Raw genomic sequence first — 103,856 nt, forward strand, 5'->3', positions numbered from 1 at the left:
CTCCTCAGTCCTCCTCCTTCTCAGTCATCGTCAGTCCTCCTCCTCAGTCGTCCTCAGTCGTCCTCCTCCTCCTGGGTCTTCCTGATCCTCCCCAGTCCTCTTCCTCCTCCCCTCCTCAGTCCTCCTCCTACTCCTCCTCCTCGTCCTCAGTCCTCCTCATCAGTCCTCAACAGTTCTCCTCCTCCCCAGTCCTCCTCCTCCTCCTGGGGCCTTTTCCTGGGTCCTCCTCCTGGGTCCTCCTCCTCCTGGGTCCTCCTCCTCCTGGGTCCTCCTCCTCCTGGGTCCTCCTTCTCCTCCTCAGTCCTTCTCCTCCTCCTCCTCAGTCCTCTTCCTCCTCTTCCTCCTCCTCCTCCCTCTCAGTCATCCTCCTCAGCCATCCTCCTCAGCCATCCTCCTCAGCCATCCTCCTCAGTCCTCCTCCTTCTCAGTCCTCCTCAGTCCTCCTTCTGAGTCCTCCTCCTCCTCAGTCATCCTCCTCAGTTCTCCTCCTCCTCCTCCTAGGTCCTCCTTCTGGGTCCTCCTCCTCCTGGGTCTTCCTGATCCTTCTCCTCCCTCTCAGTCATCCTTCTCAGTCATCCTCCTCAGTCATCCTCCTCAGCCATCCTTCTCAGCCATCCTCCTCAGTACTCTTCAGTACTCTTCAGTACTCTTCAGTCCTCAAAATGTTTGTCCGCTAATGTCCACCAATGTCCGCTAATGTCCACCAATGTCCATCCGGGTCCGCCAATGTCCGTCCGAGTCCGCCAATGTCCGTCCGAGTCCGCCAATGTCCGTCCGAGTCCGCCAATGTCCGTCCGTGTCCGCCAATGTCCCAAAAAACACGTCCGTTGTCTCATAGAATCCAAAAAGGACAGGACATAGGCGGACATGACACCCTCCCCCCCCCCCCCCCCCCCCCTTTGGAACTCAACCGATGATGAGTGTTATACAGTGGTCGAACGGGGGCAGGATTCTGACCGGGGCCGGGGAGCCCCAATATAGCCGGGGCCGGGGCTGACCACTGAGAATTGGCCGGGGCCGGGAAATCTTCCATTTTGCCGGGGCCGGGGGTAGTTTACCAAACTGAAGTCAGAAATTGAAACATGAATTTGATAATAATTAATAGGCTGGTGTGATGCAATTACAATCGGGGGGAAGGATTAAACTCAAGGTGCGGCTTATCCTCACCGACTTGAGGATTAAACCGCAACTTCGTGCTGTGAACCAACTCAGGATAATCCTCATTAACCTAAATCCTGAGATCCATACTTAATTTCTAATAGTCTAATCCTCAACTCGGAACTGAGGATAACCCTCAGCTGCTACTTTTTCTGGACCTCGGGATTTTAAAAGTAATCCCACATCCAAATATGGCTCGGTTCACAAAAAATTTACCATAAAATATGTTAGGCTCTGTAGTTTACGTTGAGCCGTAGTTTTAGCTGCAGTGCAGTATTTTTACTTTCTAGTGCCGGGGGTTGTGATTTTGGACGGGGCCGGGGACCCGGTCGACCACTGGTGTTATACCGGCATGTTTCCTCAAAGGGTGGAGTTTAAGACTATTTGATGAGTATTGTGTAACGTGCACGCATAGGATTGGTTCCTACGAGAATACCGGAGGTAATGTTTACTGTTGTAAAGCACTCAATTAGTTAAAACAATCATTTTACAATGAGGTAAAGTACAAGTTAATGGGGTAACCTTTGTTGCGAATGTGTTATAGTTCAGCTTATTGTTGGTATTTCGGGACTTTATTCGACCCGTTTGAAGGGACTGTTCAAATATCTTGTCAGCAACTGTTAAACTATTTGTCCATTTGAACCGCCTGCATCCTCTTGTAAACAAAACCCCGTTGCCGGAAGAATTTTCCAGAAGAACTCTGGGACTTCTTCTCGTTCTACTCACACTTCTTGTGTCGAATTCGATTGTTTAATGTTATGGTGGTTTAATCGATCATTTTGTGACCCAAGTGTTTCACTTACTCTCCCTCTCCGGCTCCCCTTATAACAGATTTGCTATTTAAATTGGCAGGGGACCTCAAGATTGCCTATCAAGTATTATTATTAAATATATGAGGAGCACTCGGAATTAAATTGTGATCTGTTTGGACTGATGCATGTTTTCGAATATATTAGAGGGGTTTATACTTTTGCATGTCAACTGCGATAGGGAAGTCCCGGCCGTAGGCACGGGCCGGGTTACTCTAGAATGAATAATGAATATAACACAAATGGGCATGGCCAAAATGGCGATTTTCCCAGTCTTCTCCTTTGGACTCTGGTTTTCTTTGTTCTAAAGAACTAATGGTAAGGTCCCAAAAAGGTCAGCCCTCTACTATGAAATGCAGGTCATGAGGTCAATGTGCATAAATAACCAGACCATGGAGCTTTGTTAGGTATCTAAGGCTTAAGCTATCAAGCTTCAGTATTGCTCTAACCAGAGCCCTCTGATCTCCGGCTTGCAGTAGCGCGCGACCGCCATACTTAAGCACTCGGGTAGATGAACTTCAGTACAAGATACATACGAGTCAGTCTTCTTCAAGAATTTCCTCGTCACTGAAATAGGCATCCTGCTGATACCGTTTCTTACTGACAGTGTTCGAAACCCTCGAAATGAGTTTCTGAGGTAAAGTCTGATAAGAAACGAATTGTTCTGAGTTCGTGGTTTGATAACGGTTCCCATCCTGATCTTCATAAATTGCAACAGCCGGACCTGGCGGTTCCTCCGGTTCCTTCTTCGATTCAGTTGAGTTTTCATCCTCTAGTCTTTCTGTTTCTTCCGCCATTTCTGCGTCTTCTGCGATGGCCTCAGCTAAACTGATATCAGGATTGAAATAATTGTCTACTTCTCCCTTTTTCTCACCCCTCTTCCTCTTCTTCTTTCGTGGTCTCTTCCTTTCTCCTAGAACGTTTTTAACGCACTTAAAGCTGAGATGACCGTACTCGCCACACTCGAAACATCTTGACTTGTCGGGATAGTCTTTCCTTCTGATGAATTCTCTCGTTCTTCCGTTGTCTTTCGCCATGCAGCACTTCAGGGTCCGGCCGAACAACTGGAATAGTAACAAAAGATTAAATGATATCCTATAAATATAATCGTACTTCCTTAGTTATACTGTAATTCTTAATGATAATCAGAGGCAACATATAGGTAAATATAGCCCCTTACCTGTTTCCCGTGAAAAGTATTGATGACCCGAATACAGGGTTCTCGTTCTAGAAACAGAGCGAAAGCGATTCCTTTACTTCTGTGTTCCTTATCTCTTGGTATGGAAACTCTGAGGTGTAGGCTATAGTTAATTATCAAGAGTGGCTTTATTTTTTGGTAGTTTTTGTCAAGACTTTTGATCTAATATCGTGACCTAACTGTCGAATTCGGGTTGTTAATTTTTAAGTAGAAATATTATGATAACCATCAATAGTGAGTTGAAGTGACATGATCCATGCAAAAGTTATAAAATAACAATATTTACTTGATACATCTTCCGAACTTCTCCAGTATCTGAAATAAGAGTTGCGTAATTATTTTGGGTAAATATTAAAACCATAAAGTTTTTTGGATTTATATCAGTGTTACAAAATTACGTAGAATTGAGAAGCTGTATAGATCGAAATTGGACTAAGAAAAAAAAATCAAAACAAATTACTTGGATTATTGGATAGATAACCAGTTTTAAAAATACATATGATCGCTGACCAATAACAATACAGTATACTTAAAACTAAACTTATTTATAACGTACAACTTAAAATACAATATGCTTTGTTACATTTACATTATAATATGTTCTCAACTCAAAAGTCTCATGTACAATGAAATCAAATATTACAATTCTCGTACATTTACAAATTTTGTTCTAAAATCCTGAAATATAAATGCTGCGCAGTTAAAACTTAAAGAACGTAACTATGATATAAACTAAAAATAAAAACTCGCACAAAACAAGAAAAATAAATCTAAATTCTAATTCATCGAGAGGCCGTTAAAATGATTAAAAGAAATTTTGTAAAAAGTTCTACGGTGATCACTCGAATGATTCCAGCCTCTCTGTTACCCATTTGACCTCCTTCTGCATTTTAGACTCTGTGTAAATTTCACCAAGTTTCTTATATCGGTCAATAATATCGCAGTTTGTGAGCAGCTTCATTTTTCGTAGACATATAGGACAAAGAGACATCGGCTGTCGAAAATCTTCCTCCAAATGTCCAGACCCGTTCATGACACACTCGAAGTAAATACAGTGGTCTAGCCCAAGAAGATGCATCGTTTCATGCACTAGTAATTTAACACTCCGTTCAAAAATCAAACAACCAGTTTTTGATTTCGACATCGGTTTGGATACCTTTCGTACGTCGTGCCAAAATTCAGATGAGAACGAAAGATTGGGATCATATCTTAAAATACTGAACACAGCTATCCTCTGATTCCCACTGGCCATACCTGCGACAAACAAATCGGACCTAGATTCGAATAACTCGTACCTAGTGAGTGCGATAACACATAAGCTATTTGAGCTGTTCAGCTCCAAATGATACCGAACTTCTTGCAATGCAGCCGTTATGTTTATCTGGAATCTTCCATTCTCCGCAATTCGGGCCTGGACGTACCGTTTTTGTTCGCCACGTTTTACCCATACTTTCTTACCGTCAACCCCAGTCTCCAACGCAGGCAGAACTACAAAAGGAATTCCTAGGTAGCTCTCAGCAAAGTTAGCAAGTTTCGATACATCTAAATCAAGATCTCCGATCGGTAGGATGAAAATTTTCCCGCTGGGATACTTTTCAAGTATTGTCGTACCACTCGATACAAAAGGCTGTTTCATGTACTTCAATTTCCTTTTTGAAAACCAGGGGTTTTCCTGTCTGAATTGCGCAACAGTCTGGCCCTCTTCATCGTACTGTGCAAGCCAATCATTTTCAGATGTACACTTTGGGATCGATTGGTGACCAGTAAAGGAATACACGGTACTCTCTTCAACAGGCCCTAACGCAGACCGTTTCTGGGATAGAATTGGGGGTTTAAAACCTCGAACATACGGTATGAAATGCTGCTGGTTTCGTTTCTTCCGCTTGGACATGCTATGGGCGTATGTTGGAATCAGTTATATCGAAACTTGTTAAAAAGTCAAGGTGTTACTATTAATAGAATTAGCCTTGCACTGGAGACAAGAAGTGTCCAAAATAAGGACACGCTTATTTCTACAAAATAACAATAGTCTAGTACGTGTACGTGCGCGCGTTGAAGGTTACCCTCACACGCGTAAAACTAGCAATAGAAATCTCTTCAAACACAGTCAAAATGTTGTACTGTAGAATAATTATAATTCATGTATTAAATCATGTTCATGAAAGTTCGATTAAAAATTAAACTGTTGAGGTGTCGGCTCGTTCGCTACAAATATTACACACAGTAACTAAAGTTTTAAGGGAATTATGGAAATTGGAATCAAAAGAGATATTTTCACGTGATAGCGACAAAGTGAAGCTGTACCTTGTGGAGATCGTTGTTTGTCAATGAGAAAGGCAGATTGGCAATGTACACTGTACTCTTGCTTGGCGCCAACCCACCACTACCTGCAATGAATTGTCGTTAGTTTACTAACGTCGGAATCATATTGTTTTCATTGTTTGATCAAGTTGTGGTTTATCAACGCCCATTGAGTAAGCTTAATCTTCCGAATTTTCAAAATGCTGTTAAAAATTATGGAAACATTCCTATTTATAACCTGCGAAAAATAAGATCTAAAAACAAATGACGAATTATACAATTTTTAACAGTGAGCAGAATGAAAAAGCGAACGATTTCAATGGCTAAAATAAGTATAATTTTTGACTTATCGATGGCTAACGTGGAGCTGACCTTTTTTAGCAGCCCATTTCTTGTCAAAATGAATATGCTCAACTGGTCTTTCTGCTCTTATTCTCTGAAGCGGAATTTGGGGAATCCTGAAAACGTTGTCAGCGGCTACAATCTTCTGCACAGTTTGTGGATCAGGGCTTGAAGTCGTTAGTTTTTCAGTACTGCTTTCTCCAGCGCTGATTTCTGTTTGTCCATTGCTAGCTTCTTTTTTATCGATAATATTCCCTTTTTGTTGAGCATTTGTTTCTAGTTTTTCTGTATTTGTTTCGTCTGACATTTCGACATATGCTGAATTAAACACAATATATTATGAGGCTTTACGTGCTTGATCTAAAATTGGAATGTGACCCATAAAATAATGCACTTTATATTTCGGATGTAGCTTAAATTACGTTTTCTGCAACTTTCAATCGTTAAAAAAAACGGTTCGATATAGAAAGTCAATAAAACACAGCTATTCTACAAATGAACTCGCAAAGAATTTCAGTTAAGTTACATACCATACACAAACCATTAACCATTAACCATGCAACCATTGCAATACTGGGGTGTTGGATCCCAAAATATCATCTGATCAAATATGGGGGACATGGGAAATAATATCGGGATATGAAATGACAATCCGAAATAAATATAATCTTATAACATATTATGCGATAGTTATATATATATTCTACCCTGTTCTACGGTTTACCTTAAAAATTTTATAGTATTAGATAAAATGAGAAATAAATCGGTAGTGATATACATCCTGTTTTAATGAAAAAACCCATTTAAAAGACTTTCTTCAAAAAGTACAGTCTGACAATGAAAATCACAAATCGATCACCTCATAAATATTATTATAACTTCGATCTTCTACAGTCGGAACATAACAGTGAATCAACACTTCCAACATTACTAGAGCTAAACTCTCATTTCAACTCTAAAGCTCTAAAGCTACTTCAAGAAGCTGGCCCAGGTGGGACTTGGTGGGGGCACCATACGGGGGCACCAACTCGTCAAAATCCTCACAACACCAACACGGAACAAAATCCGAAATTTGTTTCTGTGTAGTGAGTGTAGAACGGAGCAGGAGATCACCGCCATTTCCGGGAATTTCCGGGATATATCGTGACTGGTGATGACCTCTTTCATACTCCAATGTAAGATATTCCTTAGGTCTGACTTGTGGGCCCTGCCAGCACAATCTCGTATTCTTATCTTTCTTCACCCCTATCTTCATTAACCGAGTGTAGCTACTCCTAGACTGCTACATCGAGACTTCATGATTGCTACTTCAGTCCAGCCGTCCTCTTTTGGATCGTACTTCTCCACCGACATCTGGTTCGTTTTACCGTCACATCTGAAAAAAAACACGTGATCAGTTCTCGTAGGTATTCTTGTTGTCATTCATATTGACAGTTTTTAAAATGTGACATTGAAATAGAGCAACCTGATAAAAGTTCGGTACTTTGATAACAGTATGAGGAATGAGGATGATGTTGTTATGTGAAGAGGCATGAACTGTTTTGAACTGAACCATGGTCTAATTATGCATTAGATTAGTTTTGATCATTTCAACGTCACAGTATTCAGACGCGACAGCACTGTTATAAAAAATTTGGTGAAAATCCTAAAAATCGCCATATTTGGGTTTCCTAAAAGAACCACGTTAGAATTGAGTTTGATAACTCAAATTTTGCACCATCTCATCTTCGCGCATTCCTTTCATATTTTATTAAGGCAATGAATAAATGCAAAAAACAAGCGATCAATTGCATAGCCGGTTTCATTTGTGAACGGTTACTAACTACTGTTGAGTTAATCCTTTTTTTTGGAAGGGAAAACAAACTTCATTCCATTCCGGAGGGAACATGTAGGTGCGGTAATATTTTGCAAATAGTACCTGCCTAAATACTAAAACTTTTTTATGTGCGGCAAATTTGGAGGGGAAAAACTTAATGTGGCTGAAGTGACTCAATTTTAATCTGTTGAGGGATCAAGATCCAGCTTGACAAGTTATCCATTTTCCAAGATTCACCCTCTTTTGTTTTTTTATAAAATATCGATACTATTAAAAGGCAAGTCTGTCAATGCATTATCAACTTGCCATCTGATGAATGATGATAATAATAATGAACTTTCTGCATAATATGTTTGTCCTGATTAGAAGTAATTCTACTTTCTGAGGTCACGTGACTATAACGACACCAGAGCTTGTTCTCTGTTTCCTACTCATTGGACCAGGTGAGCTCGCATGCTTTTTATATGAATCTGAGAATTTGGAATGTGAGTGTAAGTGTACATGTAACTACCTACCCATAGAAACCAAGATTTATTTTCTGAAAGGAAGCTAGAAATTTACCAAAATATAATCGACCTTATTATAAACTCATTTTGATGACCGTTCCTGACCTAAAAATAAAATAGATATTTAAGAATATTCTAGATAAGAAGGTTATGGATTATTCTATAAGTACGGAGTAGCCAAGCCTGCAGCCTAAAAATTATAATGAATAATTCGTTGCAACTTTATTTTTAGATATAAATCCCAAGATTTGTTGAATTTGCATTTTTATTGTTGCATACATGTTCATTTTTCACACTATTGCAAGTTAATTATTATCATTATTTTTACCCTTGCACAAAGTAATCATTGAGGTTAAGATCGAGTTTGTCTGTCTATTTCTTGCTTCTCCAATCGAATTAGATGATAGCGGTGCTTTATTGAAATAATGATCCCTGGAGGCCCAGTGGCATAAATTTAAAAAGTGGCTAGGAATCCAGCCTGGAAAGAAAAAACGGCTATAATAAATTTTTAAAACGGCTATAAATTTTTCGGCCGGATAACGATTTCATTTCACTTTGCTAGTTATATTACAGAGGTTTAGTTATTCATTAGTTATTCATGATTGCCAAAAAAAGTGGGCGAAAAATTATACTTTCCAGGTCTCGAACTCGCATTCTGCTAATGTAAAGCCAACGCATTAACCAACTTTATACTTCACAGCTATATAGCATTATGAACGATAAAGAAGAGATGATGGCTGGAGAGAGGGGGGAGAAGAAGGAAGAGGAATTCAAGACGATGGTGGGAGGAAAGGCGCTGACTTCAGCTGAGATGGAGTCAGACAGGATAGACAAGGAACTCAACAGACTCAAAAACAGAGAAAGGAACAACAGAAGAAGAAATCAGTCAAATACCGATAACTCTGGTAAGCCTCGTATTAAGAATGCAGTTAATAGATTCGACCCTTACAACTCTGCAACACGCAGACTCATACAGACCAGTTCCAGGCCCTCTGGTGAGTCGGCATCCACTAGTGGAGTCGCCGACTTAGTAGAGGAGCCCGGGACATCCAAGGCTGTCCCTAACGGGGCGCCCAGCTCAGGTGTTTACACCGCAGACCCCGACTTGACTCTCCTAGTTACTAGGACAGACTGTAGAATACTGACTAGAGAAGACGTATTCCATATCCATGCAGAGATCGCTATAGCGGAGGTAGATCTCCTAGAATCTTTAGACACAAACCCGCATGATATTAAAAGTGCTAAACGAGACAGACACGGGAGGGGTTACGCCCTTTCTTGTAATAACCTAACAGCCCTCAGCTTCTACCAGAAAGCCATCGAAACACAGAAAAAGAACCTTCCTGACGACCACTCGGGATTCAAATGCTTCAAACCAGGAGAACGACCTCCTGGACACAAAATTATGGGCAAGATATACCTGGCCCACAGAAACCTCATAGACAAGATACATCTAGCCTTCGCAGCAGGATCATGTGGAGAAGTTAACCGCAAACAAGTATCGATTTTCAGACCTGGTAAGCTTTCTTCAGATAACTCCATGCTCCAAGTTTACTTGGAATTAGACGAGAACGCCTTCAGTTGGCTTAGAACCCACAACTGGACCTCAAGGATCGGAGGGTCCACTGTTACGTGGAGAGCTCCAGGCATCCCTGGATTGACAGGTATATACAGACCCGACGAAGACCTCTATGCTATCAAGGCTCAGATGATAGCCTCACTCAACAGTATCACGCCACAGACCAGAGACAAAAACGACCCGTGGGACTTAAAGAAGATCTCCCCAGCGGTGATTGCCTCCTCTGAGTCTCCAGCGGAGTTGATGGCCGGTCTGGACATCAGATCCGTTACAGATACAGAGGAAAGACTGCTCAGTGGTGAAGACGCTGAGAACACCACCCTCACTGAGACTGAGATTAACCTGATCGAGTTAATTACTCCACTTAACACCCCAACAAAGGACAAAGGGGAAAAAACTCCCACACCCCGGAGCAGCCCTAACGATCACTCGCCTACAAGAAAGATTCAAAGGAGCCGTAACAACAGTTACGCTAAAGACTCGCCCTCCTCATCACCCGAGGACATAACTTCAGCTTAACGCTAACCTCAGTTTTACGTTTTCTCTTGAAATCTTCTTTACAAGACCTTGTTTCTCTCTTTCGATTTAAATATGACTGTCAACACTAATGTTTCAAATTCTAAACTCCCAGCCACACCTATCATTCAAGCTAACCTTCGCAAAATGACCACAGCTACAGCCAGCATACTCAAAGACCTCAAACCATCCACTATTCTCTTATTAACAGAACCATATGTCAGCAAAAAACAGCGCATACCTAACATCCCTAGCTCACACAAACCGTTCATCTCGTCCACCGGACGAGCTAGATCAGCGATCATTGTCCCTCAAGGACTTCATACACTTAGCATGAGACTGGGACACTTCAGCTCACCTGATATTACCACAATCAGAATTACTCTTGACACAGAATCATTCATCCTCTGCTCAGCATACCTAGACAATAGACATCACTCTCCCTATTAACAACCCGTTGTTATTAGACCTCATTACTCATTGTAACCTCAACAAAATCCCTCTAGTCATGGGTAGCGACACGAACGCCAGGAACACACTTTGGGGAGGGACACTATTGCTGCCAACTCTCTTCATATCATCAACAAGGGATCAAATCCTACTTACCTTTCTAAATTAGGAAGCTCTATCATTGATCTCACGATTACTAATGACTACGGACTCCACCTCCTAGATGACTGGTCCAGCTCCTTTTGCTCGACAGTTTCTGACCACGCCAGATTATCCTACACCATTAATCTTGCCCCTCCGACTAAACTTCCCTACAGATCCCCCAAGGATTGCGACTGGAAGCTTTTCAACGATCTAGTTACGCAATCTATCTCTGACTCTCCTTTCAGATATTCTCCCACGTGCGACTTACCCCATCTCAATAAGCTTAACTCTTATATCTCTAACACACTCATCCAAGCCTTCAACATAGCCTGCCCGATCAAGTTCTCCTCCATCAGATCATCAGTTCCATGGTGGAACCTTGAACTCACATCAAAGCGCAGGCTAGTCAGAATCATGCACCAGAAAGCCAGAAAACACAAAACAGATCACTTCTGGAACCTCTACAGAACCGGACTTAAAGACTACAAAAACATCATCAGGACAGCTAAAAGATCTAGCTGGAAAAACTTCGTGAACAAAATCTCTAGCATACCCTCAGCAGCTAGACTCCATAAAGTCATGAAATCATTGAACACTAATCCCGGACAACTAGGATCCCTTAAAAAACCGAACGGCAGCTTCACATCATCTCCAAGAGAAACCCTAGATACGCTAGCTGAAGCTCTCCTCCCCATTGACAACCCGATAGCACACACTCCTATTGACCCAGGCCCAGATCATGACAACATCATCAACTCTCTGATCACGCCTAACAGACTGAAGAAAGTCTGCATGGACATGGCTCCGAACAAATCTCCGGGACCAGACAACATTCGACTCAATATGATTAACGCATGCTGGGATTCTATCTCACCTTGTATTCTTCACCTTTATAAACACTCCCTCCGTTTGGGTATCACACCTGACGACTGGAATGAGGCTAATGGTGTGGTCATCGCCAAACCTCTTAAAGACGACTATACAAATGTGCGAGCATTTCGTATCATCAGCCTTACTTCGACTCTACAGAAGATTATGGAGAAACTGATCATCTGGTACATTGAAGCCGACATTGGACTCTCCAACCTCACTACAGACAACCAACATGGTTTCAAGAGAAACTTCTCTACCGACTCCGCCCTTCACAAGATTACCAACAAAATTGAATTTTCCCTCTCAGCTGGAAATCAAGCCCTAGGACTCTTTTTGGACATTGAAGGAGCCTTCGACAACATCTCTTATGACGCCATCTACCATAACCTCAACAACTCGGGAATTCCCACCACCTTATGCAACTGGATTTACTATATGGTTTCCCATAGAGTTATCACTCTCACCCTTAACGGTATCTCTATTTCTAGAACTATCAGCAGAGGCTGCCCTCAAGGAGGAGTACTCTCGCCTTTTCTCTGGAACCTTACTCTTAACGACCTCCTCTCTAACCACAACCTAGACACATCATTCATTCAAGCCTTCGCAGACGACCTCTCCATCATAGTAGGAGGAATAGACATTCCCACCATCAGAGCCATTTGTCAAAGATACCTCATTATCATTGATAAGTGGTGCACGACCATCGGCGTAAAACTTAGCTCTCTCAAGACCCAAGCTATCATGTTTACCAGGAAACGATTATGGACGCTTGATAAACCCCTATCTCTAAGAGGCATCAACATTCACCTTGTAAATGAGGTCAAGTACCTTGGTATTACCCTTGACTCCAAACTCCTATGGAGACCCCACATTGATGCCACTTGTAATAAAGCTATCAGGAACCTATGCACACCATCAGATCTGCCTGTAGCAAAAAATGGGGACTTAAACCTTCCTACACACTCTGGATCTACGAACAAATCATCATCCCAGCTCTTTCTCATGGATCAGTGGTCTGGAGCCATATACTGGACTCCAGAAAATGGGCTACTAACATGCTCAACCACGTACAAAGAACAGCTCTACTCCTGATCACAGGAGCCATCTCCTCCTCTCCGACCTGTTACTTAGAGGTCCTCACCCAAATCCCCCCTCTCGACCTCAGGATTCACTCCATTTCTCTTAAAACTTTCCTCAGGCTTAACATCACTTCGTCCGCCTCATACGGACTTAGAGACGGAAAGCTGACATCTCACTCGATACTCCTCAATGATCAGCTCAAGAAGATTCTCCCACCTCTTTCCCTTTTAGACATAGCACCAGCATCACTCAACCTGTCACAATCCTTCACAACGGATATTCTCGACCGCTCGGTTGCCCTAGTTCAGATCCCTCTCCTACATAAACCAGACACTCTAGTGGGATACACCGACGGCTCGGTAAAGAACAACCTCGCAGGAGCGGGGTTCGTCCTCTTTCTTAACTCATCGTCTATTACAGAACATTTCCACCAACTCGGAAACACCACAACCATCTTCCAAGCAGAGTTACTGGCTTTACTCCACCTCTGTATCCACCTCTCCAAGAACTCTTACGAAGCTACTGAGCTCCACATCTGTATCGACAGCAAAGCAGTTCTTCTTGCCTTATCGGGCACTATCACCCGATCCCACCTCATCCTAGACACTCTAGGAGCCCTCAACGCACTTAGCAGGACGATATCCGTCACCCTCCACTGGGTACCGGCGCATAGTGGAATTATAGGCAATGATCTCGCAGATTCTCTGGCAAACAAAGGATCCGACTCTCCTCCCATTGGACCGCCTCCTTTTGCCCCTTACACTCACTCCTCTCTCTCTGATATTATAGACAGTTACTTTTCTCGACTTCACTATAAACGTTTATTACTCTTCAGATCCTCCACTGATTTTCACCAATCCAACATTATTAGTTTCTTTGACAGACACCTTGACGTTAAACGACATAATAGAGACAATACCAGAATTCTTACACATCTATTCACAGGATGCAGTTATCTCAGATATTTCCAAAACAAGATTGGCAACGAACCCAACAGCATATGCAAAAAGTGTGATGAAGACAAGGAAACTACAGCACACTACCTCACAAGCTGTCCAGCATTCTCCATACACAGGAAATACTACCTTGGGAGGACACCTTCCATCAAACCTTCTCTATCAGTAACATAGTGGGGTTCGCTAGAGCTACCAAGTATCTAGATTTCTATGACCCCCCCTAGTCTCTTTCTCTTAGCCCTAGCTGACGTAATTGTCCCTCTACCACAATCACCCTCCCCTCCCCAGATCGTGTTCAGACTTGCAGAAGGTCCTGCTACCCAGCCAGTTCTAAGGGCTCAATAGTCCACTGGACGGCTCTCGTAGCTTGACTTAATGCCTGTCTCTCTCTCTCCCCCCTCACCCCTCTTTTTCATCATTGCTGATTGTGGAAGGGACAACCACGTTACCTACTCAGTTTCCTCTTATTGCTCATGGACATGATTCAGGGACTTCCCCAGCCCTCTATATCTTTAACATGATACCTCCCAGGACCTTAGTATTCCATACCAGACATTTCTTAACTCCTCGTTACAGCAAGACTAATACAACACGGAGAAGAAAAGAAATAGAGACAAGAATACGACAGCCATGGACTCCTACAAAAGACTAACAGAAGGAACATCCCGGTTTGATCCTTCTGAACTATGCATCTTATATCGGTATAGTATTGGTATCTATTTATTACCTATTGTTATTTTTTATCCTTGCTAGTTAATCAGGTTTTTGGGTACCGGGCCATCCTGGTTACCCTGCTATGGGCCGTTCCCCTGGCTTATGCAGGTCTAGTTTACCCATATATATATTAACCAATTAGGCCACGATTTCATGTAGTGTATCGTAATATTTACATATAGATCTTCGCGCGTTCCTGCAACTTAAAGGTAGTAGCAGACTACCAGAAGTACTACTACCGGTAGTATTAGATTCTTACATATTCCTGGGAATTTCAAGAATAACCAAGAATATTTTCTGGCGCGTTTTACTGCGCGTTTTTTGTCCCTGGAATCGACAAGAATTTAGCTATATCTCATATATGTAATGCGCTCGATTCAAACGTCTTAAGAAATAAGAACCCCTGAGAGCGACTGATTTTAATTGAATTTAAATATTAACTAATTAACAAAAATCAGTCGGTGGCTGTGGAAATATTACGACACCTCGTTAACCCAATCAATGTCTGGAAGGCAGATCACCGTGAGACCCCGGATCTCATAGGACCAAGTGGTTAGCCACCGTGGTTTGTGTGGGATTAAGACCTACGAGTGCGTGAAGTGTTCAGTGAAGTTACACCAACTGTTACGCTGACTTTATTGATGGTGGAACTTTGAAAGTGTACACTCTTGTGCTGTTAAGTGTTCCTTTAAAAAATAAAGTATTTGGTTATACATTGTGACTGTGAACAGGTTGATTTTGCATTGTACCAATGTACCGTTACTGTAATGATGTTGTTGTAAGACTATGAGTTGTTGACTAGCTACAACCTCGCCGGAAACCCATTTATACTGAGGCTACTGAAGTTTGTATATTTCCTTTTGTTTTTGTCAGCAAATTTTGTGATCCCCTATTAATAAATAATTAGCCCGTATAGTCTGGGACTCTGGAGTGCTGAGTGGTTACACTGTACACGTGATTAATCAAACGTTACTGATTGGGTCACGTGATCAGTGATTTGATCTATGCGAGATCCATGATATTAGGGGGCCTAGTCTTCCGTTCATGATTGGTTGTCAAGTCAAGCAATTTTCAATCACATTTATATTTCTTAAATTTTAATGGTAAATTTTGCCGGATGTCAAGTCAAAAGTAATGTTAGGATTAGGAGGAAGTGTTACATTTCAAATTACGCGTATATTATGTCGTGTTCTTGCAACCGTCCGACCACACCAGAGTGGGTGTTTATTATTACCGTACGAAATCTTTTATTGAGCATCTATGATTATAAATGCAATCTAGGGACTCTGGGCGGAAGATGCATATTTGAAATTCCAACAGCATCTTGTACCCTTCATTGTGCTGATTCCCGGAAGCATTCTCTTTACGTTCTCATCATTCTGTAGAATGAGAAATCGTTCATTTAAAATTGGGTAATTATAGGCCTGTCAAGGATTGCAGCCCAATTAAGACCTGATCAATTGCAGCTACTTGTGCCATATAAGGGATAACTGAGGTCACGTGACAGTCGGTCCTATCACGTGACCGCTAATCCTATCACGTGACCTTGATTCGTAAATCCTCAGGCACGTGATCACATTCGTAACGTGTCGTATGCCGACTAGGATATTTTGTGACGTCACCAGAGCTCAAGCTACTCGATCAGGCCTTATATGGAATAATATAATTGTATCGCGTGTAATTGGATCCAATTATAGAAGCTGAGTGCTCAATTATGACAGCATCTGGTATCACTTTCTGAAACCTATCAGACAGCTGGCCCAGAGAATCGAAAATATAAGGATTTTTTATTTCAATGAAAATCGAAGCGAAAACCTTGTAACCCTATGTTTTCGAGGACGCTGAACAAGATTAAACTGGTTATAATTATCATACTCTCGTGTAAATTGCCTTAAAGCGTAATTGAAATTTTAATGATGCTATCAATTGTATTTGTAATACGATAAGCTGAGCGGCTTAACGGCTGGCATTCCTGGGCCGCGCTCATCCCAGCTTGTCATTCCGCCGCAGCTTTAATGTTTGTGAATATTACAGCTTGGGGTCCCCAGGTAACGGCTCAACGGCTGGCACCGCTATCTTTGCCTAAGTCGTGTTATTAATACAAAAAATCTCATAGTATCGGGTAAATCACTTCAAAATGCACTTGAATTTCATCAATTTGATTAAGTTGTTATAAGTTGAATAGCTGGCGCATTTACAGTGCTACGTTTTCAATTATTCTACCACCACTTGGAATTAAAATCTATATTATATACATATTGCATTGTTAAATACATATAATCAAGATCGCTAAGTTCACTGTGTGAACGAAGTATGGCTTTTCTTCTTTGAAAACTTTTTGGCATTATAACTATAAAAGTACTTCGGGTTTGCTTTTACTTTTGCTGCAGCCTGCTCTTCGCGATGCTGAAAAAATGCTCAGTTAAAATACTATCTAAAGATTTAATGTCTGATACAGTAATTTAATCAACAAGCCAGACAAGCCAGACACGGAGTCCAGGGTCAAAATTATTGATGTTCAACTAATTTTACAATAATAGATAGCTTTGAACACATTATGACTTTTAAATTTGATTGGCTTTCCAGAACAATCAAATTCAATTCGACGATTTGTTCCAATCATTACTTCTTATCAAAATGTTTTGTCAAAATGATTTCGATGGTCAACTAATTTCTGTATCTATTATTATCAGCATCTGTTATATCACGTTTATCTCACGGACAGGTTGTGCATGATCGTTCTTATTCCTTTTAGGAAATTTACCACCTTTTGTTAAAAATAACCTATGTAGTACCTAACCTTAACCCTAAAAAAGCCAACATTGTTCGTACAGCACGTATTGGCTTGCCCATGGTCACGTGATATCGATCCTGCATTCTGATTCGCTCTAGGGCTGCATGTCTATAACCCACACACACACCAGTAAGTCAGTGACTTCTTATATTATATTATTAGTCTGGTCTGATATTGTAACCCATTAGTGAAAGTTATTTCTTCTGACCTCTTATTCTGTTCTTTTTCTCTCGTCTTTTTAAACCAATTTGATGAGGATCAAAGAATCAACGAATTTTTGCATGCCTGTTTTAATTTCAGCTGGTATTGTCTCGAAGCCCATAGCCATTTCTATAAAAAATGCCACCATTGCATTTCTGATAAGTCTAGATTTTGTAATTGTATCCAAGTACAACAGTCCTCGACATCTCACTTCGTGCCCCAATATACCTTTAAAACAGGATCTACAGGATGAACCACATAAAATTTGACTTTTAAAAAAATATCATCACCCGCCACATTAGCAAAATTTAACAAAATTTTGAAAATTTTGCTGTCTACTTTTGTCCGCTAATGTCCTGCCCTTTTTGGATCCCCCCCCCCCCCCCCCCCCTTATAATAACATCTATGACATTCAAGTGCATTTTAAAGCAATTTGCCCTTGAGTATGATAATTATAACCAGTTTTATCGTGTTCAGCGTCCTCGAAAACATAAAGTCTCATGATTTTTGCTTCGATATTCATTAACAAAAAATCCTTCTATTTTCAAATCTCTGGCCCAGCTGCCTGCTGAGTTTCAGAAGGTGATACCTGATCAATATGCACTACAATGATTGCGCAGCTCCTATAATTGGATCCAATTACACGCGATCCAATATATTATTCCATATAAGGTCTGATCAAGTAGCTTGACGTCACAAAATATCCTAGTCGGCATACGACACGTTACGAATGTGATCGCGTGCCCGAGGGTTTACGAATCAAGGTAACGTGATAGGATTAGCGGTCACGACTCACGTGATAGGACCGAATGTCACGTGACCTCAGTTATCCCCTATATGGCACAAGTAGCTGTTATTGATCAGCTCTTAATTGGGCTGCAATCCTTGATAGGCCTATAATTACCCAATTTTAAATGAACGATATCTCATTCTACAGTATGATGAGGGCGTAAAGAGAATGCTTCCCGGAATCAGCATAATAAAGGGAACAAGATGCTGTTGGAATTTTAATTATTCATCTTCCACCCGTAGTCCCTAATGCAATCATGCAGCTCATTTTTAGTTTTTGAAGTGAAAACGGACACCTAACCATTCCCTTCTGCTTCGCCTCGGAAACCAAGTCAGCACACTTTTGAATGACTTGTAATCTGTATAAAGTTTCAGAGCAATTACAATAATATAATGTTATGTAAGTTATCAGTTCGATCTTTATAGCAGGATTTAAAACGTTAATCTTAGCAGGAAAGACCACAAGATGACGGTCAAAAAGCAAGTAGAACTTAACGACTACGGATATCCTGCTTCAATACCGTTGACTGATACACTAAACAAAGAAAGTCGGGACCAGTCTGGTGCCTGGGCACCCTGCCAAGGTTCAAAGATGCTCACTAGCGGGAAGGGTCCTCTCTCTGAAGAAGAAGCCATCATCCAAATGAAAAAGTTCTTCGATACCTACTACGCAGACGTGGAGAATTCCAAACCTACTTTAGCAAAAGATGAAAGAGTAGCTGAAGCATTAAGTACGATGGAAGCCACTGGAGATTACGAGCACACCTTTGATGAGCTCAGTTGGGCTGCTAAAACTGCTTGGAGAAACGCACCACGCTGTGTCGGGCGTAACATCTGGAAAACCTTGACAGTGGTTGACGAGAGAAACGCACTATCGTGCCCGGATATCTTCGATGCTATCTGCAAAAATCTGAGGGTGGCTTTTAACGGTGGTCAGATAAACCCATCTGCCATTGTATTCCGTCAACGATACATGAAAGACAAAGATACACCGGGAATAAGAGTTTGGAATGGCGTTCTGCTTGCTTTTGCAGGCTTTGTGAAGGAAAATGGAGATATTATAGGCGACCCTAAGAACGTCTATCTAGCTAACCTTGCCAAAAGTTTGGGCTGGAAGCCTAAAAGAGGTCCGTTTGAGTTGCTTCCCATCATGATATCAGATGCCAATCAAAATACGGAGGTATTCGAGCTACCGAATGACATCAAAGGGTACATGGTCGATATCACTCATCCAAAAGAGCCAGAAATTACTAAGCTGGGTCTACGATGGTATGCAATACCTTCAGTCAGCTCAATGATGCTGGAGGCGGGAGGTATCCAATATACCTGCTCACAAATCGCAGGTTTCTTCCAGGACACTGAGATTTCTGTGATGAATCTGCTGGCTGAGTCTAGATACCATCTAATGGAACCTATTGGGAGGGCATTAAAGTTGGATGTCTCCATGAACTCTACCTATTGGAAATGCACAGTGGCTACGGAATTGACAAGGGCAGTTTACCACAGCTTCAAGCTTGCTCGCGTCTCTATGATTGATCACTTGACACTAGCAGACAACTTCAACTCGTTTATGAAAGAAGAAGTGAGGACAAGAGGAGGGTGTCCCACAGATTGGCTCTGGGTGGTCCCACCCATGTCAGGTGGTCTAGTGCCCACCTTTCATCACGAATACTTGCGGTATGCCCTATCACCATCATATGAGTACCAAGCAGGTCCGGAGATGTTCTTCAGGAAACGTCGGAACAAATTTTCTTTTCGTGCGGTGGTTAGAACGTCCATGTACTTCCTTGAAATGATGAGCAAACGTCTCAAAGAGAGAAAACGAGTTGCAATGGTGTATGCCACAGAAGGGGGCACTGCTTTAACTTATGCTAGGGCCGCTGAGTCACTTTTTGTTAAGGCATTCAATGTGTCTATCGTTCCGGTCACTGCAATCACCAATAAGGAGGGTCTTCAAAAGTGCATCGATTGCTCTGATATCGTCATAATCATTGCCTCTCCGTTTGGAGCTGGGGGAGCCCCTTCAATCGCTGAGGAATTTCACAGAAACCTTCTCAACAAAGTTTATCGTTTTGATGGCATAAAATACGCTGTGTTTGGGCTGGGATCTTCTCAATACATAGAGACGTTCGCAAATTTTGGAAAACTTCTAGATAGAGAAATCGAAACAGAAGGAGGAACACGAATCACTGATGCTGGTTTTGGTGATGATCAAGCGAACCAAAAGCTAGCATTCGATGATTGGATTAAAGCACTGTATGTCAAATGCTGCAATGATTATCTGCCAATGGGTGGAAAGTCACAAGGTACTGCTGTCGAAGGAGTGACCGCTAAGAAAGTTTACAGATGGAGATACAGCAACAAGAGGAGCCTGAACCAGTGTTTCCAAGAGATGATAGATTCTCATGAAAAGATTTTCGAGTTCACATTAAAGGAAAAAATAAATCTGTCTCCTGAGGGGGCACCAGAAAAATACTACTTATGGTGGTTATGCCAGGATATGTAAATTACTTTTACAAAGACGGCAAATTGCCAGCTCACACCAGAGAAGCATTCTGCAAATTTGAGATTTTGACAATACACGGCATCATCGTAAAGAATGCGCTTACATTAATGCACCGCATGAAGCACTTTCCTAACACAGTACCTGTATCAATTAGAAACTTGTTTCCAGATAACATACCCACGCATGGTTCAAATCATGAGAACAGTAGCGAATGGCTAGATACGTACAATAACCGATGTTTCAAAGCATCCATCTTTTTTAAAGGACCTTTACTAGCTCTAACAGACACCAACAAGAACATCACGTCCCTACCTAGCTTATTTTCAATAAATATTTACAAATCGAACGCAAAACGCGTGCTTCTTGAGCAACAGTCAACACTAGCTAATTCAGAGGACAGCTGGCCAGCATTTCTGCTACACAACGTACCTGGTTTGAGGAAGTCCAATAGATGAGGGATGATTGAGTAATACAGCGACCAATAATCGCTAAATCATGACATCATATCATAACATAACATAACATAGGACGACAGCAAACACACAATAAACGAGCAGTAATAAACAACGTTCGCTTAATGGACTGACATATTTCAGCATATTTTTCACTGCCAAAGCGCTGATAACAGCAAGCCTTACCCCACTCCGCGCGGCTTTTTAATGCACAAAATCTTAAAGGACCAGTTAACTGAAAAATGTGTAGTCTCCAATTTGGCTAAGATTTAAATCAGCTGTGACAAACTGGTAAAGAATCGTATCGCCGAAAGAACCAACTCTCTAGCGTACGTGTAACGCGTGTTATTGCAATAATAAGCTGTGGCCTCGTGACGTCATAAAGTCCCTCAGTGCGCGCTTGCATAGCGTAATTTACATTACAAATGTTTATCATCGTCAATAAAACACGTGTAACTCACTCAAATTTTAGAATTATGACTATTACCCTAGTTCTCCAAAATCCTTATAGTTTTGGCTATCATCCTAACTAAAGGAATAGCTGATTGGATGTACAGTGCTCACGTCATGATTTTAAACAGTGATATAGGTTCTTGAACAGTGGCGGGTGAATGTACGGTTAGAAAGTTTCTGCTATTACAACTTATGTCATATGTGATAATTGTGGATTGTTTTCATTGCTTAATTACACAAGCAGGGAGACTGTACCGATTATTTTTCCCCAGTCCATGAAACTCTAACGAATTTAGAAAGGATACAGATAAGTAAGAGTTTGTTCAATTCCGAGAGCAATTATATTTATAGCATAGCGAAATTTCTAACTTTAATCTGCAAGTGTCTGCCAGTACAGGAGACAAGAAGTCTGGCTACTTTACGGCCGTTCCTCTGGGACCATTAGTAGAAGTAGCTTCTATCAGAACAGTGCCGTGGGAACAGAATTCCCGCCAAAATACCCGGTCTACCAAATAGTAAAATTACTGATTGGAGGTGTGTACGGTGTGAGGTGTGTTTTGAATTAGACTTCCGGCTTACCTAGTTGTTATCCTTATTGCATTATCATCGGTGCATAACATAAATAAACTACTGGTAAGTTTAAATAGTAAATACCAAGTGCAAACGTGTTCAGTCGATCGACCCACTGAACAACTATAGAATTTCCAAGACCCTATTATTCTCTGGCCATATATTACGGCACGATCGATTGTTAGATGGCTAAATGACCAACGTTAATCTATACAATTCTAAAACTATGAGCTAGCACTTTAATCTAAAAATACCTTTTTTATATTACTCCTGATTTTTACATTTCACGTAAAACATTGTCGCCAGAGGTTGATCATGGACACTAACAGCTTAATTTGAGATAAATGACTTATGAGTTTCTCTAAAGTTAACTCTAAAGTAGTGTAGTCCAGTCATTTATGGACATTTATGGAAATGAACCTGCAAATGTTCTAATACTCACGAAACTTTGCACAGACCTTCCCGAAGTTATGATTAAACGATTTTCGTTTGGAGACATTTTTTGACCGTGGAGAAAACCCAGGAGGGCCACGCCCATATTGACCCAATAACGTAACCGACCCCTTGCTTCTGAAGGTCGTAGAGACTTCAAAATAGGCTTGAACGAAGCCGCATATGCATGTTTATATAGGAGTTATTGAGCAACACATGGCCTAAAATCATTACTTTTCGATAAATTCGCCAAAAACCATTTTGGGCGTGGTGCTAAGCCCATTTTCGATATGATCGTGATGGAGTCTTCAGACAGGATGCAAAAGAACCGCAATTAGCATATTAATATATGACTTACGAACAAACATATGCCTTAAAGTGCTTACTTTTTCAGTTATTGGCGAAAAACTGATTTTCGGTTCCAGAAATCATGAAAAACTATGGGTATCTGGTTAATTGGGCTATGAAGGCCCTAAAGGTTTTTGAATGTGTGCAAATTGTGCAGAATGGCCATGTTTATATACAACTTATGAAGCAACATGTACCCTAAATTACTTACTTTTCGAGTTATTCGGGGGAAAAGATTGTATTATGTCCATTTTTTACCTGTAAAATACAGTCTCACGAGCTACTCTGCGCGCAAGAGGGACTTTATGACGTCATCGCCAAAATAATACAAACGCTATTTACACGCGTTAGAGAGCAGTTAGAGATTTAGGAATTTCGACTCGTTGCTTAGTTTGCTATTTGTCACAATCTGTCAAAATATGAGGATAACTTTTTTTTCAGTTAACTGGTCCTTTAAAGATAATTCTCGCGATAAAATTTTCATCGTCACGCTTGAAAATTTCTAGAAATTAGAATAGCCGTATATTATAACAAACTATAGCAAGCAGAATTAAGAAATAAAAAGTTCTGGGACTTAAGTGGTACAAATAAAATGAAAGGCATGCTAATCATGCTCACGTACTGTAATGTGTCGAGAGTTTTTTTTTTTTTTAAAGTTTTACCATTTGACAAAATAATTGATCTTTTTAGTGTGAGTGTGATTTCAACTTTGAGTTTGAAAATATTTTGAAACGACTTTCGATATTATTGATTATTATATTTAATAAACTGTCTCAAAGCCCTTAGAGGTGGCTCTATACGGGTCTTTACAACAACAACTTACTTGTCCTGTCATACGAACCAGAATCCAGCGATGACAAGGAACTATTTCTTCCTGGGCAGCACATAGGAATCTTCCCTAAGAACCTGTCGACTGAAAAAGAAAGGGTTGCACGAAGTCTTTCTGATGTTCCGTTCGGCAGTATTCCATTGATACTTGAAGAGAAGATAGCAATCCATGAGCCGTGGCGACAATGGAATCCAAATTATTCAGGACTGACCATTGACGAATTCCTTGGCACTGTAGCAGACCTCAAAAGAATTCCAGCTAACTTAGATGCCATTTTTGAGAAAAACATGGTGAATGGTGAGAACGGAAACAAAAACGACATAGCAGAAGGGGAGAACGGAAACAAAACAAGCAAACCAACGGATAACGCAGGCGAATTTGACAGTGCAAAGTTCATCGGGGAAATGCCTACAATCAAGAGACGGCTTTTTAGTATAGCCTCTTGTCAAAATGATGGTCACACCGTGAACATTTTGATTGCCATGCATGAATTCATGAAAGACGGAAAGACAGTAGGGGGTTTGACCTCTAATTTTGTGAGAAGCGCCTCTCTGGGTGAGAAGATTGAGGGATACTTCTCCAAGAGTGACGAGCAAATGAGGCTGCCCCAGGACTCAAGCCTTCCTTTGCTCCTTGTGTCGGCTGGATCTGGCTGGGCTCCCTTCCAGTCGTTTGTTAATGCCAGGGAACGAGATGCCCGTTCAGGTATTAAGACAGGGCCAATTTACATCTTCCACGGCTGCAGATACAAAGAACATGATTTCCTTGGCTCACTGCTGGAGGATGCTGCTACTGTGCTCAACATAGAGACCTTCAGAGCCTACTCCAGATCTGAGCCCGGTCAAGATGGGAAAACAGCGAGAAAAGCAGGCCCTAAGATCTTGTTAGAGAAGAAAGGTTATGTCCAAGATCTCATAGCAGAGCAAGGAGAGGTGGTAGCTAGAGTGTCTCGGGATGGTGGTCACATGTACTCGTGTGGAGGAAGTGGGGTGGTGGCTGGAGTCAGGGATCAACTGGAGACGACTCTGCTGGAGCAAGAGTGTGTTTCACTACAGGAGATGATCTCTAGCAAACGCTACCAGGAGGAGAAATTCGGTTGAACATTTTACGAACTTTTTATGAAGGTGCATGGACAGTCTTTTCAATAGTTTACCTACCTTTTTTACATTAATAACAGATTATGATAGAGATCAACTTCAGCTAGCATGGATTGACAGAATTGCTTTTTAGATATATTAGCAAGTGATACGAGAATGTAAAGTTCGGCGGAATCTTTTAAGAACTTCTAGGGTCTTCAGATCATGAGAGTGCATGGAAATTATTGAATTTTCAATTAGATTCTTTCAGTTTTAAGATAGTTTCTGATTTTTCTGGATGAGAATTGGATCTGTGATGACTATTTATAATGAATGTAAGTAAATTACGTTACAGTTCCAATTTGCAAATTTCCGTTCGTTTCGATCTGTACAGAAGATTGACCTAATAGTAATCGAGCTCGGAAAATGTATTATGAAGCCAAGTACATAAATCACTACACAGACATAAATTTAATACTGAATTCAGATCTTCACATATTTTGACAGTGAAAGTTAATTTGCCTAAATTCATGCTAGCATTTTGCAATAACGTGAGCATGGTATATAGTGAAACTGTCATGAACACTAGAAACGTAACACAATGAATTATTTTTTACTGGATTACTTTAAGTGTGGTAGAATTAATTTAATCAGTTTTAATACTTTCACCACTACTATACACAAATAACTATGTAAGGCAACTTGGTCGTTTACCACCTGACAGTCTATGCAACGTCTATGCAACGTCCGTGCAACAACAAAAGAACCGTCTATGCAACGTCTATGCAACGTCCCTGCACAATGAACACTCTATGCACACTCCCTGCACGGTCAGTCTATGCAACGTCTATGCAACGTCTATGCAACGTCTATGCAACGTCCCTGCACAGTACCATATGAACACCGGCTACTAGCCGGCTACTAACCGGCTAGTAGCCACTTTTGTAATTACAGCTCCTCAACTTCACATTAACAACCGGCTACTAACCGGCACTTGGAAAGTGGTCACTAGCCGGCTACTAACCGGCTACTAGCCGGCTAGTGACCACAAAGTGGCTACTAACCGGCTACTAAGCGGTCACTAGCCGGCTATTAGCCGAGCTCTAAAGCAGACCTACTAGTAGCCGGTTCCAAACCGGCTATGTAAATAAAATATAAATTTATTTAAAAACAAGGGGAGTACTCTCCCCCCTTGAAACAAATGCAGAAATGAACAGCACAAAAACTGCTGAGTTCGGGTTAACACTGACTTGTTGATACTTGATTTGGGTCATACCCTCATTTTAAAATTGAAATTACGATAGGTAGATGGATATTAAAAAATCATAGTTTGGTATCACTGGATATGATTGTTTTCCGGTTGTTTACTGATACGTTTACAGATACGTTAATACATATACGTTTCGCGTTAATCATACTGGATTATCAGTGATGAACTAACGTCTATTTTACACATTTGTTCATTAAATATCTCTCAAATTACAAATAGGAAACTGCTCAATTAGACTACAATGAGACAAGATACGATGTTGTTTACAGTGCAAAATCAGTTCAAACTTCACTAATATTTGTCACGTGTTCTTTAAATTGTGTCTTCCAACAACCAGTCAATCATACCACAAGACAGAAGGAGGATCAGCTGGCAATACTTAATGAGAAGAGTATCCTCGTCACGAGCAAATTGTGTGCAGCTATTTATATAATATATAAACATAAAACAATACATCAGTATGTGAGTAATTGAATTCAGCAATTCACATGATATAATGACAGTGAAAATAAATTTGCCTATATTGAACTTGGCGCGATTACAATGGCGTGATCGTGCCGTAACGTGAAACAGTCATGAACAGAAGTAACGAAACACAATGAATTATTTTTAACTGGATTACTTTAAGTGTGGTAGAGTTAATCTAATCAGTTTTAATACTTACACCACTACTATACACAAATAATTATATAAATAAAATATAAATTTATTTAAAAACAAGGGGAGAACTCTCCCCCCTTGAAACAAATGCAGAAATAAACAGCACAAAAAACACTGCTGAGTTCGGGTTAACACTGACTTGTTAACTCTTCAAGATTCTGGGTCATACCCTCGCTCATTATTAAATCCACCTTTCAAAGTATAAGGATCAGAATTGTTAGTCTAATCTGCTTTTTTTTATTTAATGCGTTTGTGTCAGTCATATTTCGTGCATTCTCCAACTTAAGGGGGGGTTCAGCCTGATTTTTTTGTGAAACTTGGTTTCGAGATAGCAGTTGACCAACAAACTACGACTGGTGACTGAACTTTTGAGGGGGTCCCGGACCCCAACCGCCAAACGGTGCCCGCGGGGCAGCCACGCCCATATTTGGTCCAAATTAGGCCCAATTTAACCAAATACCCTGAACATGCCCAAAATCCAGATTTTAGGTGCTTTACTTGTAGCTAGTGGTCCTCTGAACTCGTATATGAATTTTCATCAAGATTGGACAAAAAATGATTATCAGCTCAATATCTACCTAACTATGGATTCTGTATTCAAATAATTGCAAAAAATGAACAAAATCGCCCATATCTCAGTTCGCGATATTTGCAAAACTGACTTCGCTCAAAACAATAGAACTCAATAGGGTTTCAATATTTTTTCATGAAATTTTCAGAATCAACGTAGAATCGCCTCATGACCTTAAGTTTTGTATTGGAATTTTGAGTTAGGCCTTTAAAAAAATTTGGCGGCCAAATTCTGAAAAATGCCCGGCAAATTTCAGAATTTGGCCGCCAAATTTTTTAAAAGGCCTAACTCAAAATTCCAATACAAAACTTAAGGTCATGAGGCGATTCTACGTTGATTCTGAAAATTTCATGAAAAAATATTGAAACCCTATTGAGTTCTATTATTATTATATTGTTTTGAGCGAAGTCAGTTTTGCAAATATCGCGAACTGAGATATGGGCGATTTTGTTCATTTTTTGCAATTATTTGAATACAGAATCCATAGTTAGGTAGATATTGAGCTGATAATCATAGAGAATGTGTAGTATAGGCTTACCTTCCATATAAAGTTGGTTTCATTCAAAAATATTGATATTTGATCAATTTATGGGCCAAAATCGATCAAATTTGGTGCGTATGCCCAAATATGGTCATATGGTTTTTGGCTCATAACTCAGTCATTTTTTGTCCAATCTTGATGAAAATTCATATACGAGTTCAGGGGATCACTAGCTACAAGTAAAGCACCTAAAATCTGGACTTTGGGCATGTTCAGGGTATTTGGCTAAATTGGGCCTAATTTGGACCAAATATGGGCGTGGCTGCCCCGCGGGCACCGTTTGGCGGTTGGGGTCCGGGATCCCCTCAAAAGTTCGGTCACCGGTCCTAGTTTGTTGGTCAACTACTATCTCGAAACCAAGGTTCACAAAAAAATCAGGCTGAACCCCCCGCCTTAAATTGATTGTCATCTCCAAGCAGAGGCAACATGTAGATTGTAGGTGGGGTAATATTTTGTAAATAGTGCGATCCCGCACCGCACTGGCCAAAACCTTTTGTGTGCGGCAAATTTGGAGCTAAAACTTACTGCAATTAAATTCGCCACATTTACAGCCTTTAAGTTCTCTCAGGTACAGGTTGGATTATTCAACAACGTAGAATACAATGTTGCCGTACACAATTGTATTTGTTAACAACACAATTAATTTATAAGGTGCCTTAAACTGAGCTTCCTAAGAATACAAGATGTATTAACCTACAGAATTATCCTCATTGAAGGTTTTACAATTAAACGAGCAGGATGGCTGAGGCTAGTTAGTAGTTGAGCTGGTTATGAGCGAATTCAATATTATAACTTTACAATAAGATTCCTACACATTGTGTGTAATGTGTATATTGTATTAGCGACTAACGCGACTAAATAAAGGGACTCAATTTCAAATTTCAATATGTTGATTGTTGAGGGATCGCGATCCAGCTTGATAAGTTGTTCATTTGCCAAGATTCACTCTCTTTTGTAACAAAAGATATATTTCATATCGATAGTATGAAAATCTATGCATTATCAACGTAACTTGCTACCTGATAATAATAATAATGAACTTTCTGTACAATATGTTTTTCTTGATTTAAAAAAGTAATTCTAAAACGTGTGACCCTAGATATGATCGAATGTCGATCTTATCTCATTGTACACAGCGATACCAAATTGAAGTACACAAATCTGATAAAACGAATTACGGCCGATCGCGTGCAAAAACGTGCGGTGAAAGGTCAATAGTGCGATTCTGCACCAACCACACTTGTCATGTTGCATCTGTCTCAAAGTGGTCAGACAGCGTATTAAGGTATGATAAGATATACTTTACCGTACGGGCCAAAGCCCAAATATCATGTACAATCGCATCTGCAGTTCGATACTAGAAATTATGTCAATTACACCTCATTTCTAAATCGCTGATTCTCCTGATTTATTTCACTATGCATTAATGTAACGTAAATATATTATTATATTAGTCTAGAAATCTTCAATCTGGCAGTGAAGTCTATTAAAGTCAGACTGGTGAGGTGTTCACTTCATTAGATGACACGCATTGAGCAACTATTCAAACTCAAGTTAATATTTTAAACCGGAACATTTGAATAAAACTGATACAAACATTTTTGGGCTTACGCTATATTTAATTTAAATTTAAATTTAAAATTTATTTATTTGTGGCGTTTGTTCTAAATAAACAAATTATTTAAATTTATTTAAATTGTTGTTTATTTATTTATTTTTCGATAAAGGGAGCAATCTCCCCTCTTTGAATTACAATAAAAAATAGAACAATTTGGCAGCGATTCGAAAGGTTTTATCGTTTGTATGGAAGTTAGAGAGTTAGAGTGAATGAATGAACAAATCTTGACTATTGAATGGAATGTGGGATAAATTCAATTAACTTAACAACTATAAATCAATTCCATAAAATAATGACGTCATGAACAACACAACGGAGCTAAAAGACCTACCCTCCGACTGCGTACAAGCACCCGTCCAGTACTCCAACACCCACAAACCCTCTCCTGGTATTCATGGAGACTACAGCAGTCCAGATATCCTGCACCGGATCATATCTCTCGACAGAGTTGAAGTACTGAGCACCGTTCCGTCCGCCTGTGGGAACACATTGTTGGAGGATGGGGGTCAGGACTCTACGCCGTAGAGTCCCAGACCCGGGGAAAGGGGATGATTTCTGTGAAATTTCTATAATAATATGAAGGATTTCGGGGAGTAAGGATGTCGGGGAGTAAATTTTCAAACTTTTAGCTGCCCCAGGTTGCTAATGACGGTAATAAGCACGGGTACGGGACATGTGGCAAGAGCTCAACCAGTGCATGTCCCACGTGTCACACCAAACGTGCACAACCATCGGTCATTTGGCAACCATCCAGTAACGAAAAGGGGGAAATAATTACGATCATTATGCAATAAATGAGTGTGTACTGTTGCCATGTACTACGAGTACAAAGTTACATTTGACACATTGTACACGAAATAATAATAATGTATGCTGTTTGATATCATGAGACGCTATATAATAGTGATAATATATTATCAAGTGTCGGGGTGAAAGACACTGGAAATGTGATATGTTTATTTTAATTCTTAGATTTATTAATTCTTAGATTTCAACAGAATTATGCATAGTTGACATAGTGTTTTAACATAACAAAAGGGAAACACCCAACTGTGTTGTTGTCAATGAAAACGTAGTAATTATAAAATTTCCAAAATTAGATGGCTGACATAAACTTTAAATACATACGATAAAACACATAATAAATCTATAAAAAATTTCGAGTTGAATGCGTAAAGTGTACTGCCCAAATTTGCAAAAAGGAAGCAAGTGACATTTTTGAAAATATGGAGTTCTATACACCGTTGGAAAGGTCTCGCTGAGCTCTATTTCACTAACTTAGTCTTATTAACAGCAGATGTAACTAAAATTTCAAAGTGGGAAGTATCTACACGATTTTCACCATTCTTAGCAGTATTTGATCACTCACGATAATCAAAAAGGAAGTAACTGCAAAGATATTTCCTTTTTGCATATTTCCAGTACTTGCTTCCTTTTTGCGTGTTTTTGGCATTGTTACTTCCTAATTGCAGATTTTCAACTAAAGATACTTCCTTTTTTGCATAATCTCATCTCAAGATACTTCCTTATTGCAGATTTTAACCTTGAGATTACTAATTTGGCATAGTGCCATCCTGCAGATACTTCCTAATTACCAAACAGGGTGAACAGTAAATGTCAAAGGAGGAGGACTGAGGAGAACTGAGGAGGAGGGGGAGGAGGAGGAGGAGTAAAACTGAGGAGGACTGAGGAGAAGGAGGAGGAAGACTGAGGAGGAGGACTGAAGAGGGGGACTGAGGAAGAGGAGGGGAGGCGGAGGAGGATTGAGGAGGATGACTGATGACTGGTGAGGAATGATGAGGAGGGGAAGGAGGTGGATGAGGAGGATGAGGAGGACTAAGGAGGAGGAGGAGAAGGAGGAATGGTGAAGAGGATTGATGAGGAGAAGGACTGATGAGGAGGAGGAGGAGGACTGAGGAGTAGGAGTAGGAGGATGACTGAGGAGGGGAGGAGGAAGAGGACTGAAGAGGATCAGGATGACCCAGGAGGAGGACCGAGGAGGAGGAGGAGGCTGAGGACTGAGGAGAATGGCTGAGGAGGAGGAGGACTGGGGAGGAGGAGGACTGAGAAGGAGGACTGAGGAGGACTGAGGAGGAGGAGGACTAAGGAGAAGGATGAGGAGGAGGACTGAGAACTGAAGAGGAAGAGAAGGAGGATGAAAAGGAGGAGGACTGAGGATCAGGAGGAGGGGGAGGAGAAGGATGGGAGGAGGAGGAGGAGGAGGACTGACGAGGACTGAGGAGGATTTGGCATAGTGCCATCCTGCAGATACTTCCTAATTACCAAACAGGGTGAACAGTAAATGTCAAAGGAGGAGGACTGAGGAGAACTGAGGAGGAGGGGGAGGAGGAGGAGGAGTAAAACTGAGGAGGACTGAGGAGAAGGAGGAGGAAGACTGAGGAGGAGGACTGAAGAGGGGGACTGAGGAAGAGGAGGGGAGGCGGAGGAGGACTGAGGAGGATGACTGATGAGGAATGATGAGAAGGGGAAGGAGGTGGAGGAGAACTGAGGAGTAGCTCGGACTGAGGAGTAGGAGTAGGAGGATGACTGAAGAGGGGAGGAGGAAGAAGACTGAGGAGGATCAGGATGACCCAGGAGGAGGACCCAGGAGGAGGAGGAGGAGGACCCAGGAGGAGGACCCAGGAGGTTAACTTCAGAAAAGTTACCCTAGACGATTCTAAATGTATTCAAACAAAATTTAAAGCATGATGCAGTCAGCTGAACGTCAGAAACGGGTCTAGTTTACATGCTTTTATCTCAAAACGATGATTTTGCAGATACTTCCTTCTTGCAAAAAGGGGCAGTGTAGTCCAACATATTTTATAAGTATCGTATTTTTGTTTGAATAAATTTGTTTGAATAAATTTGTTTTAATAAATTTGTTTGAATAAATTTGTTTGAATAAATTTGTTTGAATAAATTTGTTTGAATAAATTTGTTTGAATAAATTTGTTTGAATAAATTTGTTTGAATAAATTTGTTTGAATAAATTTGTTTGAATAAATTTGTTTGAATAAATTTGTTTGAATAAATTTGTTTGAATAAATTTGTTTGAATAAATTTTTGTTTGAATAAATTATCTTATTCCAATAATATTATATTATATATGGAATAAGTGAACTTGTTACTAAAAATAGAACTCTCAACGTACCGACAGCGAACAAGTAGTTGTCCACGACTCCAACGCCCAGGTAGCTGCGCATGCACGTCATGGGCGCGCAGCGTGTCCAAACCTCTAACTCAGGGTTGTAGGACTCCACTGTATTAGTGCACGAGGAACACGTTAACTCGTACCTAGGGGGGTGATGTTGTTATTTTAAATTGATAATTGAGATCATTGGAAATAACACCCTTGCTCTTGTTTTTTATGTGTATTTTAATTCGTAGCTCCGTTCTGTTTGCTCAATCTCTCAATGCTAATGCATCAAGCACCTATTTTAGGTAAGAGCACTAAAGTTTTCAAGTATTTTGTAATATCGATCTATAGTTGATATTCAAAATCATTTTCAGTTGACATTCTGTGTTGAATCAAGAAGCTATGTGAACCTTTTAAACATTTTGATGTAATATCTATTATTAAAGTATTAATATGCGAAATGTTACGAATCAATACAACAGGTTTAAACTTGATGAAGTAGTATAATATCTGACTGATCTGCGTGAATAAACATTTCCCTGTGCTCATTTGGTATAAATACATTCAAAACATGTCTTCAGTGTTATTTGCGAAGCAATTAAACTAATAACCCTGAAAATAAAAGTAATCATCTAATGATTTGGATGGTATAAATTAACTAATTAACTAATTAACTAATTAACTAATTAACAACTTACTCTAACACGATTATTACATAGCCTTTTATTTACTATATTACACAAGCTAGAGAGTAGAGAGGCATTGTTAATGTATTATGTTGTTGAGTACACACACAAACAACACATTGTACCACTATAACAGTTAGTGTAACATGTATAATATGGCCAGGTGCACAACCACTATTATCCAAGGTGCACTAATGTGAGCGATAGCTTATGTTATAATATTGCACGGCGCACGCCTACACTATTCCACCTAGTTAAACTATACTACTAATATAGATGTATGTGCGTTTATAAAGAGTGAAATGCATGATTGCTGCTTATTGATCCATGACGGACTCTTTTATACTTTCATACGAACTCTTGGCAGGCAACCCACAAGGCCATGAGGCTATTACACACTATTACACACAATTACACACAATTACACCGCACTGTGAACGTGTTAAGATTAGAGATCAAAACTTCAAAATCAACACTATAAATCTCGCCGTAGCAAAATTCTGTTTCATCATTCTCAAAAACCAGACAATATTGAAGCAGTTGAAAAAGAGCTAATTTGTCCACTGACCCTCCAATAGCGTAGAGAAGGTCCCCAATAACAGCAACAGCTACCCCACCCCTTTGCATAGTCATGGGTGGTATGGGGGTCCAAACCCCCGTCTCTGGATCGTAACACTCCGCTGTTGCTAGGCAACTCGTCCCGTCCCGTCCACCTACTGCGTACAACTTACCTGTTAATTGTGTTAATTTAGTGAAGTTAGTGTTGACTAAAGGTTATTTATCCAGAGGTCTTTACATTCTACATACAAATTGTAATGTTAGGAAGGGTAATCAATTTAGCTCACTCTGTAAACTGCAGATAATATAATATACTGATATTATTATATGAGGTGAAGTATACAGTATACACAATACACACTGACGCACAGTGTCATTGTAGTACATATTGTATATCCAAAACATTGAGATCATAATTATTAGAAATAGTAATATAATATGTATCAAGTGCAGCTCATCCGAGATTTTACAATTTAACAAAAGCTGTTCTTTCGGCGGACTTTCGATTACATTTTGCAAGATAGAACGATGGTCAAGTTTTAAAATTTTAATGGACGATGTTACGAAATACGACGCTTTACAGAACAGTCAACGGTCTGTCTGACGTCACATTACGTCAAAAAAATCTCTCTTTTTCTACTAAATTTTTATCAAATTATTACGATATAAATGACTATGAATACGAATATGATTATCTTTTTGACAATAACGATTGTAATTCAAAAATTATAATCTATAACTCTTGTAACTCATGACGTCACATTACCTCCAATAACTCCCACACCCGTAGTGCTCCTACACACGCTCATTGGTGCAACCAGTGTCCACTCGTTCTTCTCAGGGTCGTACCTCTCTACAGAGCTCAGACGTGATGTTACACTAAACCCTCCTGAAATGAACCACATGTTTATAATGTGTTTATAATGTGTTTATAATGTGTTTATAATGTGTTTATAATGTGTTTATAATGTGTTTATAAATGTTTATAAATGTTTATAAAGTTATAATGTGTTCAAGCACTATCTCTTAGTGGAATAAATGATTTAAATGGTAAATCCAATGGTACTGGTACTGGAACACGGTTGTTAAAATTGATCGTGCGTAGTGTAACCACGACTAAATTCTTGTTTGTGTGGGCGGTGCAAGATTTGGAATATTGGAGGTATCAATAACATAACAGTCGCTTTTGAATTGATTGAGACTTCCACCTATTATAGTAAGAGATGGAAGTGACTATAACCACTCGTATTCAGAGTTAAGCAATTTACAGGTAAGATTGGCGGATTATTTCACTTACCCACTGCATAAAGGTAACCGTTGAGGAAAGCAACGCCGACTGAGCTACGTTTGACAGTAAGTTTAGCAAGGGGTCTCCAGGCGTTGTTCTTAGCTGAGTAACTCTCTACTGTATCCCTAACTGTGGGGTTTTTACCTCCTACCTGGGGGGAGACGTCACTTGAGACAAGATGGGGAATGAGCCCCTTCAAGATGGCTGGGGAATAGTGGGGATAGATATATTAGATATAATACAATAGATATATTTGATAACTTATCTTATCATGAGTACGATACAAATTGTAACCAGGAAGTTGATTATACATATTACACGGTGTGGTCTTGAATAAACGCAGTGTGAAAATTAATTAATTAATTACTTTTTAAATTGGGAATTGCGTGAATATCAAGTGTAACATCCCCGTCTTTTAGTTTAAGTTTTGATACCAAATGTGGAAAATGCACCGATCAATAACAGATGCAAAGACAAGCCACAACAAACAAAGACAAACCACGACAAACAAAGACAAACCACGACAAACAAAGACAAACCACGACAAACAAAGACAAACCACGACAAGAGAGGAGGGGTGTCGAGGAAAGAACCTTCTGTTCTGTTTACTGTTATCAGGGTGATTGTAGTGGAATATCAGGGCGTTTATAATCATGTCCTTTACTGCTAAGTAGGATTTGAGGACTGGTTCGTTGACAACCTCCTTTGCTATGTAACTCTGGGGCAGCAGCGACCATCTTACACACTGAGGAAGTAAATTGGGAACATGAGTTATTGTAGGATTAATTTATATTGTAGGACTAATTTATTTTGTGGGATTACTTTATATTGTGGGATTACTTTATATTGTGGGATTACTTTATAAGTATAAAGCAACCAGTTTCAGGGGAGTGATTGAATTTGTTGTGAAAATTTTATTTTAAGAATGATTTCCTCTCTCTGGCAACCTTTTATTATTTTATAATTATTTTACTAATGATCAGGGATGTGAACACAGGATAGCTGTACTGTTAGCGAAAAACAAAAACCATTCATAAATTGTAGCGGATAATTAAAGTATTATTCGCATCGGGGGGGGGGGGGGGGGGGGGGGGGCCAATGGCATAAATGGAGAAAATGGAGAATTACTCATAGGTTTTTCCATTTTCTCCATAGAAATAGTCTCCATTTTATGCCATTTTATGCCATTTTATGCCATTTTATGCCATTGAAAACCTGAAAAATTTAGAATTTCGAGAAAAATTATTTTAAAAAAAGATATTTTCGGCCAATAATGAACAGAGTATCATGAAACATGGAGAAAAGTGGTTTTCAGAAAAACTTTGAAAAATTTTGACTTAGAACATGTTCGGTCCGAGTCATTTACGATACGTACTTCCCGTATCGAGAACTCCCGTATCGAGAGCTCCCGATTCCAAGCTCGTGTTGCAAAGGGGAGGCCTGCCTTCCGAGATCGCATTACCTCGAGTCCAAAATTGTGTATCGAGGGGAAGGTGTGGACTTCGAAAAAACCGAAAAAATATTTTCGGCAAATAATGAACAGGGTAGCATGAAACGTGGAGAAAAGCGGTTTTCAGAAAAAATTTGAAAAATGCTGACTTAGAAACAAGAAAATGTTCGGTCCGAGTAATTTTCGATACGTACCTCCCGTATCGAGAGCTCCCGATTCCGAGCTCGTGTTGCAAAGGGGAGGCCTGCCTTCCGAGATCGCATTACCTCGAGTCCAAAATTGTGTATCGAGGGGAAGGTGTGGACTTCGAAAAACCGATAAAATATTTTCGGCCAATAATGAACAGAGTATCATGAAACATGGAGAAAAGTGGTTTTCAGAAAAACTTTGAAAAATGTTGACTTAGAAAATGTTCGGTCCGAGTCATTTTCGATACGTACCTCCCGTATCGAGAGCTCCCGATTCCGAGCTCGTGTTGCAAAGGGGAGGCCTGCCTTCCGAGATCACATTACCTCGAGTCCAAAATTGTGTATCGAGGGGAAGGTGTGGACTTCGAAAAACCGAAAAAATATTTTCGGCAAATAATGAACAGAGTAGCATGAAACGTGGAGTAAAGCGGTTTTCAGAAAAAATTTGAAAAATGTTGACCGAAAAAATATTTTCGGCTTAAAATGAATAAGGTAGAACGAAACGTGGAGAAAAGTGTTCTTCAGAAAAACTTTGAAAAATTTTGACTTAGAAATTACCCCTCGGTACACAATTTTGGACTCGAGGCTTCCCCCTGGTAATGCGATCTCGGAAGGCAGGCCTCCCCTTTGCAACACGAGCTCGGAATCGGGAGCTCTCGATACGAGAGGTACGTATCGAGAATGACTCGGGCCGAAAATTTTCTAAGTCAAAATTTTTCAAAGTTTTTCTAAAAACCACTTTTCTCCACGTTTCATGCTACCCTCTTCATTATAAGCCGAAAATATTTTTTTGGTTTTTCGGTTTATCGAAGTCTGCACCTACCCCTCGATACACAAATTTGGACTCGAGGCTTCCCCTGGTAATGCGATCTCGGAAGGCAGGCCTCCCCTTTGCAACACGAGCTCGGAATCGGGAGCTCTCGACACGAGAGGTAGTGGTACGTATCGAGAATGACTCGGGCCGAAAATTTTCTAAGTCAAAATGTTTCAAAGTTTTTCTAAAAACCACTTTTCTCCACGTTTCATGCTACCCTCTTCATTATAAGCCGAAAATATTTTTTTGGTTTTTCGGTTTATCGAAGTCTGCACCTACCCCTCGATACACAAATTTGGACTCGAGGCTTCCCCCTGGTAATGCGATCTCGGAAGGCAGGCCTCCCCTTTGCAGTGCGAGCTTGTTTCGACTGTCGAGGATGTAGGTCTCACTTCTCAGTGCCTATTACTCTCCCCTATTACTCACTCCTGCTGTAGCCTGTAGAAATAACTTTACACTAGGCTTGAGTAATTATGAGTTTGCCTGAAGTGTGTCTCTACTAACCTAGTAGAAGCATCTAGTAGCCTACTATGAGCTTTCATAAGCTTGTTACGCCCCTAGTAAGCGTAAATAAACATGTTAGGATGTCCAATTTAGGTGTTAAATGGTGTTAAAGATGAAATTTCGAAGACAAAATTCATGGCATAAAATGGAGAAAATGGAGAATTACTCATGGGTTTTTCCATTTTCTCCATAGAAAAAGTCTCCATTTTATGCCATTTTATGGCAGTTTATGCCATTTTATGCCATTGGCCCCCCCCCCCCCCCTTCGCATCTAGACAAGTAATGCTGTGAAACACATATTTTGCATTCCAAGGGATTTAGCAAAGCACATATAATTAATTAAATAATTAACAAAAATCACTGATACATTGAACAAAACTGAACACAAAGATCTCTTATCATGTAGAATTCTTTAAAATTAAAAGGTTTAACAGTCTTATATTCAATTAATTGCCCAAAACACTCTAAGAAGCAGCAATTCTAGAAGAAAATTAATGAGGAGGCTTTTTAGCTCATGCTAATAAATAATGTGGTTTCTTGATTCTAAAATTGATTTTCAGTTCCGTCAAATTATTGCGATCATGAATATTTTAACTGATTTGAATAAAGGTAGTAGTAAAAGGGGTAAACATTATGTGACAGTAATTTTCTTGTTCTTTTCTAGAATAAATGAGATTTGTGTACCACGTCGGTCGACGAGTGCGATCTCTCTGTACGGGACAGTTTTCTTCATACCCATCCTGCTCTTGGTGAAGGCTCTGACATGATCCAGAATCCAGCCCCTAAAAGTTCTCATCCTCCACAAGTACACAAAAGGGTTGAGCGCAGCGTTGACGGGTGTCAGCACTCTGTAGCTGATGAGCATGAAGTACCAGATGAAAAAGGGACTCGAGGCACCAGAGAGTCCCTTCACCCAGACAAAGAAAATATTGTTCAAAAGTTCTGTGAGAAACATGGGAAGATTACAGACAAGGAAGACAGCAGTGAAGATTGTAATTGTGATGGAAATGCGCCTAAAGTCGTTGTTACCGTTGGCAGACCCCTTTGCCAGAGAGGTGGTGCTCATGACGAAACTAACAAATACAATAACGGAGAGAAGTATTAGATTGACCAGGTTGATCATGACAAGGGCCATGTACTGCCAATCGGGCGGATCTACAGAGTTAGTCGTTGTGGATGATGCAATCAGAGGAAAGTAGAAGAACTTGGTAACCCCAGAACCCATGAACACAATTTCCACAGCAAGTATGTACACAGCATATACCGCACACGCCACGAGAACGGCACGTTTCTTGATAGTGAAGAACGGAGCTAAAATTGTGATGGTCCTGGTGACGCTGATAACGAGGACCATGAACTGGGAGAAGCGTAGGGTGAAGTAGAAAGGAACATACCATAACCCACATATCGTGTAGTTCAGGAAGAATTCCAGGGGTTGCCGACCACTCATGAGGGAACATATCACGGGAAGGGTGAGCACGCACGTGCAGGCGTCCACAGCACTGATTACAGTGTATAAAATATCTGGGAAGGAGTCCTTTCTCCTGCCCCAGAAGTAGAGAAGAGAGATGATGTTTCCAGGAATTCCGATAAGAAGACACACGATCAGAAGAATCCCGATTGTTTTATCCGCTGTATCGTTGAACGTGTGACCTAACTTTTCCTCTAGGAGTGTCACGTTTAACACGTGGTAGCTTTTGTCTTCCATCTTGAAGGTGTATCAATAACTGTACTGTCCTCTAGGTCACGAGGGATCTTGTAACTGGATTCTTATAACCACCTACATAATTAGGGAGATCAGTGCAACAAGAGGTAAAAAGGTTGAATCCTTTAAAAAATGCGTTCACAATTTAATTTTCGAAATGCATCTGACAAGATATTAGTCTTTCGGACATTTGAACTAGAAATGGAAATAAGACGGAAAGGATAACAAATTAAACAGAATATTAATATCGATTATCGGTCTATAGCCGATAGATGTCTAGGAGAATATAAATTAGCGAGGTCAAAGCGACCAAAATGCATACTGAAAGGGGACAAAAACAACTAACAAAAACGATTCAGCAAGGATATTGTATATTCTGTCAGGGTTCAACACGCTAGAACTTAATAAAACCTGTCAGCACATTTTAACGGATAATACCAGATTATAATATGGCCAATTATATAATAAGCCTATCTTTCCACACGAAGGGTTTTAACGTTGAATAAATGAATTGAAATTGTGGTTAATTAAAAATAAGTTTGTCTCAGCCACAAGATAATTTCAACTATTGCCACAAATTCTCCGAGATTGGAGCATTTTGATTTTAATGTCAAAAGTATGGCTGTAGGTCTTTGAGAAAGTACTTAAAATAAAAACTCAACTATTAGCAACAAAAAAGTTTACATCACTGGCTTCGTGACCATTTTACTAGTTTTAAGGAAACCTAAAATTACGTTCTGAAACAATGGAAATGAAAAAAGTTAAGTATATTGGAGGTAAAACTGACAAAATTCTGACCGTAATTAGTTTTAACTCTTAAGAAGGAAACCTAAAATTACGGACCATGACAAAAAGTACTGACAAAATCTAGACCGACGGACCGCAGGAGTTTTTATAATCACACACTATTTCTTAAAAGGAGAAGCTTTTAGCACTGAACTTTCAAATTTCATTAATAAACGTTCATAATTTCATTATATCATATTCTTATTTGATTTAGGATGAAAGTCGGACTAGAGAATCACGTGTTCATTTCATAAACAGCTTGCAACTTAAAAGCGACTACAAAGTCAAAAGCAGGCATTATCATCAAAGCTCAAAGAAACTTCTCGAAGACAAAGAAGCGATTTGAATACTGCGAATGTTATTTTACTTTTAATTTAAACCTCTACCGTTCGCGTTGGCATGTTCGTGAGAGCTGGATCCTCAAAGGCACACGTTGTCATGATACTGTGCAAATTTTGAGCGACGTCTAGGCAGAATAAAAGCTAGCTGGCCTGATGATTGGGATGGCATTTAAAGTCAATACCTAAGATGAGAAGTACGGACTCGTTTAGGGGGAAAAGAACGTACTTGTACGCAACTTTGATAAGTCCGACTCATACGACGTACGATTAAGATAGAATTAATTTTTTTGTTTTTGAATTATTATCATTGCATCGGGGCCGTTGTAAATGTAATTGTTTGTATAATGTAATATGCCGTTCGCGAACAAATTAAACACACAATTCTTAGATCAGGCAGGCATTTAAATTTAAAGGTAAAACAAAAATTACTAGACGATTTACTTATTCAAACAGCTTGTTTAAAAGCTGTTTTGAAAATGCTCAATATAAGTCCGTAACTTGCGATTTAGAACTCTTCCATTAATTTCTAGAAGGAGAACTTTTCAGAAGAATTAAAAAGTACGTACGATACGAGTAAATTGAAAAGTCTGACTCATTCGTACTTCTCATCTTAGGTCAATACCGCTAATATTTACGTAGGAGGAATTCCAAGAGGAGCTGAGGTGTTAGATGAGTTAGCTGAGGTAACTTTTCCCTACTAGTGCGAAGTTTTATGTTTTTTTCAGGCATCCGAATTGACAAAAATTTGCAGATTTCACCAAAACACCTCTACTATGTGTTTAATTAAATCATATCGTGAATTGAGCTTAAAGTTTTAAATGGCAAATGCGAGGCGACAAGATGAAATCAAATTAAGTCACAGGGTATCTAAAGACTAAAGACGAACTTAACTAACAAACAAAATGAAAGAATTTACAAATTAAATCGTTTGTGTTGTCATTGAGACACTGCTGTTAGTTCAAACAAAGACTGATTTAAACATGAATTTCATCAATCCTTTACTCTCACTTTTTACGAGTGTAAGGAGACATAATATGAAAGAAGTTGGAATTAAAAAATTATATGGGGTGAACTTGGGAATAGTGATAATATTTATGATCAACACCACTACAACCTATATTACTCAGCTTTAACGTTACAAATTAGGAGCTCTTAGGGAGGGCGTACGACAGAGTCAGTTTGCGGATTTCCCTAGACGTCTGTCTGCATAATACATTTCGTCAATAGGTGAAACTTTTAACACGGAGATATCATGCTGAACTTTGCCCTAGTGCGAAGTTTTATGTCTTTTTCAGGCATCCGAATTCACCGAAACAGCCTCGAAAACCTGCGAAGTCACTTTTCTGTCCACTAAGGTACATGTCCCTTGACTGTCACCGTTCTTGTCACTGACCCTTTACTTGCTAATTTTCCCCATACTTTTTCATGTACTTAAATCCCCAAACTAAGATCTAACTGCTGCATGACTGATTACGGCACAACAAACTCAAATCGTCGCAATAATCATACCTGACAATTGACATATTATCAAATGAATGACTTTAATTAAACGCATATTTTCGTAGACATGTCTACTAAGTAGTGAGGGCTAAAAACCCACAGTCGCTCCCATGCGAGACCAGTCATCAGACCAAACAATTCCAAGACAGAATAGACTTCTCAAAATCACCTAATCGTATCAACAAAGGAAGGACGGAAGAGGATCTGTCTAAAGATGCAAGGCATGCATTCCAGTCATTCCTAAAGAAATTGCTCAAGGCACCACTAAGTACATATTATATTTATTTTGCTGAACTGAATGCTATGCTATTAATATGTGCATTGGAGAATGAATGGTTCAATCTCCAGATCCCAGGACCCAGATAATTGCTGATGGGTAATAACTTAATAATTAATGTCTCATAATTGAGGAAATCGTTATGCAACTATTCAATTTCTAATTACTATCGTAGAGCTTTTAGTTATACCAGTATATCTACTAGTAAAGAGACAACTATAAAAGTTAACCTACTAGAGGAAATAAACTTGCAATCTGGTAACGCAGCTTGAATTTTCCTGGATATGATCATCCAACTTGAATTTTCCGTGTTCTATTTCCTCTTTTCCTGCGCAGTCAGAATTAATACGATTATTGCAGAATTATATTACAATTTCCTGTTCATAATATATATATAATATATTTACAGTCAAACCTTTATATCCCGGTATAGAGAGGTTTGACTGCGTATAATTTGTAAAATAGCTTGAACATGCCCTCGCGATCACACAATCATTACACCAACACAGTCAGGTGCTAACTGCTAAGCAATTATCATGAGCACATCCTCCTGAGCTTCTTTACTGAATCTAACACTAGATTGTTTGACTTATATCCCACTTCCGACTAATTTAAATTAAAATGCAGCTAAGTATGACACGTAGTTAAACCAGATCTACCCATAATAGCTCTAATTGTAGTGGATTAGATTATTTTATAAATGGCTTGGTTCACACGATGTTTCGACAAACTAACAGACAATTTACATCATTAATCTGATCAACAAAACGTGGCTGGACAGTAGAGGAGAATCTTGTCAGTTGTTGGCTTAATTAATTAATTAGTTAATTAGTTAATCAGTTAATAGCCCACCATAATGTTCGCAACCAAAGTAGATGGATCACAAAACCAATAAAAAGTCCTCAATAGATATTTCTTTATTTTGAAAACTAATTTACAGTAGCCAACAAGTCAGCTTCAGTAAAAATTTAACATAATAAAACAAAAAGACAATGACGATACATTCGATTAGAATTAAACTTTTACTATTTACATGATATAATTGAATCATATTGTTCGACAAGTCTTATCACAATAACTGACTACTGACTACTGAGTTGCTTACTTAGAGCAAATTTATTTTTTCATGGTCCTGTTTCTTGGTGAGCTCGTTTTAAACTATATTAATTCAGAAAAGAGGACAATGGAAACTTAATTAATTTTTTGGAGACTAATGGAGACTTAATTAATTTCTTTTTCGTATCATGTTATGGAGTTTCTAATTTAATTGAACAGCAGTCCCAATACAATTACTGTGTAATTACTTAATTACTAGAGCAAATTAACCAATTGATATAGTTCATTAAGATAGCAGCCAGGTTCATCTGGCTTGAGCCGGGCTCCAATAAAGTCATGGTCAAGAAAAATTTGTAATTCTATTATAAATTACAGCTAAGAATTTCATTAAACCTTTGTTTTTTAAATTGACAACTAAATTAAAAATGAACAATAAGAAATTAAAAAATAACGAAATAACAAAATAAAAAAGTTACAAAATAACAAAATAACAAAGTAACAAAATAAAAAATAACAAAGTAAGCATTAAAGCATTAAAAACACAAGCATCTCAAGCTAGTCTGATCACGTAATACTACAAATTGGACTAAACTAGCTTTTTAAAACAATGTCAGAAGGGTAGGGTTGTAATCATTCAGATTATAAAATGATATTAATGTCATCATCCTCTAATTGCGTATGACACAAAGCTAAAACAGCCGACAAACTGTATTTTGCCTGAAGATGGTTTGGTTAATAGAAAATAATACCGACTAATTGGGAACAAACTAAGCTATAAATAAAAAATAAGAGACAGGAGTTGCCCCACGGTAGTAACGAGCCCGTTTAGTAAAATAAAAAGAGAGAAGTTGGATGAAAATATCAACGTAAAACGGGTGAATAGTTATTCTAAGCAGAAACTAATGTCTTTATTTACATTGCATGATCCGACGACCGTTCAATTTGTCCAATATCCTTAGTCGAGGATGACTTTTTTGTCATTGTTCACAATAGAAACATTTTTTCATTGTTCAAGAAATTTATTCTTGAAGAGGAAAACAAAGACGAGTTTTCTCATTTTTGAGTAGCTTTGTAAAATTGCAATTGTAGCGTATATTGGTCGGGAAATGTCAACTACGAACGACAAAGGTCTGCCGAGGTAAATAAGGCTAATAAAGCTCCAAACTTCAAGCTGAAATAAACAAATCATGTTTGATTTAGTAAATTAGGAGAGGCAACAAATGAATATCCAGATACACTAATCACTAATCTCTGTAATCTCCGAACACCGGAAGGGCAGAGGAATAAACCTTGGGAATTTCAGTCACGTGACAACTAGTAGCCAATCAGATTGAAACAAAGCACCGGTGAGCCAATCATATTACTGGACTGGAATATTTAGTCATGGACTGCTATAGCGAACATGATTGAAAGTTGGTACTATGCCGCCAAAGTGCCGCGACAGTGCCGCGACAGTGCCACGACAGTGCCACAAGAGTTCCTCGAGGGTGCCACGAGAGCTAGAGTGCCGCGACAGTGCCATCGGGATCCGGATGTATGACCGTATTATGTACAATACTTAAGGTTACATAATGATACCCAATGATAATACTATATCATTACTTTTCATTCATCTGACATGAAGTGTTGAAGATCTTAATTACTTTTATAATAATAATAATAATAACGCTTTATTTGTATACCGCTTAGGCCGTATAAGCGACCAAAGTCCCAAAAATGGGGTTGATACTGGCCAACAAAGCGGTGCAGATAATTATAGCTTAGTAGTCCCATTTCTAATCAAAATTCAAATTTATAATAATTGTAGATTGAACTTAAAGTCCTGAGTTTTATATCAACAGGAAGCGATGTAACATAACCAATTTATTTATTGTTGCTATGTGGTGGCAAGTCCCCATTCACCGCATAAATAAACGGATTCACTGAAAACACGGAACCAAACAGATAACCGCAGCCTGCGCCCAGAATGATCACTAATCAAAAATATATTCTATGAGTTTATGTAAGCAAAGGTTGCCTTCTGGGAGCCCCCATGCCTTCCTGCTACGGTTTTTAGTATGCATACTGATCCCATGAAGCTGTGTGTGAACTAATTTAGCGGGCGTCATTAAGGCGTGAGTGCTGTAAATGATGTAAATGTAGAAATTTTACTTTAAATGACTTGGACCGCTTTAAAAGGTTCCATAACGCGAATAAAAAACAAGAGGCGAATCATATTATTCAGTCGTTATATTCGGGAGCATCTTTTTATCAAGCTAGCATCTTACTATATATAAAGCGAGACGATATATATGGATGGATCCGTGCCATTTTACTGACACCACGGCATCAACTTTAACGCCACTTTCCGCAAAAACCGTAAAAGATATACAACTGAAACTTTTTTGACTGGGTCAAATGCCTTTATGGCCTTCAAATCAGCATAAAAAAATAAAATATTGGCCAAGGAATAAGAATTTTAGTACCCAAAATTTGGACCCCCAAGTGGTGTCAAAAACGCGAATTAAATAGATATTAATTATTTTAGTCTCTTGAGTCTTGACACCACTTTAGGGTTAGACGGGTTCCTGCTAGTATACAATAATACATAACTAAATAAAGTAAAATCAAACTTTAAAGTTAAAAGTAAATCTTATGAGCGCACGTGTGAGGATATTAACAAAATAATGAAATATAAGTAACTAAATTGCACTTAGTCTAACGTGGGCCCATGAGTCCCATCTCTGGTCAACATATTACCTTATACTATTATCTATCCATTATCAAGTTTATTGTAGGTATTCGATACAATTTCTAAGAGCAATCTGATGAATGTTGCTTACTTAAGGCCAGGTATACAATGCTCGTGAAATTAAGTTAAACTGCACTTAAATTGACAAATTTGCCCATTCCCTACGGACTGCATAAGCAACGTCGCTATCTATCAAACAGAATTCTACTCCGGATGTTTAGACAACCTTTGAGTAACGCAAGGTGTGACAATAGTTACCTAAATTAAAGGAAATTAAAATGACTAAGGAGTGTTAGTCTGAGCGCATTAATAATGGGCGTCTGGCCCAAATTACGCAGTGATAAAAGGCACTAAGGCAGAGTAAAATTATCAAGACACTTCTTCTTTTTCTGATTGGTAGGCGTCGACAGTAAGCCTTCCTTACGGTGGCTTTCACAACGCGTCCCCATTCTCCATCTCCTGCTGATGGAGAGAGAGACTCCCAAATTATATACCATAAATATATTAAACATAGATATCGACAACAGACTCCGAGAGTCTTGAAGTTGTGTTACCACAGCCCCTGGTGCAACCCCGCCGGGTTAACGACGGAGAGACAGGGACTTCCTGGGACGGTATATATCAAGACACACTGATACTGTTATTATACTATGAGGCATAAACAATAAGTAGGAGGAACAGTTAGAAGGTAGAACAATAGAATAACGTCGCGTATGTACCGAGTAAAGGGGGATGTACCGAGTAAAGACTAAAGATGTTAATACTAAAGTACTAAAGACCAGTAAACCTAAATGATCCTCTGGCAGGTAAACCATCGACAATGTCATAAGTTTTGTACAGCCGACCTACTATCGATAATTATCGTTCCAATTAGCCATTATTAAACGGATTATTCCTATCGCACAGTAGAACTAACCCTAGACATGTGGCACCTTGATAGTGATCAAGCAAAAAAGCGTTGAGAAAGCGGTTTAACTTTAAATATCACAATACGTGATTTGAAAGAATGTCGTAGTTTTAACCAAGGCGTGCAATGAAATGACGTAAAAGTTCAAATTACGCCATTAAAATTAAGGCATATGAGAATAAGGATATTATCATGTCAGTCATATGGGTTATGACGTCACAGGTGCAGAGAGCCCGCTTTGAAGCATGAATGGCACATAATGATATAATGATAAATATACCATAATACAGAATGATATATAATATAAAATAGAGAGTTGCTACTGTTAGGGAAACAATGCAATCATGTAATTTTCTGCATGGTTGGGAATGGGAAATTAGAACAGTCAAAGCCTTGTCAGTTATCATTACGTGATTGATGTCTTGTTGGTCACATACCAGGGACAATATAATTATATAATGAGGTATAATTACATAATGAAGTATAATTACATGGCTATGGTAATTTGTTAAACTTAATGGTCCAGTCATGGCTGCATCAAGCTGTTCTAGGGGTATTTACTGGAAAATTTTGACCAAGCCCATAATAATGTCTTAAATTTTGCAAAGTTTATCTCTCCGCTTAAACCATGTCACACTAAAAGGCCAGAGAAAGATGGGATATGGGCAAACTGAGTAGTGACTTCAACACCTGTTTGAAAGCACACGTGAGTCACGTGACAAACGAACAATGGGGAAATGGTATTTATGGCGTCAAAACAACTAAACAATGAAGCTGGATTTCAATATTTTGAACCAACAAAGGCCAAGGACACACGACTATTATCATATATGACCAAATAAACAAATTATGACCAATTAAACCAATTAAACCAACAATACTTTTACAATTCTTAAAATAGAAATGGATTAAGAATGATAAATATCTATCCAGAAATTAAACCTGAACGGTAACACCTATCCTCAGCCGATCTTTAAAATATTTTTTCGTTGCTTTAGTAGGCGATGGTTCATATTCCGACAAAGCGATGGCCGATGAGTCGATAGAGAAGGATAGGAGTCATGATTGAGCGTAAAAAGGGTAACTTAAGGGGACATATACAAAAAGCTTTTATGTCCCGAACAGGCTGTAACTTCATATTAAGTAAGTATACATCAAAACAATAAGATTTGATACATTAAAAATTATTTTTGAGGACCCGCACTTTCGAAAAAATAAATATTTTCTTTTTCGAAAGTTTTGAAAATTTTGAAAAGTCTGTCACTGTTATACCGATATTTCAGTCGTTTTTAAAGTTTTTTGGCTGATTTTTTTACTGAACATTACTTACACTCTGTACAAGAAGTCCTTCAAAGGATTTTATAATTAAAATATAGATGACGAAGTTACAGACCAAACAAGGTCGAAAGAAGCAAAATTGAAATTTTTGTAAAAATCAAAGTTGTATATTTTACCATTCACCCAGGTCATAAGATATCGCTTTAAAAATTCTTGTGAGTGTAGTTGATGATCATATCCAACTTTTTGGAACAGGATTTCTCTCAGTTTTGAGTTTTAAGGTAGGAAATGTGGCCTAAACGACTTAGTAAAATTCATCGTAAAAGAGGGCCAAACATGGCAGATTTAAGGCTTAAAATGCCTATAACTTAAAAAGTATCAGTTTTTTGAAATAATTTTTACAGAAACGTAATCAGCTTGAGAAGACGAATCTTTTAGTACCAAATAGGTGAGTTTAGAAGACAAATTGTCTTAAATAGTTTTCTAGCTCGAACACAAGGGTCCCCCCTTGTATAAATTTGGTACAAATTGTACACATTTTTTTACAAATTTTGTGTCTTTAATTATTATAAATTTGGTACTAAAAGATTCGTCTTACCAAGCTGATTACGATCCTGTAAAAATTATTTCAAAAAAACTGATACTTTTTGAGTTATAGGCATTTTAAGCCTTAAATCTGCCATGTTTGGCCCTCTTTTACGATGAATTTTACTAAGTCGTTTAGGCCACATTTCCTACCTTAAAACTCAAAACTGAGAGAAATCCTGTTCCAAAAAGTTGGATATGATCATCAACTACACTCACAAGAATTTTTAAAGCGATATCTTATGACCTGGGTGAATGGTAAAATATACAACTTTGATTTTTACAAAAATTTCAATTTTGCTTCTTTCGACCTTGTTTGGTCTGTAACTTCGTCATCTATATTTTAATTATAAAATCCTTTGAAGGACTTCTTGTACAGAGTGTAAGTAATGTTCAGTAAAAAAATCAGCCAAAAAACTTTAAAAACGACTGAAATATCGGTATAACAGTGACAGACTTCTCAAAATTTTCAAAATTTTCGAAAAAGAAAATATTTATTTTTTCGAAAGTGCGGTTCCTCAAAATTAATTTTTAATGTATCAAATCTTATTGTTTTAATGTATACTTTCTTAATATGAAGTTACAGCCTGTTCGGGACATAAAAGCTTTTTGTATATGTCCCCTTAAGGATGCGATAGAAGCCGTATTTAATGTTTAAATTGCGTGTTGATAACACATTGTATCTACCTATCTACACACTGTCAGTATATCTGAGCTCAATGATGTTTTAAATCTTCATTAGATTCGTTGATTGTTTAATAGCTCTTAATTATAAAAGACAGCAATAACTCCTTAATAGCTCTAATGTTCTAATTGCTCATTAATTAAATGTATTATAAGATCCAGAATGTAAAGCTTACATCCAGCCTTTCACCCTACTACAATCTTTGTCCATGTTTCCATGGTACTCAATGTACGTAAGAAAAATTTCAATGATCTGCTTCAATGAGATTTTATAAACTAAACGAAAAAAATGTGTCCTAAAAAAAGAGGAAACGAATGCTAAGTATCACGGAATAAATAGAGGTAGAACTGAGACAAACACACACCTGTGTGACTAATTTAACTTTCACTATTGGTGGGTAATAGAGTAATAGGTACTGATGTGACTCTTAAATCTTGGAGAGAGTAGTAAGGTGCGAATCTCTCAATACTCCCTGAAAGTGTACGGCTAACTCAAATGATTTGTTATAATATAAAGTTTTGTTAGAGTTATTTAAAAATTATAGTAATAGGTAGTAGGTACCAACGATAATTTCAGAAGGCAGATCAGCTGAAACAAGCAAGAATACAGGCCACAGTGGTTTTGTACGTACACACTGAAAGACCTGCCCAAATTGTACCTCTGTGGTGCCTATCTGTGTAAATCTAATTTAAAGTGTATTAGGCACAGCGATTACGAGACAGAAATAACACTCTATGGTATGTAGGGCCCTGGACCAGTCGCCCGAGTGTTAACAATGGCATGCGCTATGATTACGTCTCTTAGTAAAGAGCCATAATGACTCATTTAGGCTCTTAAGTACGTGAGGTCAGTACGTGACGTTGAAAACGACACTCTCTTCTAGTTGCTAAGTATTTAAGAAGCAGTTCATGTTGTCTCTCCCTCTCTCCCTGATAAACCGGGTCAACAACAAACCTTCTAAACCTTCTAGTTCTAGACTTTCTAAATCTTTAATAGATAAATAAATGATTCACAAACAGCCTGACAGGAACATAATAAAAATGATTAGATTACATATTGCATATAAACATTGAACGAGTTTCTAAGAGTAATGTTAAATTGAACTACCTATACCACAATTAGATTTATATTGTTAGATTATTATCAAGCGTGGGTTAAGAAACGGGAATTATGGGAAGGAGGTCCGGAAAATTTAGCAAGGTAAATGAAACTTGTGCTAGCAGGAATTTATTATGCCAATTTAGGTATCAGAAGGCGAAGTCTCATAAATTTTGAGTAATATGCTTACAGAAATGAAGTCTAGCAGTGAGAAATGGAGTCGAAACCCAAGTATTAAGTAAGTTATTAAAAAAGGGGTTGTCTCCCTGATAAGCCACCGATCAGGGGATATACTCCTCCAAATACGAACTCTCTGCTGTGCTGGCGCAACGAGCGAGACTTTACATCGCTATGGGGTGGTCAGAAGATGTGGTAATGTCTTGACGAATCTCAACATGGTCACATAGGTAGGTCAGTACAATTTTAACGTAGTCACTAGCGAGGGTCTTCCGCTAGATTAGGTACATTTGGATATTCTGCTAAAGATGTCAAAAAGGGCGTCATCAAACCTGATACAAAATTACGGCCTATGACGGGGTTATTTTTTACTAACCCCGATGATTTGTTTTATTCAAGAAATGTTACTAAGGATAGTTAAATGGAGGTTATCATGCTTTTATGCCTATTCACTATTCTTACAGTATAATGTATTATTATTTTTAGTCTAAACAAATTCTTTTTAATGTCAACAATATTTAAATAAGGTCATAGCTCAAAATATATCGACAATAGTTCAAAAAAATAAAATAGATTAAAATATTTAAAACTCTTTGATAAAACTAAGTAACAGCTATACTAAAACGATCAAAATTTATAATTCTGAAAAATAAAAAGAAAAAGGATTCAGCGATGACAAACAAGAAATGAGAGGAATGTTATGAATTATAAAATTATAATGCTGCGTCAATGTTATGTCATGAACTCGATGGAATTTAATAGCCGTTAATATTATAGACCTTTATATTATAGTATAAAGGCTCTGATAAAGGGTGTAGGTCTGAATAGAAGCGCTACACCGTGACCGGAGCGTTTCTTGAATTCTGAAGAGGAGGTTAATAATACACGTGCCTGCACATAGATTGGTAACTGGGCACAGTAATTTAGATAAACTATAGGTAAATGATCGCGAAGTATCAAATTCTATAAAATCTATCTAATTTATAGCTCTTCAAAAAGACTTTCTACTACTAGGTGGTCCACAATTGATTATTATCTTATTATATACGTCAGTGTCAAGTTACAGAGGTTACGAATGATCGTGACGTCACTCCGTCACATTGAAGATAGAGCTGGTACAGAGGAGCATAACGATAATCTCTGACGTGCCGCATGCATCTCATTGTGGTTTTCATTGTACAACAAAGACACTCTCTCTTTATTCACAAATTTTATTCCCTAAAAACACAAATAAATGTGACTAAAATTGTTGTAGACTAAAAATTTGTGAAATTTGTGACTAAAATTACTGTAACCAAAATTTTGTTAACCAAATTTATTGGCCTTAAGGTAACTTCCAAATTGGAGCACAAGCTCCGTGAAATTCAAATATAAGCTCTGTGGAATTCAAATGATAAAAGTGGCTATTTGCATTCCAAGAGCAGAAACACCCTGCAAATCTTTGTAAACTGCCGCTCTCTTAATAACTTATAGTTTGTAGCCAGGAGGGCGGTATCAACACGTGATCTTATATTTGGTCCCTGGATAGTGGATTTCCCTGAATGTGATGCGATTTGGGAATTAAAAAACATTAAAAAGCACTAGAGAGTAGAGAGCCATATGAAACTACCACATATTATTATTTTTATCTTATTATTACGTCATAATATTATAAATAAGTGATAAATATACGATTTAACAGTTAACACCTCAAGTGTGCTCCAAAAATACTGTCTGGAAGAGAATGCGTTATAATGAACATTATATTGTGATGTTTCAGTCGCAAACTTGTTCACTATATTTCAAAACTAACATTCATTAGAAGAGTCGTATCATTCCTGTTTACACGTAATGTTACGAAACTGCCGAGATTACACTAATGTCCATTGTCCAAGAGTAGAAGGCTAGGAGATACTTCAAAAAATGGGGCAGTATTAACCGAACTTGCAGGCTAATTATTCAAATAATTATTCAACTATAGAGAGTAATTATGCCATAAGCTTACCACAGACCACTTACAAGCTATTACAATGAACATGCAACTTTTGGAGTAAGTTAACTAACAACTATTCCTCCCTGCTGAATAATATCGAATTCTTACATATACTATGGTTAGATTATTCCTAATATATATCCATTCATTTATCTATCGGCTATCCATGGATAGATAAATTCAAATTTTATACAGTACAATTAAAGCATTATAATATATCCTTAACAACAATAATTGTTACATTTTATAAATCTAGCTCCAGAGAAACTGTAAAGCCGATATAAAGCCGATACTGGTCTGTTAACATAATATAATATAATAATCATTATCATAGATTTTGATTGTAGCGGTAAATCATGACAAGATATTAACAAATCATGACCGGCACATGACGTAATGATTATGATTTTCTGTGTTCACTTTAAGACGATATTGACTCGTTAATTCAGTACTTGTAGATTAACTAGCCAATTACTCAATTAAAAAGTAGCTAATTATTTAGTTAGTTAGTTAATTAGTACCTGCATGAGATCAGGAATGTACTGGTGTCTCCCCTCCACATCGTGTTTCACCCACTTCAGCAGTGCTTCATACACCTTCTCCTCGCTCCGAACATTCAACACATCTGATTTCACCAGAGATTTTAGCTGGTCCGATGTGATCCTCAGAAACTCCTCTTGTCTGCATACCTGAACAGGAGATATGTCACGTGATAATTATGTAACATGTCACGTGACATGTTATATTTTAATTATAGGAGCTTAAATTATAGTATTATCACCTGCACATGCACGTCCTGTAGTCAAATTAAAATTATTAAGTTAAGTGAAAGAAACCTTGTAGTTGAAATGATGAAGAGTTCGAAAGACTGAGCACAGCATCAAAACACCATATTTAACCATCGGTTAAAATTGATGACATAAATGATTGACTCACTATCATTGATGAATTTTAATAATTCGGATCGTTCTTTTGGAGTGATAATTTCAGATACATTTTAGGGACATAAAATAATGCAGTAATACTAATAGTCTACAGTCGGCACATCGTTCATGTCATTAGTCCGCTTAAAACAACTTATGCCACACATAATATCATAACACCTGTCCATTAAAAGCTCATAATTATGCCCATAAAATATGGCTACGTAGGCATATTATGCATGTATATATCGACCGTGACTAAGCATGCCATAATAACAGTATACTGCAGTCAGAACACCTATATTCAAAGATGATGATTATTCAACATATTTAGGACTGTATAGTGTATACTGCAGTGTTTTAACATAAAGACAGTTTGTAGATCACAATATCACAATAATAACGAACCTCCCAGAAATGCTCAGTAGCGTATTGTAAAGCTTGCTTCTTAAGGTCCTCACAGTGGTGAAGATCAGCAAATGATTGGAAACCTGCGATAAAATGTAATACAGTGAGCTGACTGCTGAGTTGCTATATTGTTATAACTCTGGGGGTTGGAATTTGTAAATATTACCCAGATCTGTACCCAGAGCAATAAACTTGTCAAATATACTAAAAACAGTCTATAAATTTTATATTATAGGGAGATTGAAACTGTGAGAAAAAAGTCGGAACAAGAAAAGATTATAACCTAAACAATTGGAAGGTTGAAGCTTATCTTTGAGGAATTCAGCACAAGCCTCGACAATAGGCATGATCTGGAGTAAGGACGCAGCGGGAAGGAGGAACTGTACATTTGACTCTGTCACTTTTATCTTGTTTAGGTACATGAAATCCAGGATCAGCTTGAAAGAGTTCGCATCCAATCCTAGATAGAGTCGTAGTTTGAATAGTCAGTATTACATTCTAAGATTATGAAGCTACCAACTGTATTTTTGTATAATCGGAAAAAATATAATCTGTTAGTTATTACCAGTGAGGGTAATTAGTTATTAGTAATTATTAGTAATTAGTAATTAGTAATTAGTACCTGTGAGGGTAATTTCATCTTGTTGAGACTCTGCCATGTTAGATTTGAACATTCCAAGGAAATAAGGACTCCGTGAGGCAAGGACCACTCTGTGTGCGTGGAAAACTTCACTCTTGACAACAAGAGTTACGTCACACAGATCACGATCACGTCGCAAGTCGTTCATAACCAGGTGGCACTCCTACAGTTTCATAGTAAAAGTTATTATTATTATATCATTGGAGAATTTCGTAATTATTGAGTAATGTTTTCTGGTGCAAAACTTTATTTTACTTCAGTCACTCCTCAGAAATTTAACAAAGTAACTTAAATAAATTATAAAATATTCGAATACTTCGATAATTGAGATTGATAAATACCATTGCATATGATATTTTTCTGTTATGCATATATCCTCATTGTCTATCCTTCATTTTGAAGCAGCAACATTAAAGGTATAATTGTGTTAAATATAATGAATAATCAAACTATAAGGAATACCTCTAAGTAAGAGACTGGAGCATTAAAACTCTGAGAGGGAGTGTAGTCAAAGAAGTCTGACGCTCTCCCAGGATCGGCCTCAGAATCAGACAATGTGCGTTCGTCAGAAATTGTAGGAGAGTCTGAAATATCCCCACCGTTAAGATCTCCCTCTTCCATGATGTTCAAGGTAAGGCTGAGTGAGGATCACCTAGCATGTGCCATTTCACAAAAACTGAGCTTGTTAACAAGCATGGAAACCTTGGCTGCAAAGGTTAAATTGTGAGTCAGGAAAGAAAATTGTTTTAATTCAGATGAAATACATTACATAACATCATGAATTAAATAAAACTTAGACCCAGTAGAATGGATTTAAAGACTAGGGTGACTCATAATTCAATTGGTTAACACATTAAAACCATCCACTTGCAACACTAATCAATCAAAAGAAAGAATCAGTGTCACTAAACAAACAAATATAATTTACTTCCCCACCAGTATCTAGATCTATTTGGTCTGATAATTACATAGGTTTGATAATTATATAGTGTTTTGATACTTTGTAGACATGTGTGATGATGTTATAATGTCATAAACTAAACATATAATGTCATTAAACTAATTACAACACTACAAATCTATTACATTTATTGAGGACCCCAAACTCAATTTTGATTCTCTACTGACTCTGCTGATTTGCACTGTTTCACTTTGTAAAAGAAGTGCGCAATGATCGGAGAAGGTGGTTTTAATGAAGAGGGTAAGAGGTCCTCAATCTCGTTACAGGATGTTACGCCAAAGAATGACGGGAATGTTAACGAAGATATGTTATCCCCGCACAGTTTCACACCTATCCTGAACTCATCCACATCCTCTGAAAGTACTCAACAGCGACAAGGTAACATTCTCCAATACCATGACCAGTTTGCCTACATCAAAGACGGCACTTGTACCACCTGTAATGATGTTCAAGCTAATGACACTGCTCTTACCTGCTTTTTGTGTAAATCATCATTTCATGCTGTTTGTCGAGATACTGATAAAGATAGGATTAATACTGATGTAATCTGTCCTCGCACTTTCTTCAAAGCATACTCAGACAGAAACGCAACCAAGGGTGTTAACAGTTCCAGATTTGGGACTTTTACGTTTGTGTGTAATGTCTGCAAGACACTCTCTGAACAGAACTCCGCAGTCAGTGCCGAAAGTAAAGTCAACCTGATTGATAGGCGAGTAGATAATCTGTCCCAATCTATGGAGGACATGAAGGGTTTACTTATGAAAGTTGTGAATAAGCAGTCGAACCTACCCCCTGATGGCAATATGCCAACTTCTTCACAAGCTCAAGAGCGATCCTCAGATCAGGTTGATTTTATGAAACAATTTGCTGAACAATTTTCATCTTTAAAAGAAGACCTCACGAAAAATATAAATGATGTTATTGAGAATAAAGTAAACTCTGTTCTAACAAAATCCGGTACTGATTCTCATAAAAAGGACGATCTCTATTCCAGTTTGTTTACCGACTCAAACAGTTCCACACCATCCGCTCAACCTCCACATGTTCCAATTGCTCCAACACAACCTTCATCACCAGAGATTATAATTCTGTCCCCTAAAGAAGAACAATCAGTAAATGCTGCAACAATGACGAATGTGAAAAAGTTTGCTACTGATAAATTAAAGAGCAGTCAAGTAGTATTTCTCAGATGTAATGAAAACAATAAGAAAGTATCGATTGGCTTCCCTAATGCTGAAATTCGTGATAAGGCTATTTCACTTCTCAATGATGGAAAAACCTTAGATTCGTATGGATATCAGTCTAAGAATGGCAACAAAATGCTGCCAAAAGTTACTATTTATGGTGTTTCTTCTGAAGTTCTTGACGATATAGACACTACAGCTGTAGGGAATGATGCTGATAAACTTAGGGATCTTGAAAAGAACCACATAGTCGCCCAAATTGTTGAGAAAAACTCATCCATATCAAAGATTTATATGAAGCAGGGCACACTATCAATATTGTCTATCTCAATAAGAGTAAACGTTTGACCAACGATAAGCAGGAACGCACAGAGCTCACTATTGGAATCAAACTATCACCATCTGTCTAAAGAGTCCTCTTTAACCAACAACAAGGATCTGTCTATTTAGGTAGTCGCAGATACAAAGTAACTGATCGCTTCTACATCAAACAGTGTTATCATTGTCAAATGATTGGACACACTTCTGTTGACTGTAATGAAGTCAAAACAAATAAAAATCCTACCTGCATGTACTGTATGGGAAGTCACCGGTCTTCAGCATGCCAATTTAAGCGGAAGAAAGACAAACATGCCTGTGCTCGATGTTTGGCTTCAACACACACCAATGATGCTGAGAATTCAAGAACACATAATGCGGCTGCTTATGATTGTCCTGTGTTGGTAAGAGAAACTAAACGTATTGCTGCTAACACTGACTTTATTTCAAAAAACGTAATGTGAAATTAGGTGCTAATCGACAGAAATCACAGCTTTCTATTGGTTGATTCAACGCAAGGTCTCTATGCAACAAAACTTGTGGCGTACTAGAAATGCTTAAGGATAACTCGATCTCTATCTGTTGTATCACGGAAACTTGGCTTAAATCTAATGATCGGGCAAAGTTTGCCGAAATTCGTGATTTTGGGTTTGATATTATCAGTGCCCCTCGAAGAGGTAGGGGAGGTGGTGTTGGTTTTCTCTTCAACCCCAAAGTGATTTCGCCTGTACGCAATGATGTTACTAAATATTCATCTTTTGAAGTACTTGAATGTGTCATTAAAACTGCTGGTGAGGTTATCAGGCTATGTGTAGTTTATCGCAGCACTCAGGCCAAAACAAAATATGATGAAACAAAAATATCTAAGTTTATGGATGACTTTGATGGATACCTGGACAATCTTCTGCTTAAAACTGGATCTCCAATTATTTGTGGTGACTTTAATTTCCATGTTGAAGACCTAAACAATAATGTTGCCCAGAACTTTATTGCCCTTTGTGAGAGCAAAGGCTTCCTTCAGCATGTCGACTCTCCTACTCACATCTCTGGCGGGACACTGGACTTGTTATTTACTCTAGGCTGTGTAAGTGACTCATTGTCTGTAACAGATATGATGGTAGAGACAAGCACTGGAACCAGCTCTGATCACTATCTAGTAAGTTGTCAGATCCCAGTCTCATTCGATTTTCATAAAGCTCGTACATATGAAGAAAAAGATATCAGAGAGCTAAGCAAAATTGACATCGATAAGTTCAGGGAAGATCTGTTTTGTTCAGAGCTTAACCTTTCTGAATATCAATCCTTGGACGAGGCTGTGAACCTTTATCAAAATGTCCTTGAACAGGTGCTGGACAAACATGCCCCACTTATTACGAAACGATTTACTGCTGAAAAGTCTGATTTTTGGGATGAAAAATGTCAAATTGCTGTCAGAGAGAGGAGAAGAGCAAAACGAAAAGCCAAAAAGTATCCAGAGAATGATGAGTTTAAAACTACTCACTTTGAAAAGTGTGTTGACGCAGAAATCACCATCAATCGAGCTAGAGATAGCTACTATGATAAACAGCTCAGTTCTTGCAAAGGAGACTCGAAAGGGACTTACAAAGTCATAAATAAACTTTTAATAGATATAGAATATGGCTCCAACAAACTGCCAAATGGTGAAGATATCGAAGTGGCTGAAAAACTCAAGACTTTCTTCGACAAAAAAGTAAAAACCATTTACTCTAATATTGAGAAGGAAATTCAAAACACTTCCCTTAACGGTCAAGGTACCAAAAACTCTACTTCGATAGAGAATACAAAGTGTAGACTTGATCAGTTTAAGGAAGTCTCATTACCAGAACTTGAAACCTTAATTAAGAGTCTTCCCAATAAATCAAGCGTACTCGATGTCATACCAATGTGGCTCTTCAAGAACTGCTTACCCGAGCTTCTCCCAATCATCCATTACATCGTGAATGAATCACTAAGAGTTGGAAAGTTTCCATCTGCCCTAAAAGAAGCATCTATAAGGCCTGGACTCAAGAAACCTACATTAGATGTTGATGAGCTGAAAAACTATCGACCGATTAGCAATCTAACCTATCTGTCCAAAATACTAGAAAAAGTAGTTCATTGCCAATTAAATGAATATGCTGATGTCAACAACCTATTTTCCCCATATCAATCAGGCTATAGAAAATTCCATAGTTGTGAAACTGCAGTTACAAAGATACATAATGATATTCTAATGATGATTGATAAATAAATAAATAAATAAATAAAGTCAATTTTTACAGCACAGCAATATATATCTAAATATCAGATCCTCTGTAATCATAATGTATAAAAAAAGGAGCTTTTCTCTGTGCTGAAGGATGAATCAAGGCAGATCATGGTTCTGTTAGCAGGCCACCCTAGTTATGGACAATACATATATATAAAATAATTAAATTATAATTTTAAAATTGTGTCAAGATTGAACTAAAACATAACTCAGGGTAAAATAGACGTATTCCCTTCGTCAAATTAACTATTTACAATACTAAACTTAAACGAACTCCGGGTAAAATAAACGTAATCCCTTTGTCAAACTTGCTATTTACAATAAGTTAATAAATTAATACGGTTGAAAATTATTTAATACGGTTGAAAATTATTTAGCAAATCGAATGTTGTGCTTCTACTCTTAGATCTATCAGCTGCATTCGACACCATAAACCATAATCTCCTTCTTACGAAACTCAAGAATGCGTATGGTATTACAGAACTAGCACTCAGCTGGTTACAATGTTACCTTAATAATCGCACATTCAAAGTTAAAGTTAAAAAAGCCACATCTTCTGAATGCTATCTGGATATTGGTGTACCTCAAGGATCCATTTTAGGACCACTACTGTTCATATTGTATACCAGAGATCTTGAGGAAATTGTCACAAAATATGGTTTCTCGATACATTTGTATGCAGATGACACACAGGTGTACTTTGCTTTCGATGTTCACAGTTCTAATCCTGATTTAACAGCTGTGAAAAATTGCTTTCTGGAGATAAAGCAATGGATGACAGTTAACTTCCTAAAACTGAATGATGAAAAAACAGAGTTCATTGATATAGGACCATATGTCAGCCCAATCCAGACAATGGATTTAGGAGACCTCACAATCTGTCCTGTTAGCAAGGCCAAGAACCTGGGATTCCTTTTCGATCACCAAATGAATCTGGACTCTCAAATAAATGCTGTGTCCAAAGTATGTTATTTGAATCAAAGGGACTTATCAAGAATCGGTTCAAAGCTTTCCCATGAACTAAAAGTTCAGTTAGTTCACTCCAATATTCTCTGTTTCATAGACTACTGCAACTCAGTCTATTATGGTATAACAGAAAAGAATCTCCATAAGCTACAAAAGATACAGAACAATGCTGCTAGATTTATCTTTGGTCTTTATGGAAAAAAGATACGTGAACCTATCATGCCTTACCTCAAAAAGCTCCACTTTCTACCTGTTCGGTTCAGAATCAAGTTCAAAATATCACTTCTGGTCTTCAAGTGTCTTAATAACATAGCCCCTCAGTACTTACAAGGACACATCAATCTAAGGGAAGTACGAAGACAAAGTTCCAGACTAGATGATGACTTTTATTTGTTGAAAGTTCCTCCTGCTCCTCATTTCAGACGAACGGATGCTGCATTTATGTTTTGTGGACCAAAAATTTGGAATGAACTACCCTACTCAGTGAGATCATTATCATCTGTAGAATGTTTTAAAAATGCGCTAAAGACGTTTTATTTCCACCTAGCTTTTGATAATATTTCTAATATTTGTCCATAGAGTCTGAACTGAGATGAAAGTGCATAATTTTGGGAACTTCATACAAATATTTGTTCATAAAATCTGATCTGATAAAAAGTCCATAATCTTGGTATTTCAACACTAAGTCTCGCTTGAATGACTTAAATGTACATCTTTGTTGGGTATATTTTAATGTTGAAGCGTGTAATAAATGTTAGAATTTATTTATTTATTTATAATTTTTACTTTACTTTACCTTAACTTTACTTACATATTATAACCAACATTGCTTACATATTATAACCAACATTGCTTATATTCTGCCTTGTAAACAAAGAGCAAATCTTCTTAATGCCTTCTTCCTGTCCTAAAACTAAAACTTCATCCTATTAAAGTAAAGGCCAGTTGTTACCACAAGCTATTATACCGTCCCTCTCAAAAACATGCCTCAGCCTCCATCAAAAACAATTTTAGTTTTCAGTCCTTCTAGTTTCCAAAAATCTACCGAGCTAGTGTTCTGGTGTGCACAAAAGCCCCTAAGCCCGTGCATTCCTTGCCCCCGCTAGCTGCCAGTCCTTGACAAACTTCCAATAGCAAAGATCAACTAGTCATTTACAAATTGAGCACTATACAATTTTAATTGTTTTAAATATTTGACTTTGTAAAATGAGCTAAAACATTGATTTATTAGTTTCATTGATTTATTAGTTTCATTGACTTTAGTAAAATGCTAAAATTGGAATTCTTATACTAGCGTAATCATTTGGAAACCCCTCTCCCCCTCGGCTGTTTATGTAATATGTGAACGAGCCCCTAATTGTATATATTTCGAACTGGCCACATCCCCTTAATTTAAGAAACAATAATTTTGTTTCTCTAATTCCGTTGAATGTTACATATAACAATACATTGTATATGTAGCTGGGTGAGAAGTTTGTGGCGGTTCCTCCGCCCTGTGGACCACATAAAGGCTAGCTTATATAACATCTGAACCGAAAGTAACAGTACTTTCTTGACGAAAGTAAAAAAAAAGGAAATACTTTCGAAAAACCATAGTTTATAGCTCACTTTGGCAGGGTAGTGTTGGTTATGTGCCCAACTTGGTAAACACAGTGGATATCCTTGCTGTACGGCTTGTTAAACAAGGAATCGAAACTGTGGAGCTCTGTGAAGACCAACCTACCTGTGGCTAAAGCGCCAATATACAAACACAATACATCTCTAAGAGTGTTACTGCAGAGGATCCAATAGTTCAGTACCAGTTACCAATCACGATGAAGCATGGCGAAGATAAAAAGTATGTCATGACACGTAGAGTTAAAACCGGTGGTTTTGTTTTTGTCGGTATTATCTTTTCGTTGAATCTTGATATTTGGGCCTTTATGTAGTTATTTTCACACGTAATCTGAAAACAAAGTTAACAACTAAATAAAAATCAAAGGAATAAAGAAATATCGGCAAAGGGAGTTTTGAAATGCAACACTAAAAACTTTTAACAAGAAAACAACAATTTTAACGTATTTTTGTAAAACTATGACAATATTTCCTTCAGCGCTCGATTTTTTATAATACTAGTCACTAGTGCGGTGTAAATTGGCGAAAATACGCGAGGTGCGACTAAGATTTAAGTTTCATTTAAAGACCATTTTTGGCCATGATTAGTAAAACAAATTTAGTGAAACAAATTTAAAATTTTATCCTTTATTTTACAATTATAATATAATGATATTTATAAGCCTCCGTTTTGAAAGTTTTAAATTTCAATATATTCCACATTTCTATTTAATATTCAATTTGATGTATAATTCAATAACTGGCCACCAAAGCCGCGCATTCTTGAAAACAGGATTAACTTGTTTATAGTTTGCAATTATCCGACAAAGTAAATTTAAAACTATCCGTGGCTTTGTGGTTTTAAAAAAATTATAATTATAACTAAATCCACAGCCAGCTTTGTAAAATTTACTTTTAGATCATGATATATCGTCAATTCTAAATATTTACAATGTTAATTGACGATGTCAATTCATGGCAGCTCGGCGCGGCACAGTAGCGCATTTCGCTACAATTACAATGCAACATGTCATTAATCTTTAAACAAGCGTATTTGCATTTTATGGGTTCATGTACCCCTAGTAGACGGTTTGATTTTATATAGGATCATTGCATTGCTGATATTATATGTATATTCAATATTGTTTGAACTTGGAGCCACAAGGCCAAGGGTGAATTTTAAAAATTTCTGCCAATATTTCTGTCATACGTTGTATGACCCGCCGCGCACGAGGTGCTCCCCCTGTATCGACCGTGGGGGTTACAACGTGATATAACAATATTTTAGTTAGGAATTATATTGAATTTTTCAAGGTTTCATTCTATATATAATAGGGTCATCGTGATGTTATGTGCATATTGTTTGGATACTTTTTATTTGTGTTGAAAAAAGAAGAAGTATACATTGTTGTATACTTTCCGCCGATGAAGCATAAAGTAAAGTAAAGTAAAGTAAAATTTATGACATCACATCATCACATATGTCTACAAACTATCATCGCACTGTGTGAAAAAATATATAATAAATATTTCCCCACCAACATTAATTAATTATCAAATACAATATTTAAAAACAATTTCATCAAAAAACATTATCCTATTTTAAAAACTTCCCAGTGGAATAAAGATTTATAAAACGTTTCTTTGCCACATAAGGATGGAACCAAAGATAATTGTTATGTTTCTCTTTATTACTGACATAACTGGCTCCCTCAATTCTTACTAAAACTTCATTAGAAACATTCCAAAAAAAGCAATCATTTGTAATACTTTTAGAAATCATATCTATCTTATATCCTTCTAATTTAATTTTAAAACCTAAAACTGTCACAGAGTTCTTGACGTCCGGAGGGAGATTGTTCCAATATGGAATAACTCGCTCCGGGAGAAAAGACTTCTGGATATTCTTGACCTTTGTCACACTTTTACTACATCTATTGGATGAAACCAGATTAAGACCTGATCTGCTTGGTCTGAACAAGTCTGAACCATAATCAGTCATAGCATTAATAACCTTAAAAGCTTCAATAAGGTCCCCACGTATTCGCCGCTCTGCCAGCGTTGTCAAATTGAGGATTTCCAGTCTACGGCTGTAAGGAAGAGTACCCACCTCATCAATCAGACGGGTAAACCGCCTCTGGACGCTCTCCAGCTCCAAAACAGTCCCCCAACTTCCATGAGCCGCAGGTGGATTCCACAATTGGACACAATACTCAAGATGAGGTCTTATTAAAGCTTTATATATAGCAATCATAACAACCTTTTCTCTAATAACTAAATTCCTTACAATCCAACAAATCATACGATTTGCCTTAGCAATACATGCTTTGATCTGTTCGTTCCAAAGCAGGGAGCTATGGGTAATAACCCCCAAATCTTTTTCCTGTGCAGATACTTCAAGTTCTATACCATTTACCTTATAATTTAAATTAGGATTGTTGTTAAAATTAATGTGCACTACTTTGCACTTGGCAGGATTAAATTGTAAAAGCCAAATACTTTCCCAAACTTCTAATTCTTCGATATCTTCAGCAACACTACCGTGGTTAGCTGCATTACCAATTAATTTAAGATCATCAGCAAATAACTTTATCTTATTTTTTACAAGGTCAGGCAAATCATTAATATACAGAATGAATAGGAGAGGGCCTAGAACTGACCCCTGAGGAACACCAGATAAAACATGTTTAACCTCGGACCATTGTCCTTCTACAGAAACCCTCATAGTCCTGTCTGTCAGAAAATCTTTAATAACATCTAAAACCTTTCCTTTGACACCAAAGCCTTCCAATTTAGACAGAAGTCTAAAGTGGGGGACTGTGTCGAATGCCTTACTAAAATCAAAGTATAGAAGATCAACCGGGGCACCTTCATCTAAAATGTCAAGAATGTCATCAAATGTCTCTAAAAGATTAGATAAACACGATTTACCCTTAACAAATCCATGCTGATGCTTCGAAATTCGATGTTCTAGAAAATTTAATACATGTGCTCTCACCAACTTTTCATACACTTTGCACAAAATACACGTTAATGAAACTGGTCTATAATTTAAGGGGTCCGATTTAATACCCTTTTTAAACAATGCTACAACAGATGCAGATTTCCACACTGCAGGTAAAAATCCTGTATCTGAACACTTTTGAAATAATTTAGTTAATGCTTCAACAAAATTGTTGTCATAAGCTAGCGATTTCAACAACTTCGGATGAACACCATCCGGACCAGAACTCTTAAAAATGTTAAGCTTTAAAAGTTGCTTTTTTATATCAGAACTGCTGACTTCCATATCATCAATATCATCAATACTCTCATTGTCAGGTCTTAAATTCTCAGTTTTAGGGAGAGGGCCAGGTGGTTCACGCACAAAAACAGAGCTAAAGGCACTTGCGAGTACCTCAGCTGACTCAGTCGAACTATCTGTGCGTGTACCATCTCCTCTATCTAAAGAAACCACACTTGATTTAATTTGACGTTTATTTCGTAAATAAGAGTAAAAAGACTTACAATTCTGCTTCAGATTAGATGTAATTTTCTTTTCGTAGTTAACTTTAGCTTTAATTTCTGCTACTTCATAAGTATGTTGTTTGCTACTTGCATAACTAAAATTAACATCAGATGGATTAATATCAAACTCATCCCATGCTTTATCTTTATTCTTTCTCATTCGTTTAAGTGCAGATGTACTCCATGGCAACTTGACAGGTCTGTTGTCGAGATAAACCGAAGCAGTCGGAACAGCTGCAGCAACAGTCTCCAGTTTACCATGTAATTCAGCCCACATATCTTGAACATCATTGGTAGAACTATAATCCCAGTCGATATTTTTCAAACTAAAATTTAATAACTCTTCAGAGGAAATCTTACCCCATATAGGTTTGATAATCTTCTCTTTTAAACATTTGCTAGTATCCGGCGAAACAACTAGTTCGACAAGTATCCCAACATGATCACTCTTACCAAGCGGAGAAACGATCTTACAACCGTTGACAAGAGCATCATTTGTATACAGGACCTGATCAAGAAGACTCTCCTGGAGAGTATCCTTCACAAGCCGTCTTCTAGTTGTCTCGTTGGTGAAATACCAAGTTAAACCACTGTCATTGAAAACATCCATGAATTTCTGTTGAGTAACTAAAAACTGGTTCTTGCTAGCAATATTACTATTTATGCTACCAGTTTCCCATAAAACATTTGGTAAATTAAAATCTCCTAAAAGGAGTGTTTCAAAATCATTCCTTTCACTACAGATGCTCTTGATACAAGATATTAATGCATTATTCTGTTCTAAATTCAATGAAGTGGATCTGTAAATACAACAAATACTAATCAGTCCACCTGAGGTGTTGATATTAACAGCTAAAGAATCCGGTGCCTTTAAAAAAGAGTTCACTAGTGAAGCATTACAACAGTTTTTAACATAAATTATAGAGCCTCCTCCACCACTTATACTGCCAGTGGAATTGTCAATTCTAAAATCTCTATCTTTTCTAAACATACTAAATCCTTCAATATAAATTTCGGCATCTAATATATCACTACTAAAATGAGTTTCTGTTACACAAATTACCTCAATAGATTTATACATTGATAAAATACATTTTAGTTCATCGATTTTATTAAATAGGCCGTTAGCATTGGTATAAAAAATATTTAACGGCTGGGCACTGCGGCCTCCGCTTTGTCCTCTGTCTCCTCTGGCTCTCTTTTCTTTGCTTCCTCCTTCGTCTTCTCTGTCTCTCTTTTCTTCGCTTCCTCCTGCCTCTTCTTCCTCTCCTTTCTGGCTAAAAAAACGAATATCTCTGTCTGCCTTGCAGAGGTCCAAGTTGATCCAATAAGTTGACTCTTTCCAGCCCTTACCATGGTCAGCGTAGAAATTTACTGACTCTTCATCTCGTGTCTGGATGATGAGCGGGCGACGATGATCTGGCTTGTCAGCATCAAGCTTGCCAGAGCGATGGCAACTTATCATGTCGTCCTTCTCAATCTTTAGGGTCTCCCTGCAGAACTTGGAGTCGTCCTCCTGGCGTTGCTTAGAGGTAGTCTTTTTGCTCTCTGGGACCTTGAGCACACACAGATTGAGTTTTCGTTTGTTTCGCTCAAATGTATCAGTGTGCATCTTCATTTGCACTTCAGAAATAACAGTTTCAGAAGCTTGTTCACGACTCATGTCATCTAGAACCTTCTTCTGGGTTTGTGCTGTTACCTCAGAATAGAGACGAACAGCTTTGTCAACTGTTTTCTCTGCGCTTCCTTTAATAGCTTCCTTAATCGAGTTAGTCAGTGCTGGGGTCAAATGTCGGAGTTCCTCTTTGATAATAGCCCTGACAGCCCCGTTTTCCTTAGTGTCAGCTGAGGTATGAGGCGCCACAAAACAGTATGGGCACTTCCAGTTTGTTAGATTCAGTAACATCTCGTTTTTAAGGCCAGATAAACCAACACAACTCAGGTGCCAAAATAATTGGCAAGCTTCACATTCAACTGATAGTTCTTCTGACATGTAAACATCACATTGGCAGTATTTTTCCTCTGGCACTGGGACATTATCAGAAGATGAATCCTTAGGGGGACTCGTCTTGACTCCACGTTTTTTTCGTATCGACACCCTCTCGGGTACATTGTTACTTGCCATCCCTGAACTCAAATTATTTGTTATATAGTAGTGTTGAAAGTATTAGCATAGACTAAGGGGCAGCAGACTTTAAAGTAAAAGTAAAGTAAAGTAAAAATTATGACATAACATCATCACTAATGTCTACAAAGTGTCATTGCACTACATGGAAAAAATATACAGTAACTATTTCCCCATCAAATTAAAAAGTAATAATTTATCAAATATTAATCATAAATAACAACATCATTAAAAAATTTGTAATTTATTCATTCTTCCCAGTGGAGTAAAGATTTATAAAACTTTTCTTTGCTACATAAGGATAATAATAATAATAATAAATACAACATTTATAAACCGCTTTATAGCTAAATCATATAACTCGATATAATTTAATCCTGGAGATAAACTCCAGTGCTTTCTAAAGCGGCTCTTACATTAACTGAGCTTAGTTTAATTGAAAATTAGACATGACAAGTTCATTTTACCTATGTAAATGCAAAATCAATCAAATGCTAGAGAAAAGAAGTATGTTTTAAGTTTGGTCTTGAAAGATGTAACTGACTCAGCTGATCTTATGGCGTATGGCAAGGAATTAAATACTTTAACTGCACAGTGACTAAAAGCTTTCCCTGTGTTTACATAGTTAGGAGAGGGCGGAAAACTAAGGTAAAAATAATCATTATCAAGACGTACATTTTTAAAACTTTGCTGCCTAGGAGATATCAACTCTTTTAAGTAAGGAGGAGCTATATTATTTAAACACTTGTAGGCAAGTAGGGCAATCTTAAAATCTATTCTAAATCTAACTGGTAGAAAATGAACTTTCTTAAGTAGTGGAGTAGTGTGTGCCTTTCTTCCTCTCCCGAAAATAAATCTTACAGCAGAATTTTGCACCTTCTGTAAACGACTTAAATCATAAGAGCTCAGTCCAAAATATACGCTATTGCAATAATCAATTCTAGAGAGTACTAGAGCATGAACAAGCTGAATCTTAAGGTTAAAAGACAGTTTTGATGCAATAAACCACAAATTTCTGATCTGAATGTTACATGCTTGAACCACTGACGTAATCTGATCACTCATTGAAAAATAACTGTCCAAATACAGCCCAAGACTCTTCACAGTTCCACTAACAACATGTGGCTCTTGATCCTTAACAATCTGTAGAGAGGCTGGAATATTTGTTGAGTCAAATTTAGAGGATATAACGATGACTTCAGTCTTAGAAGAATTCAGTTGAAGGAAATTGTTTGTCGTCCATTTCTTGATATCATTTCTTTGATGAAACCAAAGATAATCATTGTGTTTTTCCTTATTACTGACATAATTGGTACCTTCAATCCTTGTTAAAACTTCTTTCGAAACATTCCAAAAATGAAAGTCATTAACAATACATTTAGAAATCATATCCTTTTTAAAACTTTCCAATCGTCCGGAACCTGGAGGAGTTCCCGCTCTAATATTTCTGACGACAGTGATCACTCATTATGAGAACTAATCCCGACCACTTTCCCGGTCGAACCGTACCCAAATCAAACTAATTTATGAACCACGCGTATAGCCAACTTCCTTGCGGTGCTGAGCCGATGTAAAACTCTTCTGTCTCTTGTTAATATTTTAGATTTATTTGTAAATGTATAATAATATTAAATATGTATTGATTGTTTTGTGGTAAATAAAAATTTTGTTTTACTAATTTTGAAAATTTTGTTTTACTAATCCAATTTTAAAACTCAAAACTGTCAAGCAGTTAATAAAACAAATATTTAATAAAACAAATATTTATTTTTACGGCACAATCAAACAATATCAATAATAAATAAATCAGGGGAGGTTTGAAGAGGTTTCAAGTGCCGAAGGCCACTGCTTATCTTTAGGATTTGAGAGTGACCTGTGCTTGAAACCCCCTCAACCATCCACTACGTCAATATACTTATTAAATACAAATATAGAAAAATATAATTATCTCAGCTAAAATTGCTTATTGGTCTAGTTTGGTGACATAGGAGAGCCCAGTTGAGTTTTAGTTTAGGTTTATGTTTTTAAATCATAGTTTGAAAGGTTAGCCATGTTTCATGGCAGAGAGAGATATCATGTGTGCAGAGCCGTACCGGATGTAGAATTTGAGATATAATATAGATTAGTTACCATATATTAGGGTCACCTCGATTTTGGAGGGATAGCAAGTGCTTTTTAAGGTTAGATTTAATAATACCTGACGAGGCTGATAAGTCTGAATTTTTGGAAGAACCCGGGATTATTATCCCATCTACATTAGCATCACATATTTCGAATACATAGGGGATGAGATCATTCCATATTTTCGTAGAGGTGTACAAAAAGTTCTGTTGGGAGATATCTAACCTCAGTAATGGGACAATCAGACGAAGTTCTTTACCTTTGAAGGGAGTTTGTTCCAATAAGGAACAACCCGCTCTGGAAGAAAAGAACACTGAAGATTCTTGACTTTTGTCACACTCTTACTACATCTATTGGATGAAACCATATTGAGACCTGATCTGCTTGGTCTGAACAAGTCTGAACCATAATCATTCAAACCATTAATAACCTTAAAAGCTTCAATAAGGTCCCCACGTATTCGCTGCTCTGCCAGCGTTGTCAAATCAAGGATTCGTCTTCCTCAGCAACTGTTCTTGAGATAGGTGTGCCACAAGGTTCAATCCTTGGCCCCCTGCTATTCATATTGTACACCAAAGATCTTGAGAACATTGCAAGTATGCATGGGTGCTGTATTCATTTGTATGCTGATGACACCCAGCTGTATTTCACTCTTGATTCTGATGACCCATCACAGCTAGAGCACAATATGGAACACTGTATGTCTGATATCAAGAAATGGATGACAAACAATTTCCTTCAACTGAATTCTTCTAAGACTGAAGTCATCGTTATATCCTCTAAATTTGACTCAACAAATATTCCAGCCTCTCTACAGATTGTTAAGGATCAAGAGCCACATGTTGTTAGTGGAACTGTGAAGAGTCTTGGGCTGTATTTGGACAGTTATCTTTCAATGAGTGATCAGATTACGTCAGTGGTTCAAGCATGTAATATTCAGATCAGAAATTTGTGGTTTATTGCATCAAAACTGTCTTTTAACCTTAAGATTCAGCTTGTTCATGCTCTAGTACTCTCTAGAATTGATTATTGCAATAGCGTATATTTTGGACTGAGCTCTTATGATTTAAGTCGTTTACAGAAGGTGCAAAATTCTGCTGTTAGATTTATTTTCGGGAGAGGAAGAAAGGCACACACTACTCCACTACTTAAGAAAGTTCATTTTCTACCAGTTCGATTTAGAATAGATTTTAAGATTGCCCTACTTGCCTACAAGTGTTTAAATAATATAGCTCCTCCTTACTTAAAAGAGTTGATATCTCCTAGGCAGCAAAGTTTTAAAAATGTAAGTCTTGATAATGATTATTTTTACCTTAGTTTTCCGCCCTCTCCTAACTATGTAAACACAGAGAAAGCTTTTAGTCACTGTGCAGTTAAAGTATTTAATTCCTTGCCATACGACATAAGATCAGCTGAGTCAGTTACATCTTTCAAGACCAAACTTAAAACATACTTCTTTTCTCTAGCATTTGATTGATTTTGCATTTACATAGGTAAAATGAACTTGTCATGTCTAATTTTCAACTAAACTAAGCTCAGTTAATGTAAGAGCCGCTTTAGAAAGCACTGGAGTTTATCTCCAGGATTAAATTATATCGAGTTATATGATTTAGCTATAAGGCGGTTTATAAATGTTGTAATTATTATTATTATTATTTCCAGTCTACGGCTGTAAGGAAGAGTACCCACCTCATCAATCAGACAGATAAACCGCCTCTGGACGCTCTCCAGCTCCAAACTCTGGGAATCTTGGTCTGTACAATCCTCTAATGATAACTTTAAACAGGATAAGGACTGCCTCTAGGAGTTGATTGTACGTCCAGAGAATTTTAGGATAAGTAGAGGCGTGGTATTTACCACAATAAATGTGATAGCTTTTTAACTAAAGCTTTACTACCTGGAAAGACCTACAAATAGGCTGTTACACATCAGGTCATGTTTTCCAGATCCGTGGCATTTGTTGATACATGGGTATTGATGTGCCCAATAATAACATCGTGCTTGTAATTGGTGTGCACCGAACTTGTAGCTATTAGTGTCCTGACTCCCAATATTTGAGATATGGAAAATATTGAGTTTTTGAAGGGTTGTTTTTGTATAGGGTCATTGTGACATTGTATGTATATTGTTTGAAAATGTATATACAAAAAGAAAAGTCCTGACTATTGTTTGTCGTCATGGGATTCCTGATCCTCAATTATTTTTAATGTATTAAATTTGCAGTTTTGGTGCTTAGCTGCTTAAAATTTGGCACATTTAGTCTTGCCTGGTGTGACGTAATAAGTTCATGAATTTCGGTAAGCACTGGTGGACCTTTGGATATCGGAGGTCACGTTTTTTATACCAGGCTGTATACTCTACTGTACAGTATATAATGAGTTATATTATGTTTATCAGCACTGACTGATCTTTGGTATTTCGGAGGTCATGTTTTTTTCTGAGGCTGTTCAGGTATTTACATAATGAATTTGTGGGTGATTTTGTGGTGAGGGTATACGGAAAAACTGAAGATGACGGTATGCCATGGCAGCCCCGTTTCCCCTCTCCAGTTCTCTTGGAAAGTGGGTTGAGAGCTTCATGTTAAGCAACCATTTTTCTCTATATCATTATCTAAAATGTTGACTTACAGATATTGATACTCTTGAAAGATACTATACTATCTTGATGATTAACGACATTTAATATTTTAGCAAACATGAAGTTCACTGTGAAGACTATAAACTCTTCAAGATATGAGTTTGATGTGGAGGAAGATGAAACTGTTGAGAACCTCAAACAGATGATTCATGAAAAGACCAACATTGAACCATCCAAGCAAAGACTCATTTTTCTTGGTTAGTTTTTTTTTCTATACTTATTAGTTATTATAGACAAATTATACAAAATATCATAATTAACACCAAAAGCAATAGTGCCGAGAACTTTTGTTAGTGCTTCTAATTATATGATAGGAAAGTTATGAACCCTCCATAACATAATGAGTCACAATGAGGTTTGAAATTAGATTTAAATCTCAAATCTTAAAATCGTTATTTCTCAGGAAAAGTACTACAGAACAATAAAAAGCTCTCAGAATACAATGTTAATGGTAAAGTCCTTCATCTAGTTGAATGTCAAAGTGCAAGCTCAAGTTCTAGATCCGCTGCTGATCAGGCATCTACATCGTCTGCTCAGCCTCCTCGCCCTTCTACCAGCGCACCAGGTTATTATTACACATTATTTGTCTTTGCCCCCAACATGGTGATGCAAAATAATGTTTTTTTTTATCGAAATTGTAGATGTGCAAGAAACTGAATTGATTTTTCTTCTGATTTTGTCACTTATTTAAGCTTTTTAATTTTCCTCCAAATCCTTTAACAAAGATAATCCATCATAACATATTATGCCAAGTGTTTCTACAAACACATTTAAGTTTCTGTACAAATTTCGTGATGTATATTTTATTTTCTTTACAAATCTTGTAACATATTTTAGTTTTTCTCATTATACTTAGGTGTCAGAACAAGAACAACAGCCCCATCAGCTCCTGCTCCAGATAGAGATCAGCTGATGAATGCCTTGGGTGCTGATGCTAACCAGATGGTTGGTCAAATCATGCGTAGTCTGGGAGTAGATGCCAGCCAAGCCAGGTAGGAATTGGTCTGTTTTTTGTTACCAAGATTACCTATCCTCTAAGAACTAATCAGAGCATTTTTTTCTGAAATTATTATCTCCCTACAAAAAATATGTTCCGAGAATAGAATTTTGTTAAATAATCTCAAAACACAATATCTGAAGTTGCCGCTGAAACCATTAGTGTATTTCTTAAATTTCAGCGTCACTAGACAGAATCTTGATAACGGTGCAGTGGCAGTGAATTTCAGCGTTGGAGGAGGAAGTAACGATCAGTTCGACATCCAAATCATTAACGGGACTACGACTGTATCAGGTATTTTTAATTTGTTCTATCGTGTTTTTTATTATGTGCTTGTTTGCCTGTATCGAGTGAATGAGACTCGTAATGTCGATGAATCTCCTAAAATAAAATCAAATTAGGTAGTTAAAAATACCTGCATTAGATCACAGAAACAAAAACCTTTATCTGTAACACAAAAACATTTGCATTGAATCACCCGAAATAAAACCACATTTCACAGGTCCAGCTGCTTCCAACACAACATCCTCTGGAACAAGCACTTCAACATCAACCACAAGTAACAGCCAGACCACACCAACAAGCTCTAGTGGCACCACCCCGCCTACACGTGCCCAAAGACCCGCAGCAGCAGGGACCACCCCAGGTTCCCGACCTCCTGGACCTCCGGCTAATCTTGATAGAATAATCAACCATCTCCGATCTGTGCGTGACTTGATGCAACACATTAACTGCACAGCTCCGGAAGCACAGGAAGTTATCAACAACACACTTATAGCGCCCTGTATTAGAGGGCCTCACACTGGAGGTCCCACTCTTGAAGAAGGAGCTTCACCGGAGGAAGTCCAGCAAAGAGCAACATCACGTGAGTCCCTGGAGACATATTCTCACATCCTGATAGATATGGCGGACATCATGCAGGAACTGGTGAGGTACATGAACCAGTACGCTCGCCTCCTCCACAGAGACCCTCCTCTGGAAGGTGGAGATTTGACTCATTGTCAAAACTTAGTGGACAGGATGGGTGCTATGTTTCACGAGGTTAGTCACGCGTTTCACCTGCTCAGTGACTACGGTATCACTCTAAACACGGCCCTGCCCAGGAGGTTGTGGATGGCACAGCTGACAGGAGCACACGTTGTGCTGTCTAGCAGAGAAGACGGAGTGGGTGTCCCTCAGCAACTCAGACAAGAGCTTGCAAGGCTGAGAAATCAGGTAGGACAGATGTCTGGAGCACCTGGAGGGGTTTCAACCACTTCAACTGCATCATCTTCTTCCACCACATCTTCATCGACTTCGACTTCTACGTCTGCTACAACTAACACAGCTAATACGGGGACATCCACCTCCACCACAGCCACTGGCTCTTCTACAAATCCTCGTCCTACAGCTACTGCAACTGGCGGTAACAACGGACAGCCTATCTCTATTTCCTTTGATATTCCACTGGGAGGGAATTTCATGCAGCCTGGTATGAATCCTCACGCTCAGATTCAGCAACTTCTTCAGAACAGGGCTAATGACCCCTCTGGAAACAACCAACCTATGCCCCGCCCTTCTCTCGGCTGCAGCTCCCGTCACCGATACAACAATCCAACACAATACAGATGTCCAGTCCACCAGCCCCAGACTGGTGCAACTCAAGCTCCGGGAGGTCCAACTCGATCCGGTCACAGGCATTCTCACTCACATGGTCCAAGACACGGGCACTCTCATAGTCATCTACCCAGACCCCACTCTCATGGTCCTCCGAGGAGTACCCCTAGAAGCCAGCCCAACAGTACTGCTAATGCCCCTGTTAATCCAGCTGATGCTACAATGAGTGAACCGCAGGTACGACAATCTGGTCCTCCAACTCGACCAGTACCAGCTAATCCCTTACCACCTAATCCTCTATCCTTACTGACAAGCATGGCTGGAGGTGGTGAGAGTCCCGAACAAATGGCAAGGTATATGAATCTGGCCATGCAAATGGCAGCAGGTTCCAGACAGAATGAGCCCATGTCAACTCATTGGCCGGAGATTCGGGCTCTCATGATGCCTAACGTCACCATTCCTGATCAAAGCAGCCTTGGAGATTTGCTGCGTATAGTTGCATCAAATTTCTCTTTCCAAGAGTTCATCAATGCCCTCAACAACAACATGATGTTTGATATTCTTTATCGACCACTCAGGGATCACTTTACCCGGTCTCTCTTCAACAATGAAGCCCCGGATCAGATGCACATGAACATTGCAGTTGCGGAGATGCTAGCAGCAGACAGAAGCCTCATCCTGGCTTTCTTCGACGTAAGACAGGACAGCAGCCAGGTAGATGAGAGGTCCACGTTTTTGGCCATGGTAAGAGAGTTGGTGAATACAATCTTCAGAGCGCTCTACAGTCCTTCTCGTGGGGACGTGGCTGCCGGGTTTGGCAGCATTTTCGGGCGAAATTTCCTGAGGTTCCTGGGGTTGATAATAGCTTACTGTAGGCATGTTAACCTTGAAGATCCTAGGAACCGTCTTGTGAACCAAATGTCTGGTTTTCTACAGTCCATGGTGCCTTTCCAGACCATTTCCAGAGATGAACTATTCGACAACTATGTTGTAACTCGAGGAAGTGACGACACTGAAGACGAAGAATTTGTCGATGCTGAAGATGACACCAAAATGGAAGATGACACTCCTCCTGCCCCAGAAAGTATGGATCTTGAGGAAGCCTCCTCAAGTTCAGCCGAAAAAGAAGCTCCTCCTCCAAAAAAACCATCACCCAACAACGATGACCTTCCAGATGAAATAGTTGTGAGAACACCCGCTCCAGCACCCGCTCCAGCACCCGCTCCTGTACCCACCCGCACCCCAGACGGAGTCGTTTCTAATGGTCACTCTAACAGAGCTGAAGCTACTGAGATCCCTGGTGAATGGAAGAGAGTGATCGAAAACGATTCCGCTAAGTTAGAAAACATGACGTTCCAGCCACTCTCTGATGGTTATCTGACCAGTCTGCCCGCAAAACGGAGGAAAACAGAGCAGAACTCCACTGCTACTTCTAATCATCCTGACGAGCTGTTAAAGGACCTTCTTTCCAGCAGTGTTCCTAAAAGTGAGAACGGAGAAGTTGACTTGAGCCAGGATCCTGAACTTGGAGAGATGTTCCGGGCAAAGTTGAAGGAGGATCTTAAGAAAAAGGTGAAAGATAACGACGATGTGAATGATGAACAATTTCCCTGTACATCCAATCTTAGGAATAGTTAGTTGATACGATGTGGCCATGGGTCAACCAAAATGATACCTTAAAATTGATAGGTATGACAAGTTATTACTGCTGAAAACTTGTCAAGATTATTATTAATTGGGGGAATGATTGATTTAAAATGACCTCAATATATACAATCCGATACTAATGTATTATACATTGTATGTACGTCTAATGTATCTTGTTGGAAATATATATACGTGTTAATGCACCGGTTCTCCGTTCTGGTTGTAGTTAAATTCGTATTAATTTATTGTAGAATAGATAAAATGCTGAAGTAAGCAAGTTTAAGCATGTTTTGAGTGTGGACTGTGGGATTTTGTGCTGCAAAAGAGCAAATGACAATGGTTTGATTTTGAAACGGGTCTTGTCTTATTCATTTGACAAGATTTTGCGTCAACATTTTGATTGAAAAAAAAAATGTTCGATAAAGCCCTGGGTTATAATTAATTATAATCTATTAATTAGAGTTAAATAACTAATTTTGATTCCGCTAAGGGATTGGAGTATAATGCGTTTGACACGCGAAAGCAATTGCCTTATTTGATTGTCCGATCTTTAAACAGGCACAGTTAACACAAGTTTCTTTCATCTTCGGTCTTCCTATAATTAACAATCCTAATGATACCCGAAGGAGAAGAATGTTCATTTATCTGGATGATCTCATGTTGGGAATGTTTGAGTAGCTGAACATTTTGCTAAACTAAACATCCAATACATCTGAAATCGAATAACAAGTTACTGAATTACAGTATAATTAATTTAACCTCAAATCTCTCGACTATAGGTCATCATATCAACTGAATCGCCTTATTTCTGTTGTTAAAATTAGTTTGAAGACCTGACTTTTGCGATTTGTTTGGGAATATTATGTAATATTTCTGTCCGCGTTAGCCCGTTTGAACGTGACATACCAGAATCCGGAGTGTAGATTTACGTCAGAATAAAGCACATAAATAAGTTTAAAATATTATTTAACATGTTCACGGCTAACTTTGGATATTCTATGTGAGTGTCCTTGTTTTGGTCTGTAAAAATATTCAGTTTTCCCATGAATAATACCATAAATTAAATTGTTTTGCATTTTTGTTGATCGTTTGCTTCCCTGGCTTTCTGCGAGTGTTTGCGTGTGTTTGAGATAATTGCAACATGTAAGACTTGTAAGTTAAATACCTTCTGGAAGTAATATAGTCTAGACTGGTGTCATGCGAGGGTCAGTATTATATTTTATTTGCTTTTTGTCAGTAACTTTACAAATATTTGGCAAAGCCTTGTGAAATTAGCAAATTTTTTCTTCGAGCGTTTTAATCTATCATCTAAGTATAGACTTGATCACTTGACACTATAACACATTATAAAAGATGCATCTTGCCCTTAAAATGTGATCTCCTAAGTATAATATCTTTAATCTACAACAAGTCAACAACTTAGTGATTTTTGTCAAAGTAAATATTAAAGATTTAGAGTTATGCAGCACCTAACACACCAAATATTTAAGGTATTGATGTAAGATGTATTATTATTAAGAGGTATGCAGAACCTATCAAATGGATGAAGAGGTATTAGAACCGGGATTGTGTGCTCAGTGCCACGAGAAACACGAGAGGAATGAACAAAACCACATTTACACTTATGTAGACGAGGTAAAAGAAGCTAAATTGTGAAAAAATGCGAAATGGTCTTAAATTATTTCAGCATTTTATGTAAATAACTTTGAACTTTCCCTTTCTTCATAATAATGTTTCATATTCCGTAAACTTTTTTATTTTTGAAGTTTTCACTTCTCTGACTCGTACGACTGACCCAACCCAAAAGATACATTTACAATACTTAGACAAATAGACAAGGTCATGTCGTGTGGTATGTATTGTAGCTGACAGATCTCATTACGACCCCTTGGGAGGTGAAATGTATACGCTTTGTCACGTGACTGAGACTTTGTCACGTGACTGAGACTTTGTCACGTGACTGATCGGTGCAAGTTGATCGGTTGATTGCCGTCTTGAATCTAACGTCAGAACTACACTGTTTCTTCTTCTCAGTGATATTCATAATACTTAACAAATTTTTGTGGGACTCGTTTGAGTTTCCAGACGAATCAACTGACGATGATTTAACCTTGTCCCTTTGATCAGTAATCTTTCTCGATTACCCGAACTGTTTGTTGACAAATCTCGGGTGTTTAGTTACTCGTTCCTGGTTGTTAATGAGTGTTCTCAACATACGAAGCAACCAGGGATTTGTTGCCGAACCTAATCGCTACACTCTGTTGTTTCCATGGCATTCAAGCCAGGACATTCGATTATAAAATTACAATGTTACTGCATATAGAAACATTAGTGAGAACTTGTGAGTGAGGGGTTGTAAAATGCGCGTAGTTCACTTCGTTACTATCAGGAGTATATTAGAGGAAATTGGTCAGTTCACTTGTTACAAATTCTAAATAACAGTTAAACTTTAAAAGCTGGAAATACAGTCTATTTCCTCGTTCTATGTAATAATTCAAATAAAAACACGACAGAAATATGATGATATAATAGAAATGCACGTGAAATGAAGGAGTTCTAATCGCTGCTAAACCTTGATGATTTAACTCAGCTCGAAATAATGGCGATATCAAATTGTTCCCCCAGAAAAAATATTATTTGCTTGATATCATGTTAATATTAAAGTGATCAGGAGACATTTAGATTCGAACACGAATACTGAATAGTTAAGAAAGTTTAGCATGCAGAAGTTCTGAAAGCAAGCGTCGTGCCAGACGTAGCTCGTAATACGGTATCTCTTTGAGTGCTCGGTCTTTCTGGGGAATTCACGATACATATCACGTAACAGTCAAAAGCTGAAAAAATAGGGAGTGGCAAGCCACACCCATTTTGATCGACAAGATTCTAAGAAACTTTCTGGAAATCTAAGTTAGAATCCTATTTTAAACCCTGAAATTTGTGTACAATTCTTAGGAGAATAACGTGAGTTGTTCAATAGGTACGTGTGAACAATAAATTCCGGGTTAAATAAACATCCTAGGTTTCAGATTTTTCCTTGAAATCTTGGCATTTATCCTAAATATCCCTAAAATTCGATAACGAGAATATAAATGATATCAAGTGATGGTCACTCTTATAATCTACAAGATATGATAAACTATAAATAGCACATTATACATTCTACATGATTCTAACATAAAACATATCCTCACTGAAACATATCATTGTGTGTGGTGGTGGTGGCCACTAAATAATCAGCAGACCTCGCTCAGCAGTCAGCAGTCAGCACTGATATTGAGGCCGACCTACTGCACTACTCAGAATAACACATAGTTATTACACGGATAGAGCTGTTATATGTATTACTGTGCTGTATATTGAGGCTTCTTTGACTAAGTAATATCATGTACATTTGGCACACACCCAGGAAAATACAGAACCTTTTGAAGCCCTTATTACGACAAGAAATCAGACAAAATTTAGATTTCCGGTTCTGTTCGTGATCAGGATATCCGGGTGAGTATTACCCGGATGGTAAGATATCACATACTTGGAATATTTAACAAGTTTCCCAGGGTGTGTTGTGAAGATAGCTGGCAGAGCTATATTTAGAAATCTTAGTGCGATTGTGGCTGCGTGGTGACATTGTGGCTGTGTGATGAAAACTAAACGTCTACTACGGGAGAGACACAGACACGAATACATACAAACAAGACCTGCTGAAATTAACAATGCTAGAAAACACATAAAACATTAACAAATACCATTACCAACGAACAACAAACATATTATAACACCCAAAACTCTGAAAACAAAACTCAAACTCTCTTAAAAACTCACAAAAACCCCTCCAGGTGCCTGACGAGTATAACTGCACGATATGTCTGCAGCCAATACAGCAGCCTATAGACACCCCCTGTGGGCACACCTTCTGTGCAGCTTGTATTGAACCGTGTATCAAGATCAAGAAACTGTGCCCAAACTGTAGGAAATGTCTACTTTTCTCAGATCTGAGACCTTCTACTTTCCTCGTTCGAAACATCCTCAACAAATTAAGGGTAATTTCATGTTGTACTTCAGTAGCTTTTAATAATTCTCGGTAATAAGATTGTGCGTACTTTTTTAACAGATCCCGATCAGCAGGTAATACTCAGTAGCATAATCTTAACTATAAGAACTCTGTAGCCATTATCGCAATATCATCATAACAAATTATCATCATTCTTACACATTTACATATTGTGTACTAGTGAGCTGAATTAACTAATTAAATCTTCCTTTCTCCAATTGAAGAAATAGTCATGGAAGCATGAAAACGATGTACCTCGAGGCGAGCTGCTTGTGACTCGACTAGTTTCGGCTTTTTACAGCCATCCACAAGGGGGTATCACCTCAACAAATGTAATAGATTTGTAGTAATTAGTAATTAGTAATTAAGTAAACAATCCTTCTTCCCCAGGTATCGTGTCCAGTGTGTCAGGAAGGTATGGAGAGGCAGAAGATTGAGATACACCTCGCTAACCACTGTCCCAAAATAGAGGTACATGCTGCCTGTGTAGTAAACCGCTGAGGGTATAATTACTAATTAGTACTAGGTTATAATCAGTAGATCATCCCGTGATGTAACATTCGTTATAATAACCATGATTACAGTTCTAGCGATATTGACTGGCCTTTGGTTGGTAGAACTAATTGGGTAATCGTTACTTGATTTTAACAGTCATTTGCAGCGCAACTCCCTAATTTGTCAAACTACATAATTATATGTACAAGTCCGCTGTCAATAGCAAGTGTATGACAACTAGCCTGTGCGTAAAGTAGTACACATAATGTAAGGTCAACCTCTCCTGCATAATAAGTGTAATAGTTTGAGTTGAGTAATAATATATATAATGATGTGTTAGTGTAATAGCTTGACTTGAGTGTATGCTTACAAACTTTGATACAAACACAGACCATGCATTGTAACGATTAAATAACTTCTTTTAGGTAGGCTCCGACGTAGTGTATTTTCTGTAGGCATGTCCAAAATGAAGTTTTCAACAATAACCGCTATAATGCTTTCGCATTTTTATACTGCAGATCAGTAGCCAAGCATTTTAATTGTGACAATGACTACGTTCTCACTCAATAAGATGAGTTGTCGATAACTTTAAATGCTTCTTCAATTTCGATGGTGTTCGGGGAACAATGAAGAAGCGGTCGCATGTAGATTGTTGATATCTTAAAAGGCTTAAGTATTTGCCAAAGGTGACCTCATATCTTTAATTCTTTGTGACTGGATCGTTTAACTGAATGTTGTTGATGATGGGAATCAAGTGTTTTGGTTTTGTAAAAACTACCAAACTTATTAAAACTTGTTTTGTTTTGCAGGTTGCGTGTAAATACGCAAACAATGGGTGTCTACTCACGCTACCCAGAACACTTATAGAGGAACATAATCATCTCTGCGAGTTTCAGAATCAACCAGGTGATTGTTTTAATATTGTAATTAATTAATTAAACCTAATTAATTAATTTGTGATTGGTGTTCTTCCGGATTGAATAATTTATAACCATGAATATCGGAGCTCAGGTTAGCCATATATTTTTCCCTCACGTGACAGTTTAGTGCTTGACAAATCAGCTTGCAGTAGCGCAGCAAATCAAATCCACCATGATCAGCGTCACGTGTCAGAACAAATATTACTCATTTCCCACCAATATCCCAGTCTATCATATAATTCTAAATAAGCTTTAATTCAATAACGGACTTTGTAAATATATAATTGCTAACTTTTGTTGGTGTACGTGCCTTTCCGTACAGCAGATTGAATAAACTATATTTATGCGCGATTATAAACTTTGTGTGTTGCTCCAGGGGTCTCGCTGTGGTCAATGATCTACCAAATGTAACTGTGGGCTAATACGGTAGCTGTTCAGTGTCCACATATTTATAAAACTCTTGGCACAGCACACAGTTTATTATCCGTAGTTTATTATTCGCGATCAGATTACAAACAACAACTCATTTCATTTCTATAAATCCAATGATTTACCTTCATCACACACATTGTGGAATGATACAGATGTGTTGGCAAGGCACGTTGACCCTGATGTAGTTAACTTTCGCTTGTTTCGAGAAATAGTCAAGATCAAATTACAGTAATATTGCAATTATTCTCTTCAAGATATGTGTGATGATCTTACGTACATTAACTTCCATGTGTATGTGGCTGGAGGCAATGTTCATTAATTCTTACTTTTACTCTGTCCTGTGTTCACGTCTCTCTTGTATTGTGGTATTGTGTTGAACCTGGTCAAAACAGTTGTATAGATAATAGAACAATATGTAGAACAACATATCATGTAGAACAACATATCGTGTAGACTGTAGAAGAACATATCGTGTAAAACAACATTTCATGTATTAAAATATCATCCAAGATCAAGTAGATCATCAAAAGAGTCCATCATAATTTATTTTATCTTAATATAAAGGGGGGGGGGGGGGGGGTCAACCTCATTTTACCTCATGAGGCCAGCCAAAAAAGGCAAAATTGGGATGAGGTAAAATGAGGTAAAATGAGGTAAATAAATCTAGTTTTCTAAGCCTTTTTTTAGAGACAAAAAAGGTTTATTCGAAGTCATTATACTATAATTCGAGGCTGTGCATGGTCTCCCATGATATTTAATGGTTTATTAGGGGTGATGTGGTCCCTGGGAAGGGGCATTCCCAGTTTAACCTACTTACTCTCCAAACTTGGGGTAAATAAAACTTCGCATTATAATTATTATTTATGAAAAGAAAATTGAACATTTCAATTTCCATGATACATTAGGAAATTGTTAATAGCACTTGCTAAGTTTTGTAAAGGAATTGGCAATAACTTTAGTGTCACTTTGGCAGTTGCCAATTTATGGGGATATTTCCGCATTGCATGACATGGACCATTTAAATAATATCTTAGTTTGATATTGCGATTATCGAGTCACTCTGAAACAAATTGTGTCTAACTAGACCAAATGTAAACAACAGTTGTGCATGGAACTGAATTGGATATCTACATGAATTTAATCGAAATTGCATAGTGAAAGGTCATTTCATAATAAATTACTCATATAAACTCATACTTCATACAATTCTAAGTTCTTATGTACATGTTCATTGTTCATGATTCGCTGTAGAATAAAGGGCGGTTCACAAAACCACTTTTCGTTCAAATAATTAGATATCACCTCTAATTAGTTGCTCTATAGGATCAGGAACAACCAAACAATTTTTTCCATCGCCTTAAAAAGGCAATAGATGGTTAGAAGTAGTAGGAATTGAGGACGGGTATAGTGGGTAGGTATGTTTTTCGTGTCACGTGAGTCATGAATTGTGTCACAAAGGAAAACATGCATTACCCTCCGCATAACCATTTAAATGCATCTTCTCTGCGCGCGGAGCAGTAATGGTGTCATCTCCACGGTTACCCTCCGCACACGTTTGCACGATTCGACGATTGTATTACACTTTCAAATGCGCGGCGCCAAGCTGACTGAAGTTTTCATAACAGTTACGGTCATAGGTCAGCGTACGTATGTAATTACAATAATTTATTCTGTTGTTTTAAATGGATTTTAATATAAATAATGTTGATCATTGATGCGCTACAAGTACAAGTATACCATTAACATACTAATTTCACGTTATGTTGTGAGTTATTGGTGCAACAATCGACTTGGCTCCCGATAATGCTATTACTATTAGAAATTAGAAATTAGAAAGATCATTGCAAAATTGCATGTGTCAAAACTCAGATCCCTGATCCCAATCAGTTAAATGAAGATTATTAATAATCCGTTATATTGTTGAACGAGCGTGCTTAATGATAATCACTTTACAGTCGATCTTCGAGATTGTTCTAAAATTGGAATTAGTATATCAGATAATAGGTTAGGGTTTCGAATAGTCGTTCAGGGCCAGCTAGAGAACGAGTTGAAAAAGTTACGTGACAGTCGAGTGCAGAGTAATTAATCATCATGATCATCCTTTGTTGAACAAATTATGATGCTGATATTATGTTGAACATGATTGTCGAGCGATTAATTTGTTATACGAAATGGACCGTAAATATTATTATGAGTTACATTATGATTACCTAATACGGATTTCACGACTACCATTTTATTCAATCTAACAGTAACAACTTATGTAGACTTGTAAACAACCATTCCTTCACATGGCTTTTGTAAATTGTAATTTTAAATTTTAAAAGGCAATGCCTACGAGTACGGTCGATGGAAATCTAGCGTCCGCTAACCGGCGCAATTCTTGTTTGTGTCTACGGTTTCGTATAATACTGACTTGGGCCACGCCCATATTTTTCACCAATTTTTAACAGGTAAAATTATCTAAATCGTCAATTTAGTCACGAAGGAGTTAGGAAGGAGTTTTAAATGTGTGCTCCTCTAATATAAACAGTAGGAAATGGTTAACTTTAGTCGAGGTTTCAGGTCTCTACAATGTCGGGAAGTTCCTGCAGGAATTTGCGCATTGCGCTGAAGCGCAAGATTCACTGCGCCAAAAGCGAAGGTCGTAGAGACATGAGACCTTGACTAAAGTTAACCATTTCATACCATTGCTATCAGAGTATGCCACTTTCAGAGTCCTGAACACACTCCTACAGCTCTTAATCGTCAATTATATGAATTTTACCTGTTAAAATATATCATCTTTAACTGATATCAATCTAGTTTAAAACACTGTTAGTTTTAAAAAAGAACATATTACTTCACACCAAACTAACGCACAATATGATAATATAAAAAAGGAAGGTTTTCCTTGGATTCCGAATTCAACTTTGATTATATCCTGGCACTGATTTTCATTTCTCGATTGTTCTCCATTTTCCAATGCAGTCAACAAGTTCCAATTTAGGTTGACTAGGTTTTCGAATCTTCATATTATGTTCAGAAGCAGGCCCGAAGGGGTTGTTACCTGAGGAATATCTTCTTGGAACAAGGAATTAATGAGGTCTTCATTTATTTCTTCATAACTCGTCACTGACAGTCCGGACAGGATGAGCATTGACGAGATCCACTGATTACTTCATAGCTCGTCATTGATAGGTCAGTATTAAATGAGGTCGAACAATTACTCGTAACTGGATCAGCATAACATGACTAACAACTAACGAGGTCCAGTGATCTCTTGCTGATACGTCAAAACAAGATCAGTAAATAGCTATAAATATCGAAAAAAATAAGCTTAGAAATTACAGAGTACAAATGCCTTCTTCACAACTAACTCTTTGGCCTCATCTTTTTAAATCACTCATTCCCTCTGAAACAAGAAAGTGCTTAGGACTAGGAGGAACTTAGTTAACTTCTTGTATAATTCGGTAAGAGGAAAATTCCTTAGTAAGATAACATTCTTTTGTAGGATGTTACCACTTATCATATCTGTTATCCAGCATAATCCCACAACTAGACCCTCTTATTCTTGAGTCTTGATTGACAATGACAGTAGCAATGTACACTATTTTGATGGTCCAGGTCTCCAAGAAAACCTTCCTCTCTATATTCTCATATTGTGTGTTAGTTTGGTGTGAAGTATTATTTTCTTTTTTAAAACTAACAGTGTTAAACTAAATTGATATCAGTAAAAGATGATATATTTTAACAGGTAAAATTCATATAATTGACGATTAAGAGATATGGGAGTGTGTTCAGGACTCTGAAAGTGACATACTCATACAGCAATGGTATGAAATGGTTAACTTTAGTCAAGGTCTCATGTCTCTACGACCTTCGCTTTTGGCGCTGTGAATCTTGCGCGTCAAGCGCAATGCGCAAATTCCTGCAGGAACTTCCCGACATTGTAGAGACCTGAGACCTCGACTTAAGTTAACCATTTCCTACTGTTTATATTAGAGGAGCACACATTTAGAACTCCTTCCATACTCCTTCGTGACTAAATTGACGATTAAGAGAATTTTACCTGTTAAAAATTTTTGCCGAAATTTACCTCATTTTACCTCATGAGGCCAGCCAAAAAAGGCAAAATTGGGATGAGGTAAAATGAGGTAAAATGAGGTTGACCCCCCCTATAAAACTGAAGTATTTTTTAAATTTACAATTGACCATCCCAGTGAAAGAAGCAACATCAGAGATCAAGGAAAACGAGCCAACTCTGATAGAGATAATCCGGAGACAAGGAGACAGATTAGGACTGACAATCTTCGGAGGATCTGATACAAATGTGACGCATATTATAATACAGGATGTCATGAAACACAGTATCTGTTACAGGGATAAGAGGCTCAAGGTCGGAGATCAGATTATGGAGGTGAGATAAGCATTCAAAATATATCCTTGTGTTTGACAATTTTTGCTCGTGATTTTCAAATCTATAATTTCGTTTAGAGATTGAGTTTTATAATTTTATATATGGAAAATAAGGTTATTGTTCAAATGTCACTTTGAAATTGACGCATCTGTATCCTATTCTCTTATTTGGGTCAGTCTAAAATCGGTGCTAGTGCTGTTAGAAGCCCATAATTTTAAGCTGACACTTCAAATAGCATATTTAGGTAATATTCCCAATATCAGCCTGTAATATGTAAGTACCTCCTCTGTCACAATTTAACAGAATCCCGGCTCCTAAATGGTCCGGACAAATTATCTCAGTCCAGTATTAAATTTGAACTCATGCATAGCTCAGAGGGGCTACCAGATTTAAGGGTAACTTGAGTTGTCTGGAACACATGACGTTATGTAATCAGACGTTATAACGTAATCAGGAGTTGTATGAATCACATTATAGAACTGAACTTGTTACTAAGTAGAGTATGTAATATTTGGCTGTATTGAGTTGACTATCTGTTGTTAACGTGTTGCACTGACTGTCAACACAAACGGAGTGAAAATATTTACATTATGAACTCGTAACAATGTAACGGGCAACGGCGTTACATTTGTCCAATATACAGTTATATCACAGTATACAAATTATTGGATATTTACCTTAATTTTTGCAATATTTTCAATAAACTTTACAGTTAAGTTTAGAAAACGATCAGCTTCTAGCTAGTTGTTAGCTTACTTTGAAAGTCAGTTTTTAAACTTTTGTCGTACGTGATGACGAACATGAGATGAGCATTTTAAACTTCATTACAACTGAAAGCAATATTACAGAGCTGCTGCAAGCAATATGATCATTGGGCTACAATAGTGTGATATGTCCAATATCATTATTGATCTGATTTTCAGTTATATTTAGTTCTTATTCAATATCTAAATTACATTGTAGAAGTTTACCAATCTAGATTCTAGAACGTAATATCTCGCAGCTGTTCAAGATATTCAATTGTGTCAAGTTCTTATTCAATATCTAATATCTATATTGCATTGTCGAAGCTCAAAAATAAAAATATCTCGCACGCGATATCCCGCACGTGACTTTTTGTGTATTGTTTCGAAATTCTGATCGACGCTAAATATTCGGGGGTATCTCTGTCAAATAGGAATTGTCAAGTCTATAATATCCAGTAAGTTGTTGATGGTCTAGATTCAAAGATCAGCGATCTGGACGTCTAGGGAGACTGAATGGTAACTGAATGGTAACCAGTATAAAATATATGTCTAAAGATATCGAGACTCAGGCTCCCCCTTCTCACAAATACCCTTATAATTAACTCCCTGATACCTCAGGTAAACGGGTGTAGTTTGCGGAGTGTAACGCACAAGCAGGCTTTCTCTCTACTCGACAAAGCTTCTTCGCCAATCAGACTTCTGATCCTCAGACCTTCCTCTAAAACTTCCAGTGTTAAACCAAACAGTGTTGAACGTGAGTCTAACTTTGAGATGTGCTTTAATCTAATCAAATAGCTGGTGGTGATCGAAGCTATCGATTATCTGAGGATACCAAATATGCCTACATGGCGATGTTGTCACCCTCTAAATTTCACGCCTCTAAATTACGAACCCACTCAGTTCAAATAGAGCCTCATTTTGTGGAGTTGACGAAACTACAGGGAGAAGAATTAGGGATCAGAATAATGAGCTCTCCTCGGGAGCCTGGTGTTAAAGTTTTGAACTTGGTACGTGTCTAATAACGTGTAATAACTTGTTTCATCCTACAAACCACATTCTTTGAAACCTTTACTGCTCAAAGTTAGATTTGTCCCTTTTTCGTATTGATATTGCTACTCTGCGTGTAATATGAACCCTCTCTTGTGTCAATTGTTATCTCATTAATATGGGAGTTTTGCCATCTCAACAAATGTTTATTATACAGAGGGTGTGGCCTGTCACTCCCTCTTTTTCACTATTTTGCAATATAATAACATCGATTTGGGCAATGCACTCAATATTTTCTGAATGCTCCCGGTTGAAATATCTTAAACTTGTGCCAAAGCTTCAGGTTAATAGTGCTTTAAAATCTCACCGAGTTATGATCTCGTGAATTATGGGCCACCTGGCACCTGCCCTGTAGTAAAGCTTTGTATTTACAAGTACTTTCTTTTTCAGATCGAGAATAGTATAGCAGAGCTAAGTAACCTAATAAAGCAACACGATAGAATACTAAGTGTAAATGGCGTATCTCTTCAAAACGTATCCCAACAAAACGCCGCAGATATTATCAAGGTATTGTTAATGATGGTATAATACGGTAATTTGTGGCAAAATGTTTAAAACAATAATAATATAACGTTTTCTTGAACGATGAATTGTAGAGAACTCTAATCTCTTCGCAGTAATTGCATTACAATGAATTTATATCCATTTCAGAGGCAGACAGGAGTGATAAAGTTCCTGATCCAGAGATCCTTATCTCCCTCGGAATGTAGCAAAACTTTGGCTCCTTATCTCACTTCTCTTATCTCTTTCAAACCCGCTCTTATCGAGCTAGATTCTCCTGACTTACCCCACATCGACACTATCAACATCTCCTTTTCGACTGTTAGTCACTATCTACTTTAAACGTTAACTTTGTAACGTTTTCAACAGAACGAGAATTAATTATCGACGATTGAACCTCTATTTATATTTCGGGTGTCAGTCAAATCTCAAAATATTTTATTTCTGATTTCTCACATATTTAAAGCATGTGTAAAAATATCTATTCTACAGGGAGATAACGATAAGTTAGGATTCTCTGTTGTTGGAGGAATGGGGTCTATAATTGGGGATATACCAGTGTTTATTACTGATGTTAACGTTACTTCGCGAGCACATGAAGCTGGACTTAGGGTTATTATACTTTTAAACTCGCTTTTAAAGTGCATTAAGTAATCAGTACTTAAGTAGAGTAATTCAGTTAGTACTTTTTAAGTATTTCAGGTACTTAAAGCGTATCGAATTCGTAAAGAAATTTAGGAAAATAATTCAGTTACAGCGGGTTTAAATCTAGATTGATGTATTTACGATTAACTACTTCTGAAAGTATTGTTTATTCCATACATTGATTATGAAACTAGTTAACAATACTGTTTTAGGTAGGAGATAGCATTGTGAAGATAAACAACAACTCTCTTGTTGAAATGGGATTCCAGGAAGTCCTTTCTCTTCTTAAAAACTTGAACTCTGATCAACTAATTCTTACGGTGAGTGTGTAGGTAGTCAAGATCAGTTGTGTTCTGAACAAGTGAGACAACTCTTGCGATAACTGGAAATTTGTCTACATTTCTAACAATGATAAATGGTTAATAAATAAATTACAACATACACCCCCCGTAAAAATCAAATAAAATTTAAAAATTTAACAAATGGAAACGCGCAAATGCGCGCGTCAGCTGAAAATTCGTGCTTTTTATACGAATTAGCGCCATTTCAATGCGCAGATAAGGATACATTTAAAACATTGATAAACTTCTCAAATAAAAAGTCACATACTCGCAAAAACCAAATAATCGGTTCGTATAAAAATACATCTTTCATAAACATGTGTTGTTCTAAACGGCACATAAAACATGAATTTGTAAAACACGATTCGACATAATTTGTAAAACCTCAAATCTACCAAGTTATAATTCCGGTTAATACCATAAAAATCACAATTCCAGAAAATATCTCATTCATTAAACAGCAAGTCAATAAAGTTTCAACCTGCCTCAAACCGCGGAGGAGGTACTCCCTTATTAGTCCTCTGTGACCTACGTAATGCAGGGGTAAAGTCCGGTACCACAACATCCGACGGCGGAACAGCAGGGTTGTGCGTATTCTTAGTAGGAACAGAGCCACTATCTTGTCCGATTACAACAGGTCCTGCGGTTAATTCCCTATCAATAGTCTGTACTTCACCGCAATCAGAATTTTGTCCAGGGTCAATCTCAACTTGACCTGCCAGAGGAGCAATATCCCGAATCGATACCGAGGCCTCCCTTCCGGAGGCAAACTTAACTTTAGCAGATTCAGGCTGAAGTGAGACAATATCCACCTCTTCGCACAAATCATCGTACTTATTCGACCTCACGTGTTTCTTAAGGAGAACCTTGGATGCTCCAATAAGCCAAGAATGTAGAGAATTACCTGTTGCAGATCTCCTAACATAACTAAATAATCGCTCGTGAGGTGTTTGATTAGTTGAGGTACATAATAAGGTGCGGATAGAGTGGAGAACTTGAGGGAGGACCTGTTCCCAGTGACATGGTGCTAGTTTCTTACTAGCCAGCGCCAGTTCAACTCCTTTCCAAATAACAGCGTTATACCTTTCAACTTGACCATTTCCTCTGGGATTATACCGGCTGCTATTTGAGAATCCAATGTTGTTCTCAATTAGGAATGATCTGAATTCGTGAGAGACGAGTGATGGTCCATTATCCGAGTGAACCATACCCGGAGTACCAAACAATGAAAATAAATTCATGAGCGCCTTAATCACTGTCCTTGACTCTTGATCACGGCACGGAATGGCAAATGGGAACCTCGAGTACTCGTCAACTACAGTTAATATGAACCTGTTCCCTGTACCACTTGGTAAGGGTCCCTTAAAATCAATGCTCAATCGTTCAAAAGGTTGTGTTGCCTTAATCACTGGAGAGTTCTCGGACTTACAGAAACGTGGTTTAATCTTAGAACACACCACACATTTCGCGATTGTCTCTTTTACCTCTGCTAGAGAATAGGTAAGATTCTTACTCCTAACGAAGTGATACATTCTAGTGACCCCAGGGTGACATAGTTCTTCGTGAATCCGAGAGAGGGAAGGACCTGTATGATATGTAGCAGCACTAAATGCTCTTGACAAGCAGTCCGCTGTGACATTAAGCGGGCCTGGTCTGTACTCTATGTCAAAGTCTAGACAGCTGAGTTCAATACGCCATCGGTCTATCTTGCTGTTTTTAGTCTTTCCGTGATTCTTTTTATCATATATGTACGAAACAGCCTGCTGATCCGTAAGTAATTTAAAGTGCCGGCTAACTAAGAAATGCCGCCACGCACGACATGCCTCCACAATAGCACAAGCCTCCTTCTCCACTGCATGATGTTTCCTTTCATGAGGCTTCAATGTTCGAGAAAAGAATGCCACCGGTTTTCCTCCTTGATTCAAACTGGCCGAGACTGCAAAATCAGATGCGTCAGACTCTAGCACCATCTGCTCATTAGTGTTAGGGCAGACTACACAGGAACCCTCTATACACGTTTTCAGATTATTAAATGCCGTGATTGCCTCTTTCTGTAGGGGGAATTCCGGTTCTATCAAAGGTCGTACCAAGTCCGAGAATTTTGGCACCCATTTAGCATAATAAGAGAATAAGCCCATGGCCCTTTTTAGTGAGTCAGCATCATGTGGTACCGGCAAGTCCCTCAACGGCTGCATGCGCTCAGGATCAGGACGGATAGTGCCGTGAGAAATTTGATAGCCCAAAATGTTTATAGTTTCAACTGAACTTATAGTCTTATCATGATTCAACGTTAGTCCCAACTTCTTAATAGTCGACAATAACCCCTTGACGTTTTTGTCGTGATCTTCCTGATCATAGCCCCCAACAGTTATATTGTCCAGATAAGGAAAAACACTATCTAACTTATTTTCCTCCACAAGTATGTCCATATTACGTTGAAAAACAGGCCCACCATTAGTGACTCCAAAGGGAATGCCATTAAATTCAAATAGTTTCCCAGCTGCTTCAAAGGCTGTGAGTGGCTTTTCTCCTTCGAGAATCGGGATTTGATGGTAGGCAGACTTAAGATCAAATGTGCTATAGATCCTGTACTTAGCTATCTGCGAGGCCATAGTATCAAGGTTTGGCAGAGGATACGCATCCAAGTGTGTGAATTTGTTGATCGTTCGAGAGTAGTCTACCACCATTCGGGGCCTTGCCGAATCTAAACCTGTAACGAGGACCTGTGCTCTCCAAGGACTATTACTTGGCCTAATAGTGCCCTGTTCCAATAACTCTTTAACCGATTTTGCTATAAATGCTCTCTCTGCATCAGAGTACTTTCTGGACCTACAAGCGATTGGATTGGTGCCTTCCATTAATGTGGAGAATAGAGGTATGTGCTCAAGGTTCGACATTGAAAGCTGTGCACAGTTCCTACCAGCTTCATCTATCACCAAGGGATCTCTATTTCCTCCGAAATTAACCACAAGATTCATATGACTTCGGAGTAAATCCAAACCCACGATTGCGTCGCAACATAGTTTGTCCATAACTGATAATTTACACTCTGAATAGGAGTGGGGGGTGATGCAACGTCAATTAATGTCAGTATTCCATAAAAACCCCAAACTGACATTGACATTAATTGACATTAATTGACATTAATTGACATTAATTTGTCTTGAAATTTGAGATTATCATTATTCGATAAATATTTAATTCAAGATATTCACGTCTATGTAAGTTAGACCGGTTCAAAAAAACAAAATGTCCTTGAATAATTATGAGTATGTTCTTATCTGTTGATTCTTAGGTTCAAAGACCACCAAAAAAAATTTCAGCTTCCAACTCTTCCATCTTCGGTCCCCACCGGCCACGCCCATATTTTATTGGTTTCTTATACAGGTAAAATATCTAGAATCGGCTTTTTTAGTATGAAGGAGTAATGTTAGCTGTTTAAGATTCGTTATTCAAATATAAATGTCATTTCGTTTAATGTGGGTTTTAAGTTCTGATGATGTTGAGAACCACGCCCTTGGATGGCCACGTCCATTTAAGAAAATTTAATTTCGGAAAACCGTATTATTTTAGTTTTATTATTTAATGATCTGAATTTTTCACATTTCACATTTCACATGTGATAGTAGTGAATAAATTGATGATATAAACGTTCTAAAGTGCTAAAAATATGGTAGAACTACATAATCTCTGGTCGAAAAATATCGTGTCAATTAATGTCAGTATTCCAAAATTTTGCAAAACTGACATTGACATTAATTGACATTAATTGACATTAATTGACATTAATTGACGTTGCATCACCCCCTAGGAGTGGCCTTCAATCACAATATCTACTACACAGGACCCCTGAGTGTTTGTTGACATTGATTCCGAAGCTAAAGTTATTTTGTTCGTACCAGGGCCTATCGTTATGCCATTTCGCCTAGCAAAACCCAAGTCAACAAAACTCTCTGAGCTACCAGTGTCAATCAAAATGTAAGCGATATGATTATTTACCTTTGCGTTGACGGTTGTCTGAGACAGCGTTGGAGGTGTCGATGGAGACATAGTACAAAGATAAGAGAATGGGGATGATTGCTGGGGCTGATCAGCGGACGGGACGTTGTAGGCGTTGTTAACTGGAGTATAAACGTTGTTTGCAGAGTTCTTCTTAGAGAAGTAATCATTAGGTGCGATCTTCCCAAGACCCGTCGCTGATCGACATACTCGTGCCCAATGTCCGCGCTTACCGCAAGTTTTACAAGTAGTATTATTAGCAGGACACGCTGTTCGAACATGGTACTTCTTACCGCAATATCCACACTTTATATTAGGACTAACTGAATTGCCGTGAGTGGCAGCTACAACCGCATGATCCTTTGAATCCAGTCCAGAATCGTTTCCCTTAACAATACCATTTAGATTAGAACCGTTATACTTTTCATTGTTTGAGATTGATTGCTCCAGAGTACAAGCCAGAGTGATGGTATCATCTAAACTTTTAGTGTCCTCCATTAGGCGCTGCCGAATTTGCTTGTCCCTTAGCCCACTGATAAGAGCTGTTCTAATGCTCTCTTCCCCATGAACAGCAGCTGATACTTCGGTAAAATTACACTGTTTCGCCAGTGTCCGCAACGCCAAGACGAATTGATCAACTGATTCAGCTTCAGTTTGACTCCGTGTAGATAAACAAAATCTCGTTAAGTTAGTATTCTTTGTTTTAACAAACAAACCATTCAAGATCTTAACTGCCTCCGAAAACTTTGTTTCACCCTTGATAGTTGTATATATTGAGGGGCTCACATAATTGCAAAGCACCATATATTGTGTCTCTTCGGTGTTAGCTTTTTCACCAAGAATAGTAATAAAATTGTCTAGAGTCTGTTTCCAGTGCAGGTAGGTATCTGCAACTTCGTCACCTTTATCTGTTAGGGTGATGTCCAAGCGCTGAGGGCTTAAAAACTTTTCCATGATGAGGGATGTAGACAAATCTGTTCTGAACAAGTGAGACAACTCTTGCGATAACTGGAAATTTGTCTACATTTCTAACAATGATAAATGGTTAATAAATAAATTACAACAAGTTGTATTAGTGGCGCGGGTTTCGCTACAAAACATACAACTTGTTGTTTATAGATCCACATAGAGCGTGGTAAGCTGAGGCTCAGCATACGAACATCAGAGGAAAATGACTGCCAAAAGACGATAGTAATGGTGGGGAGGTGGTGCAGTTTGTTTGACACGTGACATTGATTAAGGGATTTGAACAATCGATGCTGCAAACTGATTTGTTTGTCATTATCACTTTTCAAAACAAACGTGTAGCACATCGCCTCCATTGTACACGTACATTGGTCTACAGTGCCGTGTAGATGCCAATAGGTTAACATCTAGCTGAGCTGTTTACCCATAGTCGGTCACGATTATGGACTTAACCAGGCAGGAAATGTACGTCATAAACCCTGTGGGCGTGTCAGACCCATTTTATTTAACCCTGGCGGAACCTGGGAAAGTTAGATCATTGCAATGTTTCAGATTTACGTCACTGTAACGCGCGGCGACATCTTGCAGATCAAAGTGCATAATCTCTCGGCATTTTGTGATGTCACGCGAGCGCGCGCGCATGGATTGCTGGCATGCATGGATATAGATCGAACGCGTCGATGAAGAACGATAAACCGACCACCCTTCACAGATTGAGGCTGTTTTAACCATGTCAATTACACGGTATGAGTTGGGACTAGGGTGAAGCAACCTCCCCAAAAGAACAAGCTGCGTCGGTCTATTATAACATATATCGCGCAGTTTTAAAACAGTGAGTGTATGCCACTTGTTTTTTAACGTATCGGCGGTTAATGAACGTTCCCTCTTCAGATTCAGAGAATAGAGCTCGATAACCCACTCACCACCAACTTTTGCAAGGACTGGCCCTTTTCTCTTCCTTCCGCTGGGTAATTACTATTTCATATTCAATCAGTTTCGTTTTGGTATTTTTCGCCTTCACATTTTACAGAAGCTTCGTGAAATTAGCTTTGATTTTTGATATCTCTTGTGTTAACTGTGTGACTACCACCAAGCATTTGTTTCTTGGTACGATATGGTAGCCTTTTTGGAGGGTTGGTTTGAATAGTGAAGCTGACTCTTCCCTTTTCAGATTCGGTAAACTATCTATCGTCCGAATTCCTCGACAGGAGACAACCGCAAGTTTGGGTTTTAGAATAGTTGGAGGAGTTGGTTCTCATCAGGGGGACCTGCCAATCGTCATCAAATCTATTTCTAGCAGATCCCTCGCTAGCAGGTAAAATACATCCTTATAAAATCACGTGTTTTAGAATATTCTTTCGGATGTATTTTCGAAACTACTTTTTTGCAAGCTTCTATTCTGGAGAAAGCAAGTCGCTCTTAAAATATTATGCTATTAATAGCAACCTTGACGTCAAAATAATAAGGTTATAAAATATGCAATTTGTGACTAGAAATTTTACCAACTGTTTAATAACAAATTATGTCCGGTATCATGCTCATATTATTAATTATACTGTTTCCTACACCATCATTAATTCTCTTATCTCCTTAATAAGTTTAAGTGAGTCACGTGAATTGATTCATGGTAATTTTACGTGTAATTTAAAATGTATATTTAACAGGTCGACGTTGAGACCAGGGGATCACGTGTTGGGATGTAATAGTTCTTCTCTAATCAACATTTCACACGACAGTGCTGCTCAGCTCATTAAAAATACCAGAGGTACTTGTAATTTCATGATTTGGATTCCACTTTACATTATGTGAATATGTTTTAATAATTTCCAGCCATACCTCGTAGCTTCCTTCGCTGAAAACCATTATTAGTCGTAATCTCCCTAATCTGAATATTGCCATTCTAATGAAATCGAATAATACGTATAAAAATGGAAGACGTTATTATTATATTTAATTTTATATTTTCATTTTCATTTTCCTTGTAAAATATGAATATAGTGATCTGTCCACCTATCAGTCCATAATACATATTTTCCAAATTTATGTTCGTTGGCTTTTCTCTGTTTAATCTTTCAATTTTAGCTTTTTTCCAGATGCTTCATCAGTTCTATAACTTGTTCCGTAATCGTCACCCCCACAAGTTTTTCTGAAAAATATCGAACTAAGTTTCTTCTCAATTTGCGTTTCAAATATACAAATTTCAATAAACTTTTGTTATCATTTTAAAACTCAAGATGAAACAGTAATATCTCAAATCCCCATGCAAATTAAAAATAAATTGAAATTACCGCAAAAGTTATCCCAGCTATCACGGAGTTTCTCAGAGAGATGAGGTGTAATCGTCTTGTTAAAGAAGGCATCTGAGTACAGGATATCCCACTTACTAGCTCCTCTGATCACGCTTTTCTTTTGCCCGGTATCGTCCTTCCGTGGCTTAGTCCCTTCTTCCTTGAGCTCCACTACAGTTCTCTGAAGCACAGTTGTGAGTCTAGTCAGTTCCTCGTTTTTCTTGTTAAGAAGAGTAGTAAGCTCTAATATTATTAGAGTTTGATTAGAGTCTAATAAATCTGCTGTATTCTGGTCACCTTTTCCAGCCGATTCCAATATCTGCCCAGTCTCCACCATTTGTTCACTCACGATGTCGCTCAGTTGAATCTTAGCTTGTATCAGATCTTTCTGGCTCTGTTCAACTCCACTCCTCGCTTCCTCCAGTCTGCTCTTTACTGCAGCATCTCTCAAACACCCACTGTACCCCTCGGTTATCATCCCATTTCTGGGCTGCTCTAGAATGTTCTGCCAGCTCAACTTGTACTCACTGTCCTCAGACTCACTCCTCAGAGCGCACATGTCACCTGACATCCTCTTTACGTCCGCCCCCGAGAACTCTTTAGCGTAGAGATTTACGTTGAACATGATTCCCTGGAACGCCAGACTTTGTGCTCCGCCATTTCCATAGTTGCCCAGAGTGAACTGTAGTCCAGTCTGGAGCTGTCTTCCTGGAGCTGTGGTACGTGATGCTATGAGGTCCCCGTCTAGGTACTCCCGGAACTCTCTAGACTCTGAACTCCACGTGGAACAGTAGTGGTACCAGCTTTGTCGACGTATCCCTGCGAACTTGTTCCTTAGACTTATCCCCGCTCCGAAGATACAGTTGTGTCCTCCGTCGTCCTGTATCCGTAGCTCCTCGCCACCGTAAGAGAGGAGTATGGGCCACCCTGCAGACCTTACCTTCATCTTCATAAACCAGCCACAAAACGAAAACACGTCAGCGAAGGGGGAGATGTCTGGAAGAAATGAGATAGAGCTGTTGCTTTCACCAGGGAAGCTAAGAGATGTGTATTTCCTGAGAGTATCATCAGTTTGTAAGCTGGGTGTCAGCAGGGTGATCAATGCCACCCAAATAAACATGATTTGCAAGACGAACGATTGAAAATGTGGGCGAATAAAAATGTGATGGTGTCCGAGTATTATCAGTTCTTTAAATGGGTCCGATTTTGATAAGAAACTGTTATTTTTGGAGACTTTCTGGCGCTTCCACGTTTTTTTTGGTCTCTAATATTTCTTAGGAAATTTGGAATGATTCAATTAGGAATAAATAGTGAATTAGATGATGAGTTTAATAAGGACAATCTAGTGTGTGCCGTTTGAGAATATAATTACGAACTTTTAACTTATGATTTGGGAATTGAACAAATGCAATCAGTTATCATTGTATGATAAGGGTAATGAGAGCATCTGGAGTTTTTATTATTTCACTTTTACATCATTACTCAATGAGTTTACGTTGCCATTTACCCTAACAGTAACGCGATTTACTTCAAAATTAATGATTTTTGAAAATTACCAAAAGATTTGGGAAATTTTATGAGCACTCATCAACGAAGGCGTGGGGTTACGAAGACTATCTAAGTTTACTTCTGCAGCTCCTCATTTCATAGTTGCTTATTGGCGTAGTGCTTCATATATTTGTCCAGACTCCAGGAGCCGAACAATTAAATAGCACCAATTTAACCATGTTCTGTATTTCAGGAGACGTCAAGTTAACAGTATTAACGTGGCCTTCATCCGAGATAAAACAGAAGAAGATAACCCGACACCGCTCATTGGACAACCTAAACAGCCCATCTCTCTCCGATGCTACATGACCTGCATGACCCTGCGTGTTTCTTGCGAGTTAGATGAGAATATTGGGACATGATAACATGTTGGTATGCCGGGTATGGGAAATAATATCTGACCTACGATGTGTTATGTAGGGAAATGCAACTGTTCTTTACATAAAAGCAATCTATGAGGTGGAGCTATTTTACTTGTCACAGGACCGGTTTATCTTGCCCTATAAAACCTGACATGAATTTTGATAAATCTAGACTTGTCGAGTTCACTGGTTCCAAAAATTAGCTCTAACAAAAGACTGAACTAGTTCTAGATTTTGATAATCGGAATCTGAATAATTCTGGCAGATCACAGATAAGGTTTTAGGAATCAGGTCAAAATTGCCCAACTTTGTGGAGAAGTCTAGCTCATGAACTGACAAACTTACTGATCACGTGTACTGATCACGTGTACCGATCACGTGTACTGATCACGTGTACTGATCACGTGTACTGATCACGTGTACTGATCACGTGTACCGATCACGTGTACTGATCACGTGTCGGCAAAATAAGACTGAAACAGAAGAATTGTAAATATAATCCAAAGAGTGAGCTTGAGAAGTCATAGCTCGTTATTTTTATTGTAAAAATAGATAAGTTATTATATTGTCATCTCAATGGAGATTTTTAATCGAAAATAAACTCAAGGGTTAGCTTGTCAGCTTGTTTCTGTTCTGTATTTGTTAACTGCTTTTATGTTTCATCCTATTGTTAAAATTACCTGATTTAAAAGTGTACCCTTCCTGAGACTTTCTTTGTAATTTGAGTTTTAATCTTTATTTGGTTTAAGATCGTTTTTTATCGGGGTAACCGGTTAAATTGAAGGAGGGACTTGTCTTTTCCGTTTGGAATTTCACACCCACTGCAACTGGTCCATTTTACTGATATATTTGCCAATTCATCATTAAAATTTCTGATTTAATGAATCCATTCCATATAGGGAAGCAGCTTTGTATTTACGATTTCATCATCTCAACTACAAGGTGTTTTCGTCTTCAGGGACTTTTTAAAGAATCCTTATCTAACAATCAAGTTGTCGATGACTATAACTTGATTTATTTTCAACCTCTAATCCTTTTGGGAAACTCTTAATAAAGGATGTTCATTGTACAATGTACATCGGCTATAGACAGCTAAAGTATGAGCAATAGTTCCATTGTTAATAATGTTTCATTGAACTAATTAAAAGTTTATCAACCGAGTTTAAAATCGCACTTTTCTCTGTGTAATATTTTGAATTAAAATTTAAGATAGAATACGGCCAAGTACGAATTGTCTGACACAATCTTGAAGTGATGAGGTCTTACTGGGCGCCCATGGGCGGCGCTCAGCCTTTCATTCCGCCAAATCTCTATTCATATGATTATGAACATAAATATAATAACCTGGGGTCCCCAGGTAAAGGAAGTCTTGCCTGTCTGTATCATTCACATAGCCATGTGCCTACGCGTACTGCGTGACGCGCTACTGCAAGCGAGAGGGCTCTGGTTAGAGCAATCTGTATCACTCGCAAAGCAAATGGTGTATTGACGATGTCAATCCTTCACAGTTGACGGATGCGTTTAATGGTACTCGTCTAAATTTCTTAGAAGTAGCGCGCCCCGTGTCAGTCCAATAACAATGGACAAGGTTACTGGGCCGCGCTCAGCCTGTCATTCCGCCGAATCTCTATTCGGTGATGACTATGACATATGAACCTGTGGGACCTGTAGCGCGATGCTTTATTACTTGTTACTGGGCCGCGCATCTAATATAAATGCTTCTCGCAACCAAACCATCGTTAGATCGACGAAATGCGCTAGCGCTACTTAACTTGCATGGCATCAGGCATGGGCCTCGCCGGGCCGAGCTGCGAAGAATTGACATGGTCTGCAATTAAACTATGAACATAAATATAATAGCCTGGCCTGGAGTCCCCAGGTAACTCAACGCGCGGCGCGTGTTTTGTTTTACCTGGGGACCCCAGGCTATTATGTTCATAATAAAGATTCGGCGGAATGACTTACTGGGCCGCGCTCAGCCTGTCATTCCGCCTAATCTCTATTCGTATATATTCATATGTTTATAAACATAATAGCCTGAGGTCCCCAGGTAACGGAATGACAGGCTGAGCGCCGCCCAGTAAGTTTTGTTAAGTTATCAACCTACAGAACGTTACTGGGCGGCGCTCAGCATGTCATTCCGCCAAATCTTTATTCTTTTATGAACATAATTGCCTTTATATGTTTATGAACATATTAGCCTGGGGTCCCCAGGTAAACAAAACTAATCAAACTATAACCGCGGCCGAGCGGCATGCGCATCTAACTGATAAATTACCAATGATGCAGCTTGCTAGTTTATTGTTTATTTATCATTTATATTGCTTATGTTACTTTATCCTTCCAGCCTAGCTTCCTGTGCAGGAATTGAATCTTCAAAAGAGCGCCGTGCACAAAGATTGGCGTGCCAGGTTACAAGTGAGTTTAGCTGAGTTAGGCGTTAATGGTTATTATATTTATTACTGGGCGGCGCTCAGCCTGTTATTCCGCCGAATGACAATCCAACTTGGCGCGATTCTTAGTCATTAGCTAAATTATAGACCTACAATTATTATTTTTAAATTATTGCTTTTTTGATAAACTCACGAAACCATTGCAGTTTTTAATTAATATAAATATTATACTTTGTGAATTTTTGATTATATTAATTCAGATTACATTGCATACACTATTTCAACTATAATTTAAAAAATTATCTTTGTCTCAGAAAAAGTTTGTCTGCACTGCACTGTTTGTTTTTGTACATTGTAGGTTTCGTTTATAACCTGCCAAAACACACACGAAGTTCATTTGATACTTTCAATCAGGAATGGCAGTTCAAAAACGAGAAAGTTTGAGGAGGTTGATATCAAAGAAAAAATGACAGACGATCACGACCAGCAAGTAAGCACTAATTCAACCTGGTCATCATTATTATGCACTTGTAAATGTGAGGAGGATGCCAAAAATAACAATCTGAAGGCTGATCTTGAAAGCATACCGGTTGATTATGTTGAATTTAATTCAGAACACTTTAAAAACCAAGTCGCAAACGGCAAAGTTGTAAAAATGGAAGATGTCAATATTTTCTGTGGTGTCCTGAATAATGATGAACCTTTGGATTGCAAAGAATTTCGGTGTGATAACTGCAATCTTCCGCTCACACCATCGGACACAAGGTCTGCTACAGGAAAGTCCTCATCTGTTCCTACACCTACCGAGCTTGATTGTGGCAATGTGGGTGACACTATTGGAGAAACCACTCCGTCTGCTAAAAAGTCTGCCAAGCTTGCTAACAAACGACACTTGTTTTCCTACAGTTTGTGTGATTTTAAATCGAATGCATCGAGCAATCTTTCTACTCACAATCAGACACACACCCAAGATAAACTTTATTCTTGCAGTTTGTGTGATTATAAATCGAAGACATCAAGTAGTCTCGTTATTCACAAACGGACACACACTGGAGAGAAACCTTATTCATGCAGTTTGTGTGGTTATAAATCAGTTCAATCAAGCAATCTTGCTACTCACAAGCGGACACATACAGGAGAGAAACCATATTCATGCAATTTGTGTGATTATAAATCGAAGACGTTGAGTGGTCTTACTACTCACAAACGGACACACACCGGAGAGAAACCTTATTCATGCAGTTTGTGCGATTTTAAATCGAAGACATCGAGCAGTCTTGCTACTCACAAACGAACACACACTGAGGAGAAACCTTATTCATGCAGTTTGTGTGATTTTAAATCAAACACATCAAGCAATCTTGGTCGGCACAAACGGACACACACCAGAGATGAACCTTATTCTTGCAGTTTGTGTGATTTTAAATCGAATAGATCGAGCAGTCTTGCTATTCACAAACTGTCACACACCGAGAGAGAGACCTCACCACCTGCGACTATAAAATGAGGACAACTGGAAATTTGAAAATGTATATATTGACTCATAGTAGGCAATAATCA

The 103,856-nt window shown here is 38.2% G+C and overlaps 6 protein-coding genes across 7 annotated transcripts; 3 read left to right on the plus strand and 3 right to left on the minus strand.

The window, feature by feature from the left end:
• Nucleotides 1–1,503: 1,503 nt before the first annotated feature.
• Nucleotides 1,504–6,125, minus strand: LOC134820007 (zinc finger CCHC-type and RNA-binding motif-containing protein 1-like). Its single transcript, XM_063830179.1, has 5 exons — nucleotides 5,839–6,125; nucleotides 5,470–5,552; nucleotides 3,452–3,480; nucleotides 3,148–3,256; nucleotides 1,504–3,031 (listed from the first exon to the last, which is right to left on the minus strand). Exons 1-5 carry the CDS (start codon nucleotides 6,113–6,115, stop codon nucleotides 2,507–2,509), a joined length of 1,023 nt encoding a protein of 340 aa, XP_063686249.1. The 5' UTR covers nucleotides 6,116–6,125; the 3' UTR covers nucleotides 1,504–2,506.
• Nucleotides 6,126–6,295: 170 nt separating this feature from the next.
• On the minus strand, nucleotides 6,296–81,558 carry LOC134820004 (kelch-like protein 20). 2 transcript variants are annotated; one of them, XM_063830172.1, is made up of 13 exons: nucleotides 81,537–81,558; nucleotides 55,708–55,952; nucleotides 55,228–55,408; nucleotides 54,889–55,065; nucleotides 54,606–54,688; nucleotides 53,796–53,963; nucleotides 35,780–35,965; nucleotides 35,230–35,371; nucleotides 34,699–34,821; nucleotides 33,943–34,105; nucleotides 32,704–32,846; nucleotides 29,884–30,028; nucleotides 6,296–7,183 (listed from the first exon to the last, which is right to left on the minus strand). In XM_063830172.1, the coding sequence occupies exons 2-13, from the start codon at nucleotides 55,864–55,866 to the stop codon at nucleotides 7,063–7,065; spliced, it is 1,791 nt and encodes a 596-aa protein (XP_063686242.1). In that variant the 5' UTR covers nucleotides 55,867–55,952; nucleotides 81,537–81,558; the 3' UTR covers nucleotides 6,296–7,062. The 2 variants fall into 2 exon arrangements, with proteins under 2 accessions (XP_063686242.1, XP_063686244.1); XM_063830174.1 differs by lacking the exon at nucleotides 81,537–81,558 and adding an exon at nucleotides 72,147–72,157.
• Nucleotides 18,466–25,189, plus strand: LOC134819792 (nitric oxide synthase, inducible-like). Its single transcript, XM_063829934.1, has 3 exons — nucleotides 18,466–18,557; nucleotides 18,680–20,728; nucleotides 23,776–25,189. Exons 2-3 carry the CDS (start codon nucleotides 18,693–18,695, stop codon nucleotides 24,914–24,916), a joined length of 3,177 nt encoding a protein of 1,058 aa, XP_063686004.1. The 5' UTR covers nucleotides 18,466–18,557; nucleotides 18,680–18,692; the 3' UTR covers nucleotides 24,917–25,189.
• On the plus strand, nucleotides 72,963–78,451 carry LOC134820002 (large proline-rich protein BAG6-like). Its single transcript, XM_063830170.1, has 5 exons — nucleotides 72,963–73,123; nucleotides 73,330–73,491; nucleotides 73,783–73,918; nucleotides 74,105–74,217; nucleotides 74,426–78,451. The coding sequence occupies exons 1-5, from the start codon at nucleotides 72,985–72,987 to the stop codon at nucleotides 77,155–77,157; spliced, it is 3,282 nt and encodes a 1,093-aa protein (XP_063686240.1). The 5' UTR covers nucleotides 72,963–72,984; the 3' UTR covers nucleotides 77,158–78,451.
• Nucleotides 78,643–101,071, plus strand: LOC134820003 (ligand of Numb protein X 2-like). Its single transcript, XM_063830171.1, has 15 exons — nucleotides 78,643–78,801; nucleotides 81,000–81,203; nucleotides 81,605–81,685; nucleotides 82,519–82,615; nucleotides 87,264–87,460; nucleotides 88,825–88,960; nucleotides 89,107–89,213; nucleotides 89,644–89,760; nucleotides 89,905–90,075; nucleotides 90,247–90,366; nucleotides 90,612–90,719; nucleotides 96,597–96,673; nucleotides 96,877–97,020; nucleotides 97,370–97,470; nucleotides 99,735–101,071. The coding sequence occupies exons 1-15, from the start codon at nucleotides 78,706–78,708 to the stop codon at nucleotides 99,848–99,850; spliced, it is 1,872 nt and encodes a 623-aa protein (XP_063686241.1). The 5' UTR covers nucleotides 78,643–78,705; the 3' UTR covers nucleotides 99,851–101,071.
• LOC134820006 (uncharacterized) lies at nucleotides 97,606–99,201 on the minus strand. Its single transcript, XM_063830178.1, has 2 exons — nucleotides 97,994–99,201; nucleotides 97,606–97,851 (listed from the first exon to the last, which is right to left on the minus strand). The coding sequence occupies exons 1-2, from the start codon at nucleotides 99,111–99,113 to the stop codon at nucleotides 97,784–97,786; spliced, it is 1,188 nt and encodes a 395-aa protein (XP_063686248.1). The 5' UTR covers nucleotides 99,114–99,201; the 3' UTR covers nucleotides 97,606–97,783.
• Nucleotides 101,072–103,856: the final 2,785 nt, after the last annotated feature.

Source organism: Bolinopsis microptera, chromosome 8 (genome assembly GCF_026151205.1).
Source record: "Bolinopsis microptera isolate Bmic1 chromosome 8, MBARI_Bmic_1.0, whole genome shotgun sequence".
Taxonomy (NCBI): Eukaryota; Metazoa; Ctenophora; class Tentaculata; order Lobata; family Bolinopsidae; genus Bolinopsis; species Bolinopsis microptera.

Excerpts from the sequence above, each read along its gene's own strand:
- LOC134820007 (XM_063830179.1), bottom strand. The coding sequence starts at position 6,115 with ATGTCAGACGAAACAAATACAGAAAAACTAGAAACAAATGCTCAACAA. Across the intron at positions 3,257-3,451 it reads AAGTTCGGAAGATGTATCAA|AGTTTCCATACCAAGAGATA; the intron begins GTAAATATTGTT and ends CCTACACCTCAG. Across the intron at positions 3,032-3,147 it reads ATACTTTTCACGGGAAACAG|TTGTTCGGCCGGACCCTGAA; the intron begins GTAAGGGGCTAT and ends TTACTATTCCAG.
- LOC134819792 (XM_063829934.1), top strand. The coding sequence starts at position 18,693 with ATGACGGTCAAAAAGCAAGTAGAACTTAACGACTACGGATATCCTGCT. Across the intron at positions 20,729-23,775 it reads TGGTGGTTATGCCAGGATAT|GTGGCTCTATACGGGTCTTT; the intron begins GTAAATTACTTT and ends AAGCCCTTAGAG.
- LOC134820004 (XM_063830172.1), bottom strand. The coding sequence starts at position 55,866 with ATGGAAGAGGGAGATCTTAACGGTGGGGATATTTCAGACTCTCCTACA. Across the intron at positions 54,689-54,888 it reads TCAACCTTCCAATTGTTTAG|GTTTCCAATCATTTGCTGAT; the intron begins GTTATAATCTTT and ends ATTTTATCGCAG. Across the intron at positions 35,966-53,795 it reads ACATTCCTGATCTCATGCAG|TGTGTAAGATGGTCGCTGCT; the intron begins GTACTAATTAAC and ends TTACTTCCTCAG.
- LOC134820002 (XM_063830170.1), top strand. The coding sequence starts at position 72,985 with ATGAAGTTCACTGTGAAGACTATAAACTCTTCAAGATATGAGTTTGAT. Across the intron at positions 73,919-74,104 it reads GTAGATGCCAGCCAAGCCAG|CGTCACTAGACAGAATCTTG; the intron begins GTAGGAATTGGT and ends CTTAAATTTCAG. Across the intron at positions 74,218-74,425 it reads CGGGACTACGACTGTATCAG|GTCCAGCTGCTTCCAACACA; the intron begins GTATTTTTAATT and ends CACATTTCACAG.
- LOC134820003 (XM_063830171.1), top strand. The coding sequence starts at position 78,706 with ATGGATGAAGAGGTATTAGAACCGGGATTGTGTGCTCAGTGCCACGAG. Across the intron at positions 78,802-80,999 it reads TTTACACTTATGTAGACGAG|GTGCCTGACGAGTATAACTG; the intron begins GTAAAAGAAGCT and ends AAACCCCTCCAG. Across the intron at positions 97,471-99,734 it reads GCTCATTAAAAATACCAGAG|GAGACGTCAAGTTAACAGTA; the intron begins GTACTTGTAATT and ends TCTGTATTTCAG.
- LOC134820006 (XM_063830178.1), bottom strand. The coding sequence starts at position 99,113 with ATGTTTATTTGGGTGGCATTGATCACCCTGCTGACACCCAGCTTACAA. Across the intron at positions 97,852-97,993 it reads TAGCTGGGATAACTTTTGCG|AAAAACTTGTGGGGGTGACG; the intron begins GTAATTTCAATT and ends GATATTTTTCAG.